General features: G+C 39.0%; 1 protein-coding gene and 1 long non-coding RNA gene across 7 annotated transcripts; both read left to right on the top strand.

The window, feature by feature from the left end:
- The first annotated feature begins 67,811 nt into the window (after positions 1–67,811).
- On the top strand, positions 67,812–119,262 carry ZMAT1 (zinc finger matrin-type 1). 6 transcript variants are annotated; one of them, XM_082447552.1, is made up of 7 exons: positions 67,812–86,709; positions 100,680–100,786; positions 104,714–104,815; positions 104,893–105,067; positions 106,658–106,939; positions 115,548–115,647; positions 116,897–119,262. In XM_082447552.1, the coding sequence occupies exons 1-7, from the start codon at positions 86,397–86,399 to the stop codon at positions 118,212–118,214; spliced, it is 2,397 nt and encodes a 798-aa protein (XP_082303678.1). In that variant the 5' UTR covers positions 67,812–86,396; the 3' UTR covers positions 118,215–119,262. The 6 variants fall into 6 exon arrangements, with proteins under 6 accessions (XP_082303678.1, XP_082303677.1, XP_082303679.1 ...); XM_082447551.1 differs by having other exon boundaries at positions 106,655–106,939; XM_082447554.1 differs by lacking the exon at positions 67,812–86,709 and adding an exon at positions 86,719–86,959 and having other exon boundaries at positions 106,655–106,939.
- Positions 119,263–121,991: 2,729 nt separating this feature from the next.
- LOC309653274 lies at positions 121,992–128,931 on the top strand. The gene is made up of 2 exons (XR_014259060.1): positions 121,992–126,460; positions 126,851–128,931. It is a non-coding gene; the product is annotated as an uncharacterized lncRNA (long non-coding RNA).
- The last annotated feature ends 15,248 nt before the right edge of the window (positions 128,932–144,179 follow it).

Raw genomic sequence — 144,179 nt, 5'->3', positions numbered from 1 at the left:
TGGTTTTAAAGGTAGGTTGAATAGGCTCAACTAAACTTTTTCCCCTCTCTACCCCCAACAAAATCACAAAACCTAATATGAAAATCCATGAACACCTTAATAGCAAAAAGCTGAGCAATGGGCACATGAGTCTGGTGCTTCTCTATTCGTGTTACTGTCAGTTATAGGTACCAGGATGTGTATGTGTGTGTGACCTCTGGGAGCTCCTAATGAGAGTAGGGGTGCCTGGAAAAGGGTTTCTCAACCTCAGCACTATTACACTCTGGGTTATGTAATGTTTTTATTGTGGAGGCTCTCCTGTGCATTGTAGAAAGTTAACCAGCATCTCTGGCCTCTATCCATTAACTGCTCATAATACAACTTCCAACCTGATCTGTGACGACCAAAAATGTCTCCAGACAGTGTCAAATATCTTCTGGGAGGGGATGAGGATCAGCACCTGTTTGGCAGGCTTCAGTAGCATAACCCTGATTTAGAAATGGGGCCAGTGGAGGGGAGGAGACTTACTCAAGTCCTCAGAATCAGCGATGGGTCAGGAACTAGAAGAAACAGCTCTTAACTCTCCTTCCATTGTCCTTCCCAGCAGACCTGTTATCACAGTTTGTTCTTCTGCTGTAACTTATGATCCAGTGGTTCAAAAGATATTACAGATATCCAGTTCAGATGTTTCTCTGACCTAACCTAAAAGGCAAAAAATAAAATAAAAATAAAACAGGAAAGCATACCAATTAATTGGAAGGAATACATTTAATTGTGAAATCTCATCAAAGTTTTTCCAGTCCTTTTTAGGTCTTAATTTCTTCTTTTATAGATTGTGGCTGATAATCTCTACCACACAGGAGCATTGTGAGAAATGCATATGATGACAAATGCAAAGTGGCAGACACTCAGGAAAGGTGAGTTCCCATGGTTCCTTGAGGCCAGTAATCCTCCAGTTAGCCACAAATTGTCATTCAATTAAAAATAACAAAAATACTTAGCATATTATTGAGTTCATCCAATGCAGAACTTGATGATATCTGCCGTGTAAGTTGGAAAGTAATTAGTTGGCAGTCACTGCTTTTTTTTTTTTCCTATCTAAGAACCCAAAATGCTTTTCCAGAGGGGATCTCATGAAGCTCCATGAACTCCTTAGGTGACAAGGAGGCCAGTTGAGGCCAGTAGAGGAGAAGTGATATATTTGACAATAACAGCACAAAAAAAGGCAGGTGGGAATAAAACTGCATTAGAGTAAGAAAATAACACAAGATGGTAATTCAATCTATAAGAAGAAATGAGGAGAATCAGAAATGAAAATTTAGATGGCTAATATACCAAACTCATAAATATATACATGTTATTTCTCCTCTCTTCTTTAAAGACAGAAAATTATATAAAGTGAAGGAATCATCATAACAATATATCACTGGGTTTATTTTATATATATATGTAGGCAATAAGTATAACAATAATAACAAAAAGTAGAGGAGCAAATGCAGCCATACGGGAGTAATCTTTCTATATTTCACTGAAATTAGTCTAAATCTAAAGTAAATTCTGATAAGTTAAGATAATTTTGTAGGTCCTAAATCACTATTTTAAAAAAATAGTGAAAAAAAAAATAGTGAGAGACTTCCCTGGTGGCGCAGTGGTTAAGAATCCGCCTGCCAATGCAGGGTACATGGGTTCGAGCCCTGGTCTGGGAAGATCCCACATGCCACGGAGCAACTAAGCGCTACAACTACTGAGCCCATGTGCCACAACTACTGACGCCCATAGGCCTAGAGCCCGTGCTCCGCAGCAAGAGAAGCCACCGCAATGAGAAGCCTGCACACTGCAATGAAGAGTAGCCCCCACTCACTACAACTAGAGAAAGCCCACACCCAGCAAAGAAAACCCAATGCAGCCAAAAAATAAATAAAGAAAGAAATTATTTTTAAAAATAGTGACAAAATTATTAGAGGAATCAAAATATTCCTCTAGTGAAATATTTGAATATTAAAAGTATTTGGAAATTGAAATACTTGAATATTGAGAACATTCACTTAATACAAAAGAAAAAATAAAAGAGGAAAAAGAGGAACAGAAGAATAAGAAAGACCTGATATGTTAATAAATCAAAAGTAAATTGGCAGACATAAATCCTACCATATTAATAATAACATTAAACATAAATGGATTAAACAATCCAATCAAAATAAGAGACTGTCAAACTGGATTAATAAAAGGCAATCCAATAATATGCTGCCTGTAGGAGACACAATTCAGATTTTAAAATGCAAATAGGTTTGTGTGAATGGGTAGAAAAAGATATACCATACAAACAGCAACCATAAGAGAGCTGGAGTGGCTATACAAGTATCAGATAAAATAGAATCAAAATACACACAAAAATGTTACTAGAGATAAAAGGTACATTTTATAATGATAAAAGGGTCAGTCCAAGATATAACAATTATAAACATATGCACACATAACAACAGTCTCAAAATACATTGTCATAGGTAGAATAATGTCTCCCCAAAGATACCCTCATCCTAATATCTAAAATCTGTGAATATGTAACCTTACGCATCAAAAGGGACTTTTTAGATGTGATTAGTCAAGGGTTCTGAGATGTGAATATTATCCTGGATTATCCAGATGGGTGCAATGTAATCACGAAGGTCCTTATAAAGCAAAGGAGGAGAGTCAAAAAAGGAAATGTGACAACAGAAGCAGAAGTCAGAGTGATGTGGCCACAAGCCAAGGAATAGGGGCAGCCACTAGAAGCTGGAAAAGGCAAGAAATGATCCTCTCCTACAGTCTTCAGAAGGAAAAAAGCCCTGCCAAAACCTTGATTTTAGTCCAGTGAAACTGATTTCAATTGTCTACCTCCAAATCTATAAAATAATAAGCATTTGTTGTTGTGAGCCACTAAAATTGTGGTAATATGTTACAGCAGTAGTAGGAAACTAAAACATATATGAAATAAAAATTGGCCAAAATGGGGAAAAAATAGATAATTCTACAATAATTATTGGAGACTTGAATCCCATACTTTCCATAATGAAAGCAAAGCTAGGCATAAGATCAACAAGGAAATGGAGGTCTTAAACACAATCATCCAAACATATCAAAGGACATATATGTGAACCTACTGGGCCCAAATAGGCCACAATTCGATAGGAAAGAGTAAGTACTTTCCCCCACCCCAATTCCATCAGATACCTCATTCTGTAACACTCTATATAACAGAAATGCACCTGAATCTGTTACATAACATACACAAATATGTTTGTTTTCCTTTCTCTTATAACATTCGCAAATGTTTTCTAAGACACAGTAATAATATTGAGGTTAAAATAATATCTGTCTTAAATAAAGGAAAGATGGAATGGGAAGGAAACATACATTTGCTGCCAGTCTATATGTTCCAGATATTCTGTTTGGTATCAGAATGTCCTTTTACATATTATAAGAGTGAGGCTCAGAGAGGTTAAGTCCATGTTCCAGGGTCACACAGCTACTAAGAGAAAGAGCTGTTATCATAATCCCCAAGTGCTTGACTCAAAGGTCTGTGTTTGGAATCAGGCACTCAGACTCCACTTTAGATGGACAATGTAGAGCAATGGGAACTCCCATACACAACTGGTTGGATTGTGACCTGGTACCTCGACTCTGCAGAGCAATTTGGTCATGTTTAGCAGATTGTATCTATCTGATGACACCTTAAATGGACCCACAAATACATACCCAGAATCCCTGGCAGGTGTGCCCAAGGAAACCTATACAAGAAAGGGCAACCATCAATTAATAGTGCCTTGGTTCAAACTCTAGTTTATCAGACTCCAAAGCCCACAACCCTGACCACAAGGTGAGAGTCAGTATGACTCTGTGTTAGGACTGAGGCCAGCATAGGAGAACTGACTCATCCAAGGTTCAGTGATGGGTCTGCTTGGGGATCTTGGGAACCAAGTATCCTGGCTCCAATCTTCTGTCCAGCAGACCCTTTATTAGGTGTTGTTCCCCTCAAATGTCTCTTTTATCTAGAGTTCAAAGGGAATCTGCTTTTCTCACATTCAGCCTACAAGGTACAGAGACAAGGAAAGGACACTTAACATGAGATTTACCCTCTTAATACACCTAAAAGAAGATTTTTTTTAAGAAACAAGGAAAGGATTACACATAAGATTTAAAAAAAAGGCGTGATGATCTTCCTCCATTATCTCAATTCAATCAGAGAATATATCCTAAAATACAGAAATGGTACCGAAGCTCATATATTATATAAAAGTGTGTGTGTGTGTGTGTGTGTGTGTGTGTGTGTGACTTCCTGATGCTACATTCTAGATGCTATGTATGATAGCTATGCCCTTTGTTTTGGGTCAAAGTCATCTCTTTCAGGAGAGAGAGGAGGCAGGGTGGGGAAAGAACAAGCATTTGTTGAAATCCTATTATATAGCACCCATGTTTCCTCGATTTTAACATTTTATCTTCACAAATGAGAAGGTAACCTCATTTCCAATGTACAGATGATGAAGCTTAAGCTCTGAAAGGGTCATACTCTCCAGGGTTAAACATCTATGGGTGACTGGATTGGGTCTCCATCTCTTGCCCACTCCACAGGACACTCAGGATCCACAGTTTTAGACAATGAGCTTTCTGGCTTAATTTTAAATACCACCCGGGTGACGAAGGTGACACTGGAGATGGGATCTTGCTCTTTGGGCCAAGAGGCCAAGATATGGGGTTAAGGGATTGATTAGTTTGTTCCTGAGGGACTCTGTGGGGCTCAGGCACAAACAGAGGTGTTGTTCTTTCCTGAAAGAAAACAAGGAAAGAAAGAAAAAAAAAAGGTCACAGTACTTCTTTAAGCAAGAGATATTTTACATTTTATCTGCCTTAATCTTAGCAGCTATTCACACTACCAGTGATTATTCCCATTTTCCAGATCAGATTATAGCAGTTAGGAGAAGGTTAAATAAATCAGGAAAACAGCCTTGTAAATGCTTGTGCAGTAGTTAAAACTGGAATTACTCTAACGCTTTTCCATTGTGTTCTGAAGGCTCCAGGGCTTTGAATACTCTAATGTGGGTAATCGATGATGGCTAGGGTATTGTTCAGTTTCTATTACAATGATCTGTATTGCTTTAAAATCAACAAATTAATGAAAAATTTTGAACACTTTCTGTTTGGAAAAATAAGTAACAGTTGACTGAAAATCCAAGAGAAAACATCTGCAAACAATGTAGGGTTTATATCAATAGTTTATAAAGCATGCTTACTATTAAACAGGAAGAGATCGGCAGATGATAAGAACAGGATATCCATTTAAAGAATAATCAATATTCATGCCCAATAAATATCTGAAGGTATTCCGAAACACATTAGTTAATGAAATGCAAATTAAAATCTTGAGAATAAAAATCCTGGATGAGATTGCAATATAGAAAAAGAATACGTGAATGTGAATACATATTTGTGTATACATAAATACAAATTAATATATCATTTTCAGAGAACCACAAATACATCTGGAGAGCATGCACCAATCTACTGACAATGGACAACTTTAGGTCAGGGATGGAAATTAGGCAAGTGAAGGATACAGGATAATTTTATTTTATAAATATACATTTCTACATTGCTTGAAATGTTGTAATTAAGAAAATTATTGAGATAAAAATTCAAAACAAAAAAGAAAATACTTTAAAGAAATGTACTCGATGTTATTGCTTTCGAAATATATTGAAAGTAAATTTTATGGGGAAAAGAAGCAAATTTAACAAATTTATTTGAAAACAGGTATTTATGTGTGATTATTTAGCTGTGTCTGTTTCTATGGTGGAGATGTATCAGTGAATCTGTGTGCGTGTGCCTGTGTGCGCATTTGTGTGTTTATGTTTCTATGTCTTAAACTCTTTCACCTCAAATATTGACTTGCTGATATATGCAGCTTTCTCATCAGTGCTGTATTTCGTGTCTGGAGTTTAAACATCAAACATCTTAGAAAGTCATGGATTTAGAAGGATTGTTGCCAACGGGTGGAAAATTCCAAAAAACTCTGCTGATGTAATCAAGCAAGACGGTTCTCTCACTCCCACACCCCTTGCTGGACTCCTGGTTTGAGACTTTCAGAGCTGCAATTCTGATGCTGACTGGTGTATGGGCTCAATTTTATACATGTTTTCTCCTCCACTTTCTACATGTTTTTCCCCCAATGAAAAGGCATATTTGGAAAGAAAAACAAAATGATAACTCTGAACCCAAAATTTCAAATAGTACTTACAGCAGAGTTCCCAGTTCTTTTTGAACAAGTGCTGACATGTTAATTTCTCTGAAGGGATATCACTCCCAGACAGAGCTGGATGCAGAATGAAGGATAAGGCAACTTTCGGAGTGCTTTGATTCTCGCTGATCTTCAAGGGCAGGAACAAGAAGTTTCAGATACTGTTGTTTAGATCTTTGCTGGGTCATGGGTCAAAGTGGGAGATTTCTGGACTGGTTTTGTGTGTGTGTTATCTCTAGAAGAGTGACTCCTCCCATTTAGGCTTCCTATTATACTCTATGTCTGAACAATCACCCTTGAAATGGCATGAAGTTTCTTCTTAATATATCACGTCTTCTTCTAGTTTTGGAGCTCTGGGTATAGAAAGACACATAGATGAGCATATGTGAGAATAGAGATGAGAAAGTTCATATTGGAGGAAGTACTCACGTGGGTACTTACTTACCAACCCCTCTGGGTGAGGAAGATGACAGAGGAGAAGAAATCCTGCCCCTTGTGCCAAGAGACCTGGGTGTTGGACCGCATCCCTTGGCTCCCCACTGAACATTCACAAACTCACAAGTGCAGCTTTCTCTTCAGTTTGGGGCAGGGCCGGGCATCCAGTCTCAGGTTCAGACATCTCAGAAAATGGTGGACACAGAAAGACTTCTCATAGTAGGTGCAAAATTCCAGAAAATACTGGCTGATACCACTAAGCCAAGATCCCACCTCCTCCTCTCCCTCCCCCTTGCTGGTCTGAGCCTCTCAGAACTGCAATCCTGCATCTGGCCACCAGATGGCATCCCCATACCCATTTTACTTTTTAATGAAAAGGAGCACCTATTGCAAAGAATAACGTATGTCTTGGAATGGTTTGTTTACTATGATATCAATCCTGTTTAGAAAATTCATATATATATGAAAGCTGTTATATTTGCTGTTGTCCCCAAGTCTACTTCTCGTTCATTGATGTATCTCTTCCTTCATCAGTGTAGGTTAACTTGTCCACACTGTAGAGGGGTCCCTCCCAGAGAGCAGGATGTTCACCCTCCATTAGCCGACCCCATGTACAGGCTTCTCATCTGTCTGTTCCCCATCCTCTGGCATCCAGAGGAGACAGCTGCCCAGACCCGTTCTAGCGCCCCGTCACGTCCCGCCTACTCTGCACTGCCCTTCTCTTGTCTGCTGCCAGCTACCAAGGCGCTCCCGTTACCTGATGTTTCATTGTATGCAGGCCCCAGAGTATATGTTTTTACAGTCTTCTTTTACACCCATCAGGGTTTTTTTTCAGACAGAATTAAAATCATTCTGTACATTGGTTCAAAGGCTGAGTTTTGAGGGAAGGTATTGTATATTTCTGCTCGAACTTTGCAGAGAAATTTTAAAATAGAGGTGTGTTGGTGCCACCTCGTGACAGAAGCCTAAACTGCAGCTTGAACTGGAAGGTGGGAGGGAGGGGCTATGACCAAAACCTGCCAGTCAGAGCTTTCTGGAAGTCTGAGTGGAAAGTGGGGGTGGGGGGGGCGCGGGGCCAGCGTGCAGGGATACTGACTGCCTCCAGGCAGAAAGTGCAGCCTCTTATTATGCTGAAGAAAAAGCTTTATGTAGGAAGAACAAAAAGATTTTTCTTTTGAGACCTATGGATAGAGACCTATATAAGAAAAAAATGGATCTCTGCCACTTACAATCTTTGTAAACTGCACTTGCACTTATTATCACCATCTTTCCATGTAAATACATTTAAAAATACATTTCTGTGGTAGCATTTCGAATTACTTTACAATAAAATTAAAATTTTTTTACATCGATATAGTGGTTCATCATTATGGATGCCCCCCAATTTTTTCATTGTTACCATAGTGATGAAAATTTATTTCATATTTCTAATACAAAGATACATGTCTTCTCGCTATGTCCTCACATGGTGGAAGGAGCAAGGGAGCTCCCTAGGGTCCCTTTTGTAAGTCCACTAATCCCACTCATGAGGGCTATACCTTCATGAGCTAATCACCTCTCAAAGGCCCTGCCTCTTAATACCATCACATTCAGGGTTAGGATTTCAACATACGAATTTTGAGGGGGCACAGACATTCAGTCCATAGCTGAAGGATTAATATATTACCTATGTTTTGCCATCACAATTGTCCAAATTGCTCAGCTTCAAAGAAGTTGCGGAGAAGCAGGGAAGCCACAAGGTGAGCTTGGAATATCTTATTGTGTTCTAAATATACGTATGATTTGAATTAAAACAAAGTTTGTTCTTTGGCTAAGGGTAGATTCCGATATTTGTGTTAGAATGATTGAATGAACAGTGGTGTAACTGCACAAGCTAATAATCTTACATAAAAGAAATCTAGAAGTAGGCAATTGGTTCCATTGGTTCCGTGAAGTGGCTAGTGATCCAGGCTCCCTGCATTCACTATTGGGAGGCAATTCTTCATGGCATTTCTACATGTCTTATGACAACTTTTGTCTAAAAATATCTTCTCAAGGTTGTTTTCAGAGCAAACAGCCTTGGAAGATGAGATAGTATCTACCTCTGGGTCAGAGAACAGATTTGATTCCTGAACAGGATAGTAAAGATAATGCCTCTATGTTGGGCAAAGTTTGCCAGCAGTCTCCTTATAAAATCGGGGTGTTCCTAAGCTCAGTGTTCCTTAGCTGTGATGCAGATCCACTGGATATACAGTATCAACCTGGCTGCTTCACATCATCCCCATAGGACTTAGAGGGCAAGGGAAAACAATGCTAACATGAAGCTCATGCTACCTGCTGTGCCAGAAGTAAATAATGGTCTAAATCCATTTAGACAGTTGTCTCCTTGTCTTCTTACCTAATCTATGAAAGTGTACCCAGCCAACGTAGCAGCTGCAGTAGCTTCTGCTGTATAGGAATCGATTGATCACTTGAAACTCACTACACTGTCACACGTGGTGTGTGGCCCTTATCCTCATGATTGAAGTGATCTCATCCAACCCATAAGGATGGAGGAAAGGGAGAAAAAGAGGCAGTGGCACATGCCACCAAGGCAGTGTCTTGGAGCTGCCACACCATGTTTCTACTTACAGCCAATAACCCCAAATTATCTGTATAAATATGCAAGCAAAACATACCAAAGTCTTAAAAGTAGTTGTCGCTGGAAAATGAGAATATGGGAGTGGGGTGTGTTTTCTCACTATCTACATTTTACATTCTCTGTGTAAGTTGAAGTGTTTACAGCACACATGTATAGTATTACCTTCATACCCTGCAAAAGGATTGGAGTTATACCCTTTAAAAATATTAAGGGAACTTAAGGGAAGGTAAATGACATCATTGTAAGGATGACTTTCCAAAGCTCTTTTCATCTATACATGAGTCCCTAAATCTCTACCAGTCTGCAATGGGTGGCAACATGATTAGAAATGGTAATTCCATATTCATCTCAAATTTTTCTCTCCTGGATTAGAACTAAGGGAAAAACTAAAGGAGGAAAAAGTGAGAAGCCAGCAGTAACCTCAGCCCTGGCCTTGGCGGTTGAGATTGGGTGGAGTGGGAGGGGAGGTAGCAGAGTCCTTCCATTGGAGGAGAAGTTGCAGGAACTGATAGGGACCCAGGGACTGGAATCGAGGCTTCAATGCCATTCTGTTTCCTCCTCTCCACCTCTTCCTCCAATAAGAACTTTCTCATTTCTGATCTCACGTTAATCTCTTGCTCCAAGAAACAAGGATCACTTCCACTGGTAATCCTAGATGCACAATCTTAAATCTGTATGATGAAGAAACACAAATACAAACAAGCAAGCAAACAAACAAAAAGAAGGTTTCTTTTCAATCCCCGGGGTGAAAAATCCCATGAGGGACCTTACTGCTTCATTTGTATCACATACCTATTCTTCTGAGGACTCACTGTGGCTGGCAGTAGGGAAGGGTCGTTTTATTGGCTGAGCCTCTGGACAGTGCAGTGTGCCCTACTCTTATTGGCTCGCTGTGCTTTTATTTTCTTCCATACCACAGGTTAGGAAACACTTGTTAGTCAGGAATAGAATATCGGAAAAAAAAAAAAAAGAAATACAATAAGGGAGAAAATAAAACGACAGAATAAAATGTACTAAATTAGAAGATTAATCTCAAAGTTCATTGCTCATATTAAAATTCATGCTGTTTCAATATTTTGTTTAGCTATTTTGTGCAATATGTATTTCTCTGTGCTGCCTGGGTCTGTTTTAAAATGTTTTTCTTAATGTGAGTAGTGGTAAATAAAAGCTCGAAAACCTCTGAAACTGAAGTCTACACAATTTAGGTGCTGTTGGTGGAATCTTTTCAAAGTGCTCTTGCTGGAGGCCATCCTCAGTTACTTTACTAATAGCCTCTTGCCCTCTCATTATTCGATGCGAGTAGGAGGACTCTCCTTTCAGAGTTGAGCTGGAATGTTTTATTTACATGAATCCTTATGTTGCTTTTAATCCAATCAGGCTTTGGGTTAATCCAATGCCTCTTTTGAATGTTGTCTCAGTATTCCAGAGCCCATGCTCTTTTCTTCCAAGGCAGTCTCATGTCTGGTTTATCGTGCCATGGGGCTTCATAAAACACAAGACTAGCCCAAATCCAAGAAGAACAAGAAAGGTAAGAGGAAAAGATGCAGTGGAAAGAGCTGTAGTAACTACTTCTATGAGTTTTGAAAGCAGGTTCCCCAACACAGAAAACTTTTCCAAGGCCATGTACCTGGAGAACTGCTTTGAGCATGTTGGGTCTGACCCTTTATAACAAGCACTGGACAACACCCTCTAGGAAGGGCTGGACGTCTGTGAAGCTGCTGCTTCTAGGGAAGTGGCTCAGATCACCATTTCTGAGAACACCAGTGCCTACATCAAGCTCCTAGTAAAGCTTGGAGGTAGGATGAGGACCTGTTTGCGGAAACTGAAGGCCCTTTTCAGAGCCATGAAAAGTGAGATGTGGTCAATTAATGTGATTTTTGTTCATTTTGAAATCCCCTTGCTTGTTCTTCTTGGGATTGCCTTGCTTGTAAATAATTCACTCATTCCATACCCTGTCATTTTTAACAGAAAACATTTTATTCCTCGTATAGTGCATAATTTTCTGTATCAATAAGTTTTAAATCTGCTTAGAGTTTTTTCTTGTTTTTGTTGTTGAAGTTTATGTATGCTTATGTTGTATGTATGTTTTACCACACAGACCTTTCTAAACTTAACCAACTAGGATTTGCCTCAGTAGTAGAGTTGAGAATAATTTTCTATGTAGGTGGGGATTTTTTTTCCTTTGTAGTAACAAAGATGATTTTTATTAAGTTCTAAAACCCACTTACTGATCAATTACTGAAATTTCCTCTCCTTGTACCAAGAATTTTCTTTATTCTTAATTTACTCTTACTTTACCTCATGGACACACACACACACACACATTAAGCTCCATGGGAAATTTTACACGAATTTATTTAAATTCATTAACTAACATGGGTGAAATTTGATTTTCTTTTCAATCCTGAGTCTTTCTCTCTCAAGAAGCATGTTTGGGACTTGCCTGGTGGTCCAGTGGTTAGGACTCCACGCTTCCATTGCAGCAGGCCCAGGTTCAATCTCTAGTGGGGAAGTAAAATCCCGCATGCTTCGCGGTGAGGCCAAAAAAAAAAAAAAAAAGCAGGTTCATTTGTTCAAACCTTTTATATCCCTTTGTAGACTTCAATGTTTTCATGAATACACATTTTGCTCGACAGTTTTCATCTGAATTGCATGCAGAGTTGAAGCTGTTGAACTCTGTGAAGTGATATTTTGTTGGCCTGCATCTGTTATTTCTGCTTCCCTCCCCGCACCCCCACCAGGGTTTTCTAGGCATGTGGTCGATTCAGCTTGAAAATGCCATTTGTGTCATCATTCTGTAGTTCCTTTTCTTGCCTAGATGCATTGGCTAGTATTCTAGAGTAATCACAATTAATACTGGGTACAGGGGGCTTCCTTGCCTGCTCCTAATGTCAGGGACCCGGTGTGTGACCGACCATTGATATTGGAGCTGCTTTTTCCCTTTAGAACCGATTCATTGAGTTAGAGAATTATTTAAAAACTTCCAGTTTTCTAAGGGTATTTAATTACCATAAAATATTGAATATTAGCAAATATATTTTTCACATCTATTGAGATGAACATATGTTTTTTTTCTCTTTGACCTATTAAATGTTGAATTTTCTTTACATTCTTGGGAAGAATCATACTAAAGCCACTGTGAAGTACCTCAACCACAAGGGAGCAGCGTATCAATTGAATCCAAAAAAACATTAAAAACTAAAATAAGTTTTCAGAATAAGTGCTACAGTCAACTTAAGTAATATATTTTTTCTCTTTTTGTGATTTACTGCCTGTAAATTGCCTAACAAACCAAAAACCAATTTGGTATCACAAAGAATGCTTGTCATTTCTATTTCCTGGGCTTGTAACTTGACATTTTTGTAAGCATAAGCTTATTCTCTGATGAACTAGGTTTAATTTCAGTTATATGTATATATGTATATATATATATATATATATATATATATATATATGTATGTATATAGATAGATGTATATATATGTATATATCTATATACATGTATATAGATATATACATATATATATATATCTTCTAGAAGCTTACAGAGATGGACTTTATCCTTGTTTAGGAACTGGAGTCAAGCAGGCACTTTTCCTCCAAGTTTAACTTCATCAAATTCTGAAGGAGCATTATCTGTGCCACTGCAGCATTTTTATGACATCTCGTGGGGATTGCCATATAGATAGGAGTTGAGAATGGCCACAAGGAAGAGTGATCTTCACAGACAATCCTGTGAGTATCCCTGACTTGCCCATGTGGGTGTTTCATTAACAACACTTTTTAACATGAATGCAGCATTTTTAGAACTGAGTCTGAATTTTGAAGAAGAGGTCCAGGCTGTCTCACTTACTACTGGGATATAAGAAGGCCTGAGAATGCAAAAAGCTGAGGACCTTGGGAAGTTGAGCAAGGAAGCATTATGCAGGTTTTGCTCCATTTCTAGGCAGCTGTAGGCTATGAAAAGAAGTTCTTCTCATAGTCCAGACAACTCCTCTCAGGACAAAACTAAGGGATCTGAGTCCTAAAATTCAGTAGCAATGAGGGGTCCTTTTGGTGTCACAGATGCATGATTTGTTGAGGGCAGAGTAATGTATGTGCAGTCTTGAGTTTCTGACCCCTCTCTCTAACACATTCTTATGCTCTATAAGAAATGGACACCAAAGTCCAAGAGCCATATTTCTGGCTAGATCTCATTATCTTCATTGATTTGCCCTTGTAACAATCCCTCTTCCTTAGCATTCAAACTTCAACACCACACACATGGCTGCCATTGGTGCTGCCCTAAACATGGCCAAATATCTCACCCTGTACCCAAATCCAACACACTGGCAGGGTTGCAGCCACTGCTCTCTTATCTGGGCTCTGACACACCACACCAGGCTGAAGTCACTGCCCGCTTCATGCAAACACCCTTGTCACCCCACTTAGACCTCAACATTCAGCTCCTGGTCACCTCTACCCACTCCCACATGGCCAACTACTCTGCTCAGTCTCCCTAATTCTTTTTTTTTAATTAAAATAAGTTTTTATTTTGAAATAATATATTCACAAGAAGCTGCAAAAATAATGCAGAGAAGTACTGTGTACCCTGCTCCCAGTTTCTCCCAATGGTAACATCTAATTAAATATAGTACAATATCAAAACTGGGAAACACATCAGTACAATCAACAGAATTTATTCAGATCATCACCACTTTTACGTGCAATAATTTGTATTTGTGTGTATAATTCTGTGCAGTTTTACCACATGTGTAGTTTCATGTAACCACTACCGCAGTCATGATACAGAACTGTTCTATCACGCCAAAGATTTCCCATGCTATCCCTTATAGACACACTCATTGCCCTCTCTTCACACTCCATCTTTTTTCTCATTTAATAAAATATTTTATTTTATATTTTTATAGCATAGTGATTCACTGTTTTTGCAGATAATATTCCATTATAGGTTATTACAAGATAATGGCTATAATTCTCTGTGCTATACGGTACATCCTTGTTGCTTATCTATTTTTATACATAGTAGCTTGTATCTGTAATTCCATACCCCTAATTTGTCCCTTCCACCTTCCCTCTCCCCTTTGGTAATCACAAGTTTGTTTTCCACATCTTTTTCTGTTTTGCATAAATATTCATTTGTATTACTTTTTATCTTTTATTTATTTATTTATTTATTTTATTTGTGGCTGCGTTGGGTCTTAGTTGTGGCATGCGGGATCTTTGTTGAGGCATGCAGGATCTTTCGTTGTGGCACGTGGGCATCTCCCTAGTTGTGGCGTGTGGGTTTTCTCTTCTCTAGCTGTGGCATGCGGGCTTCAGGGTGCGTGGGCTCTGTAGTTGTGGCGCGTGGGCTCCAGAGCACATGGGCTCTGTAGTTTGTGGCACACAGGCTATCTCTAGTTGAGGCATGTGAGCTCAGTAGTTGTGGCATGCGGGCTTAGTTGCCCCGCGGCATGTGGGATCTTAGTTTCCTGACCAGGGATCGAACCTACGTCCCCTGCATTGGAAGGTGGATTCTTTACCACTGGACCACCAGGGAAGTCCCATCATTTGTATTATTTTTTAGATTCCACGTGTAAGTGATAATCATACAATATTGTCTTTCTCTGTCTGACTTATTTCACTTAGCTCACCCATGTTGTCACAAATGGCAGGATTTCATACTTTCTTGTGGCTGAATTATATATATATATATATATGCCACATCTTCTTTACCCATTCATTGATGAACACTTAGGTAGTTATCATATCTTAGCTATTGTGTAATAAACACAAGAGTACAAATATCTCTTCAAGATCCCGTTTTCATTTCTTTTAATATATATCAGAAATGGGATTGCTAGATCATATGATATTTCTGTTTTCAATTTCTTGAGGAACCTCCATATTGTTTTCCACAGTGGCTGAGCCAGTTTACATTCCCACCATCAGTGCACAAGAACTCCCTTTTCTCCACATCCTCACCAACATTTGTTACCGCTTTTTTTTTTTTTTGATGTTAGACATTCTAACAAGTGTGAAGTGATATCTCATTGTGGTTTTGATTTGCATTTCCCTGAAGATTGGTGATGTTAAGCATGAGTTGTGTTTTAGAAATGAAAGAATATGGACTGGAAATGACTAGAATCAAATTAAAATGAATGAATTAGAATATTAATATTAGAGTCCAGTGAGCTTGGAGAGGATATTGTTTCTTTGAATGTTTGATTTAGATATTTTTGTGCTGTTTTCAGGTCTTTGGTTATGTATTTAAATAAATTCCTTAAAATAGGTCCTGTTGAAAAAATTGGGGAATATATTTATTCTATTAAACTTGTTTTCCTTGGCTTAATGCTGATAATTTTTTCTTTACTGTGGTAAAAGTTTTCTCCCTTTCCTTTTTTTACTTTTATATTTTTGCTCCTTTAGTTCTTTATTTTTTTTGCACTTTTTTATTGGAGTATAATTGCTTTGCAATGGTGTGTTAGTTTCTGCTTTATAACAAAGTGAATCAGTTATACATATACATATATCCCCATATCTCTTCCCTCTTGCATCTCCCTCCCTCCCACCCTCCCTATCCCACCCTTCTAGCTGGTCAAAAAGCACCCAGCTGATCTCCCTGTGCTATGCAACTGCTTCCCACTAGCTATCTGTTTTACATTTGGTAGTGTATATATGTCCATATATACACTACCACTCTCTCACTTTGTCCCAGCTTACCCTTCCCTGTCCCCATGTCCTCAAGTCCATTTTCTATTAGGTCTGCACCTTTATTCTCATCTTGCCCATAGGTTCTTCAAGACATTTTCTTTGTTTTTAGATTCCATATATATGTGTTAGCATACGGTATTTGTTTTTCTCTTTCTGACTTACTTCACTCTGTATGACAGACTCTAGGTCCATCCACCTCACTACAAATAACTCAGTTTCGTTCCTTTTTATGGCTGAGTAATACTCCATTGTACATATGTGCCACATCTTCTTTACCCATTCATGTGTCAATGGACACTTAGGTTGTTTCCATGTCCTGGGTATTGTAAATAGAGCTGCAATGAATACTGTGGTACATGACTCTTTTTGAATTATGGTTTTCTCAGGGTATATGCCCAGTAGTGGGATTGCTGGGTCGTATGGTAGCTCTATTTTTAGTTTTTTAAGGAACCTCCATACTGTTCTCCATAGTGGCTGTATCAATTTACATTCCCACCAACAGTGCAAGAGGGTTCCATTTTCTCCACACCCTCTCCAGCATTTACTGTTTCTAGATTTTTTGATGATGGCCATTCTGACTGGTGTGAGGTGATACCTCATTGTAGTTTTGATTTGCATTTCTCTAATGATTAGTGGTGTTGAGCATTCTTTCATCTCTTTCTTGGCAATCTGTATATCTTCTTTGGAGAAATGTCTCTTTAGGTCTTCTGCCCATTTTTGTATTGGGTTGTTTGTTTTTTTGATTTTGAGCAGCATGAGCTGCTTGTAAATTTTGGAGATTAATCCTTTGTCAGTTGCTTCATTTGCAAATATTTTCTCCCATTCGAGGGTTGTCTTTTCATCGTGTTTATGGTTTCCTTTGCTGTGCAAAAGCTTTTAAGTATCATTACGTCACATTTATTTATTTTTCGTTTTATTCCCATTTCTCTAGGAGCTGGATCAAAAAGGATCTTGCTGTGATGTATGCCATAGAGTGTACTGCCTATGTTCTCCTCTAAGAGTTTGATAGTGTCTGGCCTTACATTTATGTCTTTAATCCATTTTGAGTTTATTTTTGTGTATGGTGTTAGGGAATGTTCTAATTTCATTCTTTTGTTTTTCTTTTTAACATCTTTATTGGAGTATAACTGCTTTACAATGGTGTGTTAGTTTCTGCTGTATAACAAAGTGAATCAGTTATACATATACATATGTTCCCATATCTCTTCCCTCTTGCATCTCCCTCCCCCCCACCCTCCCTGTCCCACCCCTCTAGGTGATCACAAAGCACCGAGCTGATATCCCTGTGCTATGCGGCTGCTTCCCATTAGCTATCTATTTTACGTTTGGTAGTGTATATATGTCCATGCCACTCTCTCACTTTGTCACAGCTTATCCTTCTCCCTCCCCATATCCTCAAGTCCATTCTCTAGTAGGTCTGTGTCTTTATTCCCGTCTTACCACTAGGTTCTTCATGACCTTTTTTTTCCCCCTTAGATTCCATATATATGTGTTAGCATACTGTATTTGTTTTTCTCTTTCTGACTTACTTCACTCTGTATGACAGACTCTACTCCATCCACCTCACTACAAATAACTCCATTTCATTTCTTTTTATGGCTGAGTAATATTCCATTGTATATATGTGCCACATCTTCTTTATCCATTCATCTGATGATGGACACTTAGGTTGCTTCCATGTCCTGGCTATTGTAAATAGAGCTGCAATGAACATTTTGGTACATGACTCTTTTTGAACTATGGTTTTCTCAGGGTATATGCCCAGTAGTGGGATTGCTGGGTCGTATGGTAGCTCTATTTTTAGTTTTTTTAAGGAACCTCCATACTGTTCTCCATAGTGGCTGTCTCAGTTTACATCCCCACCAACAGTGCAAGAGGTTTCCCTTTTCTCCACACCCTCTCCAGCATTTATTGTTTCTAGATTTTTTGATGATGGCCATTCTGACTGGTGTGAGATGATATCTTATTGTAGTTTTGATTTGCATTTCTCTAATGATTAATGGTGTTGAGCATTCTTTCATGTGTTTGTTGGCAATCTATATATCTTCTTTGGAGAAATGTCTATTTAGTTCTTCTGCCAATTTTTGGATTGGCTTGTTTGTTTTTTTGTTATTGAGCTGCATGAGCTGCTTGTAAATTTTAGAGATTAATCCTTTGTCAGTTGCTTCATTTGCAAATATTTTCTCGCCTTCTGAGGGTTGTCTTTTTGTCTTGTTTATGGTTTCCTTTGCTGTGCAAAAGCTTTTAAGTTTCATTAGATCCCATTTGTTTATTTTTGTTTTTATTTCCATTTCTCTAGGAGCTTGGTCAAAAAGGACCTTGCTGTGATGTATGTCATAGAGTGTTCTGCCTATGTTTTCCTCTAAGAGTTTGATAGTGTCTGGCCTTATATTTATGTCTTTAATCCATTTTGAGTTTATTTTTGTGTATGGTGTTAGGGAGTGTTCTAATTTCATACTTTTACATGTACCTGTCCAGTTTTCACAGCACCACTTATTGAAGAGGCTGTCTTTTCTCCACTGTATATTCTTGCCTCCTTTATCAAAGATAAGGTAACCATATGTGCGTGGGTTTATCTGTGGACTTTCTACCCTGTTGCACTGATCTATATTTCTGTTTTTGTGCCAGTACCATACTGTCTTGATTACTGTAGCTTTGTAGTATAGTCTGAAGTCAGGTAGCCTGATTCCTCCAGCTCCGTTTTTCTTTCTCAAGATTTCTTTGGCTATTCGGGGTCTTTTGTTTTTCCATACAAATTGTGAAATTTTTTGTTCTAGTTCTGTGAAAAATGCCATTGGTAGTTTGATAGGGATTGCATTGAATCTATAGATTGCTTTGGGTAGTAGAGTCATTTTCACATTGTTGATTCTTCCAATCCAAGAACATGATATAACTCTCCATCTGTTCGTATCATCTTTAATTTCTTTCATCAGTGTCTTATAATTTTCTGCATAGAGGTCTTTTGTCTCCTTAGGTAGGTTTATGCCTAGGCATTTTATTCTTTTTGTTGCAGTGGTAAATGGGAGTGTTTACTTAATTTCACTTTCAGATTTTTCATCATTGGTGTATAAGAATGCAAGAGATTTCTGTGCATTAATTTTGAATCCTGCTACTTTACCAAATTCATTGATTAGCTCTAGGAGTTTTCTGGTAGCATCTTTAGGATTCTCTATGTATAGTATCATGTCATCTGCAAACAGTGACAGCTTTACTTCTTTTCCGATTTGGATACCTTTTATTTCTTTTTGTTCTCTGATTGCTTTGACTAAAACTTCCAAAACTATGTTGAATAATATTGGTGAGAGTGGGCAATCTTGTCTTGTTCCCGATCTTAGAGGAAATAGTTTCAGTTTTTCACCATTGAGGATGATGTTGGCTGAGGGTTTGTCATATATGGCCTTTATTATGTTGAGGAAAGTTCCCTCTATGCCTACTTCCTGGAGGGTTTTTATCAAAAATGGGTGTTGAATTTTGTTGAAAGATTTCGCTGCATCTATTGAGATGATCATATGGTTTTTCTCCTTCAATTTGTTAATATGATGTATCACATTGATTGATTTGCGTATATTAAAGAATTCTTGCATTCCTGGGAAAAGCCTCACTTGATCATGGTGTATGATCCTTTTAATGTGCTATTGGATCCTGTTTGCTAGTAGTTATTTCAGGAGTTTTGCATCTATGTTAATCAGTGCTATTGGCCTGTAGTTTTCTTTCTTTGTGACATCTTTGACTGGTTTTGGTATCAGGATGATGGTGGCCTCGTAGAATGAATTTGGGTGTGTTCCTCACTCTGCTATATTTTGGAAGATTTTGAGAAGGATAGGTGTTAGCTCTTCTCTAAATGTTTGATAGAATTCGCCTGTGAAGCCATCTGGTCCTGGGCTTTTGTTTGTTGGAAGATTTTTAATCTCAGTTTCAATTTCAGTGCCTGTGATTGTTCTGTTCATATTTTCTATTTCTTCCTGGTTCAGTCTCGGAAGGTTGTGCGTTTCTAAGAATGTGTCCATTTCTTCCAGGTTGTCCATTTTATTGGCATATATTTGCTTGTAGTAATCTCTCATGATCCTTTGTATTTCTGCCATGCCAGTTGTTACTTCTCCTTTTTCCTTTCTAATTCTACTTATTTGAGTCTTCCCCCTTTTTTTCTTGATGAGTCTGGCTAATGGTTGACCAATTTTGTTTATCTTCTCAAAGAACCAGCTTTTAGTTCTATTGATCTTTGCTATCGTTTTCTTCATTTCTTTTTCATTTATTTCTGATCTGATCTTTATGATTTCTTTCCTTCCACCAACTTTGGGGTTTTTTGTTCTTCTTTCTCTAATTGCTTTAAGTGTAAGTTTAGGTTGTTTACTTGAGATGTTTCTTGTTTCTTAAGGTAGTATTTTATTGCTATAAACTTCCCTCTTAGAACTGCTTTTGCTGCATCTCATAGGTTTTGGGTCATCGTGTTTTCATTGTCATTTGTTTCTGGGTATTTTTTGATTTCCTCTTTGATTTCTTCAGTGATCTCTTGGTTATTTAGTAGTGTATTGTTTAGCCTCCCTGTGTTCGTATTTTTTACAGATTTTTTCCTGTAATTGATATCTAGTCTCATAACGTTGTGGTCAGAAAAGATACTTGATACGATTTCAGTTTTTTTAAACTAACCAAAACTTCACTTGTGACCCAAGATATGATCTATCCTGGAGAATGTTCCATGAGCACCTGAGAAGAAAGTGTATCCTGTTGTTTTTGGATGGAATGTCCTATAACTATCAATTAAGTCCATCTTTTTTAATGTATTATTTAAAGCTTGTGTTGCATTATTTATTTTCATTTTGGATGATCTGTCCATTGATGAAAGTGAGGTGTTAAAGTCCCCTACTATGATTGTGTTACTGTCGATTTCTACTTTTATGGCTGTTAGTAATTGCCTTATGTATTGTGGTGCTCCTATATTGAGTGCATAAATACCTTCTTTGTCTCTTGTAATAGTCTTTGTTTTAAAGTCTATTTTGTCTGATATGAGAATTGCTACTCCAGCTTTCTTTTGATTTCCATTTGCATGGAATATCTTTTTCCATCCCCTCACTTTCAGTCTGTATGGGTCCCTAGGTCTGAAGTGGATCTCTTGTAGACAGCATATATATGGGTCTTGTTTTTGTATCCATGCAGCCAATCTATGTCTTTTGGTTGGAGCATTTAATCCATTTACATTTAAGGTAATTATCAATATGTATGTTCCTATTACTATTTTCTTAATTGTTTTGGGTTTGTTATTGTAGGTCTTTTCCTTCGCTTGTGTTTCCTGCCTAGAGAAGTTCCTTTAACATTTGTTGTAGAACTGGTTTGGTTGTGCTGAATTCTCTTAGCTTTTGCTTGTCTGTAAAGATGTTAATTTCTCTGTCAAATCTGAATGAGATCCTTGCTGGATAGAGTAATCTTGGTTGTAGTTTTTTGCCTTTCTTCACTTTAAATATGTCCTCCCACTCCGTTCTGGCTGCAGAGTTTCTGTTGAAAGGTCAGCTGTTAACCTTCTGGGGTTTCCTTTGTATGTTATTTGTTGTTTTTCCCTTGCTGGTTTTAATATTTTTTCTTTGTATTTAATTTTTGATAGTTTGATTAATATGTGTCTTGGCGTGTTTCTCTTTGGATTTATCCTGTATGGGACTCTCTGTGCTTCCTGGACTTGATTAACTATTTCCTTTCCCATATTAGGGAAGTTTTCAACTATAATCTCTTCAAATATTTTCTCAGTCCCTTTCTTTTTTTCTTCTTCTTCTGGGACCCCTATAGTTCGAATGTTGGTGTGTGTAATATTGTCACAGAGGTCTCTAAGTCTGTCCTCAATTCTTTTCATTCTTTTTTCTTTATTCTGCTCTGCAGTAGTTTTCCCCACTATTTTATCTTCCAGGTCACTTATCCGTTCTTCTGCCTCAGTTATTCTGCTATTGTTCCCTTCTAGAGAATTTTAAATTTCATTTATTGTGTTGTTCATGATTGTTTGTTTGCTCTTTAGTTCTTCTAGGTCCTTGGTAAATGTTTCTTGTATTTTCTCCATTCTATTTCCACGATTTTGGATCTTCTTTACCATCATTATTCTGAATTCTTTTTCAGGTAGACTGCCTATTTCCTCTTCATTTGTTAGGTGTGGTGGGTTTTTACCTTGCTCCTTCCTCTGCTGTGTTTCTTTGTCTTCTCATTTTGCTTAACTTACTGTATTTGGGGTATCCTTTTCACAGGCTGCAGGTTCGTAGTTCCCGTTGTTTTTGGTGTCTGCCCCCAGTGGCTAAGGTTGGTTCAATGGGTTGTGTACGCTTCCTGGTGGAGGGGACTAGTGCCTGTGTTCTGGTGGATGAGGATGGATCTTTTCTTTCTGGTGGGCAGTTCCCCATCTGGTGGTGTGTTTTGGGGTGTCTGTGACCTTATTATGATTTTATGCTGCCTCTCTGCTAATGGTTGGGGTTGTATTCCTGTACTCCCTTTCCTTTTTTAATGCATATAATATAGTATTATTACCTATAGGTACTTTGATAAGATCAGAGGCAGTCACTGGTCAGCAAGGTCCCTGGTTTCCCAGAACCACTATGTTTCCCCAAGTCAGAGAGTTCCTTTTTTTTTTAACATCTTTATTGGTGTATAATTGCTTTACAATGGTGTGTTAGTTTCTGCTTTATAACAAAGTGAATCAGTTATACATATACATATGTTCCCCTATCTCTTCCCTCTTGCATTTCCCTTCCTCCCACCCTCCCTATCCCACCTCTCTAGGTGGTCACAAAGCATACAGCTGATCTCCCTGTGCTATGCGGTTGCTTCCCACTGGCTATCTATTTTACCTTTTTAAGCCAAGGTGGACCAGAACCGAGACAACAGTGGGATTCTGGATCAGGGGACAAGTGTCCCAAATGTAGCCAGTGTCAATCCTCTGGCATTATGAGTTATAGAGGTCATACTTTTTCAAGGGCTGAAGCTGACATCTCTACAGTGTTGGTGCTATAGGGGCATCATTTCAAAGTCCTTTTGGTGGAGTCCACAGGAAGCTCCTAGGCCTCTTGCCTTCTAATTGGCTCACCACAATTAGGGGGACTGTCTAGTCACATCTAACGTGGTGTGGTTTGTTGATGGTCTTTCCTGCATAGCATTTTATCCAACTGAATTATTAAGTTCACCCAAGACCTCATTTGAATGTGGGGCCTATATATGAGACCCATCCTATCACTAACAGTCATTCTCTTTTTTCCAAGGCACTGGAAAGATATTACCATCATGCCTGAGCTTTCTACTAACTTTTCTATGTTTAGCAAGAAATGTTCCAAGAAAGCTGCCTCTAAAACCCAGTAAAAGAGAAAAAAGTGAATGAGATACTGCTGAGTTACTCCACCTATGTCTACAAGGTTCTGAAGCATGTTTGCTCTGACATGGGCATTTCATCAAAGACCAAGAGCATCATGAATTCTTTCCTTTACTACATACTCAAGTGCATCTCAGGCAAGGCCTCGTACCTTGCCTGTAGCACAAGTTGCTCAAATATCAACTCCAGGGAGATATAAACAGCCTTGTGCCTGCTGCCCATAAAGGTGGTTGATTACACTGGGTCTGAAGATACCAAGACCATCACCAAGTACATCAGCCACAAATTTACTGCCCTCAGGAGGATTTGAGTAGCAAACACCAAAGGCTTTTTTCAGCTCTACATATTTTTTAAAAAAATAGTAATAACTATAGCCCAGTAAATCTGGATCTATTTTATTTTTTGGTCTTGTGGCATTATGCTGATTTTAAGATGTCATTCTTATAATGAGCTAAATATTATCTGATCTCAAGTTTAATGTATCTGTAGTGAAATTTGTTCAGAAGAAAATATTCCATTTTACTGCTTTACTAAAAGGGCAGTTCTGGCAGTTATTTTTCTAGGTAAGCCTTTAAGGGGCCTGTAAGGTCAAAACTATTTTTCATAATGATGTTATTGTTTTTCCACACCCATCCTTCCATGGGTATACAGCGGAATTTCCAGAGGTGTATTATGTGTGTGATGTCAAATAAGTCAAAAGCAAGCAGAAAAAACAGACATCTCAAGTTAATGATTTTACTGCTTTTCTATGTATGGGAAGATGCAAGAATCTGGGCTCATTGAAATTATTCCTTAGATATGCATCTTAACTATCTAGGGCCAGTATCCAGAGCACAGAATGTTTCATTTTCTCCATCTTGAATTCCCCTCAGGGCACCCCTGTGGGGGGCGGTTGCAAGTGGCTGATGGCTTGATTGCTGATAACTTTTGTTGTTTACTGGAATGGCAGGCAGCAATTTTTGTCCACACATTTTTCATATGAACTTGCATTTTATGTTATCATGTAATTAGTTTGCCAGGTTTAGCAAATAAAAATACAGAATACCCAGTGAAATTTGAACTTCAGATAAACGATGAATAATTTTTTAGCATTAGTATGTTGCACGCAATATTTGGGCTAAATATCGTTACCGAACCAAATTTGGGTCTGCTCACCCACGGGCAATAAAGCCAATCTGCTGACACTGGGTTGTGGTGAAACAAAGTGCAGCATTTATTGCAAGGCAGGAGTCCAGGGCAGCTAATGTTCAAAAAAACCTGAACTCCTTGATAGGTTTCAGGGAAGCATTTTTAAAGGCCAGGTGAGGGAGGGGAGTTGCAAGGTATGTGATCAGCTCATGCACAATGATCTGATTTGTTGACGGTGAGGTAAAAGGAAGGTGTCACAGGGGTTAACATTATCAATCCTCAGGCTCCAGAAGGTCTGGGGGCTATGTGCTCACAGTCATCAAGTAGTAAATGTCTTCCATTTGGTGGGGATTTAGCATCTGTAAAACAACTCGGGAAATGTACATCAGATACTGTTATCTAAGAGCTAAAGGTTCTGTGACTGCCATATGACTGATTTACTGTTAAAATTCCTACCAGTCCTCCTGGGCCAACTGCTACTTTTGTCTTTACATGGTCACATCCTTTCAGTCATTCATTCTTGAGCCAGGTTTTTGTTACTCAGGGTAAGCGTGGGAGACTACAGCTTTTCTACAAACAAGAGGCAGGCAGAGGACATTGAAGGTGGGGTCCGTCCTGCGAAGGCCCCATAGGGTCATGCTCAGTTACATTTTCAGTTGATCCAATTGCACTGCAACTAAGTAAATAGCTGGAAATTTTTTTTTTTTTTGTCTTTCAGTGGTCAAACCTTTTTAAACTTCACTTTCTTAATGTTTTGTATACTCTCAAATAGTAATGCTAATGTAAAACTTTCTTGACACATTGACTCTAAGAGTGATGACATTAGCATTACTTCAGCAAACATGATATTGGGCTTTTTTGAGGTCTATCAGTTCAAAATAACATTTTTATATTTCTAAGCATCTTAGGTACTATAAAAAGCATCAAACATTAACACATGCCCTTTTAGCAACGTTTGAGATGAAAATTTTTTTATCTTTTACTTTATTCAAATAAATTACACTTATGGTATTCCAATATAAAATCATCCTAGCATTCTTGGAATGAAACCCTTATTAGGAGGCACTTAAAGAAATGGAGGTATATTGTGATTTGCTTGCTAAATGGCTGATGTCATTTAAGCCTGCCATACAATCAGAGGTGTCTTGGAAGTTGCAAGTTTGTCTGATATCTGCTATTGCTTTTTTTTTTAATTAAAAAAAATTTTTAAAACATCTTTATTGGAGTATAATTGCTCTACAATGGTGTGTTAGTTTCTGCTTTATAACAAAGTGAATCATCCATACATCAGGATACATATATCCCCATATCTCCTCCCTCTTGCATCTCCCTCCCACCCACCCTATCCCATGCCTCTAGGTGGTCACAAAGCACCCAGCTGATCTCTCTGTGCTATGCCGCTGCTTCCCACTAGCTATCTATTTTACATTTGGTAGTGTATATATGTCCCTGCCACTCTCTCACTTCGTCCCAGCTTACCCTTCCCCCTCCCCGTGTTCTCAAGTCCATTCCCTACGTCTGCGTCTGTATTCCTGTCCTGCCCCTAGGTTCTTCAGAACCATATATTTTTCTTTAGATTCCATATATATGTGTTAACATACGGTATTTCTTTTTCTCTATCTGAATTACTTCACTCTGTATGACAGACTCTAGGTCCATCCACCTCACTACAAATAACTCAGTTTCGCTTCTTTTTATGGCTGAGTAATATTCCATTGTATATATGTGCCACATCTTCTTTATCCATTCATCTGTCGATGGACACTTAGGTTGCTTCCATGTCCTGGCCATGTAAATAGTGCTGCAATGAACATTGCGGTACATGACTCTTTTTGAATTACAGTTTCCTCAGGTTATATGCCCAGTAGTGGGATTGCTGGGTCGTATGGTAGTTCTATTTTTAGTTTTTTAAGGAACCTCCATACTGTTCTCCATAGTGGCTGTATCAATTTACTTTCCCACCAACAGTGCAAAAGGGTTCCCTTTTCTCGACACCCTCTCCAGCATTTATTGTTTCTGGATTTTTTGAGGATGGCCATTTTGACTGTTGTGAGGTGATGCCTCACGGCAGTTTTGATTTGCATTTCTCTAATGATTAGTGCTATTGAGCCTCTTTTCATGTGTTTGCTGGCAATCTGTATATCTTCTTTGGAGAAATGTCTGTTTAGGCCTTCTGCCCATTTTTGGATTGGGTTGTTTGTTTTTTTTGATATTAAGCTGCATGAGCTGCTTGTAACTTTTGGAGATTAATCCTTTGTCAGTTGCTTCATTTGCAAATGTATTCTCCCATTCTAAGGGCTGTCTTTTCGTCTTGTTTATGGTTTCCTTTTCTATGTAAAAACTTTTAAGTTTCATTAGGTCCCATTTGTTTATTTCTGTTTTTATTTCCTTTTCTGTAGGAGGTTGGTCAAAAAGAATCTTGCTGAGATTTATGTCATAGAGCATTCTTCCTATGTTTTCCTCTAAGAGTTTTATAGTGTCCGGCCTTACATTTAGGTCTTTAATCCATTTTGAGTTTATTTTTAAGTATGGTGTTAGGGAGTGTTCTAATTTCATTCTTTTACATGTAGCTGTTCAGTTTTCCCAGCACCACTTGTCAAAGGGACTGTCTTTTTCTCCATTGTATATCCTTAACTCCTTTGTCATAGACTAGTTAACCATAGGGGCATGGGTTCATCTCTGGGCTTTCTATCCTGTTCCATTAATCTCTATTTCTGTTTTTGTGCCAGTACCGTACTGTCTTGATTACTGTACTACTGTAGCTTTGTAGTATAGTCTGAAGTCCGGGAGCCTGATTCCTCCAGCTCTGTTTTTCTTTCTCAGGATTGCTTTGGCTATTCGGGGTCCTTTGTGTTTCCATACAAATTGTGAGATTTTTTTGTTCCAGTTCTGTGAAAAATGCCAGTGGTAGTTTGATAGAGATTGCATTGAATCTGTAGATTGTTTTGTGTATTATAGTCATTTTCACAATGTTGATTCTTCCAATCCAAGAACATGGTATATCTCTCCATCTGTTTGTATCATCTTTAATTTCTTTCATCAGTGTCTTATAGTTTTCTGCATACAGGTCTTTTGTCTCCTTAGGTACGTTTATTCCTAGGTATTTTATTCTTTTTGTTGCAATGGTAAATGGGAGTGTTCCCTTAATTTCTCTTTCAGATTTTTCATCATTAGTGTATAGGAATGCAAGAGATTTCTGTGCATTAATTTTGTATCCTGCTACTTTACCAAATTCATTGATTAGCTCTAGTAGTTTTCTGGTGGCATCTTTAGGATTCTCTATGTATAGTATCATGTCATCTGCAAACAGTGACAGCTTTACTTCTTCTTTTCTGATTTGGATTCCTTTTATTTCTTTTTCTTCTCTAATTGCTCTGGCTAAAACTTCCAAAACTATGTTGAATAATAGTGGTGAGAGTGGGCAACCTTGTCTTGTTCCCGATCTTAGAGGAAATGGTTTCAGTTTTTCACCATTGAGAATGATGTTGGCTGTGGGTTTGTCATATATGGCCTTTATTATGTTTAGGTAAGTTCCCTCTATGCCTACTTTCTGGAGGGTTTTTATCATAAATGGGTGTTGAATTTTGTCGAAAGCTTCTTCTGCATCTATTGAGATGATCATATGGTTTTTCTCCTTGAATTTGTTAATATGGTGTATCACGTTGATTGATTTGTGTATATTGAAGAATCCTTGCACTCCTGGGATAAACCCCAGTTGATCATGGTGTATGATCCTTTTAATGTGCTGTTGGATTCTGTTTGCTAGTATTTTGTTCAGGAGTTTTGCATCTCTGTTTATCAGTGATATTGGCCTGTAGGTTTCTTTCATTGTGACATCTTTGGCTTCGTAGAATGAGGTTTGGGAGTGTTCCTCCCTCTGCTATATTTTGGAAGAGTTTGAGAAGGATAAGTGTTAACTCTTCTGTAAATGTTTGATAGAATTTGCCTGTGAAGCCTGGACTTCTGTTTGTTGGAAAATTTTTAATCACAGTCTCAATTTAAGTGCTTGTGATTGGTCTGTTCATATTTTCTATTTCTTCCTGGTTCAGTCTCGGAAGGTTGTGCTTTTCTAAGAATTTGTCCATTTCTTCCAGGTTGTCCATTTTATTGGCATAGAGTTGCTTATAGTAGCCTCTTAGGATGCTTTGTATTTCTGCGGTGTCTGTTGTAACTTCTTCTTTTTCATTTCTAATTTTATTGATTTGAGTCCTCTCCCTCTTTTTCTTGATGAGTCTGGCTAATGGTTTATCAATTTTCTTTATCTTCTTAAAGAAGCAGCTTTTAGTTTTATTGATCTTTGCTGTTGTTTCCTTCATTTCTTTTTCATTTATTTCTGATCTGAAATTTGTGATTTCTTTCCTTCTGCTAACTGGGTTTTTTTTGTTCTTCTTTCTCTAATTGCTTTAGGTGTAAGGTTAGGTCTTTTATTTGAGATGTTTCTTGTTTCTTGCAAAATCTCACTCAGATTTGATGGAGAAATTAAAACCTTTACAGAGAAGCAGAAGCTAAGATAATTCAGCACCAACAAACCAGCTTTACAACAAATGCTAAAGGATCTTCTCTAGGCAGGAAACACAAGAGAAGGAAAAGACCTACAATAACAAACCCAAAACAATTAAGAAAATAGTAATAGGAACATACATATCGATAACTGCCTTAAATGTAAATGGATTATATGCTCCAACCAAAAGACATAGACTGGCTTAATGGATACAAAAGCAAGACCCGTAAATATGCTGTCTACAAGAGACCCACTTCAGACCTAGGGACCCATACAGACTGAAAGTGAGGGGATGGAAAAAAATATTCCATGCACATGGAAATCAAAAGAAAGCTGGAGTAGCAATTCTCATATCATTCAAAATAGACTTTAAAACAAAGACTATTACAAGAGACATAGAAGGACACTACATAATGATCAAGGGATCAATCCAGGGAGAAGATATAACAATTGTAAATATTTATGCACCCAACATAGGAGCACCTCAAAACACAAGGCAGATGCTAACAGCCATAAAAGGGGAAATTGACAGTAACACAATCATAGTAGGGTACTTTAACACCCCACTTTCACCAATGGACAGATCATCCAAAATGAAAATAAATAAGGAAACACAAGCTTTAAATGATGCATTAAACAAGGTGGACTTAATTGATATTTATAGGACATTTCATCCAAAAACAACAGAATACACTTTCTTCTCAAGTGCTCATGGTACATTCTCCAGGATAGATCATATCTTGGGTCACAAATCAAGCCTTGGTAAATGTAAGAAAATTGAAATCGTATCAAGTATCTTTTCTGACCACTTCGCTATGAGACTAGATATCAATTATAGGGAAAAATCTGTAAAAAATACAAGCACATGGAGGCTAAACAATACACTACTAAATAACCAAGAGATCACTGAAGAAATCAAAGAGGAAATCAAAAAATACCTAGAAACAAGTGACAATGAAAACACCACGACCCAAAACCTATGGGATGCGGCAAAACATTTCTAAGAGGGAGGTTTATAGCAATACAGTCCAACCTCAGAAAGCAAGAAACATCTCAAATAAACAACCTAACCTGCCATTGCTTTTAATGCAGTCAGTGTTCACATCTATTTCTGAGCCTCATTTGAATACAATCCGTATATAATCATCCTCCCTCGTTCTCCCACTCACACCTCTTTTTCAAAGTGAGGTTGTCATAATGTCTTGAGAAATGATTTTGCTCCTCCCAGGAAGGGCCTAAAATGCCTGACCAAAACAAAGAATGTCAATGTGTTGCTTGGGGCCTGCTAGGACAGCTGTTCTACCTACCTGTAGAAGGATCTTCTGCCTTCTCCATTCTGCTGTTGAGCCTATTCATTGAGATTTTTTGCTTTGCTTACATGTTACTAAGAAAATTCAGCTCAGTAACAGCCTCCCCTCTGAAACTATGACCATCATGTGTACCACTGTCAGTGACACTCTCCACTATTAGGGAGAACCCAGTCAGTAGATCCAATGACTTTTTTGAGTCCTATGAGTTTATAAAATAAGGGTTGTGATAAATTGAAGTGCCTCTTTTTACTGGCACTCTACAAATGTTAAATCACAGAGTGAGCCCACATGGTTCTCGCTCTTTCTTTTTCCATTTTGTTACACACATGCTCTAAAATTTTTATTTTTTTGCCCAAATATTACCTGATAAGATTTGTGTTTATTCAAATTAGACTCAACATGACTTCAAAAGGTTGCTTGTTTTTAGATATTTTCTCACTTTATTTTCCATTTTCATCATATTCTACATATATCTTACTTTATAATTTATTTAGCAAATCTGTTAGTTCATTTCTTTTTTATACATTTTCAGAATTTTTCTGTTTCCCTTTGATAGTGTTCCAAGTAAGTTTCAGATTGTTTTCTGTTCTTTTCAAAGTAGAAAAGAAATACCAGTCTAGAAATTTTCTAATAGGAAAATCTTTTGGGGATTGCTTTGATTTTATTTATTTATTTATTTAGGGGCAAATTCACATTTGAGTGTTCCTATCCAAGAAGGCTTGTTGCTGACTCTATTCATGCTTCCATTTGAAACTCCAAACAGATTTATATTTTTCTTCATTATAGTTCATACACATTTTTCATTGAGCTCATCTCTAGTGTTTATTAAAGGATAAATAAAGGATAATTTTCAAAAAAAGTAAAATCGTGATTCTCATAGAATTATAAAATGAACGCATCTTAAAGACTTTATTTTACTCATAATGAGGAAGTTGGGTAGATGTTATAACTTGTTTAAAAGAGAATCCAAAACACAGACATATTTATAAATCAAGAATATTGTAATAAACCTTTAGACGAAAACAAAACCAGCTTTTTCCACTGGAAAGGAGGATTATTCTCTCCAGGATAAAACTCACTTTCATATCTATAAACAAAACTTATTTTTTTATTACTGTATGTTTTCAGGTTGTAAAATAACTCCCATAGAAGCAGAATGAGACAATGTAGAAATTGTACTATAGACAATGCATAGTTTTCCTTTGAAGCATAATTTTTTCTGTATAGTCTCCTCTTGCTGATAAAATTAATCTCAAAGAAAGATTATTCTTGATCACAAAATAAGGCTGGTCTCATTAGACTTGGTCTGATTATTTTTATAGGTGCAGGAAGAAATTTAATTTACCAGACAGGCCTCCTTTAGTTTGCTTTGCCAAAAATTTCATAAGGATTGTCAAAAGCCTTTTAAAAGCCTTTTATTATTTCCTTATCCTGAGGCTAGGAATCATATCCAAGAACCTCTCCTTACCATATTTTATCTGCAGTACGTTTAAATTGGATGATTTCTTCTTTTCTTGAGTACACCAAAATATACCAAGGCAAGGCCTTGGTTGCATAAACGATTATTCCAATTATGTCCCAATAAAAGGAGAAAGCCTTTCAATGAGTCATGGCTATGTCCTCATTTTAACTTGATTACCTCTATAAAGTCCTTATCTCCAAATAAGGTCACATTCTAAGGTACTGAGGGTTAGGACTCCAGCATATTTTGGTGGGGGACAAAATCAATGCTTAACAAGGAATGAGTATCAGATCCTAGATCATAAAATGTTGAATGGGTAAAAACAACCTGATGACACAGGCCATCTCCCTAATCTTTACATATGAGGAAAACAAAACTCATTAGTGAGAGGAAAGGAACATAGACCCAGGTCTCTAGAACTTAAAATGAGTATTCTGGTGATACCATGCCATAGAACAATAGGAGAACATCTCCCTCTCCTAGACCTGTAATGGACAGCTAAGGGACTAAGGGGTGGAGACTGGGACAGGGTGTTTAGGATGAGAGCCTTTGTACCAATCTCAGGTTTCCCACTGAAGGATCTTAGAAAAGCCTGTAGGATCTTAGAAAAGAGCTTTATAGCTCTGACTCTTACAAAATGGAGATGATATTTCCATATCCCAGAAGACTGTGGTGAAGTATCTGTAGAAATCTACATCAGGCACACACTTAGAATTCCCAGGTTCCTGACAAGGCAGATACCTGATAAACAGCCCCTGTTTTGGAGGCTTGTATCAATAGACTTTTATAAAAATAGTTATGATAATAACATTGATTATAATGTTTATTTAGGTCAAGTTTAAGTTAATTTTTAATTGATCAAAACATTTAAACAATAATATCAGTATCAATTCATATTCATTCTTTCCAGTTTGCCAAATCCAAAATTATAATTTACCCCTATGTTTTTTTTCTAATAGTTTTATAATTTTAGCTCTTATATTTAGGTTGTTGATCCATTTTGAGTTAATTTTTGTATATGGTACAAGGTAAGGGTCCAACTTCATTATTTCACATGTGGATATCCAGTTGTTCCAGTGCCATTTGTTAAAGAGAATGCTCTTTCCTCATTGAATGATCTTGCACCCTTATCAAAAATCAATTGGACATAGATGTATGGATTTATTTCTGAAATCTCAATTTTATTCCATTGGTCTATATGTCTCTCATGCCAATACCACACTGTTTTGATTACAGTAGCTGTGTAGTTAAGTTTTGAAATTGGGAAGTATGCATCCTCCAACTTTATACTTTTTCAAGACTGTCTTCACTCTTTGGGGCCCCTTGCAATACCATATGAATTTGAGGATTGGCTCTTCCATTTCTGAAAAAAAAATTGTTGGAATTTGATAAAGATTTCATTGAATCTGTAGATCGCTTTGGTAGTGTTTCCACCATAGCAGTATTAAGTTTCTAATCCATGAACATGGAATGTCTTTCCATTTATTTAGGTCTTCTTTAATTTCATTCACAAATGTTTTGTAGTTTTCAGTGTACAAGTCTTTCACCTCCTTGGTTAAATTTATTCCTATGTTTTATTCTTTTGGATGCTATTATAAATGAAACTTTTCTTAATTTCCTTTTTGGATTGTTCATTTCTGGTGTATAGAAACACAGTGGATTGTTGAGTGTTGATCTTGTACCTTGCAAATTTGCTGAATTTATTAGCTCTAGTAGATTTTTTGTGGATGCTTTGCAATTTTCTACATATAGGTTCATGTCATCTGTGAGTATAGGTAATTTTACTTTTCTTCTTTCCAATATGGACCACTTTTATTTATTTTTCTTGCTTGGTTGCTCTGGCTAGAACTTCTACTACAATATCAAATAGCAGTGGCAAAAGTGGGTGTATTTATCTTGTCCTGACCTTAGGGGGAAAGCTTTCAGTCTTTCACCATTTATTATGATGTTAGTTGTATGATGTTAGTTGTATTGAACTGTATTTAAATGTTAGGAATGATGTAGGGGAAGTATAGTCTTTCCCATGCTGTTAGTGGGAATTTAAATAGATATAAATATTTTAATGTTATTTATTGGCAAAAATCTTGAAATGTAAATAAATGCATATACTTTGCCTGCAAAAGTCAACTTTTAATAATTTATCTTCAGGAAAAGGTGGAAATAAATGCAAAGAATGTATTCATGGTTATGTCCATAGTGCCATGATTTTCTTTTATTTATTTATTTTTTCAGGGCTTAGTGTGGTGGAATTATGAGCCTCTTCCATTTTTACTACTATAAAAATGTTTTTAAAATGCTCTAAGAGATGATGCTTTCAATACTGAAAGGAAAACAATACATAATAATAGTTCCCACTTCCACAGTACCTAGCTTTCATTTCAAAGGCCCAGGGAATACAGAATTCAGGCTTCTCAAGGCATGACACTGATAGTGGAGATTTTGGCTATGGAGACACCATCCAGGCAGACAGGTACTCTCTCTAGGACTTACATTTTGCCTGAAAGGAAGAATCAATAACTCTTGGTTGCTGCAAGTTCTTCCTAATGCATCATTTAAATTAAGCAGTGGGTGTGGTGGCTTATCCCTGGTTAAGGAATCAAGTGATGGGTTCAAGTCTTTCTTAGGTCCCTGATTTGCTATGTAATACTTGCATCACTTTTCTCATCTGTGAAAAGCATAGGTCTAAAATGGCTTTGGAATGGGTATAGAAAAGTATTGATGGCAACAGGAACTTTCATGCATAGCTGGTGGCAATACAAAATGGAACAGCCATTTTGGAAGACAGTTTGGCAGTTTCTTACAAAACTAAACATACTCTTACCATATAATCCAGCAATCACACTCCTTGATGTTTACCCAAAGGAGTTGAAAACTTTTGTCTACCAAAAAAAACAAAAAAAAACAAACAAAAAAACCAACCTGCACAAGGATTTTTATAGCAGCTTTATTCATAATTGCCAAAACTTGGAAGCAAACAAGATGTCCTTCAGTAGGTGAATAAATAAACTGTGGTACATCCGGACGATGGAATATTGTTCAGTGCTAACTAGAAATGAGCTATCAAGCCATGAAAAGCCACGGAGAAACCTTAAATGCATATTACTAAGTGAAAGAAGCCCATCTGAAAGACTATATACTGTATGATTCCAATTATATGACATTATGAAAAAGGCAAAACTATGGAGATTTTCCACAAAGATCAGTGGCTTCCAGGGGTATGTGTCAGGGGAAGAGATGAAATGCCAGAGCACAGGATTTTTAGGGCAGTGAAAATACTCCATATGATATTATAATGATGGATACATGTCACTATACTTTTGTCCAAAGCCATAGAATGTGCAACACCAAGAGTGAACCCTAAGGTAAACCATGGACTTTGGGTGATTATAATGTGTCAATGTAGACTCATCCTTTGTAAAAAAAAAAAAAAAAAAAAATTTTAGCGAGTGATGTTAATAATGAGGGACACTATGCATGTGTGGGGGCAGGGGTATACTTCCCTCTCAATTTTGTTGTAAGCTTAAAACTGCTCTGAAAAAAAATCTGTTTTAAAAAAAAAACTGCATAGGTGAGCTGCAGGCATGCCTAAGAACCACTCTGTTCTGTTGACTTAAATCAGAAGATCCTCTGTCCTTGGTCTCTGTGAGGCATACTTGGGAAGCACCTATACTCATGATGAAAGCCTGTCTACTGCATTGTTCCTAACAGAATCTGCATGGCAGAATTGAAGGGGCTCTCAACCCTGTAGATCCCATTAAAATCGTATTCCTGGGCCCCATCACAGACCCGTTCAGATTATCTGAAGATTCTGCCAAGGATCCCAGATGATTCTGATGTGGCAAGACTTTCAGTATTTGAGAACCATTCATCTAAGCCATGGTCTTCATACGCTAGGGCTTTTGGAGACTTCAGTGGAGCCCAAGAAGGGGCTGGACACAGTACATGTTCATGAAAGACAAGTTATTATTGAAGAATAATATTCCATTGTATGGACATAGCAGTTTGTTTATCCATTCATCAGTTGATGGACATTTGGATTGTTTCCAAATTTGGAAAATTATAAATAAAGCCATTATAAACTTTTGTGTATAAAATTTTGTGTAGAAATATGTTTGTATTTACCTTGTATCTCCCTATCCAGAGAAGAGCCACCACAACCACTGCTAAATTTAACAGATGCATTGAGAACTTGCTGAAAGAGACAACCCAAGAGGGTTATTGATTCTTCCTCCCAGGCAAAGTTTAACTCTAGGTTTAGCATTTAGTGGAACTGCCAAAATATTTTCCAAAGTGACTGTCATTTTACATTCCCACTAGCAATATGTAAGGGTTTCATTTCCTCCACATCCTCACCTATACAAACGATAGTCTTTTTTATTACAGCCATTCCAGTGGGTGGAAAGTGGTATCTCATTGTGGTTTTGATTTGCATTTCTCTGATGACTAAAGATGTTGAGCATCTTTTCATGTGTTCACTGGCCATTTGTATTTATTTGGAGTGATGTCTCTTCAAACCTTTTGCCCATTTGTAAAATGGGTTATTTGTTTCTTTTATTGCTGAGGTATAAGAGGTTTTTATACATTGTGGTTTTATATGTTGTGGTTTTTATACATTGTGGTTGCTTGTTCCTTATCAGATATATGATTTTCAAAATTTGCTCCTAATCTGTGTGTTGTCTTTTCATTTACCTGTGGTGTCCTATGCAACACAAAATATTTTGATTTTTTGTCCAGTTTAACTATTTTTTTTTGTTTTTTTGCTTAGTGTCATGACTAAGAAACCATTCTGAGAGTTTTATAGTTGTTGATCTTAAATTTAGGTTGATAGGCTTATAAACCATTTCGAGTTCATTTTTGTATATGATATGAGGTAGGTTCCAACTTAATTCTTTAACATGAGGATATTCAGTTATTGCAATATTGTTACCGAGTCCAAGCTTGTGCTGCTCGCTGCACGACAGGCCAATAAATCGGAGACACGGTGTTGAGGCAGGGAATACGACTTTATTTGGAAAGCTGGCAGACAGAGAAGATGGCAAACTAATGTCTCAAAATAACCATCTTATCGGGGTTTGGATGCCAGTTTCTTTTATAGCATAGAGTGGGGGAGGAGATGAGGAAGTAAAATAAAAAGGCCATACGTTTTGCAAATATCCCCTGGAATGGCCAGCCTCGGAGAGGGGATGTATTAATTTCTTCTTTCTTGCAGCCATCCACAGGTGGACAGGGTCCAGAACAAAGGCACTTTGGTTTAACATTCAGGCAGAAGGGCAGGGTTCCCTGGGGTAGGCCATTATGTATAGACATAGACAGTATCCTTTTAGTGAACAAAAGCAATGGGAAGCAAAGTTTTTTTTTTAAATTTATTTATTTATTTGTTTATTTATGGCTGTGTTGGATCTTCGTTCCTGTGCGAGGGCTTTCTCTAGTTGTGGCAAGCGGGGGCCACTCTTCATCGTGGTGTGCGGGCCTCTCACTATCGCGGCCTCTCTTGTTGCGGAGCACAAGCTCCAAACACGCAGGCTCAGTAGTTGTGGCTCACGGGCCCATTTGCTCTGCGGCATGTGGGATCTTCCCAGACCAGGGCTCGAACCCGTGTCTCCTGCATTGGCAGGCAGATTCTCAACCACTGCACCACCAGGGAAGCCCGGGAAGCAAAGTTTAAAGTAAAAGAAACAGATCCAACATGTAGTCAGATTTGGCTCTTCCCTGTTACAATATCATTTGTTGAAAAGACTATTCTTTCCCATTTAATAGTCTTGACAGCCTTGTTGGTAAATCAATTGATCATAAATGTAAGGATTTATTTCTGGACTCTCAATCTATTCCATTGATCTGTATGTCTGTACTTATGCCAATACCACAAAATCTTTATTAATGTAGCTTTGTAGTAAGTTTTGAAATAGGGAAATGTGAACCCTCCATCTTTGTTCTTTTTCAATATTGTTTTGGTTATTCTGGGTCCCCTGTATTTGCATGTGAATTTTAAGGTTACATTGTCAATTTCTACATAAACATCCATTGGGATCTTGGTAGGGATCGTGATAACTCTATAGATTGCTTTGGGTAATAGTGCCATCTTAACAATATTAAGTCTTTCAATCCATGAACATGGATTTTTTTTCAATTTTTATTGAAAGAGAAAGCAAATTCTTTTTCTCAGCCAACTTTCTGGTGGGAAATTGTAAGATAATAACTTACTATGTACGACAGTAAGTACCATAGTAAGTAAATACTTACTATGTACCAAAGATTATTCTAAGAAATTTATATGTATTAATCAAATGTGTCCTCGTGAACTCCTATGAAGTAGAATTATTATTATCCCTATTTTGCAGATGAAGAATCTGTGGCAAAGGAAATCAAGCAATTTGCCTGAAGTCACACAGCCAAAAAATGGTAGAGCCCGGGTTTGAATCCAAGCATTTTGACTCTAGAGTACATGCTCTTAAACTACTACACGCTACTGCCTATTACTAAACGTCAGGAGCTTTTCATGGAAGACATGTTTCTTTAGAGAGAAAAAAGTGAGACCAACCCACAGAGGTGGCAGATGTAAGAGACAAATAAAGTGAAACCTGACTCTACCTCTTTCTAAGAGCTAGCAGGATCTTTGCCCTTCCAAAGTATTATCTCAAGTGTCTGGTTAAGAAACAAATCACTCTAAGGTATTTTAGGTAGAGAGGGATTTAATGCAGAGAACTGTTTGCAGAGATGTTACAAAGGGCTATTGTAGCAAAAAGGAGAAAGGGGTGTTACCCAGAGATAGGGAAGCTGTTACCACTCTTGTTGAGCTCTGGATGTGTCCTACCACTGCTGCCAAGCAGGAGCTTCCTCTACCAAGTACCCCATGACCTCATCCCATGACCTTATTTTTCTGTTGTTTCATCACAACATGTTTCACTATTTCACATTGTATAATTTCTTTATACTTATTAGCTTATTTCTGTTATCTATTATTCACTTATCTCTTTTATCTATAAAAATTATCAAATTATTAGTTTAATTTTCTGTTGTCTATTCTCTACCTCCATCTACAGTAACATGGATTCCATGAAGACAATGACTTTATCTGTTTTATTCACTGCTATATCCCTATGTCTAGAGGAGTCCCTGACACAAAGCAAGCTGTTATAATTTTGGATAAGAGAATGAAAGATTTAATAAAGTTTATATCTGTATTTCACAGCAAGTATGCTAACACAAATCTTGCCTGTAACAATTAATAAGCGATGTATACTCTTTATCTTGAATGAAGCCACTGAACAAATGAATCTTCCCTGGTATCCCTATCAAGGTCTAACAAATGAGCTAGTTTGATGTGTTAATTAAGAGAGTTGGTTTCAGGAGATGGAAACCAACTTGAGCTGGGTGTGATCAGGATATATTCTCTCCATTGACCCAGTTTGAGGGGCTCAGCTCTCTGTAATCTAACATCCAAGGTTCAGAGCTCAGTTTTACTACTTTGCCAGGTGTCTAAGTATCCCCTTTGATCTGAGACTTGTCCTGAAGACCTTGAGAAAACCCCTTTTTGTGAAAACCAGATGGACAGAGGCAAAGGCATTGGCTGGACAGGGTACTGGATGCATATATGGTGCATTCCTGTAAAGACAGGCAGGGCCTATGTTACAGACCATGTGAGGTCTCCAGTCATGTGAAAACTAGAAAGTAGGTGGCAGGGATTCTGATCCATCTAACGCTGTTGCTGGTACTTAAGCTTATTGCATGAATTTGATTCAGTAGGGAGCAAACAGAAAGCAACTTTATTCTTTCTCTCATTGAAACTTTAAATCTGCTTAAGGGAATTATTTCCTCCTCTTTAAGAAATCTTGGAGAAATCTCACAGCTTTGGGTGTTCCTTTCACATGTAATAACAGTTTGATTTCTGTCACTAAAAATTTACATCAAGTGTAATATGAAAACTCAAATATTTAGTTTGAAACTACACTCTCTTAGCTCTGGCCTGCTTCAGGCTGAGAAACCCATGACTGATGGGAGGGGTAACATTGTCCTCTTTACTCTTTCCTTTCTCCACTTTCTGCCCTACTCACTAAGTACTCCTTTGAGTACCTACAGTAATGGAGAGGAAAGAGGAAGGAGAATTAAGAGCAGAACAGGGCTTGCTGGCTGGTATGGTTGCCATCTGACATCAGGACCTTCAACATAGTGGATAAAAAGTTGGTGACCCTTCTCACAGGATATTTTGACAGGTTCCTTGGTGATCCCTCACTGGAAACATCTGACTATGGGCCATGCCCCTTCCGCTGTTATTTCTGAGTCCTCCCTCAGCCCCTGAGCTTCTGATGGTCTTCTTTTCCAATGGAATCTTGGTGCTTTCTGGGTAGTCTTCTTGGATGGGGTCCATTGTAAGATGACCACAGAAGAGTCCCCTTCTGTTGGAATCAGACTGTGTCCTGCTTTCATGGAAAGTGCAGTTTGTTCCCAACATAGCCATAGTATCATTTTGGCACCAGGCTGAGACCACTTTAGTCACAGCTTCTTCCCTTCCATCTTCCATAGGCAGGACTCAAATACTGATCTCTTTTAGCCCTCAAACTCCAGAGATCTGGGTTAAGATTTTCAGGTGGTTTTTATGAAACCTGCCCTGTGGTGAGGCGTGGATGTCCAGAACACTGAAAACTCTCCCTACCAGCGCTCATTGCAAGCCTTTTTTATCTCCATTTTTTCACAGCCTTGAGGTGCATGATTAGCTAAAAATGCTGGGGAATCAATATTACCATCTGCACATCCTGTACTAGTGTCTAGAATCTCCTAGAGGGAGTGGTCATACCTGGTAACCATAGTATTAGTCTCAGCCCAGGTAGGTATGCTCAGCTGAAATGTAACATCCATGCTCCTTCTCATCTTATCTGGCATCTCCTAAGCACTGCCCAAGCTCTGCTGGCCCAGGTCCCCCTACCTTAAGCTGCTCCATCTTCTTCCCTTTTTCTCATTTTCTCTGATCTCCATTACCCAGACACACAAAAGAAAGATCCTGGATGCTTTAACACTACAAATCATTAATAACAACATCTCCCTCTTTTTTGAGGGAAAGAAGGTTCCTCTACTGATACTTGATTGTCCAGCTTAAGTCAGGTCAAGTCAGCCCTGACTAGGTAGGCATAGTTATTTAGGGTGCATAGCACTTCTCAGGGGCCCATTACTCTGAGAGGTGAGGGTCAGATATCAGATAAAGGGAAGGGTCATGGATTGGACACTATAGTGGGCCATAGACAATAACCAAAGGGGAACTTCTAATTTCCATAGCTACCTCCTTATTTCAAATGCCCTGTCCCTCTTTCACAAGGTAGCAATTTATATCATATTTAATCTTTCACTCCTTCACTCCTGCTCTCAGTCAATCTTTTTTGATATAATAAAATCACAAAGCAAGGAGTCCTGGGGAAGATGGTAGAATCCCAGATGTTGAAGGAATCTTAGACTGCATCTAAAGCCGAGTTTCCTGACCTAAAGTATATTATGACTAAGTTATCTCAGTACTCTGACTTGTACTCTAGGAAGACATAAGACTAAGGTGGGGACAAGAATGTTTGAGCTTCAAACTGCAGAGAATAAACAAAGAATTAGGGGAGAGGTAAATCTATGTTACTGTACACTCTTCATGAATCCCAGGCATACTTGGAGATACTGCAGGTTCTGTTCCAGACCACTACAATAAAGTGAATATCACAATAAAGCAAGTAACAGGAAGTTTTTGGTTTCTCAGTGCATATTAAAGTTATGTTTACACTATACTGTAGTGTAGTGGCTGATGGCTTGATGGCAGGCAACATTAGTTGTTTACAGAAATGACAGGCAACATTTTTTATCTGCAAATCTCTTCATTTTGGACCTCAGTTATCATTCATAAAAGGAGAAAGTTGGACTAACTTATTATTGGTTCCTTCAGACAATGACAATCTATTATGTGACCAGTTGCCTTTCTTATTCTTATGATTTATCCCACCCTGATAATGCCATTAGAATGCAAACCTTGGAGATTGGTTCAGGATGGTGGAGTAGAAGGACATGCTCTCACTCCCTCTTTCAAGAACAACGGAATCACAACTAACTGCTGAACAATCATCGACAGGAAGACACTGGAACTCACCAAAAAAGATACCCCCACATGCAAAGACAAAGGAGAAGCTGCAATGAGACGGTAGGAGGGGCGCTATCACAATAAAATCAAATCCCGTAACTGCTGGGTGGGTGACTCAAAAACTGGAGAACACTTATACCACAGAAGTCCACCCACTGGAGTGAAGGTTCTGAGCCACACGTCAGGCTTCCCCACCTGGGGGCCTGGCAATGGGAGGAGGAATTCCTAGAGAATCAGACTTTGAAGGCTAGCAGGATTTGATTGAAAGATTTCAACAGGACTGGGGGAAACAGAGACTCCATCTTGGAGGGCACACACAAAGTAGTGTGTGCATTGGGACCCAGGGGAAGGAGCAGTGACCCCACAGGAGACTGAACCAGACCTACCTGCTAGTGTTGGAGGGTCTCCTGCAGAGGCAGGGGGCAGCTGTGGCTCACCAAGGGACAAGGACACTGGCAGCAGAAGTTCTGGGAAGTACTCCTTGGCGTGAGCCCTCCCAGAGTCCACCATTAGCCGCACCAAAGAGCCCCAGGAGGCTCCAGTGTTGGGTCGCCTCAGGCCAAACTAACAACAGGGAGGGAACCCAGCCCCACCCAACAACAGTCAAGCGGATTAAAGTTTTACTGAGCTCTTCCCACCACAGAAACAGCCAGCTCTACCATCCACCAGTCCCTCCTATCAGGAAACTTCCACAAGCCTCTTAGATAGCCTCATCCACCAGAGGGCAGAGAGCAGAAGCAAGAAGAACTACAATCCTGCAGCCTGTGGAACAAAAACCGCATTCACAGAAAGATAGACAAGATGAAAAGGCAGAAGGCTATGTACCAGATGAAGGAACAAGATAAAATCCCAGAAAAACAACTAAATGAAATGGAGATAGGCAACCATCCAGAAAAAGAATTCAGAATAATGATAGTGAAGATGATCCAGGACCTCGGAAAAAGAATGGAGGCAAAGATTGAGACGATGCAATAAATGCTTAACAAAGACCTAGAAGAATTAAACAACAAACAAACAGAGACGAACAATACAATAACTGAAATGAAAACTACACTAGAAGGAATCAATAGCAGAATAACTGAGGCAGAAGAACGGAAAAGTGACCTGGAAGACAGAATGGTGGAATTCACTACTGTGGAACAGAATAAAGAAAAAAAGAATGAAAAGAAATAAAGAGAGCCTAAGAGACATCTGGGACAATATTAAATGCAACAACATTCGCATTATAGGGGTCCCAGAAGGAGAAGAGAGAGAGAAAGGACTCGAGAAAATATTTGAAGAGATTATAGTGGAAAACTTCCCTAACATGGGAAAGGAAATAGCCACCCAAGTCCAGGAAGCACAGAGAGTCCCATACAGGGTAAACCCAAGGAGAAACATGCTGAGACACATAGTAATCAAGTTGATAAAAATTACAGACAAAGAAAAATCATTGAAAGCAGCAAGGGAAAAATGACAAATAACATACAAGGGAACTCCCATAAGGTTAACAGTTGATTTCTCAGCAGAAACTCTACAAGCCAGAAGGGAGTGGCATGATATACTTAAAGTGATGAAAGGCAAGAACCTACAACCAAGATGACTCTACCCAGCAAGGATCTCATTCAGATTCGAAGGAGAAATCAAAAGCTTTAGAGACAAGCAAAAGCTAAGAGAATTCAGCACCACCAAACCAGCTCTACAACAAATGCTAAAGAAACTTTTCTAAGTGGGAAACACAAGAGGAGAAAAGGACCTACAAAAACAAAACCCCCCAAATTAAGAAAATGGTAATAGGAACATACATATTGATAATTACCTTAAATGTGAATGGATTAAATGCTGGAACCAAAAGACACAGGCTTGCTGAATGGATACAAAAACAAGACCCATATATATGCTGTCTACAAGAAACCCACTTCAGACCTAGGGACACATACAGACTGAAAGTGAGGGGATGGAAAAAAGATATTCCATGCAAATGGAAATCAAAAGAAAGCTGGAGTAGCAATACTCATATCAGATAAAATAGACTTTAAAATAAAGAATGTTACAAGAGACAAAGAAGGAAACTACATAATGATGAAGGGATCAATCCAAGAAGAAGATATAACAATTATAAATATATATGCACCCAACATAGGAGCACCTCAATACATAAGGCAACTGCTAACAGCTATAAAAGAGGAAATCAACAGTAACACAAAAGAGTGGGGGACTTTAACACCTCACTTACACCAATGGACAGATCATCCAAACAGAAAATTAATAAGGAAACAGAAGTTTTAAATGACACAATAGACCAGATAGATTTAATTGATATTTATAGGACATTCCATCCAAAAACAGCAAATTACACTTTCTTCTCAAGTGTGCGTGGAATATTCTCCAGGATAGATCACATCTTGGGTCACAAATCAAGCCTCAGTAAATTTAAGAAAATTGAAATCATATCAAGCATGTTTTCTGGCCACAATGCTATGAGATTAGAAATGAATTACAGGGAAAAAACACACAAAACACAAACACATGGAGGCTAAACAATACGTTACTAAACAACCAAGAGATCAATAAAGACATCAAAGAGGAAATAAAAAATACCTATAGACAAATGACAATGAAAACACGATGATCCAAAATCTATGGGATGCAGCAAAAGCAGTTCTAAGAGGGAAGTTTATAGCGATACAAGCCTACCTCAAGAAACAAGAAAAATTTCAAATAAACAATCCAACGTTACACCTAAAGGAACTAAAGAAAGAAGAACAAACAAAACACAAAGTTAGCAGAAGGAAAGAAATCATAAAGATCAGAGCAGAAATAACTGAAATAGAAACAAAGAAAACAATAGCAAAGATCAATAAAACTAAAAGCTGGTTCTTTGAGAAGGTAAACAAAATTGATAAACCATTAGCCAGACTCATCAAGAAAAATAGGGAAAGGACTCAAATCAATAAAATTAGAAATGAAAAAGGAGAAGTTAAAAGGGACACCACAGAAATACAAACCATCCTAAGAGACTACTACAAGCAACTCTATGCCAATAAAATGGACAACCTGGAAGAAATGGACAAATTCTTAGAAAGGTATAACCTTCCAAGATTGAACCAGGAAGAAATAGAAAATATGAACAGACCAATCACAAGCACTGAAATTGAGACTGTGATTAAAAATTTTCCAACAAACAAAAGCCCAGGACCAGATGGCTTCACAGGTGAATTCCATCAAACATTTAGAGCAGAGCTAACACCCATCCTTCTCAAGCTCTTCCAAAAAGTGGCAGAGGAAGGAACACTCCCAAACTCATTTTATGAGGCCACCATCACCCTGATACCAAAACCAGACAAAGATACTACAAAAAAAAGAAAATTACAGACCAATATCACTGATGAATATAGATGCAAAAATCCTCAACAAAATACTAGCAAACAGAATCCAACAACACATTAAAAGGATCATACACCATGATCAAGTGGGATTTATCCCAGAGATGCAAGGACTCTTCAATATATGCAAATCAATCAATGTGATACACCATATTAACAAATTGAAGAATAAAAATCATAAGATCATCTCAATAGATGCAGAAAAAGCTTTTGACAAAATTCAACTCCCATTTATGATAAAAACTCTCCAGAAAGTGGGCATAGAGGGAAATTTCCTCAACATAATAAAGGCCATATACGACAAACCCACAGCCAACATCATTCTCAATGGTGAAACACTGAAAGCATTTCCACTAAGATCAGGAACAAGACAAGGTTGCCCACTCTCACCACACTTATTCAACATAGTTTTGGAAGTCCTAGCTACGGCAATCAGAGGAGAAAAAAAATAGAAGGAATACAAATTGGAAAAGAAGAAGTAAAACTGTCAGTGTTTGCAGATGCCATGATACGATACATAGAGAATCCTAAAGATGCCACCAGAAAACTACTAGAGCTAATCAATGAATTTGGTAAAGTTGCAGGATACAAAATTAATGCACAGAAATCTCTTGCATTCCTATACACTAATGATGAAAAATCTGAAAGAGAAATTAAGGAAACACTCCCATTTACCATTGCAAGAAAAAGAATAAAATACCTAGGAATGAACCTAGGGAGCCAAAAGAACTGTATGCAGAAAACTATAAGACATTTATGAAGGAAATTAAAGATGATACCAACAGATGGAGAGATATACCATGTTCTTGGATTGGAAGAATCAACATTGTGAAAATGACTATACTACCCAAAGCAATCTACAGATTCAATGCAATCCCTATCAATTTACCAATGGCATATTTTACAGAACTAGAACAAAAATTCTTAAAATTTGTATGGAGACACAAAAGACCCTGAATAGCCAAAGCAGTCTTGAGGGAAAAAAACAGAGCTGGAGGAATCAGGCTCCTGGACTTCAGACTATACTACAAAGCTACAGTCATCAAGACAGTATGGTACTGGCACAAAAACAGACATATAGATCAATGGAACAGGAGAGAAAGCCCAGAGATAAAGCCACACACCTATGGTCAACTAATCTATGACAAAGGAGGCAAGGATATACAATGGAGAAAAGACAGTCTCTTCAATAAGTGGCGCTGGGAAAACTGGACAGCTACATGTAAAAGAATGAAATTAGAACACTCCCTAACAATATACACAAAAATAAACTCAAAATGGATTAGAGACCTAAGTGTAAGACCGGACACCATAAAACTACCATACGACCAAGCAATCCCACTACTGGGCATACACCCAGAGAAAACCATAATTCAAAAAGACACATGCACCCCAATGTTCATTGCAGCACTATTTACAATAACCAGGTCATGGAAGCAACCTAAATGCCCATTGACAGACGGACGGATAAAGAAGATGTGGTACATATATACAATGGAATATTACTCAGCCATAAAAAAGAACGATATTGAGTCATTTGTTGAGACGTGGATGGATCTAGAGACTGTCATACAGAGTGAAGTAAGTCAGAAAGAGAAAAACAAATATCGTATATTAATGCATATATGTGGAACCTAGAAAATGGTACAGATGAACTGGTTTGCAGAGCAGAAATTGAGACACAGAAGTAGAGAACAAACATATGGACGCCAAGGGGGGAAAGCGCCGGGGGGTGGGGGTTGTGGTGTGATGAATTGGGAGATTGGGATTGACATGTATACACTCATGTGTATAAGATGGATGACTAATAAGTAAATAAATAAATAAATAAAAAGAAAAAAAGAATACAAACCTTTCTGACTCATTCGAAATCCTAAATTGGCATCAATTTTTCCCTGAACTCCTTTATATATGTACATGTAAATACGGATATGGTAAATAATTTTAGTTTGTTCTCTGTGTGTTAAGGCCATTTATGTTTTTTTTTTCTATTTGTTTCTAGCTTCCACCCATGGATTCCACATTGGAGATATTTGCCACTTCCTCAAAGTTGAGAAAACAACCTTCTTCCTCCTTCTTTGGCTCCTCCCCCTCTCCCCCTTGATCCCAGTTCCCATCTCTCTGTTTTCCTTCTATTAGTTTTGAGGCTTCTGATCAGAGTCCAGTTATCACTGCCTGAACCGTTTAAATCATGTCCGTACATCAGAAGAAATGTAAGCCTTTACTCTAGTTCAAACCTGGAGCAAACTATAGGAACCCTCTCTTCTCAGAGGAGGAGCCTGTTTTGTATAATCTGCGTAGTTAGGTAATAATAATTAGCTAGGTTGTTTGAAAATATTGGCCATTGACTTAAAACTGTGATCCACTTCCAGAGCTCCAAGTGATATGTTCTCTTGCAACAAATTTGAGCAAGATCTGTATTAGCGTCCTGAGTGCATGGCCAGGAGGTTCATTAAGAATTTTGAGATCTGAAGATGATGAGACTAGCAACCAGTAATCATAAATAGGAGTGATTTCTGAGATCTAGTACTTGGGTTACAAGGAGATGTTGTATTAAAGTAAACATGCAGACAGTCAGATGTGAAGAGCATGTCTGGAATACCAGCCATAACACTCTGCATGACCTCTTCTGACAAATGGCCTTGGTACAAATGAACTTAAGAAAGCAAAAACACTCATTGAAAAGACTTGTCTGAAACAAAGAAATGATCCAAGTTAACAGAAGGCTAAATCATTACTCTACTGAGTGAATTTAGTTTTTCTCTGTAGACATTAGCCAGTTTCTAGTAGTTGGTTGTCTTAGGAGCATGAATGAATTCTCTAATACTGGTGGAAAGTAGGCAGCTCCTAGACTTGTGTGCTCCGGGATGCTGTTGGAGAATTTAGGAGCAATCTTAGTTTACTAGTGCTCAGTGAGTTAATATGAGATCTGGAAGATAAGGTTTCCTGAGTCTTTTCAGCTCTATGCTGCCTTTTAGGAAGCTCCCATAACTGCTCTTTGGGTCTGAAGTCCCAGTGTTGTCAAAGACAGAGCTAACTGTAAGAGTAAATAAAAATAATTGTGTCTGTTTTTAATGGGCAAATAGATCATTTGACCTCTCCTTCTAAGACCCTTTGGGAAACCCAATTCAGCCAGAGTCTGTAATCTAACCTTTTGGAATGTAAATAACTCTCTTCAAGGGTCTGGATTTCATCCCCTTTGAAATGTAAACACCTAGCAAAGTCTTCCTGGCGCTTGATAGCTTAACCAGCTTTGTCTTAGGCTGTAACCATTTGCTTATAGAGGAGATAAGAGAGGATTTACTATTCCTATGGGAAGGTAATTAACTAGAACAAATACCTATCTCAATTCTCAAGTGAACTTAGGATGAACTATATGAAAAAATATATATATACAAATTGTCCTGTTAAGTCCTCTGATAGGAGACACAAGGATACCATAAAATCTGAAGAGCATGTGTTATGTATGGCTGCAATCTATCTATATAAATGTATGTGAAAATGCCCTGACTTTATAGTTTTATATTACAAACTGCCTATGCACACATAACTTGGATATGTTTATTCAAAAATAAAACATCAATCTTTCCTTTCTACACTTTGTGGTGAATACTCTGCATTGTTAGCAGGATTTTTATTTCCACAATACTACAGACATCCACAGGTTTGAGACAAGGTAAAGAATGTGCTAGAAATCAAGGGTACAGGCAATGGTGATCCAGGCAGGGAAATAGCTGGAAACCTGAAATCAAACCCAAATCAAAAGTCAAGGCAAAGATCAAATCAGAAACCAAGCCTGCAAGCAAAAGACATGGGATTGGTAGACGCATGTGATGGGGAAATCCTGAGGACAGGCACGGGTAGGCATGCTGAAGAAATTCAAGGAGGACCAAAATGCAGAAAGACAAGGTAAAGAGGGTAGTCAAAAGTTCAAGCACAGTCATGAACTTTATAGAAGCCAAAATGGGTGGCATGAGCTGAAGAGCAAATATATTGTCCCCTGCATTCAGAGACCTGGCCCCAAAGCAAGCTGTCCTGACCAGAGTATTCATATATTTTCTGAAAGATGAATGCCAATTGTAGGGCTGGCCTACAGCAGCTAGAAAAAATGTGAGGGAAGATTTTGATTTCCTCTACAAAGTAAGATTGTTTCTATTCTATTGGAACTAATGCCTGCTCTTTTGTTACTTTTTGGTAGTCTGGGGAGACTGAATTTATAAAACAATGTGTGCAGCAAATCTAAAGAACTGTTGAGTCCAATTCTAATAAGAAAAAAAAAAAAGGACATAGGGAACTGGTTAAATAAAGTATGTTAACTCCATACAGTGAGAAATGATATAGCTATTAAAAAGTATAATGTAGATCTCTTTTATTGACATGGAAAATATCTACAATATATATTAATGTGTGTATATATATAATTTTAAAAATTCAACCAGTATACACCGGTAAGGCAACAAAATAGTAATTGTTTATGACCAGTGTCTGTTCTGTTTGGTAACTGCCCTATACTGTTTGTTTCATATTTTAAATATCATCTTTCTGTATATGCATAGAATGTTCACCAAAAGTCTAACTGTGGTCATCTCTGGGCAGGGGCAGGTTTGAGAGATTCTACTTTATTCTCCTTTAGACAAAGAAACATGCTAATTCATTTTGCACACTTGCAGCAGAGTGTAGTAAAGTTAATCTCAAACCTCACAGTGTATCAGAACCACCAGACACTTTTAAAAACTACAAATGCTAAGGTCCCATTCCCAGAGATTTGTTTTACTTGGTCTTGGGTAGGGATATGAATATATTTTAATGGCTCTCTGGGTGAGTTTAATCTGTACTCAGGATTGGGAATCAGCCAAGGTTAGGAACACAGGCTGGGGAGCTGGACTGCCTGGGTTTATATCCTGGCTGTGTCACTTATTCTTCCTGTGATAGTGAGCAAACTAATTAATCTCTTTGTGCTTTAGTTTTTGCACCTGTAAAAAAATGAGAATTTTAGTAACATCTAACTCTTAGGGTTGTTGTGGGATTACCACACACACACGCACGCACACACTTTTATAAAGTAGTACAAAGTATGCTTAATAGAGTTTGTTATTATTATTATGCCAATTTATTTTTTAAAACATTGCATTTATCATATCTCTCAGAAGTCATTCCATATTTCCATACTGCATACTGGACTACATGAAAACTCCTCACCCTGGTATGTCAGCTTTCTCTCTCCTTTTACTTCACATACACTATATCTTAGTTAAATAGGAGTAGGGATTTCCAAACCCTTTCAGAACATTCCCACATGTAAAACAAAATGAGTGCTGCATGTCATCATGATGCTCAAATATGCTCAAATAAGCATCTGCCCTAAAGCAATAGGAGATAAGACTGATGACTCATCTGGGTTGTGAAATTATGTTAGAAGTGCCTGTAGACACAGGAGCCAGCATTTTCCCACCCAAACATCTACATGCTACCTATTCTGAGCATTGTTCCTGAGGTCTTTTCCTACCTCCAGGCATTGAGAAGGTCTCAGACTATGACAAGAGGATGATGGATGTGTCCGTGAAAATAATCAATAAACAATCAATAATAAGAATAGAAAAGAGTTTTATTTGAGCCAAACAGAACTAGCCTGGAATCCTGCTTCCTAGATTACTCTGAGAAACTGCTCCAGAGAAGCAGGGTTTTTAGCACAGTTTTATATCTTGTCAGAACAAAGAACATTAGACAAGTCAGAGATACATTTCTCCAATGTTTCAAAAAAACAAACCAGCACATACGCGTACAGCACAGCACGTACAGTATGGCCTTGGCAGCTAGGAAGGGAGTCTTATCATCAAAGGAGTACCAGCATTAGCATCCCAGAAAGAAGGGCATTTAATCTTTATTTTTAACGTGGACATTCTTTACTTCTGGTCAGTGTGCCCTTTTCTTTGATAATTAAAGCAGATGTACAGCGTACGTTTGATAGGCCACAAACAGGCATAAAATTCAAGTTAAATCATGCATAAGCCAGAAAGACTTCCCTATATCTCAGTATGTAAAAATTTCTTTTATCGGATGGTTACATATAGGTTATGATCATAGGTCCTGGACAGTCACTTATAAGTGTGTCTATCCCAGATACAGCAACTATATGTCATCCGTATAGCCACTTCTTCCTATACCCATAGTAGCATCAATAATTGAACGTGGTTCTCTTTACCACTGAGCCTTTTTACCAGTCCTCTGAACAGCTAGACCAAGCAAATCAGATATGGTACCAGAAAATATGGCAAACCATCCTTTGTCTTTTCACAATCTGCAGCTCATCTATCATTTTGGTAGCATCTTCTGCTTTGATTTCTTTAAAGTGAGATCCAGCTTAATTTTAAGGGGTTGGAAAAGTTTCTTCTCCCCTTAACAATCACATAGAAAGCCCTTTCATTTTCTAGAGACAACATAAAGCAATAGTACTTGCTTTTGGTTAAAAAATATGAGCTGTCAGCCAGCAACAGTTATACATTGTAAAATGCAGCACTCATGCCTTCTCTCTTCCATTTTCCTCTGTTGCATTCTGTATTCACATTGGCATGTGAGCTTGCATTCTGGCCAAAGGTGTTAGTTGATATGAGAAGGTTCATTTCTTTGAGAGGTTATTAGATAAAGAGCTAAAAGAAAGCACTACCAAGATAGCACTGAGAAGGTAAAAACACAAATCTGGCGCCTCTTTCCCATAAAGATTTCATCTGAATTTGGAAACAGTATGTTGGGAGCTCTCAGAAGCATCTTAGCCCTCTCCCTAGAATATTTTCAGGGAAAACAATGGAAATTCAGGGAAAAAATAACCTGAATATCTTTCTCAGGATGGAATTGTGTTTTCACCTGCTTAGCACCAACTAAGTGATTGAAACAGGATTCAAGTCCTGTCTGGAGGCTCCGACATCCATTCTCTTTCCAGTATAAGACACAGCCTGCTGTTAGACACAACACTGCCTGCCCTGATATATCTCAAAATATTTTCAAGAATGTAAATACAGAAGGAAAATAAAAATAAAGCTAACATTTATTAAATGCCTACTAGAGGCAGGCTCTGTAGGAACTGCTTTACATAAAGCACTTTGTAAATAGCAAACCATTTTTGAAATTTTATTCATTATAGTAAAGGGTAAGTGAGATTTGTTTTTACCACCTGCGAGTACTTTCCCTTATCAGCACCCCAGTACTCCCTTTAGTACTTCTTTAGACTTCATTTTTCCAGTTATTCAGTGTCCTTCTTCTTTTCCCTTACTTTTTTTTTTAACATCTTTATTGAAGTATAATTGCCTTACAATGGTGTGTTAGCTTCTGCTTTATAACAAAGTGAATCAGTTATACATATACAATATGTTCCCATATCTCTTCCCTCTTGCATCTCCCTCCCTCCCACCCTCCCCATCCCACCCCTCTAGGTGGTCACAAAGCACCGAGCTGATCTCCCTGTGCTATGCGGCTGCTTCCCACTAGCTATCTATTTTACATTTGGTAGTGTATATATGTCCATGACACTCTCTCACCCTGTCACATCTCACCCGACCCCCTCCCCATATCCTCAAGGCCATTCTCTAGTAGGTCTGTGTCTTTATTCCCGTCTTGCCACTAGGTTCTTCATGGCCTTTTTTTTTTTCCCTTAGATTCCGTATATATGTGTTAGCATACTGTATTTGTTTTTCTCTTTCTGACTTACTTCACTCTGTATGACAGACTCTAACTCCATCCACCTCATTACAAATACCTCCATTTCATTTCTTTTTATGGCTGAGTAATATTCCATTGTATATATGTGCCACATCTTCTTTATCCATTCATCTGTCGATGGACATTTAGGTTGCTTCCATGTCCTGGCTATTGTAAATAGAGCTGCAATGAACATTTTGGTACATGACTCTTTTTGACCTATGGTTTTCTCAGGGTATATGCCCAGTAGTGGGATTGCTGGGTCCTATGGTAGTTCTATTTGTAGTTTTTTAAGGAACCTCCATACTATTCTCCATAGTGGCTGTATCAATTTACATTCCCACCAACAGTGCAAGAGTGTTCCCTTTCCTCCACACCCTCTCCAGCATTTATTGTTTCTAGATTTTTTGATGATGGCCATTCTGACCGGTGTGAGATGATATCTCATTGTAGTTTTGATTTGCATTTCTCTAATGATTAATGATGTTGAGCATTCTTTCATGTGTCTGTTGGCAATCTGTATATCTTCTTTGGAGAAATGTCTATTTAGGTCTTCTGCCCATTTTTGGATTGGGTTGTTCGTTTTTTTGTTATTGAGCGGCATGAGCTGCTTGTAAATCTTGGAGATTAATCCTTTGTCAGTTGCTTCATTTGCAAATATTTTCTCCCATTCTGATGGTTGTCTTTTGGTCTTGTTTATGGTTTCCTTTGCTGTGCAAAAGCTTTTAAGTTTCATTAGGTCCCATTTGTTTATTTGTGTTCTTATTTCCATTTCTCTGGGAGCTGGGTCAAAAAGAATCTTGCTGTGATGTATGTCATAGAGTGTTCTGCCTATGTTTTCCTCTAAGAGTTTGATAGTGTCTGGCCTTACACTTAGGTCTTTAATCCATTTTGAGTTTATTTTGGTGCATGGTGTCAGGGAGTGTTCTAATTTCATACTTTTACATGTATCTGTCCAATTTTCCCAGCACCACTTACTGAAGAGGCTGTCTTTTCTCCACTGTATATGCTTGCCTCCTTTATCAAAGATAAGGTGACCATATGTGTGTGGGTTTATCTCTGGGCTTTCTATCCTGTTCCATTGATCTATATTTCTGTTTTTGTGCCAGTACCAAACTGTCTTGATTACTGTAGCTTTGTAATATAGACTGAAGTCAGGGAGCCTGATTCCCCCAGCTCCATTTTTCATTCTCAAGATTGCTTTGGCTATTCGGGGTCTTTTGTGTTTCCATACAAATTGTGAAATTTTTTCTTCTAGTTCTGTGAAAAATGCCAGTGGTAGTTTGATAGGGATTGCATTGAATCTGTAGATTGCTTTGGGTAGTAGAGTCATTTTCACAATGTTGATTCTTCCAATCCAGGAACATGGTATATCTCTCCATCTATTTGTATCATCTTTAATTTCTTTCATCAGTGTCTTATAGTTTTCTGCATACAGGTTTTTGTCTCCTTAGGTAGGTTTATTCCTAGATATTTTATTCTTTTTGTTGCAATGGTGAACGGGAGTGTTTTCTTAATTTCACTTTCAGATTTTTCGTCATTAGTGTATAGAAATGCAAGAGATTTCTGTGCATTAATTTTGTATCCTGCTACTTTACCAAATTCATTGATTAGCTCTAGTAGTTTTCTGGTAGCATCTTTAGGATTCTCTATGTATAGTATCATGTCATCTGCAAACAGTGACAGCTTTACTTCTTCTTTTCCTATTTGGATTCCTTTTGTTTCTTTGTCTTCTCTGATTGCTGTGGTTAACACTTCCAAAACTATGTTGAATAATAGTGGTGAGAGTGGGCAACCTTGTCTTGTTCCTGATCTTAGTGGAAATGGTTTCAGTTTTTCACCATTGAGGACAATGTTGGCTGTGGGTTTGTCATATATGGCCTTTATTATGTTGAGGAAAGTTCCCTCTATGCCTACTTTCTGCAGGGCTTTTATGATAAATGGGTGTTGAATTTTGTCAAAAGCTTTCTCTGCATCTATTGAGATGATCATAAGGTTTTTCTCATTCAATTTGTTAATATGGTGTATCACATTGATTGATTTGCTTATATTGAAGAATCCTTGCATTCCTGGGATAAACCCCTCTTGATCATGGTGTATGATCCTTTTAATGTGCTGTTGGATTCTGTTTGCTAGTATTTTGTTGAGGATTTTTGCATCTATGTTCATCAGTGATATTGGCCAGTAGTTTTCTTTCTTTGTGACATCTTTGTCTGGTTTTGGTATCAGGGTGATGGTGGCCTCGTAGAATGAGTTTGGGAGTGTTCCTCCCTCTGCAATATTTTGGAAGAGTTTGAGAAGGATAGGTGTTAGTTCTTCTCTAAATGTTTGATAGAATTCACCTGTGAAGCCATCTGGTCCTGGGCTTTTGTTTGTTGGAAGGTTTTTAATCACAGTTTCAGTTTCAGTGTTTGTGATTGGTCTGTTCATATTTTCTATTTCTTCCTGGTTCAGTCTCGGCAGTTTGTGCATTTCTAAGAATCTGTCCATTTCTTCCAGGTTGTCCATTTTATTGGCATAGAGTTGCTTGTAGTAATCTCTCATGATCTTTTGTATTTCTGCAGTGTCAGTGGTTACTTCTCCTTTTTCATTTCTAATTCTATTGATTTGAGTCTTCTCCCTTTTTCTCTTGATGAGTCTGGCTAATGGTTTATCAATTTTGTTTATCTTCTCAAAGAACCAGCTTTTAGTTTCATTGATTTTTGCTCTTGTTTCCTTCATTGCTTTTTCATTTATTTCTGACCTGATCTTTATAATTTCTTTCCTTCTGCTAGCTTTGGGGTTTTTTTGTTCTTCTTTCTCTAATTGCTTTAGGTGCAAGGTTAGGTTGTTTATTCGAGATGTTTCCTGTTTCTTGAGGTAGGCTTGTATTGCTATAAACTTCCCTCTTAGCACTGTTTTTGCTGCGTCCCATAGGTTTTGGGTCGTCGTATCTCCATTGTCATTTGTTTCTAGGTATTTTTTGATTTCCCCTTTGATTTCTTCAGTGTTCACTTCGTTATTAAATAGTGTATTGTGTAGCCTCCATGTGTTTGTATTTTTTACACATCTTTTCCTGTAATCGATATGTAGTCTCATAGCGTTGTGGTCGGAAAAGATACTTGATACGATTTCAATTTTTTAAAATTTACCAATGCTTGATTTGTGCCGCAAGATATGATTTATCCCGGACAATGTTCCATGAGCACTTGAGAAAAATGTGTATTCCGTTGTTTTTGGGTGGAATGTCCTATAAATATCAATTAAATCCATCTTGTTTAATGTATCATTTAAAGCTTGTGTTTCCTTATTTATTTTAATTTTGTATGATCTGTCCATTGGTGAAAGTGGGGTGTTAAAGTCCCCTACTATGATTGTGTTACTGTCGATTTCCCCTTTTATGGCTGTTAGTATTTGCCTTATGTACTGAGGTGCTCCTATGTTGGGTGCATAAATATTTACAATTGTTATACCTTCCTCTTGGATCAATCCCTTGATCATTATATAGTGTCCTTCTTTGTCTCTTGTAATAGTCTTTATTTTAAAGTCTATTTTGTCTGATATGAGAATTGCTACTCCAGCTTTCTTTTGATTTCCATTTGCATGGAATATGTTTTTCCATCCCCTCACTTTCAGTCTGTATGTGTCTCTAGGTCTGAAGTGGGTCTCTTGTAGACAGCATATATATGGGTCTTGTTTTTGTATCCATTCAGCCAGCCTGTGTCTTTTGGTGGGAGCATTTAATCCATTTACATTCAAGGTAATTATCGATATGTATGTTCCTATTCCCATTTTCTTAAATGTTTTGGGTTTATTATTGTAGGTGTTTTCCTTCTCTTGTGTTTCTTGCCTAGAGAAGTTCCTTTAGCATTTGTTGTAAAGCTGGTTTGTTGGTGCTGAACTCTCTCAGCTTTTGCTTGTCTGTAAAGGTTTTAATTTCTCCATCACATCTGAATGAGATCCTTGCTGGGTAGAGTAATCTTGGTTGTAGGTTTTTCTCCTTCATCACTTTAAGTATATCCTGCCACTCCCTTCTGGCTTGCAGAGTTTCTGGTGAAAGATCAGCTGTTAACCTTATGGGGATTCCCTTGTGTGTTATTTGTTGTTTTTCCCTTGCTGCTTTTAATATGTTTTCTTTATATTTAATTTTTGACAGTTTGATTAATATGTGTCTTGGCATGTTTCTCCTTGGGTTTATCCTGTATGGGACTCTCTGTGCTTCCAGGACTTGATTAACTATTTCCTTTCCCATATTAGGGAAGTTTTCAACTATAATCTCTTCAAATATTTTCTCAGTCCCTTTCTTTTTCTCTTCTTCTTCTGGGACCCCTATAATTCGAATGTTGGGGCGTTTAATGTCGTCCCAGAGGTCTCTGAGACTGTCCTCAGCTCTTTTCATTCTTTTTTCTTTATCCTGCTCTGCAGTAGTTATTTCCACCATTTTATCTTCCAGGTCACTTCTCCTTTCTTCTGCCTCAGTTATTCTGCTATTGATCCCATCTAGAGTATTTTTAATTTCATTTATTGTGTTTTTCATCGTTGCTTGGTTCCTCTTTAGTTCTTCTATGTCCTTGTTAAATGTTTCTTGCATTTTGTCTATTCTATTTCCAAGATTTTGGATCATCCTTACTATCATTATTCTGAATTCTTTTTCAGGTAGACTACCTATTTCCTCTTCATTTGTTAAGTCTGGTGTGTTTTGACCCTGCTCCTTCATCTGCTGTGTGTTTTTCTGTCATCTCATTTTGCTTATCTTACTGTGTTTGGGGTCTCCTTTTCACAGGCTGCAGGTTCGTAGTTCCCGTTGTTTTTGGTATCTGTCCCCAGTGGCTAAGGTTGGTTCAGTGGGTTGTGTAGGCTTCCTGGTGAGGGGGACTAGTATCTATGTTCTGGTGGATGAGGCTGGATCTTGTCTTTCTGGTGGGCACGTCCACGTCTGGTGGTGTGTTTTGGGGTGTCTGTGGCCTTATTATGATTTTAGGCAGCCTCTCTGCTAATGGATGGGGCTGTGTTCCTGTCTTGCTAGTTGTTTGGCATAGGGTGTCCAGCACTGTAGCTTGCTGGTCATTGAGTGAAGCTGGGTCTTGATATTGAGATGGAGATGTCTGAAAGATTTTTGCCATTTGGTATTATGTGGAGCTGGGAGGTCTCTTGTGGACCAGTGTCCTGAAGTTGGCTCTCCCACCTCAGAGGCACGGCCCTGATGCCTGGCTGGAGCACCAAGAGCCTTTCATCCACACTGCTCAGAGTAAAAGGGAGAATAAATAGAAAGAAAGAAAGAAAGAGGCTATAATATAGTGAAGTAAAATAAAGCTATTATAAAGCAAAGCTATACAGACAAAATCTCACACAGAAGCATACACATGCACACTCACAAAAAGAGGAAAAGGGGAAAAATTAATATATCCTGCTCCAAAAGTCCACCTCCTGAATTTGGGATGATTCGTTGTCTATTCAGGTATTCAACAGATGCAGGCACATCAAATTGTTTGTGGAGTTTTAATCCGCTGCTTCTGAGGCTGCTGGGAGAGATTCCCCTTTCTCTTCTTTGTTTGCACAGGTCCCAGGGTTCAGCTTTGGATTTGGACCCGCCTCTGCGTGTAGGTCGCCTGAGGGCGTCTGTTCCCTGCCCAGACAGGACAGGGTTAAAGGAGCAGCTGCTTCAGGGGCTCTGGCTCATTCAGGCCGGGGTGAGGGAAGGCTACGGAGGAGGCGGGGTGAGCCCATGGCGGCAGAGGCCGGCGTGACCTTGCACCAGCCCGAGGCGCGCCATACGTTCTCCCGGGGACGTTGTCCCTGGATCACAGGACCCTGGCCGTGGCGGGCTGCACCGGCTCCCGGGAGGGGCGATGTGGAGAGTGACCTGTGCTCACACACAGGCTTTTTGGTGGCGGCAGAAGCAGCCTTAGTGTCTCACGCCCGTCTCTGGGGCCCGCGCTGATCGCCGCGGCTCGCGCCCGTCTCTGGAGTTTGTTTAGGCGGCGCTCTGAATCCCCTGTCCTTGCGCGCCGCGAAACAAAGAGGCAAGAAAAAGTCTCTTGCCTCTTCAGCAGCTGCAGACTTTTTCCTGGACTCCCTCCCAGCTAGCTGTGGTGCGCTAACCCCTTCAGGCTGTGTTCACACCGCCAACCCCAGTTCTCTCCCTGCGATCCGACCAAAGCCTGAGCCTCAGCTCCCAGCCCCGCCCACCCCGGCAGGTGAGCAGACAAGCCTCTCGGGCTGCTGAGTGCTGCTCGGCGCCGAGCCTCTGTGCGGGAATCTCTCCGTTTTTTCCTCTGCGCCCCTGTTGCTGTGGGATCCCCGCTGATAGCCGCGGCTCGCGCCCGTCTCTGGAGCTCGTTTAGGCGGCGCTCTGAATCCCCTCTCCTCGCGCACCAGGAAACAAAGAGGGAAGAAAAAGTCTCTTGCCTCTTCGGCAGCTGCAGACTTTTTCCTGGACTCCCTCCCAGCTAGCTGTGGTGCGCTAACCCCTTCAGGCTGTGTTCACGCCGCCAACCCCAGTCCTCTCCCTGTGATCCGACCAAAGCCCGAGCCTCAGCTCCCAGCCCCGCCCGGCCCGGCAGGTGATCAGACAAGCCTCTTGGGCTGGTGAGTGCCGCTTGGCGCCGATCCTCTGTGCGGGAGTCTCTCCGCTTTGCCCTCCGCACCCCTGGTGCTGCGCTCTCCTCCGTGGCTCTGAAGCTTCCCCCCTCCACTACCCGCAGTCTCTGCCCACGAAGGGGCTTCCTAGTGCGTGGAAATCTTTCCTCCTTCACAGCTCCCTCCCACTGGTGCAGGTCCCGTCCCTATTCTTTTGTCTCTGTTATTTCTTTTTTCTTTTTCCCTACCCTAGTACGTGGGGAGTTTCTTGCCTTTTGGGAGGTCTGACGTTTTCTGCCAGCGTTCAGTGGGTGTTCTGTAGGAGCAGTTCCACGTGTAGATGTGTTTCTACTGTATCTGTGGGAAGGAAGGTGATCTCCGCGTCTTACTCTTCCACCATCTTCCTTTAGGATCCTTTTCCCTTACTTTTGAGGCAGAAACTCTGGTGTCTGCACTGGTCTGCCTTTCTCTAGTTGTAGATCTTTCCTTTCTTCCTCCTCCTCATTAAAAATGACTTTCCTATGTCTCATCAACTAATTGCTTAGCTAATACATTTTATAGCAGGATTTCTCTTTGTGCAAATGAGTGATGGAGACAGTTGGTTTAAACACCTGAAACTAACACAACATTGTAAATCAACTATACTTCAATAAAAGAAAAAAAAAGACAGACGGCTTAACACAAAACCTATAGCAAAGGAAGTTACTATTGATGGACTTGCACTCTCTGCAGTAGGCCACTGGAGGAAACACCTTGTGGATGGTAGTGAGATTTTGCAGTAAGAAAGATATAGATTAGATTCTCAGTTCTGTCACTAATGAGCTCTGTGTTATTGGGCTAGTCACTTTTCCTCTGGCAATCTCATTTTCTCTGTCTGTAAAAGGAGTGACAAAAAAGGATTGTTACCATCTATTTTAGCACTAAAATTGTGTGATTTTATTAGTAATGCATCTTCTTAACAAAAAGTTATAAGGAGAAAGAGCATTATAAACAGTATATTATGCTGTCTTTTTGCAATTCCCATTAAAAGCAGGTAAAACAGTCACAGTTGTACAGTGATTTAGGAGCTACAACCTGGATATCTGCATGAGAATCTTGGCTCCATCACTTAATAGTGCCACTTAGCTGTGTGGCTTTGGGCAAGTTGATCTCTCAGTTTCCACATCTGAAAAACTGGGGATAACATTAGTATTTTTGAATTAAATTGTTGTGTGATATAATTAATGTATGGGAAGCCCCTAACAAACACTAGCTATTACTGTTATAAAGCTCTGTATAAGTCCCAGTATCTTAATCTGTTACAAGAATTCTTGAGAAAAGTAGAAACAACCATCAGAGAGAGGTAGTGTGGAAAAGGATGTGTATTAATGTTTGTGTTGGGTGGAGGGGCAGATATTAAGTAGTAGTAATCCATGAGCTGAAAGTGACAGGGTAACGATGAGTCCAGATTGATTCTCATCCATATCTTGTGTGTATTTAATGGACTGCTGGTCTTTCCTGTCTTTTACCCGTTTTCCTTTGCCAGTCTCTGTTTTCATTTGGAAATCACAGAGCCTTGCCCAACAGGATGGATGATGTCTAATTTCCTTAGATTAACATGGAGTTATGATGAGGGGGTTGTTTTGTGCCATTTAGGTTTTGCTAAGAGTACTGAAATCTTTTCTAAGTGAGGCTTTGGCAGAAGTGAGTGGGTACTCAACCTAATCTTCCAGAAGATTCATTTTAAAGTCTAGATCTCAAAAATAATTCCAGAAATATCTCTTGAAGCAAGATATTGTCTCCCCACACCCACCTTTTCCACCAAGCTTTGTGGGTTTTTAAAAATTATATGAGAGCTGTTTGGACACTTTTCATATCTAAGACTCTTCTGCAGACTTCTCTGGATGATTATGGGTCTGATCAGGGGTGAAGCTGAAGGAAAACCTTAGAAGTACACATGTATGATGATTAAGGGTACCAGTTGAGGAAGCAGAGTTGACTTTCTGGGGTTTTATAAGATTATATATGCCAGGGTGGCCTTTATCATTTTAGCCCACATCATAGGTCCCCAACAAAGTTCAGTGTTTACATTGAACAAATATTACTTCTAGGGGGAAGCTTTGGAGCCACGCAGGAGAGCGCAGCAACAAGGGTGCAGAGGGCAAAGCGGAGAGATTCCCCGTACAGAGGATCAGTGCCGACCAGCACTCACCAGCCTGAGAGGCTTGTCTGCTCACCCGCTCGGGTGGGTGGGGGCTGGGAGCAGAGGCTTGGGCTTCGGTCAGATCGCAGGGAGAGGACTGGGGTTGGCTGCGTGAACACAGCCTGAAGGGGGCTAGTGCACCACAGCTAGCCAGGAGGGAGTCCAGGAAAAGGCTTTTTCTTGCCTCTTTGTTTCGGGATGAGTGAGGAGAGGGAATTAAGAGCTCTAGAGACAGGCGGGAGCCGCAGCTATCAGCACGGACCCCAGAGATGGGGGCATGAGACGATAACGCTGCTGCTGCCACCAGAAAAAAACCTGTGTGCAAACACAGGTCACTCTCCACACCTCCCCTCCCGGGAGCCAGTGCAGCCTGCCACTGCCAGGGTCCCCTGATCCAGGGACAACTTCCCGGGAGAACACACGGCACGCCTCAGGCTGTTGCAGTGTCACACCGGCCTCTGCCACAGGCTTGCCCCGCACTCCATACCCCTCCCTCCCTCCCCCGCCTGAGTGAGCCAGAGCCCCCTAATCAGCTGCTACTTTAACCCTGTGCTGTCTGAGCGAAGAACAGACGCCCTCAGGCGACCTACATACAGAGGCGGGTCCAAATCCAAAGCTGAAACCCAGGAGCTGTGCGAACAAAGAAGAGAAAGAGAAATCTCTCCCAGCAGCCTCAGGAGCAGCGGACTAAATCTCCACAATCAACTTGATGTACCCTGCATCTGTGGAATACCTGAATAGACAACAAATCACCCCAATATGAGGTGGTGGATTTGGGAGCAACGATATATATATTGTTTTCCTTTTTCTCTTTTTGTGAGTGTGTATGTGTATGCTTCTGTGTGTAATTTTGTCTCTATAGCTTTGCTTTTACAATTTGTCTTAGGGTTCTGTCTGCCCATTAGTTTTGTTTTGTTTTGTTTTTAGTATAGTTTATAGCACTTCATATCATTGGTGGATTTATTTTTGGTTTAGTTGCTCTCTTCTTTCTTTCTTGTTTTTTATTACTTTTTAATTTTTTAAATTTTAATAATTATTTTTTATTTTAATAACTTTATTTTATTTTATTTATTTTTCTTTCTTTCTATCTTTTTTCTCCCTTTTATTCTGAACCGTGTGGATGACAGGAGCTGGATGCTTCGGCCGGGTGTCAGGCCTGTGCCTCTGAGGTGGGAGAGCTGAATTCAGGATATTAATCCACAAGAGATCTCCCAGCTCCACATAATATCAAATGGCAAAAATCTCCCAGAGATCTCCATCTCAACATCAAGACCAAGCTCCACTCAACGACCAGCAAGCTACAGTGCTGGACACCCTATGCTAAACAACTAGCAAGAGAGGAACACAACCCCACGCATTAGCAGAGAGGCTGCCTAAAATCATAATAAGGTCACACACACCGCAAAACACACCACCGGATTCGGACCTGCCCACCAGAAAGACAAGATCCAGCCCCATGCACCAGAACACATGCACTAGTCCCCTCCACCAGGAAGCCTACACAACCCACTGAACCAACAAAAGCCACTGGTGGCAGACACCAGAAACAAGGGGAATTATGAACCTGCAGCCTGCAAAAAGGAGACCCCAAACAGAGTAAGTTAAGCAACATGAAAAGACAGAGAAACACACAGCAGATGATGGAGCAAGGTAAAAGCCCAACAGACCAAACAAATGAAGAGGAAATAGGCAGTCTACCTGAAAAAGAATTCAGAATAATGATAGTAAAGATGATCCAAAATCTTGGAAATAGAATGGAGAAAATACAAGAAATGTTTAACAAGGACCTAGAAGGACTAAAGAGTAAACAAACAATGATGAACAACACAATAAATGAAATTAAAAATTCTCCAGAAGGAATCAATAGCAGAATAACTAAGGCAGAAGAACAGATAAGTGACCTGGAAGATAAAATAGTGGAAATAAATACTGCAGAGAAGAATAAAGAAAAAAGAGTGAAAATAATTAAGGACACTCTCAGAGACCGGTGGGACAATATTAAACACACCAACATTCGAATTATAGGGGTCCCAGAAGAAGAAGAGAAAAAGAAAGGGACTGAGAAAATATTTGAAGAGATTATAGTTGGAAACTTCCCTAATATGGGAAAGGAACTAGTGATTCAAGTCCAGGAAGCGCAGAGTCCCATACAGGATACATCCAAGGAGAAACACACCAAGACACATATTATTCAAACTCTCAAAAATTAAATAAAAAGAAAAAATATGAAAAGCAGCAAGGGAAAAACAACAAATAACATACAAGGGAATCCCCATAAGGTTAAGAGCTGATCTTTCAGCAGAAACTCTGCAAGCCAGAAGGGAGTGGCATGACATATTTAAAGTGATGAAAGGGAAGAACCTACAGCCAAGATTACTCTACCCAGAAAGGATCTCATTCAGATTTGACGGAGAAATTAAAACCTTTACAGACAAGAAAAAGCTAAGAGAACTCAGCACCACCAAACCAGCTTTATAACAAATGTTAAAGGAACTTTGCTAGGCAGGAAACACAAGAGAAGGAAAAGACCTACAATAACACACCCAAAGCAATTAAGAAAATGGTAATACGAACATACATATTAATAACTACTTTAAATATAAATGGATTAAATGCTCCAACCAAAAGACATAGACTGGCTGAATGGATACAAAAACAAGACCCATATATATACTGTCTACAAGAAACCCACTTCAGACCTAGGGACACATACAGACTGAAAGTGAGGGGATGGAAAATATATTCCATGCAAATGGAAATCAACAGAAAGCTGGAGTAGCAATTCTCATATCAGAAAAAGTAGACTTTAAAATTAAGACTATTACAAGGACAAAGAAGGACACTATATAATGATCAAGGGAACAATCCAAGAAGAAGATATAACAATTGTAAATATTTACGCACCCAACAAAGGAACACCTCAATACATAAGGTAAATGCTAACAGCCATAAAAGGGGAATTTGACAGTAACACAATCATAGTAGGGGACTTTAACACCCCACTTTCACTAATGGACAGATCATTCAAAATGAAAATACATAAGGAAACACAAGCTTTAAATGATACATTAAACAAGATGGACTTAATTGATATTTATAGGACATTCTATCCAAAACAACAGAATATACTTTCTTCTCAAGTGCTCATGGAACATTCTCCAGGATAGGTCATATCTTGGGCCACAAATCAAGCCTTGGTAAATGTAAGAAAATTGAAATCGTATCAAGCATCTTTTCTGATCACAATGCTATGAGACTAGATATCAATTACAGGAAAAAATCTGTAAAAAATACAAACACATGGAGGCTAAACAATACACTACTTAATAAGCAAGAGATCACTGAAGAAATCAAAGAGGAAATCAAAAAATACCTAGAAACAAATGACAGTGAAAACACGATGACCAAAATCTATGGGATGCAGCAAAACAGTTCTAAGAGGGAAGTTTATAGCAATACAATCCTACCTTAAGAAACAAGAAACATCTCAAATAAACAACCTAACCTTACACCTAAAGCAATTACAGAAAGAAGAACAAAAAACCTCCAAAGTTAGCAAAAGGAAAGAAATCATAAAGATCAGATCAGATAAAATGAACACAAATTTTGATGGACAACTTTGTAAAAACATGGTAAAAACAATGTTCCACTAAATTAAGATATATACACTGAAGACATGTGCTTATTGCATTGGTTGTGGTACATACAAAATTCATAATTGCATCTTAAAAGAGCTGTGATGATCTAAGAATTGAAATAGAAGCTATAGTTGTTAAATTTTATAAATATTTTGTATGTACATGCAGTTAGAGTTACTAAACTGTATACTTTTTTTTTAAACAAATTTGTTGTTGAAATAAAAAAAAAATTCAGATTCAAAAAAAAAAAGAAAGAAATGAAAAAGAAATGAAGGAAATGATAGCAAAGATCAATAAAACTAAAAGCTAGTTCTTTGAGAAGATAAACAAAATTGATAAACCATTAGCCAGACTTATCAAGAAAAAGAGGGAGAAGACTCAAAGCAGTAGAATTAGAAATGAAAAGGAGAAGTAACAACTGACACGGCAGAAATACAAAGGATCATGAGAGATTACTACAAGCAACTATATGCCAATAAAATGGACAACCTCGAAGAAATGGACAAATTCTTAGAAAAGCACAACCTTCCAAGACAGAACCAGGAAGAAATAGAAAATATGAACAGACCAATCACAAGCACTGAAATTGAGACTGTGATTAAAAATCTTCCAACAAACAAAAATGCAGGACCAATGGCTTCACAGGCGAATTCTATCAAACATTTAGAGAAGAGCTAACACCTATCCTTCTCAAACTCTTCCAAAATATAGCAAAGGGAGGAACACTCCCAAACTCATCCTATGAAGCCACCATCACCCTGATACCAAAACCAGACAAAGATTTCACAAAGAAATAAAACTACAGGCCAATAGCACTGATGAACATAGATGCAAAAATCCTTAACAAAATACTAGCAAACAGAATCCAATAGCACATTAAAAGGATCATACACCATGATCAAGTGGGGTTTATCCCAGAAATGCAAGGATTCTTCAATATACACAGGTCAATCAATGTGATACACCATATTAACAAATTGAAGAATAAAAACCATATGATCATCTCAATAGATGCAGAAAAAGCTTTTGACAAAATTCAACACCCATTTATGATAAAAACTCTCAAGAAAGTGGGCATAGAGGGAACCCATTTCAACATACTAAAGGCCATATATGACAAACCCACAGCAAACATCATTCTCAATGGTGAAACACTGAAAGCATTTCCTCTAAGATCAGGAACAAGACAAGGATGTCCACTCTCACCACTGTTACTCAACATAGTTTTGGAAGTCCTAGCCATGGCAATCAGAGAAGAAAAAGAAATGAAAGGAAAACAAATTGGAAAAGAAGTAAAACTGTCAGTGTCTGCAGATGACATGATACTATACATAGAGAATCTTAAAGATGCTTCCAGAAAACTACTAGATCTAATCAATGAATTTGGTAAAGTAGCAGGATACAAAATTAATGCACAGAAATCTCTTGCATTCACTTACACTAATGATGAAAAATCTGAAAGAGAAATTAAGAAAACACTCCCATTTACCATTGCAACAAAAAGAATAAAATACCTAGGAATAAACGTACCTAAGGAGACAAAAGACCTGTAGCAGAAAACTATAAGACACTGATGAAAGAAATTAAAGATGGTACAAACAGATGGAGAGATATACCAACAGATGGATTGGAAGAACCAACACTGTGAAAATGACTATACTACCTAAAGCAATCAACAGATTCAATGCAATCCCTATCAAACTACTACTGGCATTTTTCACAGAACTAGAACAAAAAATTTCACAATTTGTATGGAAACAGAAAAGACCCCGAATAGCCAAAGCAATCTTGAGAAAGAAAAACGGAGCTGGAGGAATCAGGCTCCCTTACTTTGGACTATACTACACAGCTACAGTAATCAAGACAGTATAGTATTGGCACAAAAACGGAAATGTAGATCAATGGAACAGGAGAGAAACCCCAGAGATAAACCTACGCACATATGGTCACCTTAATTTGATAAAGGAGGCAAGAATATACAATGGAGAAAACAGCCTCTTCAATAAGTGGTGCTGGGAAAACTGGCAAGCAACATGTAAAAGAATGAAATTAGAACATTCGCTAACACCATACACAGAAATAAACTCAAAATAGATTAAAGACCTAAATGTAAGGCCAGACACTATAAAACTCTTAGAGGAAAACATAGGCAGAACACTCTATGTCATAAAACATAGCAAGATCTTTTTTCACCCACCTCCTACAGAAATGGAATTAAAAACAAAAATAAACAAATGGGACCTAACGAAACTTAAAAGCTTTTGCACAGCAAAGGAAAACACAAACAAGACGAAAAGACAACCCTCAGAATGGGAGAAAATATTTGCAAATGAAGCAACTGACAAAGGATTAATCTCCAAAATTTACAAGCTGCTCATGCAGCTCAATATCAAAAAAACGAAGAACCCAATCCAAAAATGGGCAGAAGACCTAAATAGACATTTCTCCAAACAAGATACACAGATTGCAAACAAACACATGAAAGGATGTTCAACATCACTAATCATTTGAGAAATGCAAACCAAAACTACAATGAGGTATCACCTCACACCAGTGAGAATGGCCATCATGAAAAAATCTAAAAACAATAAATGCTGGAGGGGGTGTGGAGAAAAGAGAACCCTCTTGCACTGTTGGTGGGAATGTAAATTGATACAGCCACTATGGAGAACAGTATGGAGGTTCCTTAAAAAACTAAAAATAGAACTAGCATACGACCCAGCAATCCCACTACTGGGCATATACCCTGAGAAAATCATAATTCAAAAAGAGTCATGGGGTTCCCTGGTGGCGCAGTGGTTAAGAATCTGCCTGCCAATGCAGGGGACATGGGTTCAAGCCCTGGTCTGGGAAGATCCCACATGCTGCGGAGCGGTTAGACCCGTGAGCCACAACTACTGAGCCTGCGCGTTTGGAGCTTGTGCTCTGCAACAGGAGAGGCCGCGACAGTGAGAGGCCTGTGCACCGTGATGAAGAGTGGCCCCTACTCGCCGCAACTGGAGAAAGCCCTCGCACAGAAACGAAGACCCAACACAGCCAAAAATAAATAAATTAAAAAAAAAAAAGAGTCATGTACCACAATGTTCATTGTAGCTCTATTTACAATAGCCAAGACATGGAAGCAACCTAAGTGTCCATCGACAGATGAATGGATAAAGAAGATGTGACACATATATACAGTGGAATATTACTCAGCCATGAAAAGGAACGAAATTGAGTTATTTTTAGTGAGGTGGATGGACCTAGAGTCTGTCATACAGAGTGAAGTAAGTCAGAAAGAGAAAAACAAATACCGTATGCTAACACATATATATGGGATCTAAAAAAAAAATGGTTATGAAGAACCTAGGGGCAGGATGGGAAGAAAGACCAAGACCTACTAGAGAATGGACTTGAGGACATGGGGAGGGAGAAAGGTAAGCTGGGACAAAGTGAGAGAGTGGCATGGACATATATACACTACCAAATGTGTAATCGATAGCTATTGGGAAGCAGCCACATAGCACAGGGAGTTCAGCTTGGTGCTTTGTGACCACCTAGAGGGGTGGGATAGGGAGGGTGGGAGGGAGGGAGATGCAAGAGGGAAGAGATATGGGGATATATGTATATGTATAGCTGATTCACTTTGTTATACAGCAGAAACTAACACACCATTGTAAAGCAATTATACTCCAATAAAAATGTTAAAAAAAATATTACTTCTACATAATTTCTTCCACTGCACCCCTCCCCAATTCTTTTCACTCCTTAAGGAGCTGCTGGTCTTTTTGCCAGAAGGAATCATCTACTCAGGTCCACTGTACAACTGAGTAAGTATATTTTTAAAATTGTAGCCAACATCTCCCCATTTTCTGGCAGGCTGCTTTTGTGTCTCTGCTAGTAGCGAGGGTCTTGGGATCAGTTGACTCAGTTAGCATGTTACTCTAAACTAGAAATTCTTCTGAGACCTCCAAACATTTCAGCAAAGCCCTCTTCTATCTTCTTTTTTATTCTACACCCCCTGAGACCACACTTGTTCCTGATTTTGAAGTCAGGTGGTCCCAGCATACCCCATATCTGTTACCTCTGTCCATAATGTTAGCTTTTCCATTTCCTCATACTTTTATACCCAGAATACTTCCCATCCTCTGAACCCTGTCTATTGCATGTAATCTCCGTCTCTTGGAAGAATTCTTGCAATTGACACTCGGCTCTCATTTGAGGACATTTCCTTTTCTTGCAGCTTCTATGGGAAAGTTGATAGTTCTTTCAAGCCCCGGTACTACATTCCTAGAGATGTCTCTGAGACCCAGTTGCCACTTCGAAAGCATTATATTTATACCCTCATATAAAAACTTCCTCTCATGCCATCTGATTGTATATAATCAGCTACCCTTCTTGATCATTCCTGTCTGCTAACCCCTGGTCATTTTCCTTATGTTCATGTCCTTACTATCTATCCTATCCATCTCATCTTCACTGCCTTCAATATCTGCTTATTCAAGTCAACGAACTCCCTAACTTCATGGATTCTTGGTTTACTCAATTCCAGTTGTCTTCCCCTTTCTTCCATACCAGGCATACCCTCTCATGGCCACATCCTGGACACAGTCATAATTCATAACTTCTATACTTCTGACATTTTAAACTCCAGTGCTACTTTCTAATTACCACTTCCTACATTTTCACCTACCTTTCCTTTCTTTCCACTAAAATTAGCGTATGATCTCATAGAGACCTCAAGTATTTGACATTCTATTTTCTCTATCAGCAATCTCCCGTCTGCATATCTTTCCTTATCTTGCCAGTTCATAACTTTAACCACTTTCTTGCCAATGCACTCAACCCTCTATCCTTCTTGACCATTCTACCCGCTTGTTTGGCAGCATTGGAACCAATTTTATTTAACTGTCCGTTTTTTTTTCTACTTCACTTGAGGGTGGTAATCATAGCTTTCCTTAGTTATTTTCCTTAATGGCACATCTCCAAGCACATGTGCCTCTACAAGCTCCAGTTCTACAGTCTCAACTTGGCATTCAGTGCTAGCCAGAAATGCTTCAATGGATTGATTAAAAAAAAAAAAGAAATGCTTCTATGTGTCCCGCATTGGCTCTCTCTCCCCTTTAACTCAGTAGTTATTTCAGACATTCACTACTGTCCTTGAGTCCTCTGTTTTCATCAAATGATGTCATCTACTTGTCAGAGAAAACAGAGTCCGGAACATGTGATTCCCTACAGTTCCTCCTCCTACCCTTATGACAATATCTGTATCTCCACTCATCCTTACAATCTTCCCTAGAAGTTTAGTGGAATGGGAGACCTCCTTTTTCAAAACTAAATCATACATCTGTGTTCTGAAATTCCCCTGCCCTCCTGTGACATTAGGACCTTCCTCCTTAAATTGTCCTTTCTCCTTCCCTTGACATTTCACTATCCACTGGATTTTTCATTGCAGTCAATAAACAAGATGGAGATTCTTTGGTCATTGTTTTCACAACCAAGTTTTTTTTTTTTTTTTATTTTTGGCTGTGTTGGGTCTTCGTTTCTGTGCGAAGGCTTTCTCCAGTTGCGGCAAGCGGGGACCGCTCTTCATCACGGTGCGCGGGCCTCTCACTATCACAGCCTCTCTTGTTGCAGAGCACAAGCTCCAAACGCGCAGGCTCAGTAGTTGTGGCTCATGGGCCCAGTTGCTCCACGGCATGTGGGATCTTCCCAGACCAGGGCTCGAACCCGTGTCCCCTGCATTGGCAGGCAGATTCTCAACCACTGCGCCACCAGGGAAGCCCCCAAGTATCTTTTAAAAGAAGAATTGTCTCTTATAGTTATCTCCACTTTTTTACTTCCCATTCCTTCTTGAACCTACTGTGGACTACAGGCCTCCCATCCCTCCAGTAAAATGGCTTTTACCAAGGCTAATTCCAGCAGATACTTTTCAGTCTTTATCTTATTTGAACTCTTCATCAATTGATACTTCCTACCCTTGATTCTGTGACACCACTTTCTTGTGATTCTCATGAAATGTGCCTAGTGCGTCTCAATTGCCCCTGTTGGCTTTATTTCTCTAACTGCCCCTGATATATTAGCCTTTCCTATGGCAGGCTTTATTGTTAGCTCATTCTCATTTCACTTTATACAAGCTTGTTACATGAGCCCAGTCAGGCCCTTAGCCTTAACGGCCACCTATAGGCTGATGATTCACAAATCTCAACCTCCTGATCTTGTTCCTAAATTGTAGACCCACACACTCAGTTGCTTCTAAGACACTCTTCAGAGCTCATCAAACTGGACATACAAAATAAAAGTCTTCCCCTTTTTTTCTTTTCTCTTCTTCCACCAAAACTGTTTCTTTCTCTTGCTCTTTCTCTCTCTCTGGTATTTTCTACCTTAACAAACAGCCACGTGGTCCAGGTCAGAAATTTGGAAGTCATTTTTTATCACTTCTTATCATTCTCCTTCATCCACTTAGCTGCCAATTCCTACCTCCTAATTATCACTTGGATTTGTTCACTCTTCCTTATTCCTATTGTCAGTGCCTTAATTTTAGCTATTGTTACATCAATAAAACTGTATCACTGGATACAGATCACTGCTAAATTCTTTTAACCAGCCTCTCCCGTCTCCTAATTAAATTGCCCTCCACAGTGCTATCAAAATGCTATATCTCAAAAACAAACCTGATTCTATCACTTCCCTGCTTTAAACTCTTCAGTAACTCCCACCAACCAAAGAATAAAGTCCAGACCCCTTGGCATACCACCCAAGACTCTTAATGATTTGACTCCTGACATTTCCTTCTTTAGCTTCTTCTCTATGTATACCCTATACTTCAGCTGAATCCAATCACCCACTGACCTTTGAATGGACTATATTTTCCCATGTCTCCCTGACATCATGCATGCTCATCTCTTTTGAATTCTGAAATATTATGTCTAAAACACCCTCACACTGTTCCACTCTTTTTCATCCTTAAACACCAGTTTAGAAGTCACTTCTCTGTGAAGCCTCACTGAAACCCCTATATTCAGTTAATTACCCAACAGGGATCTCTCTCCTTTCATCCTGGAATATCCTTGTAGCACTCTTTACATGTATCTTAAGCCTGATTACTTGTCTGCCTACTCCATCAGACTATAAACTCCCTGAGGTCAAGGAGTATGCTGTCTTATTCACCTTTCTTTCTCCAACATCTAGTACAATTCCTGGAACATAGTGGATATTTAGTAAGTGTGTGTTGAATTAAATGGATGAATTTGCTTATATCATAGCAAAAGTCTTTCCCCTGTTTTTGTCTTTTCTCTCCAAAAGGACAGAATTCCTCCCCTCCCCCATTTGGTTTTCCTCTCCAAGAAAGACAGATTTTTCAGATTATAACGTATTCATTGTTTCTCAGAGTTCCCATCTCCTTTTCTTCATCCTCTGCCCTATTGCTTAAATAGATGTGCATGTGAAATGGTGGTGGTCTCCCTTTCCAGATATGTTGCACTGAATGATATAGAATGGAGGCTGGGGACAGTGAGTGGGAGCAGAGGCCTCTGGTAGGATTCAGCTGGGCATGTGTACCTGCTTGCCTAGGCAGACTCAAACCAGTTGGAGGAAGGACAGCCTATCCCGATTGTTTTGGCTGTTGTGGAGGGTAAATAAACCATCTTGTTATACCATCTCGACTGTGACATCTATAAAAAACAAACAAACAAAAAACAAAATAAATGAACAAACCAAATCAAAAAAAACCACATAGATACAGAGAACAGAGTAGTGGTTACCAGAGGGGAAGGGGTGGGGAGGGCAAAATGAGTAAAGGGGATCAACTATATGCTGATGGATGGAAACTAAATTTTGGGTGGTGAGCACACTGTAGTGTATACAGAGGTAGAAATATAATGTTGTACACATGAAACTATGTAATGTTATAAACCAATGTTACCTCAATAAATAAATAGATAAATATTTAAAAAATAAAACCTCCTTGCCTGCAAATATTAGGTTCAGATACTGAAAATCAAGACAGTAATTCTTTGGTACTATCAAAGAAAGATGCATTACTCACACAAGTGGGGAAATTCTGAGGCAAGATGCTAGGAAGATGGTTATTTTGGGAAAAAGTCTGGGGGGAGAGAAGGAGAGAGAGAGAGAGAGAGAGAGGGAGAGAGGCAAGTGCATGGGCATTTTATAACTAGTGGTTACCAGAGGGGAGAAGGATGGAGGGATGGGCAAGATAGGGGAAGGAGATTAAGAAGTACAAACTAGTAGGTATAAAATAAATAAGATACAGGGATATAATGTACAGCACAGGGAATATAGCAATATTTCATAATAACTTTAAATGGTGTATAATCTGTAAAAATACCAAATCACTCACTATGTTGTACAGCTAAAAACTAATATAATATTGTAAATCAACTATACTTCAATTAAAAAATATGGAATCCCAACTGGCATGAAATTTAAGAGACAGCTATTAGCATAAAGTTTAAAAGAGGCATCAAGAGGGTGCAATAGCTTGTGGAGTATGTGTGTGGGCAGGGTGAGCCTTATTAGGATGCTGAAGGAGGCAACAGATACAAATAGGAAATGTGGCCTAGAGGTCGCTGGTACTAAATCAAACATCAGTTAGGATACAGATTTTTTCCAGTGGTCTTCGCAGTTTATCCCTGAGGTCTGAGTTAGCACAGCAACCTACTACATTTCCTATAGATAAACGTATGCTTGAGAGAGATCAAATTTGCAAAACCAACTCAAAATAATCAGGCCAGCAATTATTATAACGCCTTGAAAGATAGTACAGCACCTTCACTGCAGGCAGAAGGAGAAATCCAGGAGAAGAAATCAACCAGGGCCCAGGGAATCTCTTAGAGTGCTTTTGTAATATTATTTATTATTTGGTTTGCTCTATCTGTTAGAATATTCCAAAGACTTTTCCTGTACTATTGGCCCATCTTTAAGGCACAAACTTCACCCTGATATGGCAGTAGGTAGTCCAATGCTAACTTTTAATCAGTTACCATAGGAGCTAGAGAAATTTATGCTACATTAAGGGCTTCTAAGGCTTGAGCTGCTTGATATACATGGTCTTCTAGGAGTGATGACATTGTCTGGGTGTCCTATATGAATTGAGTTTGTGTTAATAAATTGAAAATACCTAAATTTGTGTCTGTTATACCAAAGGTTTTGAAGAGGCCCAATATAATAGGTAAAAAGATAATTTGCTGCTACTTTTTGTGGGAAGGCTAGATAAGAGAAGTTGATTTTCTGATTGGATATAACGAGACCAGAGACTAAATATGCATAAAACAAAGGTCAAGGTGCATAAGGCAGAAGGGGGAGGAATGGAGGAGTAGAATATTCTACCCTACTGAACAGGAGTGGTACCACAGGAGAACCAGTAGCCCAAGGGGGCTTGGAGAGTGGGGTTTCTGATGGGAAAATTTAGACCAGTGCAGACACGTAAGGATCAAGTAGTCTTAATGGAGGGACATGGCTGTGTATAATATTGATTGATGGTGGGAGACAGGAAGGATATACGGTCCATGAAGGGAAATTTAATGAGGGCAAGGGAATGCTGGGAAGAAATGCAGGGGCGCCAGATGAGGAGAAAATGATGAGTAGTCAATATGGACATCAAACACCTCCAAGGGGACAGGGGTTAGTTGCACAAGTGGTTGTCCAGGCTGGAGCACCAGGTAGCAGGTCCAGCATTATTAGAGGTTTAGCTCTTAGGTTACATGTTGCATAAATATTTTCCAGCAAGTCAAAGAAAGGAGGAACTGGGAATGATGACTGCGAAATAGTGGAGAGTGAAGTGTGGGTTGTTGGACAAGGGGAAATCATAGCTATTGCAGTTGTGGGGGCCACAATGGAAAATGATGTGGGAACGATTATAGGTACAGTAATCATGGCCAGGTCCCAATTGCTATGCATAGTAGTAGGTAGAGTTTTAGGCCTTTGTGAAGAGATAGTGGAGGTGAGGATCCCAATTCAGGTTTTAGGTACCCAAGAGGAGAAATTAAATGGTGTGGCACCAGTAGGAGTAAATCAGCTAACTTAGAGGGTGCTAGTTTACACCAAGAAGGCAGTGCATGGAGATGGAAAAGAGTGGGTCAAGAACAAATCTAAATAATCTGCAAGGAGTTCTTTGATGCAGCAGGATAGATAATGGGGCCTGCCAATAGGCTTTAGTTCTTGCAAGGTATTCTTACATGGTATAAGAGAGGATATGAAATCATAGAGATGTAGGTAAGCAGGATGGGTAGGATCTTCATTTAAGCAGTTGACAATAACCATGGTGGCACTGGCATCATCTAGGTAGGGAACGAGGCCTGCATAGATTGAAATTGAGGGATAAGGTAGGAGGAGAGAGAAGAGAGAGCAGTTAGGGAAATTATAGGGGATCCAGGTGGGTATATAGGTGGGGTGGAAGAGCCAAGGGTTGAGTCTGGGAACAGAGAAGGTGAGCCTGGTCAGAATCTTTATTTGGTGGGTTTTGGCATTGGATTGTGTTGGCAGGACATCTTGCAGTGTCAGCGTCAAGGCTAGGACTGCCAAGTTGTGCTGAGATCGTCATTTGAGATGTGTTCATCTACTGGGCAGATGTCATCATCTTGAAAGTGCTGGACTGCTGGGCTGAGGCCATCATTTCTGAGGTGATGGTTTGTTGTCTGTGTCCTTGTCCATTACTGGCTTGTGGGTGATACCTGTAAGGAGCCTAGTGGGGCAGGGGGACCAGGAACTCCTGACATGAATCCTGAGCTACCTTTAAGACTTTAAAGCAAAGTTTCACATTTGGAAAAATATTACAAAAGTGGCTGAATATTTGCCTTTTGCCCTCCAGGTGTTACGGAGTAACTTCTTATGGGGAAACTGTGAACTGATTGAATACTTCAAACAAGTAGGATAAAAAGGAGCCCAAGCAGTTTGGCACTGAGCTGAAGTGGTGGAATCCCACATCCAAACCATGAGCCAAATAAGGCACAGGAAGAACAAGCAGAATTAGCATGTTCCACAACTTTGGGCCTTTGGCATATAGTCCCTGGTGTGCTGGGGCTGCCTGTTTATTATGATGAGAGTCATAGGCATTGTCATCCCAGATCTTGTAGTGGCTCCCCATTTGGTATCACTGTCATGAGGTGGATCCACAGCTGGTTTCCTATTTAGCAATACTGGCCCAGAGAACTAAGTTAAGATCTTTCTTCACTGGAAGAGCCACACAGTAGTAAGTAGTATCAGGTATGGAGACTTCTATTCCTTGGAAAGAGGAACCTCTAGTTAACCAAACTTTAAAACCATCATATTGGGAAAAGACAGCAGACTTTTGTGGAAAGCTTCCTTGTGGCATACAGAATAACCTTTTGGGGTGGAGGCAGACTAAATTTTTGGTGAGTCTCATTCTATTATTTGCCCTTCATCCAGGCACCAATTCAGCATGATTTGTGCCAGGATAGAAATGGGGTAATAGAATGGGGGTATGTCATTAATTTGAAGGTGCTGTTACATTTGGATATTGTATACCTAGACCTATAAGTGAAAAGTGCCCATTTATGGCTAGAAAGGGGATGACAAATCGTTCAGGAATAAAATGGCATGTTCAAAAAGAGATCCAATATACAGACATATTTAATAAAAACTTCAAACTTCAAACTTCTTGACTTCAAACTTATTGCTGGTTACATGATAATTGACCAGAGTTATGTATTTTTCCTAAACATTTATTTCCCCATCTGTGAACTAGAAGTGGAAGTACACACCATATAAAAGTGTAGTGAAGAGTAAAAGAGAGAATGCACATAACTTAAGCAGTATTGATCCTGGCATTTAACATATTCTCAATATATGTTTGCTGAATATATCATTACTTGTATTCCTCCCAGCCAACCAGAAAAAGAATAAAGGTTAGTGGTTGGAGACTGGGGAAGTTTATTGCATTTTGCCCAATCCAGTACCCTCCTTCTGGCACTGTTATATGAACAGACCCGCATAGACCCTCTGCTGGGAAATGGATGGTCTGAGAAGTTTCTTGGTGGCTAAAGTGAAACTGGTTAGCTCTGGTTGTGCGTAGTTGACATCCTGGCATCTGCTGCTTCAGTCTGTATCCAGGCCACTGTGCTAAGGTCCCTAAGTCCCTGCACACTGTGGACTCTGTTTGCAGGCCTTTTACATCCACCGACACTAAAAGCACCATGTGATAATGTAAATGCAAAATTTTACTATTTGCATTCATAATAATAATTTAAGAGTGAAGAAAAAGGTTAACACTGAATATGGCTATTAGGGTTTTTTCTGTACTTTTTCACAATCTATATTTAAAATAGATTGCTATATATATTGTTTTCAGTCACAGGTCAGTGCCATCTGGCGAAGACTCCCAATATTATAGTTTGGACATCACGTAACAGGTAACAAGGAGTTGAAGGGGCATGAAGGGGTTTTATGTGGTACAGGAAATCAGGCAGAGCACTTAAACACTAAATCACATGACAAAAAGTATTCTTTAGATCTTTTCTCAGCTAACAAGAAAGGTGTGTGTGTTTGTGTGTTTGTATGTGTGTGTTTGTGTGAGACACGGGGGAAAGAGAGAGAGAGAGAGGGAGAGGAAGAGAAAGGTGTAAGGAGTGTTCAGAAGCTAATGACATACTAAGAGAATATATAGTATTATATATTATATTATTGAAAAAAATATATACTGTATATTAACACTATACATATACTGTGATATATGACTGAACAAAAGATGCACGTAAAAGGTGTTTATAACCCCATTTTTTTCTGTCAATGATACATATTTAACACCTTTGAATGTAAGAGAAATACATTTACACAAAATAATTTTTTGATTCAATTTAAAACCCCATTTCTTACATTTTAAAAATGTATATCAAGTTCTTTTCCTGATGACAAAATTAATATATTTGAGGCAAGCATTGGAAAATATATCAATATAAGAAGAAATTTTTATGTTGTTGCCTCTCTTCTTGCCACATCACAAGATAAACCAACAGCAATATTTGGATGTATAGTCTCCAGACGTGTGTGTGTGTGTGTGCGTGTGCACGCCTATCCCAGGAAATGTAATTTACCTCCTGTAACTCAGGCATTGCCCATCTTCAAAATGGGAGCAACGGAACCTTCCATGCATGATCACTGGGATCATGCAAGGAAGATGAGAAAATGAGAAAACCTAAGAAGGTTTGCCACATTGGGCACATTCAGAAACTGGCCTCACTCTGCTTTCTCCCTCACATAAAGAAGTCACTTTAATACCTACTGTTCCAGTTATCTATTGCTGTGTAACAAACTGTCATAGAATTTAGTGGCATTAAATATTTCTTTGGAGTCAGACAGTTATGCATTCGAGTCCCAGTTCACATTGTTTTCAACATTCAGTGGTTATAGGATAAATTACCTAATGGAGTTGGTAAAGAGAAGGATAATTTTTATTATTTTCTTTTCTTTCATGTGTTTTCCTAACCCCTGAAATTATTGTATAGTATGATATAGGAGAAAATTTTCCATTGATCTCCAAAAGGAAAAGATGAACAGAGTGACAGAGCATAATAGTGGGACTGCTAAACAGAGAAATGGATTCAGGAGATACATACTGTTGGGCCCATACATAACCTACATCATTTTCATTAATGAACATTAATTATATTAATTGATTAATATAATTCATTAATTATATTAATGCTCCCTTCAAGTAACCATTTTGCTAGCACTGTAGTAGGCTTCTAACAGGAACTGTCTAAGGTCAACTGGCTAGTTTAGTCTGTCTGCTTGATTGTTTAGTACCTCTTCTGTGGTAGGTGCTCTTTAGTGGGTATTAATATGCAATACAAAGATGTTCACTTTTTGCCTACTCCCATTAGTCCATCCACATAACTCCTCTCCAGATTTTCTTGTACTGGATATTCTATCTTTCTCCTTCCAGGACCCTGACCAACTTGACAAGTCATTCTCCACTGCCTGTGAATTCATATATATTCTTACCTTGGGCCAGTTCTCTTTGAACCAAGGTGAATGACCAGATGCTCTCCCTACAGCGCTGCACATTGGGAAACTTTACCCTTAAAATGTATGTCTTTCAAGGCTACCTCTGAGCGAAGCTTAGTGCAGCAGCATTCCATGTTCAGCTTGTACCTGCATACTGGGCCAACCCATACATGAATGTTTCTTTCTCCAAGCGAGTCATAAGGAATCTCCCGTGGCCACAAGTGTGACTTGAGACTTGAGCCTCTGATGCAACAGTTTTGCTAACTTGGGAGCCTGGGCCACCCACACCAGTAGTTTAATTGTGCTTTGGGGACCTGCCCATGCCCAATCCCAGCCATATCACTTCCAATTTACAATGAATCATTGCTGGACCCACTCAAGTTTATGATTTTGTGGGTCTGACAGTATTCAGCTCATGATGGGAAATTCTAGCTGTATATTCACTTAGTGTCAAAGGATCAGGTGCTTTGTCTCTACCAAGGTCCAATAATGTGCTGGGGGGTCTTTTTTGAATGGCATCTAATTCTTCATTGCACATGGCATGCCCTTGCTCCAGGACATGAGAGATTATGTTGTAAATATCCTGCTGAGGCTTGCCATAAAGTACACGTCATCTATTCCCTCTACATGTACCTACCTTTAATATCATAGGATCTGTTGGGTCATATGGCCCAAGCAACAAGGCTGCATACACCCCAACTTGGGCCTACTACAGAGTCTTTTCTCGATTAAGCCCAACTCAAAGTTGGTATTCTTGCATACCACTAGGTAAATGTGTCAGAACAGTACTTCCAAGTTTCAATATGCTGCCTCCAAAATCTGAAGAGGTCTATCAGGTGTCTTATCTATCCTACTTGATGATGGATGGCTAAAAATGCTATAATACATCCTGTACATTCATAAGATTGTCCCTGTGTGCCCAACAGCACTAGACCCCTAAACACTTCACTGATGTGAATCTGTGATGGTTTTATCTCCCACCCTCTGGAACATTATCTGTTTTACTAAGGACTCAAATGTACCTACCAGCTCTTTCTCATCTGATCCAATTAACATGATATCATCTATATAGTGGACCAAAGCAATATTCTGCAGAATGTCCACATGTTCCATATCTCTTCAAACTATGTTATAATAGAATTGGAATGTTAACGTATCTCTGGGACAAAGGCTTACATTAATTAGTTTGTCCAAATCATGTGAATGTGAACTGTGCCTGGACGTTCTTCATGGTAAGGATGGGAAAGAACTCATTTGTTAGATTAGTGGCCATGTCCTGTGTACTTAAAGCCATGTTAATCTGCTCTAGCAAAGATACCACAACCAATATGGCAGCTGCAATTGAGGCTAATACTTGTTTCAGTTTGTGGTGGCTTATTCTCCTCCTCCATAGTCCCTCTGGACTTTTTTATGGTCCAGACTGATAAATTAAGTGGGAAAATGATGGGCATTATTACCACTGCATCCTCTAAGTCTTTAAGGGTGGGACAAATTTCTGCCACTCCCCACAGGATTTTTAAAAATTTACTGTCTTGACCAGAGTAGTAGCAATTTCAGAGGCTTCCACTTGGATTTCCCCAGAATAATAGCTTTTTCCTCACAGGCTAAGGAACCGATGTGGAGGTTCTGCCACCTGCCATGTACATTTACTCTAATTATATATTTGTGGATCAGAAAGATGCCAAGCAGATTGTTTCATAGACTTATTAGAACCACAGTGAGTCAGACCTGGGATAATTCATATGCTACCTCTCAAACAGAGAGCCATGAATATGCTTTAGGTCTTCAGGCATCAATGTCAACTAGAACTCCATGTCCAAGAGCCTAAATATGCCTGGGTAATTGTTCCCCAATGTACAATTAGTTAAGTAAAAGGCTATAGGTGTCTTTGGGGAAGGACTCTGTGAACTATCACTATATAAACTTGCTATAGAGTTGCAAGATCCTTACTTCTGGGGACCTCACATCTACGCTGTCCCTGGAGGCTGACAAGACAAAATACTGAAGGGAGTAGGTCTGTTAGATTGAGTGCTAAAGTGAGAGTCAGCCGGTGTGTATCCCATAGTCAGACCCATCAGTCTTTGTAGGACCTGAGGTAGGTCACATTCTCTGTCATCATGTTCAGCACCCAATAAATGCCAACTCATTATTATAGTGAAGTAAATGTCCTGTGGTGCTTTGGAGTAGTTTTACAAGACCCTGTAAAAATATTCAGACCCTCACCCAAACACTTCTAGAATGGAGCTATTTTAAAAGAAAATCTTCCTTGAAGAAAAGACTTGTGAGTGGCTCTGTTGAAGAGAATTTCAAAGACGTGGATCTGGTCTTTTCAGTACACACACACACACACACGCACACCAAATATCAGCAAACTAAATTCTCAGACACTTCCTGTAGCATAAAATCTCTCTATAATAGAGCTAAATATTTTTTAAATGCTCACGTGAAATACAACCTTTTGCAATAACAAAAAATGGCTACAGTGACATTTATTCTGACATTCTTTACATACAGAAAATAATTATTGGCTGGGTGGTAAGATTAGTTCTAAATTTAAAAAATGTTCTAGCTCATACTATTACTTAGGCAATTACTTTTATTTAACTTCATTGTCACTTTAATGCTGAGTAGTCTCTAGCTGAAAGAACAACTCTAAATAGGACCTAAGAGGGCAGTTGATGTCTCTTAAAGCAAGAGCTGCATGGCGATGTAAAGAGGATGGATAACATAAAATGTAAAAATCAGAAGGCAGGAAAGCACATGAAACAAGTGAAGGTGGGGGGCTGAAATGTGTCCCTGACTCCAAACTCCATTGGGTGATTAAGTGACCAATACCTAAACTGCTCTTCCCTTAACCCATCATAGACGATAAACTTAGGTTTAGGAAAACACTTCCCTATAGTTCTCAACCAGTAAGAATTTTCTGGAATTTTCTGCATGTTTATGGAGCATATGGAGCATTAAGAGTGATTCTGGTAGAGATCTGGATGCTAAATCACATGGTAGGATGTTCCCCTCAGACCCTCTCTAGACTGACAAGAGAGTTCTCTGTGTGTGTGTGTGTGTGTGTCTGTCTATGTGTCTGTGTGTCTGTGTGATGGGGGTGGGGAGCAGAGAACAAGAATGAGAATATACGCAAGTGTATACCATGAGACCAAGACATTAGGCATACACAGATATATTTTCTGTGAAGTCTCTGTATAACTTCCTTTTCATTTAACTGTATAGATATTTGACAGCTTTCATATTAATAAAAATACACTTCTATAACATCAATTCCTAATGAGATACATCTTATGCTGTCATAATTTTATCTATATAACTATTACTGCTTCAACAATGGAGAAATATGAAATACTCTTAGTATTCTGCAGATACATTTTATGTGTTTGTACATAATTCAGTTGTTATATCTGTATGTTCATATGCATATATTTTGTGTTTAAAACTTTGTCACATTATACATGCTATTTTATGTCTTTCTTATTTGTACATATCAATGTGTCTATTTGCTTTTCTTTAATTTTACTGTTGTTGAACAACCGGATATTTGATTGCCATTGTTTTTCAGCTTTGATTTATTTGTTGATAAAATTTGAACATCACTGTTTTACTTAGTCAGATTCATTTTTTTTTAACATCTTTATTGGAGTATAATTGCTTTACAATGGTGTGTTAGTTTCTGCTTTTTAACAAAGTGAATCAGCTATACATATACATATATCCCCATATCTCTTCCCTCTTGCGTCTCCCTCCCTCCCACCCTCCCTATTATGTCAATCACACTAGCTATATGCCACTAAATTATGTTCTAATTATTTTTTCCATTTTCTGATATCTTTATGTGTATCGTGTTTGGCAATAATGAATTTTTAATTTCCCCACATTATTCCAAACAAAGCATATTATGTTTCACTGTAGAAATAGCGAAATAACAATTGGTATGCTTTTTCTTATTGATTTCTCAAATATTCAAAGATATATTCCTTTATTTATTTTTGACCTCCACCTTAGACCCACTTCCACAACCCCCCACCCTTGTCTTCTCTCTATGATTTGGGGAGTTGGTAGTTAAAACTCATTTCAACCAATACTGTCCTCCTCCCTCTGGTCCAGTGATATAAACAAACCATTTCAATCACTAAATTGAAAACCATGGAAAAGTTAGTTACATCCATGAGGCTGAGTGCATTCTTTAAATGGGGTTAATGAGCCCAGTGTAATATCACTGTTGTGAGACGACTGGGAAATTATGGGAAAGGACTAGCCCATAGCAGGCTTTCATCAATTGTTACTCTCCGCCACATTCCACCTCCTCTCTCTTGTGAAAGAAATTACTTTGGCATTCACTTAATAGCATTACTGTCATAGAGAGCAATGAGAAGTATAAGAGGAAGACAGGAAAGTAGGTGCATATTGTCACAGTGTATAACTCAGATTTGGTGGCATTTTTGTTTTATGGCATGTCACCAAATGGAGTTGGGTAATGGGCAGAAAATTAACTACTTTCTTTTATTTCATGCATTATCCTCTCCCCTCTTTTTACTGTTTGATTGAACAGCAGACACAGAATTTTCCATAGAGCCTAAGAAGGAAGAAGTAACTCTATAATTTAATAAATATTTGTTGACTGCTATAGTCCAAAGACAGGAAATTGTCACTGTCACACAGAGGTCAGCGGGCTCCAGAAAACCACTGCTAATCTTACAGGTCCTCCAAAGCCTTTGGGTGCAAACCTTGCAGAAGAATGTTAAGGCCACCACAAAAACTCACGTTTTGTATCTGTTGGAGTGCATGTAAAGAATGGTTTTTATCTCCATTCTATTCTAAAATGTTTACCATTGGTGAGACCTAAACCATATTCAGAATCCTGCTGGCCAAAAAGTCTGGGAAATGTAATTCATAGGCTTCCAGCTTCTGCAACACAGGGGAGAGCATAGAAGGGGATGGAAAGGCTATCCAATACTAGCTGACAGTATTTGGAAAAGTCCTCTGAGTTTTATTCCTCTAACCCTTCTGATTTTTTAAAAATACCTGATTCCCTACATCAAATCATTTCTGTTTGAAATACCTAGTGCAGTTTCTCTTTTGCTGACTGAATCCTGAGTGATGCACACTCCCAGGAGATTCTGACTGAATAGTTCTTATACAGTAGACTGTGATTCGGATTTTCAGAAACAATGCTATTGAGGGATTCCCCCTCGCATATTGGAAGGAATAAAGTTACACTCCTTTTTATGCTTACCTGGTCCTACTGGCTATTTCAGTGGAATATTTCTTGTGCATGATCTTTCCAGTAGTTTCTTTGATGAGTGAATGCTGCACTAACTTAGAGAAGGACAGGAAAGAACATTAGAGAAACCACCTAATGACTCAGGTAATCTTGGGTGAATTATTGAACCACAAAAACAACATAAAAAATGTCCTTAAGAGCCTAGCACTCCAAGTCTCTGAATTTGCTATTCAGCTCCAGCCAGTTGTTGCCAGTCAGGAATACACAACCAATACTGCCAAATGTTCAAATGCTTTTAAGAGACTTTTTTCTTTTGTATGAAATCCCCCTTTCAAATGTTGACAGGCAAGTAAATAAATAATTGTGCAGTTAAAACATATCTGTGGACCAGACCTAAGGACTTAGGGACCTAGGCTTGGGGACCACTGGTTTTTGACCTTTGCCCTAGGACTTTACTGTGCTGGACCATGAGAAGTCAGAAATAAAACAAACTGTCTTTTGTCTCAAAATGGTCCCAGGCTATGGACAAGAGAGGCACACAATAAAAATGTGCACAAGATATAGGTGTAGCACAGAGGAGGGTGGAATTAAGTCTAAGCAGGGACAGGACATGTTACCTGGAAGAAGTGATGTATTATTTGGGTTTCCAGGGGTGTATAAGGATTCAGTAGGAAGGTGCCTAATGTGGGGAAAGGGGCATTTCAGGAAGAAGGAGCAATATATACAATAGCATTACATCATGAAATAACAGTTTTTATAGGAATCTGTAAGAAGGTTTAATACAGCTAAATAATAAAGTAAAAGAAGTGTGGGGAGGTGGGGGCAGTGGAAGGGGATGAGATAAGGAAGTAAGAGGGGAGACTAATAGTGCAAAGGTGTGTCCTTTGACTGTCTAACAAGCAAAGGTGAGCTAGTGATAAATGGCAGCAATATGGAAATAGATTGGAGGGTTTGAGATCAAAGAAAAGGAGACCAGTGGGACAGATGTCATAGTTCTGGCAAGAGATGAGTACTTGAAATAGGGCAATGGAAGTGAGACTGGAAAAGAGAGCATACCCAAGAGAAACTTTTGCACAGATGCACCATGACACATACCCATCAACAGAGAAATGGATGGATATTATACAGCACTGATAGTGAGTGAACTACAGCTACATGGATGAATCTCAGAAACAAAATTTTAGCGAAAGAAACAAGCCCCAAAATGCTACCTAGAAAAATATATAAATTTTTGTTAAATTTTAAAACAAAAACTAAACAACATGGTTTAGGCACACATCTATGTGCTAGAATGTATGTAAAAGGGATATGGAAATAATATAAATCAAGATATTGGTTTCTTTGGAAGTTGGGGAAAAGATGGTGAGGAGATTCAAATTATAAGTAATATTCTAGTTTTTTGGTTGGGTACTGGATTCCCAGGTTTTTATTGTAATTTAGTTGGGTAGATCCATAGTTAAGCAGGACCTTAGGGACCATGATGAAACCCTTCATGACCAAGGCTTCTGCTGATTTCTGTTCACTGAGGGCTGTAAGAAAGGCAGGAGAAGATATATTTTAGAGATATTTTGGGGGTGGAATAAATTGGTTTCCAGACATTTTTTTCCCTTAAATTGGTTTTAGATTAGCTCCTCCAACGGAAGAGGCTTCACTGTGTGAGGCCCACGTGCTTTTACATCCCGCGCTTTTTGCCCTTTGCCCTTGGTCACCATTGCTTCCCCTCCGAAGGGAGGCGGGTGACGCCGAGCCGTGGGGGGAGGGGAGGGGTGGCCCGCGGATCTGAAGCGTTCCTATTGGTGGAGAGAAGGAGCGAGAACGAGGCTTGAGCCGAAGAGAGAAGAGGGGCAAGGGGGCGAGGCTAAGAAGGAGGCGGAGACAAAGGAACTTAACTGAAGAGAGACGAAGTGCAATTGTCCGCGCCTCGCTGCGATGGCGGCGGCGCGGAGCACAGCCACACTGCTGGCGGCGGCGCGGAGCACAGCCACACCGCTGGCGGCGGAGTCTTCCCCTCAGGAAGCTACCGTCTCTGCCGCCTCCTCCTCCTCCTACACCGCCTGCGCGGCGGCGGCGGCGGCGGCGGCGGCAGCGGTTGTGCCTGCCTCCTCCGCCACCTCCACCCCTGCCTGCCCGCCTGCCGGTGGCTGCGGCGACGGCGGCGGCGGCTTTGGCGGCTCCACTATGGCGGCGGCGGGGAGGGGGGGCAGTAGTTTTAAAGTAGACACCCGCCCTTGCCTCAGAGAAGGTGAGTTCCCGTCCCGGGGTGTGGGGGCGGCCCTATCTCCTTCGCTGCCTCAGTTCAGTCAGTCCGAGATCGGACTGGGCGCGCTTCGTTAGCGCCCCACCCCCCACCTGCTGTGGCGCAGTAAAGGCCAAGCTCGCCCCGCCCCGCCCCGCCGTTCTAGCCCCAAATGTGCCAGACGGACGAAGCAGAGAGGGGCTTCCCTACCTCCCCCTGCCCCGAAAAGGATGGCCCCCAGGAAAAGGAACTGCAGGTATTCACAAGGCAGGAGTTCGAAGGGAAAAAAATACCACATAATTTCTCTCCCAGTCAGGGCGCTTTAGTATTCTCTGTAGGAAGCTGAGGTGTGATTTGGTGAAAGCAGAGGAGGCAAGGTAGAAAAGTGCGGTGGAACTAGAAGGTCAGGGAAAAAGAAGGGGGACTGACGGAGAGAAGGGGCAGAGATGAGAGAGAAAAGGCCAAAGAAACGAGAGGGAGGAAATCTCCCTTTGGGGAAATTCAGCATCCCGCAGTGTAGAAACTTTCAGTAGTATATGTAAGGAGAGACACTATTAGACATTTGGGGAGGTTAGAGTGTATATTGAGCTTTAAGGTAGGATCGGTTGGATTTTAGGATCCTAGGGTAGGGTCTGGTGGAGGGGGTTGTACTGAGGAAAGAGCAGAGGCAGAAGCACAGATTTCAGAATTTTCTTTGGCTATTTGAGGGTGTGACCTTGTAAAGCAAGGTTTTCATGCCCATCTTTAAGGTGGTTTTGGTTTTAATAAGTGCTTTTGTACCTACCAACAGGTATTACTCCTAACGTAAAAAGATATTTCTTGATTATTTCAGTAGAAGTGGTATTTAGTTCACACAAAGTATATTATATACTTGTAAACAGCCTACTAATAGCAAACTGTAAAATTTGCCATTGAAATGTGTTTTAAAGCAGTTTTGGAAATGCTTCTTAGGTGGTTGAGACCAAGTCCACCGCAGAAGATCTCAGTAAAGCATTTTGCCATCGTAAAGTTCATAATTAATTTCCAGTATATTCTGTGTTACTGTATGCTGCTAATTTGCCTCTAAAGTGAAAGACCGTGGACGCCAAAATAGAGTAAAATAATGTGAGTTACTTTTTCTTAGGAGGACACTGCATTAAAATTATCCCATAAAAATAATTTTCTCTTCACATTCTTAAATTATATATCCCATAACCTTTGACACCTTTCACTTTGGAGGAATGGCAAAGCAGTAAAAAAAAATCCCTTACAATATTTGTCATACGCACATTACATAAATGGCACTTACTAAATATGGAAGTTAGAAATACACTGTAACATGATGTTTTTAAAATTTATTAACTCTCTTACTGAAGGCAACTTTTGAAAGACTCTATTTAGTGCGTTCAGTCAGGCTGCATTTGTACAGTTGTTCTGGGATGAAAGTATGAAATCTCCTGGAGTTTTTGTTTTTATACCAAAGTTTCTGTCTATAACCAGCAGGAAGGAGAGAACAGTTTTTCAAGGGTGAAGATCACAATTCAGTTTGGCTCTCATGGCCTTTTCACAGTAAGGTTTAGGACCAGCATCTTATGGAAAAATGGCTTTTTGCCTGGCTCTGTGACTGGCTTGGTTGCATTATCTTTGATAATGCAAGTATTAATGGCTTTAAGAGATATAAATTCAGAAAGTAGCAGCAATACCCTGTCTGTACTACTGCTAGCTGGTAAAAATGAGGAGAGCCCTTGAATGGGAGTCTGGTGTAGTGAATCTAGCTTCTGTTATTAGTTTATCCACTAGATTTTTCTGACCCTGAACAGATCCCAAGCTTCCTGGATTTGGGTCTTGACATTTTTGAAATAGAGGTATTGGAGTAGCCAAACTCGAGGTTGATTTCAGATCTGAAAGCATGAACCATGATTTTGCAGTTCTGCATTGATAATCTTTCGATGGCATTTCCATGGCTGTGCACTAGAACAATGATTCATAAGCCATAGAAACCTTCATCGAGAGTTATGACCTGACATTCAGTGAGTAATGAAATATGTGTTGTTAGTATTGAGACAATTTACTAGGATATGAGAAACCAAATATAAATTGCTACCTAAAAATTATCTCTTACCATTTCATTTTGGGTAAATATCCTTCATTAACTGTTCAGTCCAAACCAAAACTCTTAAATTTTCACCTAACAAATGATGCATATTTGATATAGTACACTGTCCAAAACACTATTAGGTCTCAAAATATTTTTGTTTAGATATTTATAAAGGCCATAAATGGTTACCAGTTATGATAGTGGCTAAAAGAGAAGAGAGAAAAATGTTTCTTAGTGGTGTGCCAATGTCTTTTGCTTGTTTATTTTTTTAAGTCCTAGTTAGGAGATGGCTCTAACGGGTGGCAAAGAATTGTCAAGATTCAGATTATTACAAATCCACTTCAGATAGGACCATTAAAAGTTGTTTGATAAAGCATTTGCTGATTCATTTTCAACTGTAGTCAACACTCCTGAGGATTTCATCTGTCTTGGGGTTGGTAATGAGCAAATATCAGTGGAGATTAGAGATTGCCAAGCAGGGAAGATTAGAAACTCTGAAAGGTTACAAGTGGGAAATTGGGCAATCAACTTAAAAACAATCAACAAATGAAAGAAATGCCAAGTGAACACACATGAAAAAAGCACATACCTACCCCAAATTCATGGCAAGGGGAGTCATGAGATTTTGAGGGACCCTTCATATTTCATTCAGTGAAGTTTTTCAAAAATGTTTAATGGCTCAAAACTGAATTTTCACATATGATCATAGTAAAAATCAAAACAAAAATAAACAAAAACTCTCTTATTTCCTTCTTCCTTTTAAGAAAAAGAAATTATTAAATGGATTCTGTTTTAGATTGGAGGACATGCTGGCATTTAATTTAGTTAATGATCTGTTTGCACAGCAATTACCTAACAAGACTTTCCTCTGTCTTGATGTTATTCAGTAAAGTTCAAGTGCAGCATAAGAAAACCTAGTTAATAGCCTTTCCTTCATTTATTCAGGAATCATTTATTGAACACCTGTGTGTGTGTGTGCGGGTGTGCAGGCACACGTGCACCTGTGCCAGGCACTTGGTTCAGTGCCCAGAATATACAGGTGAACTAGACACAGCTATATTATAGAGCTCAATAGTAGTGTTTGATAGTAAAATTATAAAATAAAAAAATAATTGGGGAAAAAGCAGTTTTAAGGGTAACTAGCCAGACTCCTAAACTATCAAGGCTGCACCATCATTTATTATAAATCTGTACTTTGCCCATGGTGTTTCAAATACTATAGGCACACTAAAACATGTTATATTATACATGTAATGTTAGTACTAAGGAAGAATAATTAGCCAACTGTTAGAATTAATTTTTTTTTCCAGACTGAAGTAATTTATTTAACACTTGAAATTGTTGGCATATTTAACAATCATCAGATAGACCATAATACTGATAAAGCATTATATGGGTTAATTTATAAAATGTATTCTTAGCAGTTGTCTAATAAACAACATTTGTCATTGATTGAGTACCTACAGGCATAATTGCTTTGCTTTCCAAATTGAGACAATCTTCCAATGTCACATAAAGTATTTTAAACTACTATGAAACATACATTCATTCGCTCATAAACTGAAGATTTTATAAAAAGGGCAAAATAATTAAAATTTTAAAATCAAAATCATAGGTTTTTTTCCACTGTATTTTATTTTTACAAGAGATAAATAAACTGACACCAAGCATTGTAAATGGATGACCACAACGAAAGCAAAAATGATTGCAATTACCAAACATGAAACACACTCATACTATGTCATAATATTGCCATTCAGTCCAGTAATCCTCCACTGTAACAGCTCCTTTACTTTGCAGTGAAAATTGATTTGTATATTTTTTGACTCTGAGTCCTTGTGGGATTTTTTTTTTATTCAAACAGAAAGTCACAAAAATTATAATCATCCTCATCAGTTCACTCAGTCCCATGTAATTAATTTTTTTTTCATCTTGATCTTTTGTTAGCACTTTTATGAATTCATCAGTTTTCCATTAGAGTTTTGAAAATGCTTATTCATTCAGTTCAGCAGTATAGTCAGTTACCAGAAACCTGTACTTGTCAGAGTCTTTTCCATGAATTCCTTGAAGATGAAACGCTTTTATAGGAACATTTTTGCGAAAGCATCAGAGTACACCCAGAACTGTCTGTAAATGACAAAAGACTTAAAAATGACCACGGTTAAAGATTTGATGAAAGTTCATAATAATGCAATTGACAAGGATACTTAGTTATTTCTGAGATATACATTTTAAAGTAATAACTAGAATTATGACATAACATTATACCAGAACATATAAGATTTTAAGATATTTCATGTAATGTCTGAAACATTTATATTAATGTATTTACATACAAACAACCCAAAGAAAGTTTAGTATTAGTTGATTTTTTTTGTTTGTTTCTTTATACTGCAGTTTCTTATTAGTCATCAATTTTATACACATCAGTGTATACATGTCAATCCCAATCGCCCAATTCAGCACACCACCATCCCCACCCCACTGCGGTTTTCCCCCCTTGGTGTCCACACGTTTGTTCTCTACATCTGTGTCTCAACTTCTGCCCTGCAAACTGGTTCATCTGTACCATTTTTCTAGGTTCCACATACATGCGTTAATATACGATATTTGTTTTTCTCTTTCTGACTTACTTCACTCTGTATGACAGTCTCTAGATCCATCCACGTCTCAACAAATGACTCAATTTCGTTCTTTTTTATGGCTGAGTAATATTCCATTGTATATATGTACCACAACTTCTTTATCCGTTCGTCTGTCGATGGGCATTTAGGTTGCTTCCATGACCTGGCTATTGTAAATAGTGCTGCAATGAACATTGGGCTGCATGTGTCTTTTTGAATTATGATTTTCTCTGGGTATATGCCCAGAAGTGGGATTGCTGGATCATATGGTAATTCTATTTTTAGTTTTTTAAGGAACCTCCATACTGTTCTCCATAGTGGCTGTATCAACTTACATTCCCACCAACAGTGCAAGAGGGTTCCCTTTTCTCCACACCCTCTCCAGCATTTGTTGTTTGTAGATTTTCTGATGATGCCCATTCTAACTGGTGTGAGGTGATACCTCACTGTAGTTTTGATTTGCATTTCTCTAATAATTAGTGATGTTGAGCAGCTTTTCATGTGCTTCCTGGCCATCTGTATGTCTTCTTTGGAGAAATGTCTATTTAGGTCTTCTGCCCATTTTTGGATTGGGTTGTTTGATTCTTTAATATTGAGCTGCATGAGCTGTTTATATATTTTGGAGATTAATCCTTTGTCCGTTGATTCGTTTGCAAATATTTTCTCCCATTCTGAGGTTGTCTTTTAGTCTTGTTTATGGTTTCCTTTGCTGTGCAAAAGCTTTGAACTTTCATTAGGTCCCATTTCTTTATTTTTGTTTTTATTTCCATTACTCTAGGAGGTGGATCAAAAAAGATCTTGCTGGGATTTATGTCAAAGAGTGTTCTTCCTATGTTTTCCTCTAAGAGTTTTATAGTGTCCGGTCTTACATTTAGGTCTCGAATCCATTTTGAGTTTATTTTTGTGTATGGTGTTAGGGAGTGTTCTAATTTCATTCTTTTACATGTAGCTGCCCAGTTTTGCCAGCACCACTTATTGAAGAGACTGTCTTTTCTCCATTGTATATCTTTGCCTCCTTTGTCATAGATTAGTTGACCATAGGTGCGTGGGTTTATCTCTGGGCTTCTATCTAGTTCCATTGATCTATGTTTCTGTTTTTGTGCCAGTACCATATTGTCTTGATTACTGTAGCTTTGTAGAATAGTCTGAAGTAAGGGAGTCTGATTCCTCCACCTCCGTTTTTTTTCCCTCAAGACTGCTTTGGCTCTTCGGAGTCTTTTGTGTCTCCATACAAATTGTGAAATTTATTGTTCTAGTTCTGTGAAAAATGCCAGTGGTAGTTTGATAGGGATTGCATTGAATCTGTATATTGCTTTGGGTAGTAGAGTCATTTTCACAATTTTGATTTTTTGAATCCAAGAACATGGTATATCTCTCCATCTATTTATATCAACTTTAATTTCTTTCATCAGTGTCTTATAATTTTCTGCATAGAGGTCTTTTGTCTCTTTAGGTAGGTTTATTCCTAGATATTTTATTCTTTTTGTTGCAGTGGTAAATGGGAGTGTTTTCTTAATTTCACTTTCAGATTTTTCATCATTAGTGTATAGGAATGCAAGAGATTTCTGTGCATTAATTTTGTATCCTGCTACTTTACCAAATTCATTGATTAGCTCTAGTAGTTTTCTGGTAGCATCTTTAGGATTCTCTACGTATAGTATCATGTCATCGGCAAACAGTGACAGCTTTACTTCTTCTTTTCCAATTTTGGTTCCTTTTATTTCTTTTTCTTCTCTGATCGCTGTGGCTAAAACTTCCAAAACCATGTTGAATAATAGTGGTGAGAGTGGGCAACCTTGTCTTGTGCCTGATCTTGGTGGAAATGTTTTCAGTTTTTTACCATTGAGGACGATGTTGGCTGTGGGTTTGCCATATATGGCCTTTATTATGTTGAGGAATGTTCCCTCTATGCCTACTTTCTGGAGGGTTTTTATCATAAATGGGTGTTGAATTTTGTCAAAAGCTTTCTCTGCATCTATTGAGATGACCATATGGATTTTCTCCTTCAATTTGTTAATATGGTGTATCACGTTGATTGATTTGTGTATATTGAAGAATCCTTGCATTCCTGGGATAAACCCCACTTGATCATGGTGTATGATCCTTTTAATGTGCTGTTGGATTCTGTTTGCTAGTATTTTGTTGAGGATTTTTGCATCTATGTTCATCAGTGTATTGGCCTGTAGTTTTCTTTCTTTGTGACATCTTTGTCTGGTTTTGGTACCACAGTGATGGTGGCCTCATAGAATGAGTTTGGGAGTGTTCCTCCCTCTGCAATATTTTGGAAGAGTTTGAGAAGGATAGGTGTTAGCTCTTCTCTAAATGTTTGATAGAATTCGCCTGTGAAGCCATCTGGTCCTGGGCTTTTGTTTGTTGGACGATTTTAAATCAGAGTTTCAATTTCAGTGCTTGTGATTGGTCTGTTCATATTTTCTGGTTCTTCCTGGTTCAGTCTTGGAAGGTTGTGCATTTCTAAGAATTTTTTCATTTCTTCCCGGTTGTCCGTTTTATTGGCATAGAGTTGCTTGTAGTAATCTCTCATGATCCTTTGTATTTCTGCAGTGTCAGTTGTTACTTCTCCTTTTTCATTTCTAATTCTATTGATTTGAGTCTTCTCCCTTTTTTTCTTGATAAGTCTGGCTAATGGTTTATCAATTTTGTTTATCTTCTCAAAGAACCAGCTTTTAGTTTTATTGATCTTTGCTATCGTTTCCTTCATTTCTTTTTCATTTATTTCTGATCTGATCTTTATGATTTCTTTCCTTCTGCTAACTTTGGGTTTCTTTTGTTCTACTTTCTCTAATTGCTTTAGGTGTAAGGTTAGGTTTTTTTTTTAGTTGTTTCTTGTTTCTTAAGGTAGGATTGTATTGCTATAAACTTCCCTCTTAGAAATGCTTTTACTGCATCCCATAGGTTTTGGGTCATCGTGTTTTCAGTGTCATTTGTTTCTAGGTATTTTTTTATTTCCTCTTTGATATCTTCAGTGATCTCTTGGTTATTAAGTAGTGCGTTATTTAGCCTCCATGTGTTAGTATTTCTTACAGATTTTTTCCTGTAATTGATATCTAGTCTCATAGCATTGTGGTTGGAAAAGATACTTGATACAATTTCAGTTTTCTTATATTTACCAAGGCTTGATTTGTGAACCAAGGTATGTTCTACCCTGGAGAATGTTCCATGAGCACTTGAGAAGAATGTGTATTCTGTTGTTTTGGGATGGAATGTCCTATAAATATCAATTAAGTCCATCTTGTTTAATGTATCATTTAAACTTTTGTTTCGTTATTTATTTTGATTTTGGATGATCTGTCCATTGGTGAAAGTGGGTTGTTAAAGTCCCCTACTATGATTGTGTTACTGTCGATTTCCCCTTTTATGGCTGTTAGTATTTGCCTCATGTATTGAGGTGCTCCTGTGTTGGGTGCATAAATATTTACAATTGTTATATCTTCTTCTTAGATTGATCCCTTGATCATTATGTAGTGTCCTTCTTTGTCTCTTGTAATAGTTTTTGTTTTAAAGTCTATTTTGTCTAATGTGAGAATTGTTACTCCAGCTTTCTTTTGATTTCCATTTGCATGGAATATGTTTTTCCATCCCCTCACTTTCAGTCTGTATGTGTCCCTAGGTCTGAAGTGGGTCTCTTGTAGACAGCATATATACGGGTCTTGTTTTTGTATCCATTTAGCCAATCTATGTCTTTTGGTTGGAACATTTAATCTGTTTACATTTAAGGTAATTATTGATATGTATGTTCCTATTACCATCTTCTTAATTGTTTGGGGTTTGTTATTGTAGGTGTTTTCCTTCTGTTGTGTTTCCTGCCTAGAGAAGTTCCTTTAGCATTTGTTGTAAAGCTGGTTTGGTGGTGCTGAATTCTCTTAGTTTTTGCTTGTCTGTAACGGTTTTAATTTCTCCATCATTCTGAATGAGATCCTTTCTGGGTAGAGTAATCTTGGTTGTAGGTTTTTCTCCTTCATCACTTTAAATATGTCCTGACACTCCCTTCTGGCTTGCAGAGTTTCTGCTGAAAGATCAGCTGTTAACCTTATGGGGATTCCCTTATGTGTTATTTGTTGTTTTTCCCTTGCTGCTTTTTATATTTGTTCTTTGTATTTAATCTTTGATAGTTTGATTAGTATGTGTCTTGGTGTGTTTCTCCTTGGATTTATCCTGTATGTGACTCTCTGTGCTTCCTGGACTTGATTAACTATTTCCTTTCCCATAATAGGGAAGTTTTTAACTATAATCTCTTCAAATATTTTCTCAGTCCCTTTCTTTTTCTCTTCTTGTTCTGGGACCCCTGTAATTCGAATGTTGGTGCGTTTAATGTTGTCCCAGAGGTCTCTGAGACTGTACTCAATTCTTTTCATTTTTTTTTCTTTATTCTGCTCTGCAGTAGTTGTTTCCACTATTTTATCTTCCAGTTCACTTATCCGTTCTTCTGCCTCAGTTATTCTGCTATTGATCCCTTCTAGAGAATTTTTAATTTCATTTTTTTGTTGTTCATCACTGTTTGTTTCCTCTTTAGTTCTTCTAGGTCCTTGTTAAACGTTTCTTGTATATTCTGCATTCTATTTCCAAGATTTTGGATCATCTTTGCTATCTTTATTCTGAATTCTTTTTCAGGTAGACTGCCTATTTCCTCTTCATTTGTTAGGCCTGGTGGGTTTTTGCCTTGCTCCTTCATCTGCTGTGTGTTTCTCTGTCTTCTCATTTTGCTTAACTTACTGTGTTTGGGGTCTCCCTTTTGCAGGCTGCACGTCGTAGTTTCCATTGTTTTTGGTGTCTGTCCCCAGTGGCTAAGTTTGATTCAGTGGGTTGTGTAGGCTTCCTGGTGGAGGCGACTAGTGCCTGTGTTCTGGTGTATGAGGCTGGATCTTGTATTTCTGGTGGGCAGGTCCATGTCTGGTGGTGTGTTTTGTGGTGTCTGTGGCCGTATTATGATTTTAGGCAGCCTCTCTGCTAATGGATGGAGCTGTGTTCCTGTCTTGCTAGTTGTTTGGCATAGGGTGTCCAACACTGTAGCTTGCTGGTCGTTGAGTGAAGCTGGGTCTTGGTGTTGAGATGGAGATCTCTGGGAGATTTTTGCCGTTTGATATTACGTGGAGCTGGGAGGTCTCTTTTGGACCAGTGTCCTGAAGTTGGCTCTCCCACCTCAGAGGCACAGCGCTGACGCCTGGCTGGAGCACCAAGAGCCTGTCCTCCACACGGCTCAGAATAAAAGGGAGAAAAGAAAGAAAGAAAGAAGAAGATAAAATAAAATAAAGTAAAAAAAAAAATAAAGTAAAATAAATAAAAAATAAAATAAATTAAATTTAAAAAATTATTAAGAAAAAAATTTTTTAAGTAATGAAAAAAAAAACAGACAGACAGAACCCTAGGACAAATGGTAAAAGGAAAGCTCTACAGACAAAATCACACACAGAAGCATACACATACATGCTCACAAATAGAGAAAAAGGGAGAAAAATATACATATCATTGTTCCCAAAGTCCACCTCCTCAATTTGGGATGATTCATTGTCTATTCAGGTATTCCACAGATGCAGGGTACATCAAGTTGATTGTGGAGATTTAATCCGCTGCTCCTGAGGCTGCTGGAAGAAATTTCCCTTTCTCTCCTTTGTTCGCACAGCTCCCGGGGTTCAGCTTTAGATTTGGACCCGCCTCTGCATGTAGGTCGCCTGAGGGCGTCTGTTCTTTGCTCAGACAGGGCAGGGTTAAAGGAGCAGCTGATTCGGGGCTCTGGCTCACTGAGGCCGGGGGGAGGGAGGAGTACAGATGCGGGGCGAGCCTGCAGCAGCGGAGACCAGCATGACGTTGCACCAGCCTGAGGCGTGCCGTGCATTCTTCTGGGGAATTTGTTCCTGGATCACAGGACCCTGGTAGTGGCAGGCTGCACAGGCTCCTGGTAGGGGAGGTGTGGATAGTGACCTGTGCTTGCACACAGGCTTCTTGGTGGCTGCAGTAGCAGCCTTAGTGTCTCATACCCGTCTCTGCACCCCTGTTGCTGTGCTCTCTTCCGTGGCTCCGAAGCTCCCCCCCTCTGCCACCCGCAGTCTCCGCCCACGAAGGGCCTTCCTAGTGTGTGGAAACATTTCCTCCTTCACAGCTCCCTCCCAGTGGTGCAGGTCCCGTCCCTATTCTAATCTCTTGTTTTTTTCTTTTTTCTCTTGCCCTACCCAGGTACGTGGGCAGTTTCTTGCCTTTTGGGAGGTCTGAGGTGTTCTGCCAGCGTTCAGTAGGTGTTCTGTAGGAGTTGTTCCACATGTAGATGTATTTCTGATGTGTTTGTGGGGAGGAAGGTGATCTCCACTTCTTACTCTTCCGCCATCTTGAAGCTCCTCTCATATCCCATTTTAATCACTTCTTTTCCCTTGTTGAATGCAGAATTAAGTCCAAATGCCCTAATGAAGCCAATTATGATTTGGCCTCATTCCAAGCTTTCAATTATTGTCCTTCATATTCTTGAGTGCCCCCAGGTCCCTTTAATCCACTCTTTTTATCTGAATTTTATACATCTTTTAAAGCTTAGTTCAAAACCTGTTCTCCTCTAGAAAGCTTTTCCCAAACTCCTCAGCAGGAACCCACTGTACCTTATGTCTTATATCACTTATGACATTTTGATCTTGGAAGCATAGTTCTTTAAATAAATAAATAAATAAATAATAAAAAATAATAAATAAATACATAAATAAATAAACAAATAAGCTGCACCAGGTCTTAGTTGTGGCACGGGGATCTTTAGTTGTGGCATGCGGGATCTTCGTTGCTGCACGCAGAATCTTTAGTTGCGGCCTGCAGGATCTTTCAGTTGTGACATGTGAACTCTTAGTTGCGGAATGTGGGATCCAGTTCCCCCACCAGGGATTGATCCCAGGCCCCTGCATTGGGAGTGTGGAGTCCTCGCCACTGGACCACCAGTGAAGTCCCCATGGTTCTTTCTATACACATCTTCCTTACTAAATTGTAAATTCCTTGAGATTAGGAGTTATTCACTTGCTGTGTCATTTCCAACATGTGGAACAGTTATGTATTTATAATGGAAAAAAGTCAAGATAAAACAAAGTTCCACTCCACCAAATAACACATGTGACAAGTTATTTCGATTTCAGTGAATCCTAATTTCCTAACCTTCAGAATGTGGGAAATATCACTTACCTTGCAGACTTGTTTAAAGAACTAAAGGGGTAAGCTGTTATCTTGTTTACACATAGAGGGCCTTCAATAAGTGCTCGTTCTTTTTTCTTATCTCTTTCCAAAATGTGTACCATAGTACTTTGAAACTAACCTCAGTAAATACCAATAAAGCTAAATGATGTGCAAGACATTGAGGGCCTGAACTTGGGTAGTGTTATGGGGAATTAAAAGGAAGAGATGGATATCAAATAACGTTATAAGCTAGAATTGACATGAAACAGTGATTTGCTGGGGAGGAGAATGGCTGAGGTTTTGAGTCTGGAATATTATGCCATTTAATAAAGAAAAACAGACCAAGATCTTGTTTGAGAAAATGAGTCAAAGGCAATAAGTCTAGGCAATACCATTCTAAAGGAAATGTTGTAGGGGTACCAGTAACTTCATGGACTTCATGGAAATTTATCTGGGTCACCAGTAATGAAAGGCTAGGTTAAAATACTTAGCCTTCATATTTCCCAACTTGAGTGTCAGTGTCAAACTTTGACTATTAGAAGTGGGGAAATCTGGAATTAAAGGTTGATCTAGGAAAGAAATGAGTGTTAAATTTTAGGAATTGTTGAACCTCTAAATTAATAGTTTCCTTTTGTCTTCTTAATGGAAACTTTCCCTCTGTAACAAGTTATATTGCCACCAAATGATAATATTTACTTATTATTAAAGATTTTAATAGGAAGTTCAATATCTTATCACTATGCTCAGATTGCATATAGTAGTTAATTCTGAAACAAGGGAAGTCCTGAAATACACTTTAAACTCTCTACCTTGCTGACTTTAAGAGTCAAAGTTAGAGAAATCATATATTTTAAAACAACCTAAAAATAATTCAGAGAAGATACTATATATTATAGGGATAAATTTTTAAGTGTTCATCAACTTGTTTTTGACATGTTCCTAGTTACAGTTATTATTATCTTGAGCATGCAATTTAAGTAAGCATTTTTAGTCCATAGAGTGGTACTGAAAACAAAGCTTAGTTGCAGATATCCAACATAACTTTTAAAATAAATACCTCTAAAGGTTTTTAAATAGAAAGTCCTACATACTTCTTGCAAAAATTGAAAGAAAACAGTTGTACAGAAAATAAAATGTTAAATTTTCTCCCTTTCTTGCTTTTCTAGCCCCGCTTCCCAAAGTTAATCACTTTTAAATTTAATTTATATCTTTCCATATTTTTTATATGTGATGTATATTTAATTTTTGTTAGTGTTGGAAATGGATGTATTGTATTTATTGTTCTACAACTTTTTATCCATTTAATATATCATTGGCCTTTCTCTGTGAAAGTATGTTTGGTATCAGCTTATTCATTTAAATAGCCAAATAGCAAGCAAAATTTTGATGTTTTGTGATTTATACCTTATAGATACACTAATAAGTTTTGGCGGAATACATTGCAGCTGTTAAGAAGTTTAGATAGAAGTGTGGACCTCAAGTGTAAATTCAGAAAGTTTTGGCATGTGTTATTTATTACAGTGAGAAACATTTAGAAATAATACTTCTAGATGTTATTATATGAACATTACTTTATAGCTTTGGCGGCTTCTGTGAGACTTGTTTGGCCAGATGAGTGTGCTAATGTTCGTACAACAATGGAAAATGTTTGCCTACTATGGGCAAAGTTTTTTTGTGGTTCCGTGTGATTTTTAGATAACGTTGGAGCCATAGCTCCAGATAAGTGACAGTCTTATAACAATGCCTTTTTAAGGATTGTCTACTGTAAAACACAAATTCCAAGGCTTGGTGTTTTAATCCTGCTGCTCATTATTGGTGCCCCAAATCAGTCTACGAAGCTCATGAAGTTACTGGTACCCCCATAACTTTTCATTTGGAATGGTATTGCCTAGGCTTATCATGTTAAATAAATACCTCTTGCTATATCCTACATTAGAGGCATATTTATTATGCTCATATTAAATTGCATACTCAATAAGCAAAAAGCTTTTATTGTAGCCTCACAAGCACTCAGGTTTGAGGTGGTATATGAAACAATATGTAGTTGAAGAATGAAAATGATACTTCTAAATATTCATTTATGTGATATATAGTCTCATTACCCTTTATTTTATTCATAGATATGACTTGGAAAGAACAAGAAAAGACTGAACTTTTTACAGATAAATTTTGTAATATATGTGGAGTGGTGCTGCAGTTTGAATCACAAAGGATTTCACATTATGAGGTAGGTTAAAAATAATGGGAATAGAATCTAAAATAGGTTTTTAAATATGGCAGATAAACTTCATATATTATCTGTTTTTGATTCTTATGAGAATCCTGTGTATTATTTCCCTTTGATGGATGAGGAGCCTGGCTCAGAGAGGGACAGTAACTTACTAGCTTAAGTTTGGAGAATTCGGGTTTAAACTTAGCCGTTTTGACTCCAAAGCATGTTTTCTTTTCTTCACATCATTCTGCCTCCATTTGTATCTATCAAGCCACTATATCCTTCGTGTCCCTGTAGTAAATATAAGGGAAGTTTTATAAAGCTTGAGTAGGAAACAGTTAATGTGAATCAAGGGATATTATTGAACTCCAGAGTTTTCCTTTACAGTAAATGAAGGATAAAAACAAAATGAACTAGTCTTGCACTTGATTTAGCTACATGTTTTTAAGCACAGTACCATAGAATTCTAGAGTTAAAAGAGGAATGTTTAATGTTCTTACTTCTTTAGTTTATTGATTAGAAAACTGAAACCCAGAGGGATAGTGATTCTGCATAGCTAATCTTGGCATGACTAAGCTTAAAAATGAGTTCTTCTAATTTTATATCCAGTGTTCTTTCCTTTCTTTTAGTGTTGTCTCCCATTTCTACATCATATTATGAACTATTGGATTTTTTTTCATATCTGGTATCCATGTTAACAAAAGTACTAGATACATTTACTTAAAAGAAATATAATGCCAGTTCTACTTTTTTAAACACCTCATCTTGTTTTGCCCATTGCTAATCTTATTGGCAACTATATTTCAGTCCTTATGTTGATTGGGATTCAATTACTGTAATTACAGATAGTGAAATTGTGTTGGCTGTGGATTGAGAGGACGTAGGTTCAAGTCTTAACTCCACCATTGTTGTGAAACCCTGGGCAAGTCACTTTACCTCTCTGAGCATGTTTCTTGAGCCTGCAAAATAGGGGCATAAAATCTCTCTTACTATACTTGTGAGAATTAAGTGAAATCAAATATGTAATTGTGCCTAGCATATCCTGGGACCTCGAAGCTCAAAGATTTAGAGTTAATAAAGAGAGACACATAATCAAGGTGCTCTGTGATAACTGTGGTTGGAACCATTTGAATTTAAATTTGAAAAATCACTTTTATGGGCTTATGAAGTACTATTCAGTGTAGAAAATATATAAAAATATAAGAAAATATGAATCAATCATAATTCTGTTGCTTGTAAGTAAGCATCATTTAATTAACTTCTATTTAGCTTATATGATTCCAGTATGCTTTCTAAACACACAGACATATTTTTACAAAAGAGAATTGTATGTTGTTTTGCACTTGCTTTTTCATATAAGAACATATTCTGAACACTTTGACCTATCATTACATCTTTTTACTTTTCTATAAAGTTTAATGGCTATAAAGCATTATGTTATGTAATGTTGTAGCATATTTTTAAATTTAAATTTCAGTGCCATCTGTAAGTTTGGTACTTAAGGTTGTTAAATAATCAAATCAAAACTATACATGACTTTCCATATATTTGAAAGCACTTCTGTGCAAATATCCTACTTGAAAAGGTGATTTTTTTTCTCTTTAGTATACAGCTTGGTTAATAGTGTCAGACTATCTCAGCATAGTATTTATTGTACATGTAAAATAGGGCAGTACTGCAGAAGTTTTGAATTTTAATGAGGTTTCACTTATTGATATTTCCTTTTGTATTTATACTTACATGTTTAAGAAACCATTCTTTGTTCTTTTGTCATATAGATATTTCTGTCTATTTTCTTCTAATACTTTTAAAAGTTTTATTTTTTAGGTTAAAATGTTTGATCCATCTGGTATTGATTTTCACATATGGAGGGTGGTAACATTATTTTCCATACAGATAGCCAGGTATCCCAGCAATATTTATTTAAACAGTCCATCCTTGCCTCACTGATTTGTAGTGGCATCTCTATCATAAGTTAATTTTCGTATATACATATATATACTTATAATGTTATTATGTTTTATTGTATTGCTCTGTTTGCCTGTCTCTATAATAATTTCACCTTATTAGTATAGCTTTAAAATATGCCATGATACCTGGTAGGGAAAATTTATATGACAAAAAAACTCGTTATAAAGTTAAAAGACAAGCCACAGATTGAGTGCTATTTATAACCAATATAACTAACAAAGGATTAGTATCTAGAATATATGAAGAACTAATATCAATTAGAACAAGAAACAACCTAATAGAAAAATGGGAAAGTATTATAAACAGACTATAGAAGAGATACTTAACTTCAGAAGTGATCATATGGGAAATGCAAGTTAAAGTGATAATGAACTATCTTATCAAAACCATCATGCTCGCAAAAATTGAAATCTAATAGCACTTAACAATTCAGGAGAATATAGGAAGACAAATCACTCATATGTGCTACATTTGGAGTTGTAAACTGCTTCAACATCTTTTTTTAATTAATTTTTATTGGAGTATAGTTGCTTGCTTCAACGTCTTTGGAGAAAAATTTTATAATACCTATTAAAGCTGAAAACCCTCATACCTTATAAGCCAAATAGTCCATATTTAGGTGTCTACTTTAAAGAAACTCTTGGACATTATATTAGGAGATATGTTTACATATGTTCAGTGCAGAAGTGCTTGCGATAGCAAAATAAACAGAAACATAACTGCCTTCAGTAGGGGACTTGATGGGTAGCACATGGAGTGGAATATTATGCAGCATGTAATATGAATGAACTAGAGCTATGTGTATCAATATGGGCAAATCTTACATAATATTGAGTTATAAAAAGTTGAAAAGGATATGAATAAACTGATTCCATTTTCATAAAATTTAAAAAAACGACAATAGTACATAATACTGTTTATGGGTACATGCATATCTAGTAAAAGAAGAGAAGCATAGAGGAAATGATATAGACCAACTTTAAGATAGTGGTTACCTATCGGGAGAGACTGAGGAGGGGAGGGATTGTTGGCATGAGGAGATAGGACTGTATGTGTAAAATTTTACCTCTTTTGAAAAGGAGATCTGAAAGAAATATAGAAAAATGTTAATAATATCTGTTAAAACTGGGCAGTGGGTATGTACTTCAGCTATATTATTTCCTGTGTTTTTCTATATGTATATATTTCACAATTTAAAATGCTGTAGAGAGAGAGTAAGTAGTTGCCTCATAGTATATGTTCAGGAATGTTAGTTTCCCTTCTATTTACACCAACATTTTCATTATTATGTATTTTGTTATACATTTGTTCAGAGATTTTTCTAATGTGCCTAACGTAGAAGGGTTAATTTCCTCACATAAAAGGATTTGAGAGGTAAGCAGTACAGGGCTGATGTGACAGCTCCATAACATTATCAGAGATCTAGGCATTTTCTGTCTTTCTACTCTCATGAACTAGCCTCTGTCCTCAAGATCCCCCATAGTCCCAGATGACCTTTAAATCTTAATTCCAGAAGCAGGAGGGAAGAAGGTTAGAAGAAGGGTTCATCCTCCATCCTGTTAGGAGGCTTCCCAGAAGTTCTACCCAGCATTTCAGATTACATCTTATTGGCCAGAATAGAGTCACAAGGTTACATCTTGCTGAAAGGGAGGCTGGAACATGCAGTCTTTTAGCTGGGTATATTGCCTAAGGTGTGTAACTAAGGAAGAAGAAGAAGTTTGATATTAGGCAAAAAAAAACTGGGAGTCTCTGTCAAAAACAAAAACCTAGAAGTTACTGGACTCTAAATTACAGCATTATTTTCATTTTAACTGAGATTTAGAGATTTGAAAACATGTGAAGCCTTTTCGTAAACTTGGTACACATTAAATATATTTCAATTCACGGGTACTGTCCTCAAATTTGAAGAGGTGTAAATTTGGGGTACCTCTGTTTTTGAATAAACAAAGTCATATTATATCTTTTTTTCAGAGTGAAAAACATGCTCAAAATGTTAGGTTTTATTTTCAAATGCATGGGGAACAAAATGAAGTGCCTGGTAAGAAAATGAAGATGGATGTTAGGAATTTTCAGGTGAGTGGCCTTTGTTGATGTTGTAATTCGAAACTTTGAGTTATTGAATCTTTCTAACAAGATTGTTCTTATTTCAGATGCATAGGAGTGAAGTAGTGGACAGAAACAAATTTTGCGGTCTCTGCAACATCATTTTTAGCTCCCCAGTTGTTGCTCAGTCTCACTATGTGGGGAAAGTCCATGCTAAAAAACTGAACCAATTAATGGAGGAGCATGATCAGGTATCTCCATCAGGATTTCAGCCAGAGATGGGTAAGATGACATTCACCTCTTTAGCTTCAATACAGGGTCTCTCTATAATTTTTTCCCATCTCTGCCATCCATTTTTTATTGGAGAGACTTTTACTCTGCCACAGTAACTTGGTTCTTCTTCTGCCCGGTTAATCTCTTTCTGTGTCCTTGTAATTTAATATAGAGATCATAATTGCTAGCTGAATTTTAAGAAATGTTGCGACCTCTCCTTTTCAGTTTATTAAATCCAAATAAAAGCAAGTTATTTGCTATGTTGCTATAAAGAAAGAACAATAAGCAACCTGAGCTCTCCAGTTTCTAATCAAATTATAGTCTTAGCTCCCTCTTACTTCTTCCCCTTGGCATCTATCTCATTCTTTTTTTTGCTTTAGTGCTTTCCAGAACATTATCTCATAGTGTGTGTTCAGACCAATGTCTTCACCATAATATAGTTATGTTGCAGCATTTTCTGACTATAACTATAGCCAAAAAAAAAAAAAAATGTACGGAATCTTCTTCTACCCGATTGCTCATTCCTTTCTTCCTATGAATATAAAGAAAAAGTACCACTAGCATTATCAATCAGCAGTTATTGAGTACTTATTTTATGTTAGATGCCAAAGATACAGAGAACTGTAAAACGTTGCTGTTTCCTCCTTCCAGTGATGTTGGGCCACCAGCTCTGACCCACAGATCTCACTTCTGGCCTGAAGTGGCAGAGTACACCCTGGAAAACCCAGCCTGTATTTTGAAAGTGTTGTGTGCTAGAACAAAAAATAAGATGATCAATTCTCTGGAATAAATAATTTACCACATTCTCACTAGCTTCAACACTTTAGGAATAAAGCATGCCTAGCCTGGAAATTTTACCAACATTAATTTCCAACTCATAGCATAGGCCTCATCAGCATTAAAACATATAGTTTTCTTAATAAATGAAACCAGAATTATTTTTAAATTTATTCTAGTCTCTCTAACTTTTGTATATTTGTTTTTCTGCCTGTCAGTCAAGAGGGACAGAATCAGTGTGCCCTACAACAGAAAGCATCTTGTAAAGCCTTATCTTTAGGCCCCAAAATTCATAAATTTGGGCTCAGAGAGTAGACTAAATGAAAGAGCTCTGAAATAACTGTAATTGTGGCAACGTATAATTTTATAGCCTTAAACAACTGCATAAATTTTATTTTGATACAGACACCACAAATCTGGACTGAATAGGTGATTTACTGTGCTACTCAAGAAAGACACCAACTTAGAAGTTGGTACCATCTCTTTTACCCTCACTAATTTCAAGAACCATCCTAAGACATCTCTTATGCCTTCATTGATTTTTCAAATGAATAAAATTCATTTGAAATAAATGCCTAATGCTGAGTATTCTTTCCTGTATCTTTGTTGGAGAAACTTGGTGACAGACTTGTATTCAAATTTCTATTCTCACAGAAGGAAATTCTTTTTAGCCTGAGTACCTTTATCCAACAGCCCTATATGGAAAAAGTCCAGAGATAGCAGGTTTTTAAAGAACTCTAACTTTCCCTAATACTTTATAATGAATGCAACTCTAATAGCTGGACACATGTTGATCACTTTTCATTATGACTATTTCAGCAGGTGTGCCTATTACTACTTCTGCAGAGTCAACTTTTCTGAAGCCCCTTGTTGTCAAGCCTCCTCCAGGCGGGATTAAAGACGAGACTATGCCTTTCTCTTCCAGCAGTGCTTTGGATTTGAATAATCCAAACAAGTATTGCAAGCTCTGTCCTGCTTCCTTTAATAGTCCATTAATGGCCCAACAACATTATGTTGGGAAAAAACACAAAAGAAATGAAGCTAGGAAGAAGTTTGTAGCCAAGATAAGAGAGAAACCTCTTCCAGCAAAATCAGATGCAAACGGTAAACAGTAAAAATATCCCAGATCTCTTTCTTAGGATGTTTATATTTTATAAAACATACTGGCTTATGTATATACTATTTTGCTTTTACTTAATACGAGGTTGATAATACTCATGGGATCATAGAATTTTCGATAAGTAAGGACTTTTGAGTCCATGTAGGTCTGTCTGTTGGTTTTCTAGAAAATGAGACCCAGAAAGGTTTAGATGACTCTTACTAATAAAATACAGGTATTACCACGGTTTCATGTTATATCATAGGTACATAAGGAAGTATTTTAAATTAGTATCACGTAGTTATATCATTCGGTCACTAAGTATGACTTAAGTGTCTCTTAGGTGCTAGGCTAGTCATTCTTGGGAATACAAATGAAGATATACTATTTTCCCTGAAGGGGCAAGTGTATAACTACTTGGGTTAATAATACTTCATTGCAAGAGGCTGCAGACATGGATTTTTGTGTACATATTTTTGGTAACCAGAGGAGCCAAACATCATGGTTCAGAAAATCTTTATAGAGGAAGTATATGATTTAGATTGATAGCAGTGGGAAGGAGAGAGGATGAACAAAGGAGCTGAGAAAGAGTGGCAAGAATTCAGGCACAGTAAAGATTCTGATCCTGACTGGAGTGATCCACTTGCTCTTCTAACCATGTGTTTTTTCATTTTTCCCCCACAGGCACCTTCTCACTACTAGTATATTTTATTCCCTTTTCATATTCTCTTCTCCACCCACTTCTTTTCCTCTACTCAACCATTATTTTTCAATTCTTTCCTTACTAGACCTTTCTGCTTAATGTGAAAATGTTCATTATTCCCTCCTTGAAGCTCTATTCTTTGTCATTAGTAACTCCTTATGCTATTGTTCTTTTCCCGTGTTTCTATTTCTTTTCGGTTTTCTTTGGGGGCTCTTTTTTAAATTCATTGTCTAAATGTAGGCGTTCCCATGGTTCCATTCTTGACCTTAATCTATAACATGATCTAATCCGTTCCTCTGATTTCATCTCTCATCTGTATGCTTATGACCTTTCTGCAAAGCTTTAGATTCATATATTCAAAGAGCAGCTACCTCTTCACCTGTATACCTCATAGCCATTTCAAATCCACTCAGTCATTCAAAGTAGAAACCTGTAGTTAATTGTAAATCCCACAGCACCATCTACTTCACTTCCTATATCTAATGAGGCACCAAGCCATGACTGTTTTACCTCCTGAATCTTACTGTTACCTTTTCTCCAGCCATGCATTTCCCACACTAGTTCAGGCCCTCAACATCTTTTCTAGAGTTTTGCTACTCAAAGTGTGGTTTGTGGCCAGCATTATAAACATCACTTGGGAGCTTGTTAGAAAAAAGAATCTCAGGCCTCACTGCAGACCTACTGAATCAGAATCTGCATTTTAACAAGATCCCTAGGTGATTTGTACTCACAATAAATTTTGAGAAGCATTGTTCTAGAATATTGCCACAACCTCTAACTACTCTCCTTGCCATCAGTTTTGTCTCCCCAGATCCACCCTCAATTTAACCACTAGAGTGTTTCATCTAAAGTGTACATCTTTTCATGTCATTCCCCTGCTTAAAAGTCCTTATTTCTCTATTTTCTAAGGATAAAAATCTAAGCTTCATAGCTCTCTACCATCTTGTCCCTATCTTCTTCTCCAGGCTTATTCCCTGCTACTTCCTGCTATGATCTTTGTGGGTCAGAATCTAAAAACTGCTTATGGTTTCCAGAAACCATTACCCCATTTCTTGTCTCTGTGCCCTTCATGCTGCCATTTTGCCTAGAACATCTTCATGTCCCTCTTCTCTTGACCAACTCCTACTCATTTCACTGCTTTCAAGCCTTTTCACTTCCTTCAAGGCTTATCTTCTGTGCTTCCTTAACCTGCATATCTAATTATCTCTCCCTGTGTCTTTATCTCCCACTAGAATGTAAGGTCTTTGAGGGAAGGGACTTCATCTAACTCATCTATATTTCCAGTACTAGAGATAGAAACTGGCACAGAGTAGGCCTACTTCAATAGAGATTAGTTTAATATATGAATCAGTGAACTATTAACCTTTATTTATTGAGTGCTAACCCTGTGTTTGTACTATTAAGTTTTCTGCTTTATGTGATTCAACATATCCCCAAAAGTTACATAGAGATCTGTATTTTTATCTAGGATTTTAAAGAACGTTGATTTAGGCAAGTGTAGAAATAGAAGTGGTAGGGCTTCTGAAAGTCGTAGATGTTTGGAGAAATGACAAACTTCCACTTGTTAGGGTATTTTTCCCATCGCTATGCTGAGGGTAATCTGAAATAAGTGGCTTCTAGTTTGTGGCATTAGGTAAATTGGAACTGAGAAGTGTGTCAGCCATGAGAAATGTGTGCACTTTGGTCACTTCTGAAAGGAGGGTCATTTTAGCACTCTGAAGTTTCAAGGTTATTAGATTGAGAGAAGGATTTTGGTGAAATTTTCATCTGGCTGGGGAGGTGGGTGCTGATCATCAGCATAATTTAATCCAGTCATTGAAGTCATTTTACACTAGCCTCTGAAGGTGAAGCTCAAAGAACAGATTTTCAACCCTGCCTTGACTATTTCATTTTGATAACAGTAAACATTTGAGGATTAAAAAATAGCTGGAGAATTTAAAGTAGCTAATGAGAATTGCAAAGAACAGCTACAGCAGAAGCCCATATTATAAGTGAGCAAGCGGTAAGACAAAAACAACTTAACCTATGCCACTTTAACTATATTCACTCTTCACCCATTTTCTCCCTTCTTTCTGTCTCTGCCTTCATTTCTATCTGCTATTGTTTATATATGTTTCTACTATATCTAATCTCTTTCTCTTTTTCTTCATCATTCTTACTGCTCTCTTCATGTCCCTCATTCAGTCCAGATTTTATTAGCACAGGAATGGCTACCATAACGATATGGAAATAAAGTATGTATGTATTTTTAATTTACTGTATTTGTTTTGTTTATTTTACTAATTTCTAGCCCCATTATTGCACTTAGATGTCTCACCTTCACCTGTAACTCAACATATCTAAAATTGAATTAATCATCTTCCCTAAAACCACCTTAAATTTACCAAGTTTTCTTTCTTTGCCAGTAGTACCACTATTTATTAGTCACCCACACTTGAATCTTTGAGGGCATCTTTGACTAAATTTCCCTGTCTCCTATCCGTCCACAGTCTTATCAGGTCTTCTTAGAACTATTTCTCCTTCCTTTATCCTTCCATTGCATTTTCACTACCATCATCTCACACTTTAATGCTGTAACCACCTTCTGGAAGGCTTTACTTATACCTCATTGTTATTCTCTCACTACCTGGTAGCAAGATTTCAACCCAGAATCAATTCCACAGTCCACTCGTTCTACTTTTACATTCAGAACACTGAGTGATGCTATGGAGAATTATATAAGGCTAGAGATTGGGTATCTCTACAGAGTCTTAGTATCCAATCTCTGTGGCCTTTTAGTCCTACTTAATACTTTCCTTTGCCTTCACTTTCCTTTCAGCGGTGATTTTTAAGCCTACACCACTCTCCAGGACTCTCTTCTACTGTTCAACACTCCCCCTCCTCACAACATTCAGGCAAGCTTATTCCTTATTTCATCAAGAAAAATGTGGCCATCAAATGTGGATACCAAGTATCTTGCCTTAACCAAATAATCTCTTAACCTTGAATTTCCCTTTAACTACTACACTTTCCCCTTCTCTTCTTTGCCAAGTTTTTTTTTGTTGTGTTGTTGTTTTTGGTTTTCAAATATACTCTTAGCTGTCTTTACTGATATTCACTCCTCAACTCATTACTATTTGTTGACACACATTCCCCCAGCCCTCCACACCACCACTATACCATTCCACTGAAACTGTCCCTCACAGGGTTATTGTGACTTCTAAATTTCTAAATCCAATGGCCATCTTTACTCCATTCACTAAACATTCCTCCTTTGACATCACTCTCTCCTGTTCATCCTTACAACTCTGTCCTTTACTTCTTGATTTTTCATGGACCCCCTCCTCCTCTACCATCTAGTTTAAAGAGTGGCGCTCTCCAGGGTTTTTATCATTATGTTGGTGTTCCTGTGCCCACCCATACATTATCCTCAGGACATCTCACCCACTCTGATTGTCTTAACTAACCCCCATCCCCTGACTTCTCCAAAATTAATCTATCTTCTGCCTTTCAAATTCCCATATCTAACTGCCTATTGGACACCTTTACATGAAAATCTCACAGATATATCAGACTCTGTGTGTCCAAATTCAAACTCACCAATGCTTATTCTCCCACCTCCTAAAATAGTACTTCCTTATGAAGTTCCAATTTCAGTTAGGATCACCACCCACTCAGTCACTGAACTATGCTGAGAGGTATTTTAGACTTCTCTAGATTCCTCCTTCTCCCTTATCTCCCACATTCACTCAGTCATTAAATTTTGTCTGTTTTAATGGTAAATATTTCACCAATATCCCTGCTTCTCTCTACCCCTACTGTGACCTTTCTAGCCCATGCCCTCCTCATCTCTTGCCTTATGTAACTGTGGTCTCCTTACTTCCAGGCTTGCTCCTCTTAAAATTACCCTCCATACTGCAGTTAGAGGAGAGAGTTCTCTAAAACACACAGCTGACCATGTTACTTACTACTTAAACCACTTCAAGGTTTCCCAGCCCACAGAATAAAAATCTAGGCTCCTTAGATATAAAAGTCTCTTTGATGTGATATACTTTTGCCTCTCCCATCTCATCCCCTTATATTTTATTCTGCAACAATTCCAAATTTTAACTAGTTCCTGTAAACACTTCTGGGTTTTTTTCATGCTATTTCCTCTGCCTACAGTACTCTTCTCAGCTCTTTTAACCGTTAACTATTTTTCATTTTTCCAAGTTTAACTAAGGCATCATCTCTTCCAGTAGCCCTCTTCAGACCCCCATATTGTACTAAGTGCCTCTGCTTCCTTGAATTCCCATACCTCTTAAGCATACTTGTCTTACCTTTTACCAAATGAGATTGAAATCCTCTGTTCATGTGTCTGTTTCTCACTTGGATTTGTGAGCAACCTGCCCATTTTATTCATCTTGTACCTCTAGCATCTAGCATGATGCTTGGTGCCACAGAGGTGTTTAGTGTTGGCTGAACAGATTATTTGAATTCAGCACATCATGCTCATTTCTGTCTCTTCCATACCTGATATTGTTTTCATCCCCTGGAATGCCCTAACTGCTTTCCTTACAATTCAAATCCTTCTTTTCCTCCAAAGTCCATCACAACTTCCCTCATTTCTCTAGCTCTTGGTATTCTCCCCTTCCTCTGATTTCTCATAGGTATTACTGTTCATTGACAGTTGCATTAATTATAGTCCCTTAACTGAATTGGCCCCCTTGAGACAAGGGATTGTATTTTATTCTGCAATATCCTTCTCAGTGCTTTATATGGGAATGAGTATATGGTTTTTCTCAATATTTGATAATTGTTTATTGAAAGGCAGTGTTGTGTAGTGGGATAAACATAGATTTGGAGAAATGTTTGAAGTCAGTTGCCCAGTTGCACCTCAGATTCCTCAGGTATAAAATGAAAATAAGGCTACTTCACAGGGTTGAAAGAGGATGAAATGAAGCAGTGTATACAGTACCCATCACAGAATAGGCCCTCAACAAATGTTAGTTTTCTTGAAATATTTTGTTTTCCTGCCGTAATTTAAAAACATGTAAACTGGACATTTTCTATTTTTCTTCATAAGCTAAATGCCACACTAAGTTGCATTTTTGCTTGCATGTAGCTCTCAGTTGATTTTCCCCATTTAAGATATTAGATCAATGGTTCTCATTCTTGACTACATACTAGAATCATGCAGGCAGCTTTTAGAAATCCCAATGCTCAGGCCATCCCTAAAATCAATTAAATTAGAATCCCTGGGACCCACACATTAGTGTTTTGTTTTCTCTTTTTTAACTCCCCAAGAGATTATGATATAGAGCCAAGATTGAGAACCAAAATGTTAGACTATAAAGATATGCAGTTCCTCAATCTATCCTTTGAAAACAAAGACCTTGGTCCAGGGAGTTATGAGATAGGGCTGTGATTAGGGGAAAAGTGGGCTCCACAAGTGTTAGGTTATGGATGATTCTGAAAGTTACAGGTTGCAAAGAAGCTTGAGTTTCTGGGTGAAGTCAGAAACAGGGAATCCTAGCAGGGCTGAGGGGAGCAAAACTTGACAGGCCCAAGGAGCAGACTCAGATAGGAGAATGGACAGTGTAAGGAACATAGTAGAGGCAGGTTTCAGTAGGATCAGACCAGGAATTTTGATCTTGGGGCCAATAAATGGACTTCATGTCTTCACAGAAAGGGTTTACACCATTTTTATATATTATTTTCTGAGATGTCTATATCCTAGAAAAAGATAAAGAATATCAGTGTGAGAAAAAGATAAAGAATATCAGTGTGTGAAAAAGACAAGGGCTAAGGTAATAGAAAGCAGACCATAGTTCCAGAACTGCCTCTGGATCTTTCATATGTGACCTGCAGCTCCTCTAAACTACTATATTGCCTATATTATAATCTTCTGGTCTAATTTGTGAAGAAACCAAGGAGGAACTGAGGAGAACATTATATACAATATACTCTATAAGCACTAAACAAATATGTAAAACCTCTGAATATAATCTGAGTTTATAATCATAATGAAGATCATTGACTCGATAATCTAGGCAGTGGTGCTCAACAGTGGCTGCACAGAAAAATCATCTAGAGTGCTTTCAAAAAGTAAGAAAGCCTGGTTCTACCCCTAGAGATTCTGATTAAATTAGTCTTATGTGGAGCTGTAACATGAATATTTTTAGAGTTCTCCACAAGCTTCCAATGTGTAACTAACATTAAGAACCACTAGTCTAGAGGAAACCAGGATTCCTGCTTATCTTGCATAACTTGGGTGCCCTCAAAATACATGGTATTGGCCAAGTGAATCTGAGCCTTAATTTTCCAACCTGTTAAGTAGGGTTAGTAATAATTTCCTGAAAAGGGTTGTTATGAGCATGCAGAGTCCTGGATTTAGTCCTCAGCTTTGCAGGAAGTCCAGAGTCTTCAGAGGTGATCAGCCTCAAATCAGGGATCCTCAAACCAAAAACAAAATTGGAAGATGCAGATAAATAACCAAGGAACTGGAAAGGTATTCCCTTAGTGGTTTTTTCCACACATTCTCTGACAATAATTAGCTGGGGTATTGTTAAAATACACATCCCTGTCCCAGTGAATCATATTCTCCAGAGGAGGGGGTCTGGGGATCTATATTTTAAACTCACACTCCAGGTGATTCTTACCAGAGAAGGCTGAGAAATATTGTAGTTTAATACACTGTCATTCTGGTATTGATTTATGGTAGGAGGAGAAATGTATATTTCCAGTTCCCAGGTTTTTAAAAAATATATCTATCATCTAGGGTATCCTCTTTTTTGTATCAGTAATATGGGAAACCAAATTATAATCAGAAGTGACTTGGCAAGCACAAAATCAGAGCACAGGAAAAGAGGATAGTTTTGAAGAATTATTTATTTAGACTTTGACATAACTGGCTGAGCTCTCCTGGGCCCACCATAGAGTATATGTCAATAGTGAACATAGTCCTCATGTTCTTCAAAGTCAAAATCTTTCTTTCTCCTTGACAATAATCTCCTGTTTCTATCAATAATCTTTGCTTAGACAAGGCCAATACACTTAGTAATAATTAATTTAGTGGCCTTAAATGATTAAGTTGCTGTTTGATTTAAAAGAAGATGGTCTTGCCTGACCCTAAAAATCTCTGCAGCCATCAGTTTATTGTCTCTTCCTTAGGGTGGGATTGTTTTTATATTTAGCTTATGAAATTTATTAATTTGCTTCTTCAGACCAAAGAGAAAGTGGAAGGATAATAAGATTAAGAAAATAAGACTTAATCTGTTACCTGCTTCCTGTTCTACCTATGAATCAGAATAGAGAGGTAGCTAGTATATCTATTCTATAGTTCTTGACTCTTATGAAGTGGTAACTAGCAGTTTTGTTTTAGAATTTTGCTTTCAGCATTTATCCTGAGAGTGGGGCTCACTGAACCTCTCTCCTTTCTAAAATCTGCCTGTGGTAACTTTTGGTAAACTAATGCACTACAGTGATTTCAGGTAAGAGAGTAAGAATTTGCTTTTATTTGTTTTTAATATTTTGGGATGTTTCAAGTTTTAGTTGGGTAGAAAGAGAATTAGGGGCAAACAAAAAAGAGGTTGGTTGAGGGATTAAGAGGCAAAGATTGATTGGGCATGCTAAATTTGAAGTGTCTGTTGTACTTTCATGTAGCAACAATAAACAGGCAGATAGCAGTTTCTTAGGAAAGAGGCCAAGGCTAGAGAGGCAGTGTGGTGTAGTGTGAAAAATTTTGGACTTTAAATTAAGAGACATGGGCTCTGAGAGGCTCTCTCTCTTACTAACGCTGTGTGACTTTGACCAAGTCATTTGACCTCCCTGGGCCTTAGCTTTAAATTGGGAAAGTTCAAGTAGATGATCTCTAGTAAATTCCTGTCCAGCTATGTGATTTGAAGTGCATTCCTATTGACCTTCTTAACTTGAACTCTCTGTTTTTTCAGCATTTAGTATGAAGACCTACGTTTGTCATATTTGTAATATCACCTTTATATCTTTAGAAATGTTCCGGTCCCATATGCAAGGAAGTGAACATCAAATTAAGTAAGTATTTCTTGCCAAAATGCTCCTATGATACCAAAGACTAGGGCTTCTGTCAAGTACCTTTGCATGTACTTTACAAACTTTCTAGGCATTTATTTCCCTAAGAGTTGATCCTGGGTATGGTTGGTGATATTTGTAACATATTGTATGCTAGTTCCATCCCCCAGGGAGTTCTCTAGCCATGATAGTAACTGACAGAGCTGGCTAACTGGCACCCCTCCTGACCAGACAGCATTGTCCTTCTTTAGAAAGATGCTAAAGGATCATTCTCAGGCTAACCATATAAATTCAAATAATCCCTGTAATCCCTGGAAGGTTGGCTAGTTCCAGAGATTCAGTGATCCAGTCATCATCCTTCCAATGAGGTATAGTGGTTAAGAAAGAAGGTCTTGTTGTTAGACAGAACTGAATTGGAATACCAGATCTATCTTTCTGCCAAGTATGTAACTTTGGACAGCTCTGACATAAAGTGGTTATAATGAAATATAAAAATATGTGCAAGGTGCCTGACCTGGCACATAGTAGGAGCTCAATACACATTTATTCCAATCTGTTTTGTTATTTTAAGGAGGAAAGGATTGAGTGGACAATTGGGGATCAGATAAGTCAGGTAGTGGGGCAGTGGGGCACTTAACTATTGTATATTTTTTTTGTTGCTTTTAAAATCAAAGCATACTATTTCAGTTACATTATTTTAGTGGAAAGTATTTATATTATTGAGTCTGAATACTAAGTAACTAAGTTGTCTCACTCACCAAATTAACCTTCATTTAGACTCTTTTTTAAAATCTCAGGGTTCCAGAATAAATAGCTGTCACATTTATAGATCTGTACAGGGAACTAATAATCAAAAATTTTTAAAGCAATGTGACATTCAGATCAGACCATCTTTAGGGCATTAAATATTATTGGTCCTTTCCCACACATCCCAACATGCCTTATATTTTTAAGTACTACAGCAGTGTCAAATATGTCTGCTTCTTTGTACCCATCTTTCCCTTCATCCCAGGCCTGAAAATTTTTTTATGTGTAAAACATTGTGAGGTGCTTAGGAGATATCTGACTATCCCTGCTGCTTCTCTTTGACATACAAAAAGTCACAATTTATAGCTTTTATATTGAGGTAGGTTTTAAAATTTTGTTTGGGCCTCTGTTGTATTTGTTTTTTCAACTAATATTTTTGAAAGCAAAGCAAACATTCCAAATAAAATAATCTAGTAACAAGAACTTTCTACTGTCTTGTTTGCAGAGAATCCATTGTTACCAATCTAGTGAAGAATCCAAAGAAGCCACCAGACTCTTACCAAGATGAAAGTACAGATTACATCAAAGTACAGAAAGCCAGAGGACCAGAACCAAAGACTTGTTTCAGAAAGATGGAAGAGACTTCTTTGGAAACCTGCAGGTACAGAGAAGCGGTTGATTCCAGATCCAGACATAGAATGTTTGAACAAAGACTCCCATGTGAGACTTCCTGGACATACCCAGGATCATGCAATATTTCACAAACAATGGAAAACCAGTTACCTCATTGCTTACCAGCTCACTCAAAGAACACATATGACTCTTTCCAAGATGAACTGGAAGATTATATCAAAGTGCAGAAAGCCAGAGGACTAGATCCAAAGACTTGTTTCAGAAAGATAAGCGAGAGCTCTGTGGAAACCCATGGGTACAGAGAAGTTGATTCTGGACCCAGACCAAGAATGTGTGAGCGAAGATTTTCATTTGAGACTTCTCAGACCTCCCAACGACCATACAGTACTTCACCAGTGGAAAGCCAATTACATCACTGGTTACCAGCTCATTCAAAGAGGTCATATGACTCTTTCCAAGATGAACTTGAGGATTATATCAAAGTGCAGAAAGCCAGAGGACTAGAGCCAAAGACTTGTTTCAGAAAGGGAAGAGATAGCTCTGTGGAAACCCATAAATACAGAGAAATGGTTGATTCCAGACCCAGACATAGAATGTTTGAGCAGAGACTCCCATTTGAGACTTTCCAGAATTACCCAAGATCATCCAATATTTCACAGGCAGTGGAAAACCAGTTACCTCATTGCTTACCAGCTCATGACAGCAAACAGAGATTAGACTCTATGACCTACTGTCAACCCACCAGAGACTATTTCCCAGAAAAACCAGTACCCCTGAGCCTTAGTCAGCAGGAAAACAATTCTGGCCCATACAGTGTAGAATCTGAAGTTTACAAGCACCTCTCCTCAGAAAACAATACCAGTGACCATGAAGCAAGTCATACGCGGAAACATCAGAAGAGAAGAAGGCACCTGGAGGAAGGTGAAGAAAAGCCAGAGAAGGAGCAGTCGAAGCATAAAAGGAAAAAGAGTTATGGGGATACAGATCTAGACAAGGACAAGAGCATCCAGGAAAGGAAAAGAGAGGGAGATAAAGTCAGTTCAGGAAAGCTTAAGCATCGAAAAAAGAAAAAAAGCCATGGTGTTCCCTCTAAGAAGGAAGAACATAAGCACAAGAAAGAGAAAAAGAAATCTGTTGAAGAAAAGACGGAAGAGGAAATGCTTTGGGATGAGTCTATTCTTGGATTTTGAACTTTTAGCTTTGTTTACCCAATGAGAAATCGGTTAAGAATAGGGGAATTTAGACAAAGACAGGAACATCCAGTGAAGAAAAGGAGAGGTGAATACAGTCAGTGTCAGTTCAGGAAAACTTAGTTTTTTGTGTGTAAAAATTGAAATTGAATTGAAAGAAAAGACAAGCCTAAACCTAGTCTCTGAGAAAGAAGAACCTAAGAAGAACCTAAGAACACAATAAGAACATAAGAGAAAAGGAAGCCTGTTGAAGAAAAGACAAAAGTGTCAGTGCTTTGGGATGAGTCTTCTCTTGGATTTTGAACTTTTCAGTTTTGTTCCCTTAAGGTTGAATTGAAGAAATAAGTTGAAGAGTTTGGTTTTGTTAAATTCATGTTATTGAATTTTCCTAAGTGGACAGTTAGTTTAACCGCTAACAAAAGCCAAGTTAAGTAGGAGTATTTAATATGCCTTTTCCTCAAGTTATTTTTCCTCATTTATTAAAGTGAAAGAAAAATTACATGTTTCCTGTGTATAAAGTAATTTCCCTTAATGAGGTTGTCTCTGCTCCTGTTCTTCAAATTGCTGTGATAGTGAATTACTTACCTGTGGGAGATAATTTATTTTAAATGAGAGAATTACCAGGCATTACAGAATCCATCCCTTGTTTGGGTTTCTGTTAGTGTTGGTGGTATTTTATTGTTGTTATTGTGTGTTTGTTTATGTTTCTTGGTTTTCTCCAAGGAAAACGTGTGAAGCGATTTAGACTAATTTTTTGTTTGTTTGTTAAATCTAATTTGCAGTGTATTTTTGTATTTTCTAGTTCTGAAAGTGGAAAATGAAACAGTCTATAGTAAACTTAGATGATATATGGTTTTAAAGAGCTCTAAAAAAGTACTGATAAAAAATCAGTCTATATTCTGGAAATGTTTATATTATATTAAAGTGTTTTAATTTCTACGTATTGTTTTATGTAAATGATCATTTCCCAGCTGGATATTATCTTACTTTGGGAGTGAGAGGGGAAACAATTAAACAGTTTGCACCTCTTGGGGGATCACACTATAAAGTTTTAATAGTTTCATTTATCTTACATCTAGCTTAGGAGAAGCTGATATTCAGACTTGAGCTCAGTTTTAAGTTAGAAAAATATGACCAGCTAAATACTTGAAACTGAAGAAGGAAGAATTTATAAGTGGGAGAGGACTGTGAGGAGGGGGCATTACCTTTATTTATTTATTTAAAATTTATTTATTTATTATTTATTTTTGACTGCATTGGGTCTTCGTTGCTGCGTGTGGCTTTCTCTAGTTGCGGCGAGCGGGGGCTACTCTTTGTTGCAGTGTGCAGGCTTCTCATTGCGGTGGCTTCTCTTGTTGCGGAGCATGGGCTCTAGTCCCATGGGCTTCAGTAGTTGTGGCACGTGGGCTCAGTAGTTGTGGCTCATGGGCTCTAGAGTGCAGGCTCAGTAGTTGTGGTGCATGGGCTTAGTTGCTCCACGGCATGTGGGATCTTCCCGGACCAGGGCTCGAACACGTGTCCCCTGCATTGGCAGGCAGATTCTTAACCACTGCACTGCCAGGGAAGCCCGGGCATTACCTTTAACTTGTTTCATCTTGATTATGTTTTTTACTCTGGTGCTCCTTTTTTTTATGTTTTATGATAAACACCTCCTGTAAGCATTTGAGCGTCATCATGGTATAGTATAAAGAGTCGTAGCCTGGGAATCTGAACCCCAGGATTCTGGTCTCAGTTGTACCATCAAGTTGCTGTGTGACCTTGTAGAAATACCATCAAAATCCAAACATGGAGTCATCAGGAATAGGAAAAATAGGCTATAGTATTCCCTTGATGTGTTAATCCTATCAAAAAGCAAATAAATTTAGATGGTGATTTATCTGCACTTAGGCAAGGCATTTAATGGTTGTTTTTTCTTGAGATTTGAATAAAATGGTAAATATTAACTGAAGCATAATATGATTGTTGGGCTCATACCTGGTTGAATGAATAGTCCAAAGGGGAGTTCGATGGTCCTCAAATTAACTTTTCTTCCAGAAGACTGTTGGTATAACATTATTGGTGTTACAATATCACTTCCCCTCTTTTTAAAAAATCCATCTGGTGTACTAGTGAAAGGAGACGGGAAAGAAGAACCAGAGTAGAGCAAATAGAGTGTTAATTGGCCACAAAAATGGCAAATTCTCTTTTCTGAACATGTAAAAAAAAAGTAGCAGTTTTTTCCACAGGAAGTACAAGATGAGTTCAACTGAATTATAAGCATTTTTAGAATTGGTAAATTCTTTTGCAGAAGTCCATTTTGCGTTTAAAGCTGGAGGGTGGGAATTCAAACTATATATCGTAAGAATATTCACTAAGATACCAAATTACTATGATCTTTCCAAAATAAATAAGTGAATTATTTATTAAAATTAGCTGCACACATCAAAAATTAAAATTTTAGTCAATACTGGGTAAATCATTTAAATTGGTGGTGTGGCAAGTTGGGGGCGGATAAAGGTGTGGTGTTGACTGCATTCTTGGAGAAGTTATCAGTGACCTGCTCTAGTAAATGGTTTTTAAAATTTTTAGGACAAAACCCTTTTTTTTGCCAAAAATGGGCTTTATCTTAACCCCACCATAAAATAAATTTTCTGTTAACCAGAAAGTATTATTTTCTGCTTGAAGCTGGGGACAAGGACTTGGATCCAACTTTAGCACATTTGCTTTGCTTCCAGTTTCTGCCTCTGAGCACTTGAAGGTCAGAGTATGTCAAGATATTTAAATATATATGCAGGGATCCAAAATGATCTCCACTTCTGGAGTTGAGTGCTGAATCTAGCAAGATGAATTTAATAGCGTAAATATTAAATCCACATTTGGCTATGGAAGACAATACAAAAACATGTTTGAGGAGACATAGTTTTTAAGATATTACGTGGTAAGGGGGGCTAAAAAAGATACTACATGTGAAAACAATGTTGGGATTTTTATTACATGCTTGTTTTGAAAGACTAATAGGCTTTTATATATATACATATATAATCACATATGATCTAAGGCAAGTTATCGAAGTCAGTATTCAGACAAGTAAATTAATAGCACTTAGCTTCATAGGTATATCCTCATTTGAATAGAAGGTAGAGGGAAGCAAATTTTGGCTGAATTTAAAAAATAATTTTCAATAATTGGAGCTATGGAGAAAAATGGAATTGGCTGCCTGGTTTATACGCATGCATTGAACAAATAATAAGAGGTGACTGTTAGCATGAGCCAGGAAGGAATCTGAGAAAAAAATGAAGAACATAAGTTCTGTTCCACAAACAGCTCACATTCTAACAGAGAAAATGGACCAATAAATAGGAAACTGCAATATAAATTTGATAAAAGCTACAATAGGAGTGATGAAGGATGCTGTGGGTAGCAGGGGTAATAAGTTTAATGGGGTGGTAAGTGGGTATTCAGGAAAGGCTTCCCAAAGGAAATGACATCTAAGCAGACCTTTTCCTCTCAGTTCAAAGACTTACTTCTTTGATATACCCACTTGGCTATCTAACAGGTACTTCAAACTTAATTTATCCAAATAGAGTGCCTGCTTCTGCCATTACCAATCATTCATCTCCCAGTTTCCCCCATTTCTATAAAACCTTCATTCAGTTGCTCAAGCCAAAAACCATTTTTGAGCACCTCTTCACTCCTACATTAGACCATAAGCAATTCCCCTTGATCATATCACCAAAATATCTCTTGTAATGTCCAATTCTCTTCATCTTCACTGTTACCAGTCTCATCTGAGACATCATTATTTCTTGATCAAACTGAGAAAATAGGTTTGTGAGCAACTGAAACATTGAAAGAAGTCATTACAGGCTCTGAATTACAGGTGACTGGAAAAAATTGCACAGAATCAGCAAGAGATCAAAAAGTGCTCAGGTGAACTAAGCCCTTGAGGACTTCAGAACTATCCAGCATATAGTTTCCTCCAGAAGAACAAACCCACATATAAAATGAAAACCACTAGTTTCAGAAATCAAATTCAACAGGGCAGAAACATTGTGGGTAAGGGGAAGGAAAAGTTCGGATAGCAGTGCATGAAGGAAGAGTCTAGAGAAAGCAGATCCCAGGAAGTATTATGACAGCAAAGTAAACTTAAATTGGAAGGAATACAAGAGAGAAGAGACTGTGGTAAAGACAGTAAGGAAAATAATAGAAAAAATATAAATGAAGATAAATTTTTGAAAATTATATAGATTGATAGAATAGGTAACACAGCAATGGAGATACAAATAAATTTGTTGTAATGGGTGCTGTGTTGTGCTCCCCAGAGCTGCCACACCTTTTCAGGACAGAGGCACTCATTTCCCCTTCTGGGGAATTGGCCTTGTCTGAAGGGAACTGACTCTCCTAAGGTCATGCCTTCTGGGGGCAGCCCACATTGATGGGATAATGTAGGTATACAGAAACCAGGCCACCTGTTTCAATTTTGGGCAACTCTGAAAGACCATGGGATCAGCTGAGTCCTTTGTTGTAACTGTATCACAGTTCAATTTCTCTACTAATCTCCTGCTTCCCTCACAAGTGTTGTTCTTGTGAACATACCCCCTGTAAATTACCTACAAACAAATCTCCATCTCATTGTCATTTTCCCCCAGAAACTTACCTGAGACAGGAGGTACTGGGAGTAGTCCTAGGGAATGGACTCCATTTTGGAGCAGGCTATGAGATTCTGTCATTGGTAGTTGGCAAAATACTGGTAGTAAGTTGTTCCTGGCATGCTGTAGCAGTACAATTTTTAAAATTTTCACAGGTGATAATAGCAGAAAGGAATGCACGTGCAAGTGTAATATCTCAAGCAGTTAAGAGGATTGGGGGAAATAGCCATTATACGGAATTATATGGAATCTGCTGACTTGTTGAGTGACACTGATGCGTTGGAGAAAGAAAACAAAAGACTGAGAGAATTAATTACCAAATTAAGGCAAAATGTGAAAGTCAGAAGGCATCCTGGGTAGCAGAGAAAGGGACTTCCATCTCTTCATCTTGAAATCCCACCTCCCCCTGAACCCTCTGAACTTGAAAATGTAGACCAATTCTAGGATTGCCGGATAAAACATAGAATGCTCAGTTAAATTTGAATTTCAGAAAAAGCTAATTTTCAGTATAAATATGTCCAGTGAAATATTTGGAACACACACTAAAACAAAATGTCATTGTTTATCTGAAATTCAAATTTAACTGGATGCCCTTGTATTTATTTTTGGTTAAATCCAGCAACCCTATCCATTTCTCCCAATTAATGGCTAACATTCCCACCTTGCTTCCAGATGATATTTAGCCCTCTGCCTTGCAAAACAACAAGCCCCCTCCCCTAGTATCTATCCCCATCACTCCTGCTGGCTACCAGACTGATAACTATGATCAAATCACAACTTAACCTGGCCTAAAAAGTGTTGGTCTGATAAGGTAAAAAAGGGCCTAGGTACACTCTAAGGGAAGGAAAGAACTAGGAGAAGGCTTGGTGGGCTTGAGCTCGAAGGCCACATAATATGTGGCCATACTGTAAGAGGGCTAGGGATTTCCAGGAAGAGCCCCATAGTGCAGGGGTGGTTACAGATAGAGAGTAAAGATAGAGGGAGCAACACATCAGAGGATGTATAAGAGAATATGCACAGGAAGAGTAGGGTCAGACCTGGAAGACTTTGACAGAGAGGGTTTTAGTCATTGACTGTTAGGTAAAAGGGGTCATTGAGGATTTCTAACCAGAAAAAGAAAATGAGAGGGAGTTGGACTGGATGGTCTTAAATGAATCTAATGTGCTCATAAAAAAAGAGTGGTAGTGTGAAGCTGGAAAGGTAAGCAGGGGAGGAAACCAGACACAGGATCTGTGTGATATCAGGGGCAGGGTGGTATCAGAGAAAACTGGGAGTAAGAGACGGATGAAGAGAGACTGTGAAGTTCTCTTGACAAGACTCTGAAATGCCAGGGATAGGTCATAGGTGTCTGAGAAATATAAGAGTTGAGATGCAGGAAAGTGGGAAAGCAAAGCCCAGCTGCAGACAGGCTAATTTCACAGTGACTGATATCAAGAAAGTCAAATAAGCATCATGATGTCATTAAAGGAAAGAGGTAGCCTTCAGATTGAAAGAAGCTTAATTTAATTACAGACCCAAGTTTCTTGGGACCTTTTAATCAAGTCCAAAGAGAATTAAAAACTTTAAGTACATTACAATTGACCCATGAGACTTGGAGTCAGTAAAGTTTCACTCTGCACCTCAATTTAAGGCAGGAACTTGGAAAACAGATGTTTGGGAGTAGCAATGACAAATCCTATTCTGGAAAGATAGAAAAGGATTCCCCACAGATCTATAAACAAAATAAAGTTATTAACATAACCTCACTAGAGGTTTGCTCCATTTATGTTTTCTTCCATTTGTTTTTATATAATTTTTAGGTATATTGTGGCAAGACACAGGAGGGAGAATTCATAAAATCTTTAATTGTCTCACTGAGGGTAGAACAATGCGTCAGGAAAATCTAACTGTGTTGTATTTCTTTTCAAAAGATTAGATGCATGTCAATTTTACCTCACCTGATATGTATACAAGGAGGGAGATTTGTTAGAAAGAGGAAGTGTAGCTGGTACCCACCCCCCAGCAAGAGGTGGACAAACAAGAAGTGTGCAGTACTCTTTTGCCTTCATTTAAGAAATAATCTAAGCAAGCAAGAGCTTTATTTGGTTCCTCAAATTTTCAGCCACCATAAAATAGATGAATCTATAAATACCAGGGCAGCTATAGGGAGAGCAAGAGTGAGAGCCATGGCGTATCGAGCTCTCATTTATCCTGAAATATGGCATAAAGTAACCAAGAAAGTAATCATTAATTTGGCTTGTATATACTCCACATCATGTTTTTCTTTTCCAAAGCTGGCAGAGCCCTTACGAGGTTGGGTGGAGCAGGGCTCATTCCCATCCTAGAAAAGAAGAAAATCCTATCCTTACATATTTCTGTATCTTATATCCAGTGAAGTCAGGAGGTGATTCCTGAGGCTTTCCCTGAATTCACTTCAGTGTAATATTTGTTACTCAATAATTGGTAGCAACCTACCAAGTGCCCAGGTAGTTTATAGTGCAACAGGGGGATAAAAAACCCATATGCATTATGGGGAAATGACATGGAGTAGTGCAGGCATTGGATTCAGATTCAGAAGACCTATGTTTGGAAGACCATTCTAACACTCATTTGCTTTAAGGTAACTAGAAGCAGGTCATTCAACCTCTGAAACCTTACTTTTCCTCATCTGTAAAATGAAGATTTAAAAAAACTCACCTTACAAGGTTATTTAAAAATTAAACGAGATAACGTATCAATACAATTTCTGACGCATATTGAACTCTCAGTAAATGTTAATTAAATTAGAATATCAAGTAGAGAGTATTAGGGAGACCATGACTAAGTGCTAAATTACATGGTGGTGATCCTAAGAAAAAGCCCTTTCTAGTGGTCATAGTTGTTCAAAAGTAAACTAGGTTATCTCAAGAAGTACTGAATACTGGCAGTGTTCAACAGCTGGATGATTATTAGGCTAGGTTTTACAGGGTGCTCTGAAGCATTGAATATGGGGTTCAATACCAACCTAACCCTCATTTTTCACTCATAACTTCACTCTTATTTTTTTCTACTTTTCTTTATCTACAATTTCATCACTTAATTTTTTTTTTTACCATCAAGCCTCTGTCTTTGTAAGCTGCCTTGACATTTTTTTGAAATGAAGCCTGATATAAACAAACCAATAAATTTCACAAAAATTATATGTGGAATTAGACCTGGTAATTAAAAATTCTGTGGTTTCATTTTTTGTACTGGGAGAGATTTGATAGGGAAAGTCTGCCTTCAAGAAGACTGAAGGAATAAACGTGTCACGAACTCCTTGCATTGACGCCGTTTTCACGCTATTGCTTTGCGGGTAGGCATTTTTTTACTATCAGCTAAGATTTTATAACAGTGGATATATAAATGAATAATTATACTGTCTTACATTGGTTAAGTTTGAGTTTGTAAAGTATTTTCACATGTCACCTTCATTATCCTCAGTTCACAGATAAGCAAAGTAAGGATTCACGTGATGTGCCCCAAATCACACAACTCCCTACCTGCAGGTAGTTAATATCTGCATATCCATCATAGTGTGTCTAATTTATCAAGCATCATGTCCTCTGCAAGAGTGGAATGTCATCATCTATCAAAGATCTTCCCTTATCAAAAACACATGCCGGGGCTTCCCTGGTGGCGCAGTGGTTGAGAATCTGCCTGCCAATGCAGGGGACACGGGTTCGAGCCCTGGTCTGGGAAGATCCCACATGCCGCAGAGCGACTAAGCCCGTGAGCCACAATTGCTGAGCCTGCGCGTCTGGAGCCTGTGCTCCGCAACGGGAGAGGCCACGATAGTGAGAGGCCCGCGCACCGCGATGAAGAGTGGCCCCCACTTGCCGCAACTAGAGAAAGCCCTCACACAGAAACGAAGACCCAACACAGCCATAAATAAATAAATAAATAAATAAAATTTAAAAAGTCCTCTTGGATTTACCTTCAAAATATATCCAGGATCCCTTAGTCATTAAAGCACTCTTATTTAAAAAAAAAAAAAAAAAAAAAACACAGGCCAACGCCCAAAGTATATGCAAAGATAAGGGGACTCGTTCCTCTTCCTAAACTGTACTTCTCCCAAAAGAAATGAGACTTTTAATTCCATCAGAAAAGTTTAAATCCTATGGGCTGAAGATTGTCCTTTATGAGAATGCAAACACTCTTCAAAGAGTAATTTATTTAGCCAGTACCAGTCACTAATTTCACCTGTGGAAAAATGGCAAGAGAGAAAATAGACGGCTCATGGAAGATTTGAATGTGAAGAGAGGGAACTGGAACTAGATTTGAGTCAGTATTGGGCTAGACAATTTCAGATTTGCTATCTCTTTGAGTTATTACTTTAATTCTGAGAACCAAATGGAAAAAAGAGGAAAAGTGAATCTCAGAGTAGTTAAGTCCATTACCCAAGATCATAGAGTTAGTGGCAGAGCTGGGAATTGAATCCCCCTTTTTCTGACCACTGAAGCTGACCTGAGCCAGGAAGTTCACTATCCCTGGGGAAGGGCTGGCTCAGAATGGCTTCTAGGTACCAAGATTCTGGGCAGGCCCTGGGCCATCTTATCAATTAAGCACAGTAGTCACAATGCCTAGGTCCCATGATACTTTCAGGGGTCCATGAAAGTGGTTTAATTTAGGGGAGTGATGTCACTCAAAATGGTACAGTAGCAAACTCCAGGGCCCTGTTCATCTACAAAAGCAACTAAGCTGGCAAAAACTGTCAGACTCAACTTTCACGGAACTCTAGAATCTAGTCAAAATCTTACAACAACCAGGAGAAATCTTAATGAAGAAAGAAGCTGTGACATTTTAGTAAGAGAGAGCTATGGCATTTAAAATATTTCTCTTACCATCCCCATTCCCCAGATCAGCAGCAGCCATGAAGATTCCTGGTGCAGGTTGCTAAGTGCCAGAGAAAATAGTACAGACCTTATTCTCAAAGAATAGTGGTTGTATGCTTTGACTAGTATGGTAGCTCTGTGAAAGACCACCTCAGGGGCTTCCCTTTGTTTTTTTGACTTGGAGAGTTCCCAGGGCTGAAGTGACTTCCCAGGCAGCATTTGCTGACAGCATTCTTGATGGTTTATTTTATGGGTCAACTTGGCTGGGCCATGGTTCTAAGACATTTGGTCAAACATTACTCTGGATGTTTCTATGAAGGTGTTTTCTGTGTTGATGGAAATAATCAATAAACCAATCTATACTAATAGAGGGGAGTTTTATTCGAGCCAAACTGAGGACTATTGCCCAGGAGACAGCCTCTCAGATAGCTCTGAGGAACTGCTTCAGCGAAGCATGGTTTTCAGCACAGTTTTATGTCTTGTCAGAACAAAGAATATCAAACATGACAGAGGCACATTTCTTCAAGATTACAAAAAAGACAGATCAGCACATACACAGTGAGTCAGTATGGCATTGGTGCCTGGGAAAGGAGCCTTATCATTGAAGGAATACTAACATTGATGTCCCAGAGAGGGAAGCATTTATCTCTATCTTCCAAATGGACATTCTTTACTTCTGGACAATACACCCTTTTCTTTAATGGTTAAAGCAGATGTACAATGTATTTTTTTTAAAGATTTTTTTGATGTGAACTTTTTTTTTTTGGCTGCATTGGGTCTTTGTTGCTGCACGTGGGCTTTCTCTAGTTGCAGTGAGCAGGGGCTACTCTTTGTTGTGGTGCACAGGCTTCTCATTGCAGTGGCTTCTCTTGTTGCGGAGCACGGGCCCTAGGTGCACGGGCTTCAGTAGTTGTGGCACGTGGGCTCAGTAGTTGTGGCTCATGGGCTCTAGAGCACAGGCTCAGTAGTTGTGGTGTACGGGCTTAGTTGCTCCGTGGCATGTGAGATCTTCCTGGACCAGGGATCAAACCCATGTCCCCTACACTGGCAGGTGGATTCTTAACCACTGCACCACCAGGGAAGTCCATGGACCATTTTTTTTAAAAGACTTTATTGAATTTGTTACAATATTGCTTCTGTTTTATGTTTTTGGTTTTTTGGACATGAGGCATGTGGGATCTTAGCTCCCCGACCAGAGATCGAAGCTGTACCCCCTGCATGGGAAGGCAAAGTCTTAACCACTGGACCATCAGGGAAGTCCCTACAATGTATGTTTAATAGGCCACAAAACAGGCTGTTCTGGTTAGCATAAAGTTTAAGTTACACCATGTATAAGCTAGAATGACTTCCCCATACCTCAATATGTGAAAATTTCTTCCATCATTTGGATGAATTTAACATTGAAATCAGTGAACTTTGAGTAAGGCACATAACCCTCCATAATGTGGGTGGGCCTCATCCATTCAGTTGAAGAACTGACTGACCTCTTCCTTTGGTTTTTCTTTTTTTTTTGGCCGTGCCGCTTGGCTTGTGGGATCTTAGTTCCCCGACCAGGGATCAAACCCGTGGCCCCTGCAGTGGCAGCTCGGAGTCCTAACCATTGGACCACCACGGAATTCCTTCCAGATTTTTACTTACCAAACCTCCACAATTGTGTGACTCAATTCCTTAAAATAAATAAACATCTTGTTGGTTCTGTTTCTCTGGAGAACCCTAATATGGATTTTGGTACTGAGAAGAGGGGTACTGCTTTAACAAATGCCTGAAAATGTGGAAGTGGCTTTGTATCTGAGAATGGATAGAGGCTGGAAGAGTTTTGAAGTGCATGTCAGAAAAAGTCTAGTTTGCCATGAAGAGACTGTTGGTAGAAAAGTGGATATTAAAGGAGATTCTGATGAGAACTTAGAAAGAAAAAAGGAACATGTTATAGGAAACTGAAGGAAAGGTGATTCTTGTTACAAAGTGGCAAAGAACTTGGCCAAATTGTGTTCTAGTGTTTTGTGGAAAGTAGAAACTGTAAGTGACAAATTTAGATATTTAGCAGAGGAGATTTTAAGCAAAATGTTGATGGCATTGCCCAGTTTCTCTTTGCTGCTTATAGCAAAATGTGTGAGAGAGAGAAAAATTGAAGAAGAAATTAAGCAAAAAGGCATCAGAACTTAAAGATTTGAGGAATTCTCAGTCTATCCATAGTGCAAAAAATGAGAAAGCATGCTCTGGAGAGAACACCAAGTATGTGATTAGACAGTCACTCCATAAAGAGATTATGGGTATGACTCATGGTCTAATCAGCCATCTCAGCAGAAGCCAGGAATAGAGATGGGGTTATACAGAGAGGTGGCAACAGAAACACTGCCAGCTTCAACTGAAGAAGACAGAGATGGGACAAAGTGAAGGAAGACTGTTGGACCTCTGGGATTCTACAGGACAGGACAACAGACATATCCAACTGTGAACATGTGTTATCTTTCAAGAAAAGGTAGAAATGACCCCAAAGATGGGGCTGTCCCCTCCTTGGTTTCAGCAAGCCAGGCCTGGGGCCTCAGGAGTGGGGCTGCTACCCCAGTGGGCCCAGAAAGTAGAGCTTCCATCCCTATGGGCCTGGAGGACAGAGCATTGAGCCAAAGAGGATTATTCTTGACCCTTAAAATCTAATGGAATTTTCTGCCTAGGTTTCAGACTTGCTTATGACCCATGACCCCTTTCCTCTTTCCAATTTCTTCTTTTTGGAATGGGACTGTCTATCCTATGCCTATCTCACTATTATATTTTGGAAACAGATAACTTATCTGGTTTCACAGTTTCACAGCTGGAAAGGAATTTTGCTTCAAGATCAATCATCTCTCGAGTCTCCCCTACACTTGATTTAGATGATATTTAGATGAGATGTGGGACTTAGAGTTGAAGCTGAGATGGGTTAAGACTTTTGGTCTGTTGAGACAGGGGTGAATGTAACTTGCATGTGATAAGGACATGAAATTTGGGTATCTAGAGGGTAGAGTGTTATGAACTGAATTGTGTCACCTCAAAATTCATATGTTCAAAGTCCTAACAACCCCTGCTTCGGAATGTGACTGTATTTGGAAATAGGGTCTTTAAAGAGGTGATTAAGTTAAAATGTGGCATTTAGGATGGGCCCTAAACCAATCTGACTGGCGTCATTATAAGAAGAGAAAATTTGGACACACAAAGAGACACCAAAGATATGTGCACACAGAGTAAAGATCATGTGAGGACAGAGTGAGGAGACAGCCATCTGCAGGCCAAGAAGAGAGGCCTCAGGAGAAATCAAGCCTGCTGACACCTTGATCTTAGACTTCTAGTTTCCAGAACTGTGAAAAAATTAATTCCTGTTTTTTAAGCCACCCAGTCTGTGGTATTTTGTTATGAAAGTCCTAGTAAAATTATATAACATTCAAAGGTAAAAGTACTGACTGCAGCAGCCTGGAAAAAAGAGCAACAGTCAGGACAAGGAATAGACAGACTGAAAAGCCCGGGAAGGATGAAGTTGGGACAAATAGATATGTGAGGAAATAAGAGCTTTTAAAAGCTCCTGTGTATATCAGGCAATCCAGAAGTTCTCCTAATGCCACTGGCATCAGCTACTGTATTTTTTAAATTTCAGTTGAAAGAGGGCCAATTAATATAGTCTAAACACTACTTTGGGTTATAGCTTCCCACAACCTATTAAAAGTTTAAGAGATTTATTTAGTATCTATATTAAAGACTCACCTACAGACATTTTCACATTTCATGATTTATGCTTGTCTGTTATTTAAGTTTTTAAGGAATATACAGTGATACTTTCATAATTGCCTGATAAACTAATCAATTAAAGGAAAAAATTAGCCTCATCACCACTTCCTCAACCCTTCCATTAGCCCACTCCCACAAATATACTGCTCCTTGCTCATTTCTGAAGATCTATGGTGTGAGATGTTCTACATACGGACCTCCTTCCCTCCCTCCCTTCCTTCCTTCCTTCCTTCCTTCCTTCCTTCCTTCCTTCCTTCCTTCCTTCCTCCCTCCCTCCCTCCCTTCCTTCCTTCCTTCCTTCCTTCCTTCCTTCCTTCCTTCCTTCCTTCCTTCCTTTCTCTCTTTCTCTCTTTCCTTTGTCTGGTTTTGGTATTAGGTTAATATTGTTACTTGCTTCACACAATGAATTGGGAAGTATTCCCTCCTCTTATTTTCTGGATAGAGATTTTGTAGAATTGATGTTAATTTTTCTTTAAACATTGAATTTTTCAGTGCTATCATGTGGGCCTGGATCTTTTGGGAGAGTTGTTGAATTACAAGTTAAATTGCCTCAATAGTTAGATGGCTATTTAAATTATCTATTTCACATTGGTTGAGTTGTAGATTGTATTTTTCCAAAAATTGGTCACTGTTGTCTAAGTAGTCAAACTGATGTGTGTAGAGTTGCTTGTATTTATTCTCTGATTATCTTTTTTTTTTTTTAATGGCTGTAAGGTCTATGGTAACATCTTCTTTTATCCATGATTCTGGTAACTTGTGTCTTTTCTTTTTTTTTTCTTTAACAGTCTTGCTGGGGGTTTGTCAATTTCATCTTTTCAAAGAATCAGGTGTTTGTTTCATTCACTTTATTTTTCTCACTTCAATTTCTTTAATTTCTGCTCTTTATTATTTTCTTCCTTATTCTGATTTTGGTTTCTTTTGCTATTCTTTTTTCTAGATTCTTGAAGTGAGAGCTTGGACTATTGATTTGAGACATTTTTGTTTCTTCTAACGTATGCATTTAGTGCTGTAAATTCCTTCTCGGTGCTGCTTTAGCTGAGGCCCACAAATTTTGATATGTTGAGTTTTCATTTTCATTCAGCTTAAAATTTTAAAATTTCCCCTGAGACTTCAACTTTGACCCACTGGTTATTTAGAAGTGTGTTTTTTAGTTTTCAAGTGTTTGGAGACTTTACTGTTATTTTTTTCTATCATTGATTTCTAGTTTGATTCCATTATGGCCAGCGAACACACTCTGTATAATTTTAATTTCTTTAAATTTGTTGAGGTTTGATTTATGATATATCTTGTTAAATATTCCATGGGCACCTGAAAAGAATCTGTATTCTGCTGTTGTTAGGTGAAGTGTTCTATAAACTTGAATTAGACCCTGTTGGTTGTTAGTTTTGTTGAGTTCTTCTATATCCTTCCCAATTTTCTGTCTCATTACTCTATCAATTCTCAAGAGAGGGTTGTTGAGGCCTCCAACTTTAATTGTGGATTTGTCTATTTCTCCTTTCAGTTCTATCAGCTTTTGCTTCACGTATTTTGTCTATCTGTTGTTTGGTGTGCACACATTTAGGATGGCTATGTCTTTTGGTAGATTTAGCCTCTTATCATTATGCAATATCCCTTTATGTCTCAGAATTTTCTCCCCTCTGAAGTCAACTTTATCTGATGTTAATTTAGCCACTTCTGCTTTCCTTTGATTAGCGTTCACTTGATATATCTTTTTTCATCCCTTACTTTCAACTTGCCTTTGTTATTATATTTGAAGTTAACTTCTTAAAAGTAGCATATAGTTGGTTCATGTTTTTCAATCCACTATGCCAATCTTTGTGTTTTAATTGGTGTATTTAGACCATTCACATTTACTTGAGATTACATTTAATGTAATTATCGATATGTTACATTTTAAGTCTGCCACTTTATTATTTGTTTTCTGTTTGCTCGCTCTGGTTTTTGATTCTCAGTTTTATTTTTTCTAAATTTATATAGGTTGCTTGAACAATTTTTAAAACTTTAATTTTTATTTAGAGTTTTTGAGTGTATCTCTTTGTATAGATTTTGTGTGTGGTTGCTTTTTGTAGTACATTATATAAACATAACTTACCACAGTCTACTGGAGCCACCATTTTACTAGTTCAAATGAAGTACAGAAATTCCATCTCCCTGTATGTCCCTTTATCCTAACCCATTTATAATATAATTGCCTTAGTTACTTCATCTACATACATTTAGAATTATATGATACGTATTATAATTCTTGCTTCAATCATCAAACATAATTCAGAAAACTCGAGAAGAAAAAATGCCTATTGTGTTTACCTACACATTTGCTTGCTGTTCTCTGTCTTCCTTCCTGATGTTCAAATGCTCCTTTTATCATTGTTTTCTGTTTAAGGAACTTCTTTAGCCATTCTTTTAGAGTAGATCTGATGGTGACAAATTATTTCCCTTTACTGGAGAATGTCTTGATTTCTCTCCTTCATTCCTAAAGGATATTTTCCCTGGGTGTAGGATTCTGGGTTGACAGGGACGTTCTTCAAACAGAAAAGAAATAATGAAAGAACTCTTGGAGAATCAGGAAGGAATAAAGAAGAAGAGAAAGAGCAGAAATATGGGTACATGCAATAAACTATCCTCATGAATTTTATAAATTATATTCAATGATTAAAGATATTTGCTATCAATATGATAGATATTGTGCTAATACGTGATTATAAAGGAATTTGCTAATCAATAGAGAGAAGGACATAATAGATCAACAACAGAAAAAAATCACCTGAAAAGTAAAATGCATTTCCAATAAACATCTGGAGAGACACCAAACCACATTAGCTGATGAAATAAAAATACGGAGATTTATAATAATTAAAAAATAGACTTTACAGAAAAGTATTCAAGTAGTTGCAAAACTGAAAAAAATACACAAATATATAAAATATTTATAAATACTTAAAGGTAGATAAACACATCTGTATACACAGAAAAATACATCTGGAAAATATGTACTAATGTATTTACAATGGGTATCTGTAGGTCTATCTTCTTATAGATGGAATATATATAATTTGATATCTAAATATACTTTTAGCTGCTTAATATTTTGTAATTAGGAAATTTTATTAAGAGAAATCTAATAACTAATAACCAACTGACAATAATTTTACATATATTTATTGGTTTAGAAAAATTTTCACACTGTACTGTTTCATTAAAAAAAAAAAGATCACAACTCTTGACATGACAGTTTATCTGTGTATGTGTGTGTGTTTCTGTCTTACACTTCCCTCACCCCAAAGTTTCACACAGTCTCATATGAAGATTTCTCCTTAGCTCATTCAGGGTCTAGGCTTCCTTTCTGAAGGCATGGAGCTCAGAAAGAGATTGCTGCCAGGGGGGATTGAAAATTCCAGAAAGTTCTGGCTGATGCACTGAAGCCCAAGTCTCCACTTCATTCCCGCGCCTTTCAAAGCCTCCTGTTCTGAGACTTTCAGAGCTACAATTATAGCTCTGACCACCAGGGGACATCTATCTACACTGAATACTTTTTTTCTTTTTTTTTTTTTTTAAGGAAAGGGCATGACGTTTTCCTTCCACTCTCATTCCGGTGGTCCACCAAACTCTGTTTGCAATTTCCTTTATATATTTTAGGTCTGTTTTGTTTGACCTCTCTGGGATGTGCTGGAGTTATTTCCTGACATGTGGCTATTTTCTGTTCTTTCTATTACTTTACCCTAACTTAAGAAAACTCCATATATTGCAACAAGAATTTATTAAAGCTATGCAGGGTGGGGTCATCCCCATCCATGGAACTCAGTTCCAGTCTCTTTTGTCCCCTGTAGCATCTGAATGACCTCATACAAACCCCTGAAACTCAGTAAGCATCAGCAACCACAGAGAGGACAAGGACCTGGTGATTCAGGGTCCTCTCATGAGGAATACATGAAGGAAGAAAATGTAATACAGCAGGCTCACATTCCTTTGGAGTTCCCTGGGTTTATAGCTACAAGTACTTGGGACCTTGGCTTCTTAACTGCAGTTGGTGTCCTCTGCAAGGGTGCCTCAGTTGGAAATGATTTCCTGGGTGTTACGCTGGTAGCAAACTTAAGCGGCAGTAATTACAGGAAGTTGTCTCCTCTAGCTCCCAGGGCCCTCCTCCTCTATGCCCTTGGGGAAGGGACTTCTGGTTAGGACTCCATCTTCTGTAGCCCTGAGACAGAGTTTGGGGCCTGCTCTCTCCTTCCTTGGCAGCCCTCCTTGATATTCTCCAAACCTCCAGCTCCAGACCCACAGATTCTCTTCACGAGCAGCCTGTGAGGATGGTGGTGACAGATCACTGCCTTCAGGCCACCTCATGGGTGAGTTGGTCAGCATGAGACCTTGTCCTCAGATCTCCATAGGGCTGAAGGGGTTCTGGGTTCCCTCCCTGACCCCAACCCACAGGACCCCCAACAAGCTGACCCCCCTTTAGAGAAGGGGTGGAGAGGGCCCAGGCTGACTAGTTTCCACTCTCTTGAGGAAATGGGCCAAGTAGACTCTGACACACCCATCCTGATTCCACATGGAAAACCTCCCCTCATATGGAAATGGCCATGGCTGAGGTGAATTTTTTCCCCTGGTTAGGGAAAAGGCCTGAGTCATGTGACCTAGGGCTTGGAGAGTGGAGACGGTCCCCTAAGTGGGGAGTGGGGTTAGTATAAGCTAATATTCTTTGGATTTATAATAGAAGTGGGAGGGGCAGGGAACCCACAGTTACCCTTGAATTTTCACACCAACCGTTCAGGGTATAATATATTATCCCCATAGAGGTGTCTCCAGGCTTGTATTATGGCCCAGCATATAAATCTATTCTGGAAAGTTTTGTGTAGTTAATTGTTATGTACAGTGTTATATTTCAATTAAGTAAACTTTGTTACTCATGTTTAATTTTCTACATCTAACCAAATTTTCGTCTGCCTGTTTTATCTGTCACTCAGTGAGTTATGTTAAAATGTCTCACATGTCTGTGGATTTGTCCATTTCTCCATTGCTATTATCAATTTTCTTTTGTTTATTTATTTATTTAGGCTGAGTTGGGTCTTTGTTGCTGTGCATGGGCTTTCTCTAGTTGTGGCAAGCGGGGGCTACTCTTTGTTGCTGTGCACGGGCTTCTCATTGTGGTGGCTTCTCTTGTTGCGGAGCATGGGTTCTAGGCACGCGGGCTTCAGTAGTCGCAGCACGCAGGCTCAGTAGTCGCGGCACGCAGGCCCTAGAGCACGCGGGCTTCAGTAGTTGTGGCACACAGGCTCTAGGGCATGCAGGCTTTAGTAGTTGTGGCATGTGGGCTCAGTAGTTGTGGATCGCGGGCTCTAGAGCGCAGGCTCAGTAGTTGTGGTGCACGGGCTTAGTTGCTCTGTGGCATGTGGGATCTTCCTGGACCAGGGCTCGAACCCATGTCCCCTGCATTGGCAGGTGGATTCTTAACCACTGTGCCACCAGGGAAGTCCCTCAATTTTCAATTTGCATATTTTGGCTCTATCAAGAGGTACATACAAATTTAGGATTGTTTAATTAATATATTCTTGATGAATTGATCCTTTTTTCTCTAGTAATGGTTTTCCTTAAAGTATACTTTTTGTCTAATTAATATAGTTTTACAAACTTGATGTGTTTTGACCCTTTTGGAAATTTCTCAATCATGATTTCTTCAAATATTGCTTCTCCACTTTTCATGTTCCTTGCCTCCAGGGCTCCAATTAAACATATCCCTGTTAAATCTTTCCCCCTTTCTTTTGGGATTGTCACCTATTGCCCCCAATCACCACCTCAGACTCAGAGCCACTGAACTCCATCCCTAACTCTGCAGCTGACTGTGAACAGACAATATGATGCTTCCCAGCAATCTCTTGACATCCAGAGGCTCCACTTTGACCCTGGTATGGCTACAGCAGTAAATTGTAGGGCAGGTGAGGGCAGAGGGGTCTGCCTGGGAAGGATGCTCTGGATAGTAACTTGAGGAGGGGTTGGTGCTAGAGTTGTACCATCCAGGAGGCTCTCAGCTTCTGTTTCCCTCCTCCTGGCTTCCTGGAGACTTGATGACCCGTGATATTGGAATGGCATGAAACCCTAGAAATGGCATGGCCGCCTCCCTGCAGATCCATCCAGGGAATATGCCCAAGGTGAGGACTTAGGCCCAATGCTGGGGCTGGTGGTGATGGTGGGAGAGATTAGGTAGAAGAGGCTGATTGGTCTCAGGTATCCCCTGCTGGCATCCTCACTCTCTTTCCTCATCATAGCTTTTGCCCTTGGACCTGAGCAATAAGAAACCCTACCAGCTGCATGGCCTATCCAACACTATGCAGAATGCTTCCAACACCAAGAACTTGAACTTCTCCAACACTGAGGTGAGGTGTGGTACCCAGTTCCATCTTTGAAGGGAAGGTGGGAATGCTAATGGGGTGGTGACAGAAGAAGGGAAATGGATTTGTAAGGAAAGGAAGAGACTACGGGTGCAGGGCCATCCTGGCTCTTTTTCTCTGGTCCATGTGGTTCCTCCCCATAATTACAGGTGAAGTCTGCGGGGGAGATGGACAAGGGCCAGTGGATGGAGCCAGAAAGGATGTGTGTAGACAGAAACCCCCCATGCACCACCTTCCCTGATAAGTCAACCAACATAAGGTCAGATGTATTCTCAGTTGCCTGCAGGATCCTGAGCTACCCATGACAGTGCCTGCTTGCAGGGAGCAGCTGACCTGGTCCTCTGGGAGGACCACAGTCCCTATGCTCTCCTCTCTGTGTCATAAAGTTGACAAAGTTTCAACCAGCATCCAATGGGCCCCCAACCCGACATGTGCATATTTTCCATTCCTGCCTGGGGTGCCTGGGCCATTCCAGGGCAGGTGATGGAAAGGGCTGCAGCAGGGGTGCCATTTCCCCTTTCTTTTCTCTTCTTCCTGAACCCCACCACAGTAGAGCTTCTTTCCCTTCCCTTTGTTTTCTCTCTCTCCCTTGTCTCTAGGCTCTTATGCCTCTCTCATCTCTCCCCTCCTACCTTCACTCCCTTTCTGTTTTCATCCCCCTCCATCTCCCTCCCTGAGCCCCGCCTCACTCAACTCCCTGCCCCAGCATCCTGGACCATCCCTCTGGGGTGTCCAGGTCTTGGCAGAGTGCTGGACACCCAGTGAGGTAGCAGAGCACTGGGCTACCACTCCATTCCCTCTTCTCTCCACAGCCTTCAGTGGGGCCCTGGAGGAAGGAAGGGAAGGGAAGGAAGCCCTGCAGCATGGGATGGAAATGCTGCTCCCTGTGGCACTGGAGAAGGGAGTGCGAGTAGTCTGGGTGGGAGCTACCCAGGCGAAGGAGAGGAAGGGAGGGAGGGAAGGAATATTAAAGTGAAGGTATTGAGAGAGATGAGGAGACAGTGCCTTTCAGACAGTAAGATGACAGATGCTCAGTGTTGAACAGGGAAGTGGACCGAAAACCCTTAAAATCAGAAGCAGAGGTGGGCAAAGGGTGCTGCTGGATGGGCCTGAGCACACTGATCTCTGTTTAGGGTATTAGTGTTTTCACTCAAAGGAAGCATTTCAACCTTGAACTATCAACTACCTCTTCTCTATTTTTGGTTTTGGACAGGGCCATCAGAGAATATTTCTCGAAGTTATTACGCCTGGTAAGTGCCTACATAAATCATTGTCTCTTACGAATGTCGGTGGCCTCTGCACCTGCCCTCAAGCCCTTTGGGTCTTGCCTAGATCACATATTAGCATCAGAACCTTAACCATTTTGGGGGGCATGGACTCCTGAAAATGACATGGATATACTTGCTGGAAAAATACCCATAAATACACACACACACACACACACACACACACAAGTTGCACATAACACTAGAGACTTCCAGGACCTCATGATGAAGACATCCACTGTAAGCTTTCCCATGGAATCTCCAGGGCCTTTTCACACCTGACTTCTGACCCTCACCCTCCTGGGCCCATCCTTTTCCCGGATCATCCAGGGCCACTCCCCTGGTCTCCACTCCTGACTTCCTCTTCCCTTCTCCAGGATGGCCAAGAGTTACCGTCACCAGTTATCATTGATGTTGACACTCCCTACGTAATAAAGCCCTGTAAGGTGAGGAAGAGGATCAAACAACATTTGGGGTGTTGCGGGGAGGCTTTACCCACTGCTTACTCTCAAATGCCTTTTGATTCCAGGAAAGCTATAAAGGATTTGAGACACTGAAGAGTATGATCCTTTAATTCCTGCAGCAGTAAGTACCCTTGCAACCATGAGGAATAGAGAGGGTTGAGACTGGGCCAGGCCACCCAAGCACAGGTCTGCTCACAGAGACTTTCATGTCATATTTGGGACTCAGATCATACAGACAGCCTGTCCTCATTGCTCTCCCACAGGTATTACTTGATCTGTGACTCTGGAGACCGATATGGTCTCCTGGTGCTTATCACCACAGGGCCTACTTCTCCCTCACCATTCCCTTCCACCCCAAGGACCCAGCCATGGGTATCACAGCACAGGCTCTGCTCCTGGGCCGTGTGGCTCCCCAGCAGACACAGGCCAGCTCCTGCAAACACCCACCACCCCCTGTTGCTCTTTGTCTCCTAGAAGCAGCTTGTGCAAGTACGTCAAGGACAGCAGGAATATGAAGAAGCTCACGGATCCCCGTGAGTGTGTGATGGGAAGACTGGGTGGGAAAGGGCGGTGAAGGGGTCAATCATAGGGCCCAGGGCGTGGCAGCCCCTGACCTTCGCTCGCTTCCCTTCCCCTCACAGACCTGAGGGTCCAGCTGCTGAAGCACACAAAACGTGACATTGTGCACACCCTCTGTGTGTTGCCAAAGATTGAGCATGACTTCAGCTCCTTCGTGGTGGACACGTGGTCCCGGACGGTGAGCACCTGCTTCCTCCCTTGGGCGGGCCCAGGAAGCCGCAGGTGGGTAGAAGGTGGAGGTGGTGACTGGGCACCTCTGCTCTTCCTTTTCAGGAAAGGATGCTCTGCTTCTCTGTCAACGGGGTGTTCAAGGAAGATGATTGAGTGTAGATCCCCACCCCAGATGCCCCACTGCTGCCTCCCCCTGGCCAGGCTCACTCCAAGAACCACCCAGCTTCCCTGACCCCTTCCGTCCCCTTCCCTTCCCTTCCCCTTCTCTTCCCTTCTCTTCCCTTCCGTTCCCTTCCCTGCCTTTTCCCTCCTTTCCCCTTCCCTTCCCTTCCACTCCCCTCCCTTACCCCTCTCTTCACTTCCCTTCCCTTCCCTGCCTTTCCCTTCCCTTACCTGCCTTTCCCCTCCTTTCCCCTCCCCTCCCTTTCCTCCTGTTTCCTTCCCTTACCCTCCCTTCCCTTCCCCTCCCTCCCCTTCCCCTCCCATCCCTTCATTTCCCTCCCCTCCCCTCCCCCCTCCCCTCCACCTCCCCTCCCCTCCCCTCCCCTCCCTCACTGTGTTCTCCAGCCCTCAGGCTTCCCACAGACAATCCAGGTCTGAGCTGTGTCCATGCCTGTCTGCCCTGCACACCCTGGGCGTTGGGGACACAGGCTGCGGAGTTTGGTGGCTCTCATCCCAGATACTCACTCTGAGAACTTGGGCCGTTACTTGACCTCTCAGTTTCCTCATTTGCAAAATGGGGTAGTAGTATCCACCTCTTGGGCGGCTGTGAAAAACGCATCCCGTGAACCTGTGTAGTGGTTGTCAGGGGCCCTGTCACTGGGCGCAGACTGCTCCTAGAGTTGCCCTCCCGATTCCCGACACCCTGGCCCCCGTGAACAAGTGCCCTCTCAGCATGAGTGTGAAGTCACAGCCTGACTGGGGACCGCCGTGTGAGCGTGTACAGCACGTGTGGCTCTAAGGGGTACTGTTGTTTGTTTGCTGTTGAAGTGGAAGGAAGTTCTCAGGACTGTGTGCGTGCCTTCACCCGGACCTTCATCGCTAACCCTGCCAGCTACTCCAGGTGAGAGCCCTGTTGTGGGTGGGAATGCCCATCCCCGCCTGCGCTCAGGGGCGTGGGAATGCGGTGGCACAGACCTTAGGTTTACTCGGTATTATGGAAAGCCAGCAGGGAGATCCCAGGAGCAGTCTAGCCTAGTGGTTAAGAAGAGCATGGGCTCTGGAATCGGCCTATGCGTTCTCTCCTTGACCCAACACTCACTCGCTGTGTGACCTTGGTCAAGTCACATGACCTCTCTGTGACTCAGTGTCTTCTTCCGAGAATGGGGATCAGAGCGTCCACCCCTTGGGCTGTGGTAAAGGGTAAATGCGAAATTGCCCGTGGGTTGGGGATAAACCTATAAATCGAGTGAAGGTGGTAGACAGTCTCTCCAAAGCTGGGCTCTGTGGGGAGGGCCAGAGGTACCAACCAGTCAAGGAACCTGGGAGACAGACACAGGAGGGGCGTGGAAGGAATCTGGTTGCTGAGTGCCAGTGGGAGTGGAGTCAATATTGGGGGTGTGGGTGTCCATCCAGGCGTAGTCTGAGGGCCCATTTTTCCTTCAGTCTGTGCATCATGAATGACGAGCTGTTTGTGAGGGACGCCAGCCCCAGTGAGACCCAGAGTGTGTTCTCCATCCCAGCGCCTACGCCCACCTCCAGCTCCATGCACACCCTCTCCCAGGAGCAGCAGGACATCATGCAGGCGTCCTCCACCCCACCTGAGGTGAACCTCTAGTGATCTCAGAAGTGAGTGCTGGGTTTGCGTGGGCATAGGAGGGAGCTGGGAGGAGTAGAGGGGTGATTAATGGGAACTTGAAGGTAATTATTTTACATCTATTTTTTTCTTACAAACGTTTAGTTGTGAGAAATTCCCTAATTTCATACTAATACCTTTCCATGTATTATAAAATACAGGTTTCCTATCTTATATACTGTTTTGAAACTTCTTTTGTTTATTATTAGTACCAGCATTTCCTCTCAGTATATGTGAAGCTACATTATTCTTTCTAAGATCAATATATTAAACAATTGAATTCCAGGAAGCCATAAGCTATTATTGATAGGCATTTACCTTTTCGCTTCTTTGTCAGCATTACATGCTGTGGCATCTGCTCATTCTGGTACATACATGTTGGTAAACTTGAAGGCGTGCTCTTGTAGCATAGATTTAGCTGTGACGTTGTGTGGTCAAGTGTCTCCAGTTTGGTCCTAAGGGAGGTCATCTATCCTCCCCCACTACAGGTGCTTTCAGTACGATGACTAGACTATACCAGAACTAAAAAATTCTTTACTCATTAAAAAGTCAATTCTGAGAATTCAGAGATAAGAAGAAATAGACCTCTAGGGTTTCAGGAAGGTGAAGGCGGACAGAAGTCAGGTGCCCTGGGGTTGAAACTCAACGGCTGCTGGCTCTGCTGACATCCCAATTCTTTCTCTTTACTTTCTTCAGCCCAAGGGCAAGATTCCAGATGAATTTTGAGATGAGACCCTCATCCACTGACCTGGGATCTTGAGAACAAAACTCTGCAAATGAGCCTTTAGATGTCATTTTCATCCTCCTCATATTTGTTACCTCTCTTCTCTTAACTGAAGCCATATCCATGACTAAGCTTGCAGTCCAGCTAATCAGGAAACCAAAGTTTACCGTGTAGGCCTGCCAGTTGTTCTGTATTTTTCCCACGCATGATCCTTGTTTATCTTTATATTAAAGAGTAACATTGCACATTGTATGTTGTGTGTCTTGGATTGCTCTTCCCCTGACCCAACCATGAGTTAGTGGGGCCAGGACCAAAAGGTCCCATCTCCCACATCATCCCTGGCAGTCTCTAGCATTTATAGCCGACCTATACAGTGCTTGAAAATTATAGAGTAAGGACTCCATTCCTGGACTACCCTAAAATCCAAGCTTTGCCTCCTGATAACCTTCTCTCCACCACTTCAGAACTCACAAGTTTTGACCATTCTGATGTTCACTTCTATAAACAAATATATTTAGCAAGTAAAGTACCATATTTACTGTAATAGTTATGGATTTCTTAATCATTTAACAGGTCTAAAACTGTGCTAACATTTTTATTAGGTTCTTAGGTTGTGTACCTAACACTATTTTCCCCACAACTCCTGTGTTGTTTTTTTAACTTCTTTATTTGGAAGTAATTATTGATTTACCAAAAGTTGCAACAAAATGTGTAGAGAGGTCATGTATACCCATCACTCACCTTCTCCTAATGATAACACCTTGTATTACTTTAGTACAGTATCAAAACTAAGAAATAGACATTGGTACAATCCACAGAGCTTACTAAGATTTCACCATTTTACATGCACTAATTTTATGTTAGAACGCCTGTGTATAATACTTATATATATAATTCCATGCACTTTTACCAGCTATGTAGGTGTTCTGACTATCACCACAAACAAGGTAAAAAACGGTTTCATCACCACAAGTTTCCCTCATGTTAGCCTTTATAGCCACACCCACCTTCTTCCTGATCCCACATCCCTAAACTCTGTCAAACACTATTTTAATTTCCTAAATGTCATAGAAATGGAATCAAATAGTATATTACCTTTAGGAATGGATTTCTTTCACTCAGCATAACTCTCCTGACATCCATCCAAGTTGTAAAGAGGGTCTATAGTCTGTTCCTTTTTGTTGCTGAATAGGATTCCATGGTGTGAATGTACCACAGTTTGTTTAGCCATTCCCCCGTTGAAAGACATCTGGGCTATTTCCACTTTTTAACTATTGTGAGTAAAACTGTGATGAACTTCATGTAAGGGTTTTTGTGTAAACATAAATTTTCATTTCTCTGGGTAAATTGCCCAGAATGCAACTGCTG

The sequence above is a fragment of the Balaenoptera physalus genome (genome assembly GCF_965194825.1).
Source record: "Balaenoptera physalus genome assembly, chromosome: X".
Lineage (NCBI taxonomy): Eukaryota > Metazoa > Chordata > Mammalia > Artiodactyla > Balaenopteridae > Balaenoptera > Balaenoptera physalus.
Note: the sequence above shows the minus strand (reverse complement) of the source record. Positions and strands in the feature narration are given on the sequence as shown.

Excerpts from the sequence above, each read along its gene's own strand:
- ZMAT1 (XM_082447551.1), top strand. The coding sequence starts at position 86,397 with ATGGCGGCGGCGCGGAGCACAGCCACACTGCTGGCGGCGGCGCGGAGC. Across the intron at positions 104,816-104,892 it reads TGGATGTTAGGAATTTTCAG|ATGCATAGGAGTGAAGTAGT; the intron begins GTGAGTGGCCTT and ends TTCTTATTTCAG. Across the intron at positions 115,648-116,896 it reads GGAAGTGAACATCAAATTAA|AGAATCCATTGTTACCAATC; the intron begins GTAAGTATTTCT and ends TCTTGTTTGCAG.